This window comes from Balearica regulorum, chromosome 13 (genome assembly GCF_011004875.1).
Source record: "Balearica regulorum gibbericeps isolate bBalReg1 chromosome 13, bBalReg1.pri, whole genome shotgun sequence".
Taxonomy (NCBI): Eukaryota; Metazoa; Chordata; class Aves; order Gruiformes; family Gruidae; genus Balearica; species Balearica regulorum.
This window is the reverse complement of record NC_046196.1, coordinates 16,470,156-16,614,334: the sequence shown is the minus strand read 5'-3', so window position 1 is coordinate 16,614,334 and position 144,179 is coordinate 16,470,156. Positions and strand designations below refer to the sequence as shown.

General features: G+C 37.6%; 3 long non-coding RNA genes across 5 annotated transcripts in view; 2 read left to right on the top strand and 1 right to left on the bottom strand.

Moving 5' to 3' along the window:
* The window catches only part of LOC142603703 (uncharacterized), an 86,907-nt gene extending 79,058 nt beyond the window's left edge, over positions 1-7,849 (top strand). For both annotated transcript variants that reach the window (XR_012837592.1, XR_012837593.1), the window contains one exon: positions 6,941-7,849. This is a non-coding gene — a long non-coding RNA (uncharacterized LOC142603703). The remainder of the gene's footprint in view (positions 1-6,940) is intronic.
* A 24,842-nt stretch (positions 7,850-32,691) lies between these two features.
* LOC142603766 (uncharacterized) lies at positions 32,692-141,167 on the top strand. Of its 2 annotated transcripts, XR_012837655.1 has the most exons (7): positions 32,692-32,946; positions 39,837-39,951; positions 59,096-59,262; positions 61,640-61,711; positions 65,110-65,155; positions 70,203-70,297; positions 141,074-141,167. It is a non-coding gene; the product is annotated as an uncharacterized LOC142603766 (long non-coding RNA). The 2 variants fall into 2 exon arrangements; XR_012837654.1 differs by lacking the exons at positions 70,203-70,297; positions 141,074-141,167 and adding an exon at positions 66,169-66,305.
* Positions 87,738-100,007, bottom strand: LOC142603747 (uncharacterized). The gene is made up of 3 exons (XR_012837633.1): positions 99,932-100,007; positions 90,860-90,977; positions 87,738-87,906 (listed from the first exon to the last, which is right to left on the bottom strand). It is a non-coding gene; the product is annotated as an uncharacterized LOC142603747 (long non-coding RNA).
* Positions 141,168-144,179: the final 3,012 nt, after the last annotated feature.

Genomic DNA, 144,179 nt, shown 5'->3' with positions numbered 1-144,179 from the left:
TGGATATGTGAAGTAGTTCAGAGGAACACTTGATTGACCATAACTGGTTTTGGAGGACTAAATATTTGAAAATTCACCTCAACTTCAATATTGAGATGCCATGCAAAGCTTTAGAGGGTTGAACACACACACAAAAAAATAATCCAAAAGTGCAGCTGAAACTTTGTAATTTCTACTGGGTCTGAAATAATGAATGTTACGTTTCCATTTGAAAACAAGAGTTACGAAACAACAACAAAGGAAGGCAAATTTTAATTTTTAAATTATAAATATCTTTGTTAACATAAAAACATGAGTTAATGTTTTTATATATCTCTGATTATTTTTTTAAGTTTTTTTACTTTACCAAGAAAACAGAAGTAACTTTCATTTTTTATTGACCAGTAACTAATGGGAAAATCAGTAATTCACATAGTTGGAGGCAGAACAGTGGGATGTGACTGTCAATAGGAAAAATTTTGTAATATTCAAAATCACCTTTAACAACATCACACTGTGTGATATTTTGCCAAAACAAAGTCAAATATAAAGTATGTTGAAGTCTCAGTAATCAAAGAGATTCCCTGATAGAACTTCTGCTAATGTTTTAAATCCTGCTTCTGTGCTTCTCTCTGGTCCTGTAAAGAATGAAAGGAAAAATAACTGTCTGCTGGCACTGACTGATGTTATACAGGCAAACAGTAATTCCTATGTACCTTCTAGATAAGAGAGAGATTATAATCCTCTTAAGGCTAGCTTTGTGTGATCCATTTGTTTGCTGTTTGTTACACAGACGGTAGCGATGCAATGTCAGTTTTCACAAAAGCAGCCCTGAAGCTTGGTTGTGTGATGTATCAAAAATGTAACCTAAATAATGTTTAATTGACAGAGCAGATTGTTTATTTTCAAATAATTGCACTAAATTGCAGTGCTTAAAATGCAGTTAGGGTTTGCTAAGCTTTACCAGCCTATCAGCAGCTGGAGAATCGTATGTTTTTCTGCAATAATAGGCAGATGTAAAAATTAACTGTGGCAAAGTAGCCTGAAACTACTTATTCTAATATAGTGAATGACTAACTCCCCAGCTCCAGATGTTGGGGTTTTTTTGCATTGATCACTTTTAAAGCAATGAGCCACAGCCCAGATTTGGGTCATAGATTTAGCTCTTTAAAAGATCTCTTATTAGAGTTCTACGTATCAGACAGTGAACAAGAACTTGTGAAGAGGGAATTGCACAAATCCCAGGCACAGGACCACCTCAGTTCTTTGATTAGCAGTGAGTAGGCAGTCATTAGAAGATATTTATCAACATAGAGCAGTTTTTGTGGATTCATGCACTCCTGGCTTGTGGAAGGAGTGTGTTCTTTACGTTCTTACCTACTAACAAAACTTTCTGCAAATCCTTATTCCCTAGCAGAAGAAAGTTAGACTTCAAAACAATTGTTCTCTGATAACCGTAAGTCCAAGGCTGGGCTTAAATGCCTGATGTTAAGCACCAATGTGCACTCATCTAGTCACTAGTCCCGCAAGTGTAGCAGAGATCAGAGGAGCCTCTCCAGAGCACAGTTGTCTTCAAAGGTGCCAGGTACAGGACAAGAGACCCGGTCTCCTAACCAGTTGTATCTGATAAATGTACTGAGAATGGGGTACGTCAGTGGGCAGTTTAGCACAGTTGTGGGTGCAAGTCAGGGGTTGATTTGTTTAGTGTGGTTGTAAGAAAGACTGAATATTGAATTGCATATGGTGTAGGTAGCTTTAGATACTAAAGTGCAAAACCTGACGTCGTTCTATAGATCCTATGTCTTTTATTAATATGTAGTTAATATTCTTAGTAACTTTTACCTATATTTAATTTGCCAGTGGTATTTACTATTTAGGTGACACATTATAACAGCATTTCTGTGTAGATATTAAATAATTTTCTTTTGTCTACTTCCTGTTGCTTTATCTCAGTGTAAGTAAAGATTTCCAAGGGAATCTGCCTATACGTATATTTTTATTTTAATAGTAATACTGTGTTAAAACTCACAGTAGTTTTAAATCAGTGCCTTATAATTTGACATCCATGGTTGCTTTGTCATTTCAATCTCATTTGTGCCTACTCTGTGCTCATTCTTATTTTTGGTGTTCTTCCCATCTATCATGTGCCCGCAAATCTTTAAAAAAATCTATCAGAAAAAAAACCTATTATGCATGCTAAAATAAAACATAATCACACAAACTGCCCCCTTTCTCCCCACACCTCTGAAATATTTTTACCAGATGCACTTGGCTTAAGGGCCAAACACAGTAGATGCTGATCACATGATCACAGCTGGAATTAACTTAAAAAACTCTATTCAGTGGAAATTACCATCTTGTTTTATTTTTCTTCAGCAACAAAATGGTAACGTAGATGACATCTGTCTTTCCAGCTGTTTCTTGTGCTCAAAGAACCACTCCTTTCTCTCAGGAATTAACCAATCATCCTCTTAAAACTCAGAAGCCAGAAGAATAAGACAAAGAATAGAAGCAAACTGATGTGGGAATAGATATAAAATAATCCAAAAAAGATGGTTTGATAAGGGTGCTACATTTCCATTTTTTGCTCGTGTCCACATGCTGAACTAAATCCAAAGCACTTCACAGATTTCATGATTTGATTGTAAGATATGTAAAATAAAAGCAAATAAAATTGCTGTGATGAAATAGTAGAACCATTGGTCAGACACCTTTGAATATCTCTTCTGCACTCTGCCTACCAGTTGATCTACAGTAATATATTTGTAACTTTCTCAATAGTTCAATATTCAGCAAAATTCAGCAAAAGCAGCCATGAAGAGTATCTCAAACATTCCTGTTCTACTTTGTACTCAATTTTGCACTTCTGCACCACAGTGCAGTAAGCCTATGTTTTATAACTTCTATGTAATATTTGATCTTGAACAAGTGAAGGCTCCATATCTGATGGCTTTCCCTATCACATGAGATTTCTTTGTGCTCCTGTTCAGTGTCCTTTTTATCATGATGTGACTTGTCACTGCCGTCACAAGATTGGGCCACAAATATGCACCTATGATTTGGAAATAAAGACCAGTGCTCTTTTATTCAGGAGAAACTGCATAGATTTTGGTGATGAATGTCTCTAGTTGAAGGAATGTGTTCTCCCGCAGAATTCTGTAGCACCTGACCAAGTATTTAAAAAGAGTTGTAGTTTTTAAAGGAAATATATTCTACGCTCATTTGTGACATGAATTCAGTAATCAGGTAAAATTTCTGCAGTGCATCCTAATCATTATTGCCAATGTGAAGCTCTCGGTCTTCTCTAAACTGTGGCATCCCTTGGATTTTATTCTTAAGCCCCAGTGGCCTCTTAACAAAATAATTTGTCCTCTGTGGTGTCAAAATTTTCAAAAGCATTTGGTGTGCTTCCTCAGAGCATGTGTAAAGGCCTATAAGAAAGCCCTTTTCAAACTCCACCAAAGATGCAGGTGGATGGATGTTTGTGTATATAGTTATCTATGTCTATCTATCAAGCTACACATAATGTGTTTCCCAAGGTAGCATAGAGGATTCACATACTTTGTCCTTTAAGAGACAGATCCTTTCACTTTTGCAGCTGTTAGTTCCAATGTCCAGCATATTCACTTTCCAGATGGGGAAAAAGCAGCGCGTTCTTTTCGCAAAAAATATTTGGTTTTGTACAGTACAAAATATTTTTAATGTTTAGGCCAGCAATTTCAATTGCTGTATTTGAAATAGTCGTATTTATCTTGTACATAACAAGTAACATGGATTCTGGAGATAGTGTGCTTTTTTCGTCCTTTTAGGTTGGTTTGGTTTTCTGTTGTGGTGGTTTTTGAGTTTTGTTGGTTGGTTTTGGTTGGGTTGTTTTCCTGTTTTTTTGGTGACTAGCACAAATTATTTAGAGTATGAGGCTTCAATTTAACCTGTTTGAATAAAATTATATTCATATTTGGCAAAACAAAGAGAGAGAATAAATGTTAATCATTGCAGAGTGCTTGTGTTACCTGGATTTCCATTACAAGCCAAAATATAGGGCAATTGCCACTTTCTATATACAGTTATTTGTTGGGAGTCTGCTGGTAAGAAGAGAAAAAGATTTGGTTGAGTAACTTGATTTGACTTGAAATCTAGTTATGTCTCAGGCAAGCCCCTAATTTTAAACAAAAAACATCTGTTTGCCTAGAGCTTTGCCATAGATATTTTGTACTGATACCTGATTTATTTTTTTGTCTTTTTTCAAAGTGTCAGTGACGACACTCTGAATAAAAGGAAGTTTGGTGTATTTCTAAGCTACCTTATTGTCATAGACAATTGGGAATTTTGTGCATTGCTGTGTAAGCAAATCACTTTCAATGTGTCTTTCCAAACAGAAATATTTACAGGCAAAGATGGGGAGGGTGAGAAGGGGACATAGTAACTGATCTATGGTCCTGGTACAGGACAGTCAAATAGGGCAATGTGTATTCTATTGCAGACTCACTCAAATGAAATGCTAGTTGATCTTTATCTCAACTGAGCCGAGGTATCTTTAAAACAAATCTCTTGTTCCAGAATAGGCACAGAGTTCAGTACTTTCCTATGCTGGGCAAATTGTTCCACTCTGAAACTGCACATATCAAATAGCTATGCTGCTACAGTAGAAAGGACTCAAATGTTGCTTAAACGTGCTAATATATACACTTGGGTTTGGTTGGGTTTTTTTTCCCTCCTTTCTTCTTGTAAAGTCTACTTCTGCTTCTTGTTCTAAATGCTGTCTGGGATTGCATTTCTTTGTTGATGTTTTGCTTGCTGTTTTATTTTCAGATGTCATTTTTCCAAGAGCCTGCAGCCCTTGCCAAATAAAAGAATATTATTTTTTTGCTTTGGCAAAATACCAAATAATGATGATAAGATTAATTTAAAGTTGCCTCCAATCATAGGAAGATGTGGCCATTTTCTAAAGGTTTTGCTTTGCTTTTTTTTTTTTTTTTTAATTTCCATCTAAAGAAATATGGCTGTATTTACTTCTGTCTCTGTGACCTTATAGCTGACCACCCTCGTTTTGGCAAAGCAGAAGTTTCAGTAACACAACAGAAAATGTTCAATCTGAAAGATATTTAATGCCCATTTTAAAGATTGAAACTTAATTGAAAAAGCAGTAAGATTTGGGGCAGATTCTACAAATGCTAATACATTTTCCAGAGTGAATTCCAGAAGTAAATTAACAGAAATAAAAATGTTGACTCAAGGTGTAGGATATTTCTCAATGTGAGTAAGAAGGGCTATCCCACTTTTAGTTACTTCCCATAAATGGCTGTGCTGTAATTATAGCATGTGTTAAGTTAGAGGCTTGGCTGGATAGGAATATTTATAAAAGCTGACATTTCAATAAATTGACCTGGTTTACAAGATTCTAAAGGAACAGCAAGAAATAAGGAAAAACCACCTGATGTGGCAAGCATGTTAAATCAAACAAGTACTTCTGATTTGTGAGCCCACGAGTACTCTTATATAGTCAATAGAGAAAACAAATCAAATGCTTGTAAATGCTGTTTAAGGGCTTACACACAACTTGACTTGATTAGAAAACTAAATATTTAATTATTTGTGGTTTTGATTTTATGAATGTTGCTATCCTTTGCTTGTGCTCTCAAGATGTTTGACATGTGGTGAGAAAAATTGTGGGTAGTGTTTCCATGTGTGGTGCCCATACAACAGATTTTGATCCTCATGCTATGCTCACATAGCCCTCTTCATGCTGGTGTCCCATCGATGTCCATGGGAGTTCCTTAATGAAGAATACAGAAACTGAAATCTGAGATTAGAATTTGGCTTGAGAGTTCAATTCAGGTTCCTCCCTTCAGCCAGTATGACGCCATCATCATTTTGGTCCCCTGCTGCTTTTAAACAATGTAGGCTTAAAACAAACCCAGATTCCAGTGCCGTCCTGTCAGTGTGACCACATTTGGAAGGTCTGTGTTAGCATTTTATTTCCTTCTTGTGCTCTCCTTTTTTTTTTTCTTTTTTTTTCTTTTTTTTTCTTTTTTTCCTTTTTTTAATAGTTTGAATTGCACATGGGCTTGGTGGTAAGATTGTCAACAAGATTTTTGAGACTCATTTGCTATTGCAAGATGAATGGGTGTATTTGATACATTCAGAGCAATCAGACACGCCAAGCAAATGGCAAAAAAAGTTACAAGAGACTAAAATGGTTGGTAAGACAGACTTCCTGTGCCTTTGGTTATCAGGTCCAGAGCTGTGCCTCTGTCAGGAAAACATGTGCATCCTAATTGGTCTTTGTCTTTTCCAAAACCAAGATCTCACTGAGGAGTAAAGAGATCCTTTTCCTACACAGTGTGCACTGTGACTTTCTTTAAAACTGTCATGGCTTAAAGCTTTACAGTAACAGAGGCTTTGTTCTTGTAATGCTTGCAATGTGGGTGGCAAGGCAAAGTCAGTAGTGGTCTAAGGCTGTGGCATGGGCTCTGAGTCTAAAACTGAGAGAACTATAAAAAAGCAAAGAAAAAAATGTGGTTGTATAATAGGAGCCTGGTGCTGTGGAAGAGAAAATTCTTTCACAGGAAGAGCAGGACACTGACTCGAGGGTCTTGGTGGGTCTGCCCTGCAGACCATTGGAGGGGGCAGAGCAGCATGGGGAGACTGCTTAGAAGGGACCTGCATGTGGGAGAAGTTGTTTGGAGTGTGCAGCTACCAAGAGAAAATGTTTCCTCAGGCATTTCAGTTTCTTCCTAGTGTTGATAAAGACAAGAATCCTTGATCCTCTCCTTCAAAGAAGTTACTGGTTTTACTTTCACTAACTCCTGTTTTTCTGCATAAATATAATGCAACAATCACTGTGACTTTGATACTGTTCTAATTATGAATGAGTTTTAAGCTTCCTTTTGGTCTTGTACACTTTAGTAACACTTACAGGTATGAATATTATAAAAAGTTAAAATCTTTTGTATTTGTGCAGGAGATATCTTCGTACAAGAGGAATTAATAAGGATACAATTTTGAATCTGCTTGGTGCTAAACACCCCATTGATTTCCCCTAAATCCACTGGCTTCTGTATTTCTCTGCAACAAAATGGCTAAGTAAACCAGCGCATGAAGTCACACACTCAGGCGAAAGGCTGTAGCTGTTGCTGCATGGATCCTCAAGTCCTGAAATGAGCTTAGGGACACAAAAAGCCATTCATATTACAAATTACCCTTTTCTTTTGAACTGTAAATTATCTTTATTATTAGACTGGCCATGGTACTGCAATTATTAGGTGCCCCATGTCTAAAGGTTTGAGCAATTAGAAGTCTGGGGTGACAGTCTCATGATACAGAGTGATAAAATATGTCCAGTCAAGACAAAGAGATGGTCTATATTCGTGTCTTCAGCATGTATCACAGGGAGCCTGGAAGCTGTGCTGCTCTTAAACATTTCAATTAGCCCTGACATGGCCACTGTGAGCCCACAGATTATCTCTGTTTCGCTGTTAAGTTTTTATGAGGCTTTCCCCTCAGATTACCCATTCTCACAGCAATCTATAAATCTGAAACTGCAACATCTGATTAATTCTCCCAGAAGAGAATAGTGAAGACCCAGATTTTTTCATTAATGAAGTTTATGCTGTTCTGAGGTCTCATATATTTCAGCCATTGTTTTGCAGTTTCTCCCATTCTAATCTCTTTCCTTAGGTACCAAGGGAGGCAGGAGTTTCAAAATCACCCACTTCTTCTGGCCTAGCAAATTAGATTGACTTTTCTTATAGCGCCATTTTGTAAGCTGATGGCCATTCTTTTTTGTTTTCAGAGTGAACAAAGCTGTAGTGCACCATTATTATTTCTTCATTACAAACAATTTCTTGGCATTGCTTTGCTATTGAGTATTGTGCAGTCTTTGTTTTACACACCATATTCCGAACTAAATGTAATGTGGCTTTGCATATTTTTGAGCTTTGGGATCAAATGAACCCAAAAATGTAAAATAAAACTGAGCTGAATCTGCTATGTATTTCCTGCTGTCAGATGGAAAAATCTGAGAAACAAATACGCCTTCATCATTCACGCATAGGGAAGCTGAGGCACAGATGTCTAATTAAAGGTATTCTGGTGGCAGACAGAGAAGAAAACTTCTCTCTCAATGTCTGTCTTATCTGGTGGAGAAAGCTGGATGATATTCATGTGGTATTTTCTTCAACAAAGCAATTCTTTCACTGTAGTATTAGGTAAATTAGCTGAGTGATCAAAAGGCAATATCCTTTCGAATAGCTTGTAAGCCTTTGAAGTAAAGCTTCCAGGGTTCAGCGTCATAAAGGCCCCCAAAAAGAGCAGTCAGAAGAGCAATGAGATTTGTATGTTTGCTTCTATAATTCTCATGTAAAGATCAAAAGGTACGTGGGCTAGAAAATTTCAGCCCATGGAAAGTATTTTGTCAGGATTTTTAATTTTTTTTTTTTTTTTTTTTTTTTTTTTTAATGTGGCAATACCATGGCAATGGTGGTTAAATTCTTGATTGTTTGGAGTACTGTTGTCCTGGTTTTGGCTGGGATAGAGTTAATTTTCTTCCTAGCAGCTGGTACAGTGCTATGTTTTGGATTTAGGATGAGAATGATGTTGATAGCACACTAATATTTCAGTTGTTACTAGGCAATGTTTACACCAAGTTAAGGACTTTTCAGATTCTCATACTGCCCTGCCAGCAAGGAGGCTGGGGGTGCACAAAAAGCTGGGAGGGGACATGGTCAGGACAGCTGACCCAAAGTGGCCAAAGGGCATTTTCATACCATATGACGTCATGCTCAGTATATAACTTGGGGGAAGATGGCCAGAGACTGGGACCATGGCTCAGGAACTAGCTGGTGGTCTGCGGGTGGTGAACAATTGTGCTGTGCATAACTTGTTTTGTATATTCTGTTGTTGTTGTTATTATTATTCCTTTCCTGTCCTATTAAACTGTCTTTATCTCAACTCACAAGGGGGTTGGGGTTTTTCTGTTTCCCCCCCTCAGGTGGGGGGAGAGTGAACGAGCGGCTGTGTGGTTGTTTTAGCTGCCTGCTGGGTTAAATTACGACAACTGTTGAAGGAAGGGCACCGTCCTCCAGCTATCCTTTACTGGCTTTAACCTGGGGCCACCACTTCCTGAATTACCCAAAACAATAAGCTTAGAGGGCAGTATGGTTTAGCCATTTTAGACTTGCCAGCCTTTGTTCAGTGGATACTGTACTTTCTGGCATGGAGATGGGGCAAGATTTGCTTTTGTCTTACCCCCTCTGTAGTATCCTACCAACAACATATACTGAAATTCTCTTGAAGGCCAGGTGTGAACTAGGTCAATGAAACAGGTCAAACTGTGGCCTATAGATCACCGATGGGCCTCTAGAAAGGAGGCATTGAAAATCCAGGAAAAGTATAGTCTTGGACAATGGTCTGTGAAATACCTTTTTGGTTCTATATAAAAAGTTGCAAACCTGTGGGCAAAGGCAACAACTCATCTTCATCCTTCTGTTCACGTCAAGTCTGAATCCTTATGCTTTCATGTTTTCCATGTGGATTTGCTCTAACATCTATCCTGAGACAATTGTGATTGTATTCTGCCAGAATATTAAACACATCTTGAGATGCAAGAGCAATGGAGATAAACACTAGTGCAACTCAAGCAAGCAAGTAGCAAATCGGATTTACTGCATTTGTGATCAACCTGATAATAAATTAAAAGTAGACTTTTTTGTGACTATTTTGATAAGCTTTGCTTATAATTTGTAAGAAAGGAGCATATTCAGCTCCAATTATGTAGGCTTTATAGAAATCTGAATGTTTTTCTTGCCTTTAGTATTCTGTGAAACAGTGTGGATAAAGGTGTTTCCTTTGCATGTGTTATATGCAATCAGGGGTTTGTGTTTCTTTTTGGGTTATAGATGTTTATATAAAGGATATTTACCATACTACTATATTCAGCAGTGGAGAGCCTGAAGCAGCCTGCCATGCTTTTTCAACCATGTTATGCATATTGGTAGGAATGCCTGTCATCTCACATCTCACACCAAATATACAACTCCTTCATTTAAATTCTGCTTCCATTTGTTGTTCTTTCATATTTCTTAAGTATTACGCTTTATAGAAATCCATACTATTAATGCATATATTTTGAAACTGTCTTTGCTTTTGATTACTTGTTTGGAAATATGTTGACTGATCAGCTGCACAAAACTCCTGGTGACAATGCCATCCAGTAGTTTTATCATAGCTGTCCCCATGCATGTCAGGCTTTCTTAAACAAAATATTTAATTGTAAATCACAGAAATAAAGTTTTTGTTCTTTTTAGTCCCCTGCTTTTTCCAGTAATGAACACTATCCCTCCCACCTGTACTTTGCTTTTTCAGCAAAGGTTTTAGTGGTAATAAACTCTGCCTCCTCTTCCCTGTCTCAGTGCTTCCATCCCAGATTATTCTAGAAAGGTATTTCTCATTGAGGCTCTCTTTTTTCTTGCCTGCAATGATATAAGCTGTCAGTCATCAGATTTCTAGCAATGATACCAATGGAGTCATTGAAATTTTAGTGTTTCCAATTTTTTAAAACTTTTCTGCTACTCAGATGCTCCCCCTCAGCAGATGCCTGTGATAGGACAGTTGATTTCCTTTCCTTTTGTTAATGAAAAGGGAATGCAAGAATGGATGCATGTGGCAGCACAAGAAGCCTTTGTTCCTCGTATTACTCACCTCTGCTACGAGTGCCAACATTAGGGAAAACTCAAGGGATTCCTATGATCGCTCTTTGGCAGCAAGGATCATTCACCTGACTAATGGATGTGGGTTACATACCGAAGTAAACTAGCAACTGCATTGTTACAGCTGCAGAATCACACTGTTTTACAAGGCCATTAGGTATCAAAGCTGTACTTTTAGTCTAGTCAATCAATAGATGATACAGAGAGTAGAGCCACTGCATTTTTATCGGACCTGGATGCCCATGTCTGTGTTCCCTTCCCAGAAGGGATGTACATGTTGAAAGTTGTCTGTCTTCAAGCTAGCCAACTGCAGGATGTAAATATGGGCATATGAATGTTCATCTCTCATATCAACTACCCAACAGGCATAATTGGAGTATACTCTGTATATGGAATTTAGAATATGCAATGTGTATCAGTATATTCTGATGCATCAAGATTTTCTGCATAACCCATATTTTTCTTATTGTTCAGCCTTCCATAAATATGATTGTATCTCTCTCCTCTCTGTCCAACAGAGCCTAATTCCCTTGTTGATCTCTTCCTTGTTGACATCCCCCTCTGCAGATTCTAACAAGCAGTTTCTCTCAAACTGCCTAATAGATTAACATAATTAAGTTAAATCACAGGAATTGTTTCCAGACTATATTTATCCTCAAGTTTGCTGCTTCTGCTTCAGGTGTGTAGATACTCTTACATGCCTGAAAGCTTATCCATTTTTCCCCAAGTACAGCATCTGGTCTCATAAGATATGTTCCTCTTCTCTGCAAACTTCGCCTCGCCTTAAGACATCTGTGATTTTTCCCAAATTGAAGATCATGCCAGACTGCTCTGTAGTAGAGAAGTATTTTGTGACCATGATCATTTCAGCAGATCAGTGCTGCCATGACTCTAGAAATGTATGCATTGTGAATGATATCATTGTTAGTAAAGTCATCCTTTGATAAAGAGACAAAAAACCAGCTCAGCTCATGCAGGGGGTGGAAGGGGGATCTGCATCATTAAACTGATTAGAATGCTCCAGAGGGTCCTGGGTTTTGTGGAGGACTTAACATGGCCCTTCTAAAAGGGCTAGTGAGTTCCTCTGTCCCTTCCTCATTACTGTTTAATGCAACAAATCTTTTTTCTTTTCCTCTTTATTTCTTTATCCCTTACAATCCATTGCTCCTTTCCCCTGCCAGCTGGCTCCCTCAGCTGCTCCATTGATCTCTCAGCCACTCTGGCACTCCTGATATCAGACACAGTGGGAGGCAGAGTAGCTCACAGATCCCCAGACCGGCAGACGGACCAATATAGGAGTGAATCCCAGAGCCCTAGCAAAAACCCTTGAATTTGTTCTTTTGCTCTCCCTCTCCCGTAGCAACCCTTTTTGAAATAGTAGATTGGCATTCAAGTCTGATGCTTTTAATAATAACAGAAATAGCTCTAATGTTTCACCTACTTTCTGCAGTTGTTTCTACAGGGTTAGAGTTCGGACTAAGCTATGAAAGCCATGCATCGTATTGTCATGAGAGAGAGTCCTTGAGCCTGTTACCAGTCTTGAACAGTTACTCTGTACTTCTAAATGCCATGTCACTGCAGGATCAGAGTTTGTGAAACATAATGCTTCTAATTTGAGAGGTACTTAAGAATCAGTATGGGTAGAGCAGGAAGGTTGTGAGAACAGATTTTGAAGATGGTCGTGATGATTTATATCTCCCTTTTTTCCTTTTTGTTGGCTGATTATTTTGTGCTGTGTAAAATGAATGGCATGGCAAGAATGAATTCAGGCATGTCAGAATGATTTTACATAACTATGTACACTTTCCATCCCCTAGAATATGGAAGGAAAAGGTGGCAGAGATAAGTTGCAGCAATTTAGCAGATATAGCTGTATTTGTTATTAGTGTCATTTATGGTTAGGTACTGCAGGTCCACGTTCATGCTGAAGATCAGGATGTCAGTAGCTCTTGTTTTGACAGCTCTCAAGAGGAGCAGCTGAATTAATTTTTAAATTTGACTCTAATATACAGTGCCAGTGGAGGTGCACTACAGGGACTGTTTATCGAAAATAGGTCTAGTAAGCATGGCCCAAAGATTTTATAGCCAGTGATGACTTTGGTTGCCCCAAGGTACCAGTCCGTATTCTCTCTCCTTTCCCCCTCTTTCTCCCCGTTCCTCCTCTCATGCCTATACCAGGTTGTTGGAGACAAACTGGGTAAGCCACTTTATTCAATAAAGACATTGGAAGTAATGAAAGATCATTTGTTATATGACATATTCTAGTTTACATTAAAACCAGATCACAGTAGTGTTATTGTTCTTTTCACAGGAAGATCTGTGACTGTTTTACAAGGATTATTTGTATTATTAGCATTCTATCCAGATACAGAACCTTGCTCAAGTCCACTCAGCAGATCTGTGGCAGAATCAGAAATATGAGTCATCATCCTGTGCTCTGTGCATTAGTGAGAAAACTGTGACCCAAAGAACTTTAGACTTTGGGAGTTCAAACTCTGAATGCAGATCAAAATTTCGCACGTGGTTCTTTCTTCTTTTTCAGTGTGGGCTCAGTTGGACAGATCTTAAACCACCCATCTATGTGTTTTAAATCCTATTTCACTGATTTATTTTCTGAATAAAGATATCCTCAGAGTGACAAAAAAGGGTGCCATTAGAGTAAGCCACTTATTCATAAAGAGCTGTAGGAATGGGGCATGCTAAAAGCAGGGGAGACTAGTAGTACACAGTTATAAATGGCCTTAAAATAACCATGAATATTGCATAAGTAGTATTGGTAACAGCTTAAGTATATTTCCATAGGTGTTTGTTTATATTTACATATTAATTAGTGGATACCTAAGATGATATGTTACTAGAATGTCTGTGATGTTCATGTTTTATTGACAGACTATTGTATGTCAATACAATAAAAAGTTGCCAGACATTATGGAAAATTAATTTGCATGGGATTAGTAGAACATAGAATTTCTTATTTTGCCAAAAGTTTCATTCTTTGCAACCCTGCAACTGTTAAGTGTACGGTGCCAGAGTAACCCTGCAACTGATGTGCAGAAACACCTCTTGTTCCCTAGTAGTTATGGGCCCCCTCAGCTTGCAAAGGAAGTTCTGCAATCTCTGTATGCTGTATAGACAAGTCCCTTTCGAAATCTTTTCTTGGGGTACTTGCAGTGTTGAGATAGAGTAGATGACTCAGTAACCTAAATGCCAAAGTTTAACATGAACATCACAGTGTTTTGAATCTTTTTTTCCATGCCTGTCTGTATTGAACACCTTTCCCAAACACAGATTGTACCCAGCTGCTTCACCATTCTTTTCCTTGCAGTTCCTCTTAGCAAGCAACTCTCATTTTTGCTGAACTACAGGTGTATCTGCTTTGTAATGTGTGTGCTCCCTGTGCAAGAAGCTGCTGCATGAGGTGTGTCACAGTGGAGGATGAGTGGATGGCCTCTTGGAAGCTGCCTTCCTGGTTCCCCTCACCTAGAAATTGTGCCTGCCTCCTGCTAGGTCCTACTCACTTCTGTACCCCTGTTGATATCACCCTCACCCCATTCCTTCTGTGCTGATGAGAAACAGGAGTCTCAGCCCTTGCAGCCAGGCTTCTCTTTCTGAGACAGCAAGAGCTTTTTCTCTCCGTTCCTGGACTTTGATCTGTCAGGCATAGAGGTCTCTTCAAGCATATGCTGGCATATATTTGCTTTGGTATCCACCACTCCTAATGTTCATATCTGTCATCTGCTGACTTTTGCTAATAACAGATATGAATTCTTAAGTTCAGATCTAAATATTGGGTGCAATTCTAGCATAAAAAACATTTCATAGTTGTGCAGAGCAATTTTTTTTAATTAGATTTTCCTGCAATGAATTTATATAAAAATTTGGAATCAGATTTTTGCATTCAGAAAGAACACTCAAAATTTATTTGTACTTTGGAATGAAAATTCTGCAAGCCACAAGTGATAATGAGTACTAAACAGAAGGTACAAATTGAATTTTTCTGAATTTTGAATAAGATTTCTTACATCTGCTCTTACACATAGCTAGGATTCAAAGGGTTTGGCTAATTAGTACTGGTTTGGGCCTGCCATGAAAGTGATACTGCTGTATTCAGCACATTCAGGAATTTATTACTGTGACACAAAATATTGGCATGGAGGGTTTCATTCAGTTGCCTAACTGTAGATGTCTGGGGCCCTTGAAATGTCTTATGTTATCCAAGCAATCTATATCTGGGCAGCCTATGAAAAGATGTTGTTTTGTAGGAGCAATTGGGGAGCAGATGGGATCCCCGAGTGTATTTCAAATGATACTAAGTACCTGTGTTGAGGCACCATAATAAAGTTCAGCTTGTCTGAAAGTAGCCTATAGGTGTTGCCCAAGAAAAACCTTTATTAGGAGTATTTGGCAAAATTCAGGGCAGGGAATTAGAATTTTTCTCTTTGCTGTGCCATTGACTCAGTTGCCTCTTTTTCCTCGTATGAATGGAAATAGTAATTCCTACAATATTTTCATTTATAATCTGTGTACAGTGCTTTAAAGATATAAAATGCATCATAAATATTATATGCAACACACTAAATTATGGCAGTTGAATAACATAACACTATGAAATTGTCTGCTCTTGCATGCAATGCATGGAATTAACATGGGTGATTCATTGCTGGGGACTCTGCTCTGCATCAGCTCTTAACCAATGGCGTTATAGAGGCAGTCTGCTTCTGGAAGTGAGCTGTCTTTGTGGAGGTGTAAAATGAGAGTTTTGATCACTGTTATTAAAAAAGGGGTGGTGCTTTTAGTTAACACTAGTGTTCAGGCCATTTCCAAATGACACAATTTGTTATTTCTATACACCTGTTTTCATGGAAGCGTTAATTGCATAGCTGGTCAAATGTAAGTCATCAAAAATTACGAGATGTGATTTAGTCATGTTAAAAATAAAATTTTGTGTTATATGTGTTAGATAATTCTTCCTCTTTCTCCCTTATGAATTGTTTCTGTACACTGTTAGAGAGTTCCAGTGTTCAAAACTAAAAGGATCCTAATTCCAATAGCTGTATGAAGGGCGCATTTATAATCATCTTGGAATGTTTTGGAAGGAAGGAAGTTATTCATCATCCACAGAGTAAGCTATAACTCTCAAGTTTGGCTCGTCCTTATCTTTACACGGCAGGACCAGGATAATTAGTCCAAATGCTCAAAAGTTGGAGCCCTTTTTGTAAAAGTCTTTTTAAAACAAAAGTAATTGAAAGGTCCCGTCTTTGTGTAATTTCCTTATGAGAGTGTAAGAGAGAGAGAATTTGAAATTTGCTGTCAGTGAGTTTTGTGGTTTTCCTTCTAACTGCATCTTAGATCTTCTACTTATCCAAAAAATGCATTGCAAAGTGAAACTGGAATAATGAAATGTGTAGGAAACTACATCTTAATACACTGGAGATATTTTGGGGGCAGCAGATAGTAATTGTCAGGACTGTCCCATATGGTTACTGAGGTCAGTATCGTTTAGCGCTATAGGCTGTGTAAATATTTATCTCACAAGCTAATGCAGCCAGATATAACTTGTGAGATTATATACCTTTGACTGATCCAGCTATTTTCTAATGGCAGAATCTTTACCTACAATGGCTGATGTAGCTTAACAAAAGTTATGAGCAAGCTTTTCAGATTTATTCCAATTAATGTTTAGCACTTTAGATTCAAGAATTATGTTGTTGCTAGATAATACTAATTTTGTTTGCTTTCCTTGGTGCACCCACTTTATTTTACTCTGTTTTATCATATTTCTATGTGATAAATCAGAAAGAAAATACATTTTACACAGCCATCTTATTTCACAGAGGTAAAGAAAATTATTAGTTTTTTTCTTTGGGTGGGTTTTTTTTTCTCTCTAGCTACATAAAAGTCATCCACTAGAGGCACATCATGCTGTAACCCAGAAAACAAAATTATATGCTTCCTTTTTCATTATAAATTAAACAATCTGGAAGAATTACATTGGAAGCATATGAATTAAACCACATAGCTCTCATCATAGACCTTTGGATTACAGAGGTTTTTGGATTTTATTAAGGGAAGGTTGGAACAATGACAACTGAATGATATTTAGCTTGAATGCTTGTGCTTTTTCTATGACAGACTGTAGCTTTTGGTATCTTTTGGCTTCTGTGAGAAAAGAAACAGGTTTTCTGTGGGGAAACTCATGGAGTAGACATTTTCTAGATTATTTGCTAGGGATCTGTCACAAATACATCTAGAGATGCAGATGGATCCTTTGGACCTTTTTAATGCTGTTTCTGTGTTTCACTGATATTCTGTTTCATGTAAGCACCTGAATCTCAAAATTAGATTAATGTAATGTTAAGGTTGCAATGGGATTTTTTCCAGAAGGTAGTTATACTTTCAAAAATTAGCATCTATTTGTAAGCAGTGTTTGCAGGCTTCTTGTTTTTCTTGGATTCATCTGTTGTTTGTTTAAAAAAACCCAAACCAACCAACCAGAAAGAGTATGATACATTTTACCCTAATCTCTGATCTCTGCAAGCTTCAAGACATCTTCAAATGAGTATTTCTGTTGATGATGGGTGACAGCTTAAACTGTCCACCTATGTTATTGAATCTAAAGACATGGAAAGTTCTGATCCTTTAAAATAATGCTTTGAAATTTCCTTAGAATCGTGTATTACAAACTAGAGCTACAGAGAGGATTTTTCAAAACAATCTAATGCAGATGCTTTTTTGAAATCTACCCAAATTTGAAACTTCTGACCCCAAATATCTTCAGAAGGAGATCAGTTTTTGAGGGAAATGGGGGTAAAACCTGAGTGTACAGTTAAAAAAACCTCACAACTTTTTTTTTCTCTTATAATCTGTTTAGATTAAGGGTGTGAATTTTCAGAGATAAAAATCAATACAGATTATGCTCTGTGAGCCAGAGAAAGTGAATTGTCTAAGTTAGAATCCAGAAATCCTAATCAAAATTTTTGGGGAACTTTAAAAAAAAAAAAACCAACAACAAATTGCTTCAGCATTAATTCTGCAATGAGAATGGTTTGGAGAATATAATTTCCTCAAACCAGTACAGTATTAAGATGGAAAAGAGTCAAGAGTCTGATCATACATACAGTAACTATTTTCTATAACAATCTCATTCTGAAACCATATCAAAATAAATGAATAAGCATAAAGAAGTGGTTAGGGTTTGGGCGGCTTTTTTTGTTGTTGTTCATATTTGTCTTTATTCCCTTTTTAATTGAAATACAATATATTTTTCTATTGCTTGGCACATAGGATATCTACAAAAATGTCACTTTGAAATCCAAGTAGTGTGCTCTAGATACCTGTGAGAACAAGTGAAATAGCAAACATGATGGTGATCTTCACTCAGCTTTCAGAGTGTGGTCTGCTTTTGCAACTGTAGTCCGAGTAACACAGCTGCAAAACACAAGTGCTCTGGAGGGACAGGGATGATGGTTTGTTTTACAGTCTTTTAGTTTATTTAGCAAACTAAAATAACAGTTGCTTTGTAGTCAACTTTGCTGGACAGATAAACAATAGTGACAATTTCATATGATGTATATAGACAGAAGAGGTTAGCTGCAACCCCTGAGTGATGGAGCTTGTCATATTCCCTTCTCCAGTAATGCACAGGGTTAGAAATCAATGACTTAATCATGGGCAGCTCTGGGCAATTCAGATATATCACACACAAACAGGCTTCTAATTACATTTAAGAAATACATATCATACATATATAAACTGACATAAATATCAGAGTGGTGTTGCTAGCTGTCAAAATGGATAAGTATAATTCCCTCAGTGGCCCTTGACAGGTTCAATACCTGCTACGGAGGTGCTATGAACAGCATTATACGGCTGATTGAGTTATGACAGCTCTAACCCAACAGGGAAGCGAGGCAGGAAGGAATAGCCTGGGCTGCAGACAAATGATGATAAAGTGATCACTTTAAAGAACAATCTCCATAATATTTCATGCTCGCTGCACGGTGTAAAGGCAGCCTTGACTGCGGGGCTAACTGCTCTATCAATTGATTTGATTCACTGCTGCAGCTACTCCCAGTCATAATATTTCAAATAAATGGTACCATGGATAGAAATAATATCTGCATCAATATTAACCCTGAAAGGACTAATGGACACAAGCTATAATTTCCTGGACACCCTAATAATGCATTTTGACTGGGCTTGGCATGGGATGATTTTTCTTTTTTTCTTTCTTTCCTTTTTTTTTTTTTTTAAATAAAAACAGTGTATTGTTTACTTAAACTTTCCTTTTATGGCCATGAATAGTGTCTGCAGCTCAGGCCTCATTCAAAGCCTCAAGTCTAATTTTAAAGGAAATTCTGCTAAATGTTATTTTCCAGTGTTTGTTTATACTGAATATCTTATATTAAAATTGCATTATATATCTGAGAGAAAAGGCATGACAGGCTTTCTTTGGAAGTGTGTATTACATATCATTTATGTGTGTACATACAGAAAGAGGTTTTATCATTTACTAAGATGCATTTAAAACAAACAGAAAGGAGCTTAAAATTAATTATAAATGAGAATGGAGTCAACAAAGTATTTTCTGGAAACACAAGGAACCAGTAAATTCTAATGATTATACAGGATGTTAGGGTTTGGTTTGTGTGGGTTTTTTTCCTTTAGAAATAATAATAAGTACTGTATGAGACAGGCTTAACATGTAAGAAGCACAAGTGAATTTATGGGTTCATAATCTTAAATCAAACCTGATTTCTGTTTTCCATGCAGTTTTTCACATACTCTGTAACATAATGGATGTTTATTCTGTTCTTTCATTCATAACACCCTGTTGACATTTAAGTCCCTTTTAAAGATCTGCTGCGCTTATTGTGAATCAAGTTGACATGTATAAATTGTATCATTTTATTATTGTTATTCTTTTTCCACTACTCTCTGACTACTTGACTATCTTTGGATTGTGCATTTTTAAGGTCAGAGCCAAGTATTCAGAAACTGTTTAAAGAAATATTATTAATGCATGTTAACAAGAAGCAGTCTGAATGGGTTTAGAGAACTCTTTTTCTGGTTATTAGTTTGGATGTGTATAAAGATTGTCCTTATCAGAGTCTCTGTTTTTTCTTATTTGTCCCTTAAACATTTACTGTAAATCAGAGCAGGAGATACTTAGGTTTGAATCTCATGAGGCTTGTTTATATTTAAAGCTTAAACAGAGGTATTTTATGAACAGTCCTTAGTGAATGCTCCAACTGCAACACTTCACCAACCTCTGGACTGGTCTTAAACAGGCTTCAAAGGACTTCAATTTATAGTTTTCCAGAAGATCTGGGGAATATTTGTATTTCTTAGGATGCAGAATAAAACCTGAGGGTTCCAACTGGATTTGAAAGGCTGTCTTGAATCTAAAATTGAACTTGAAAATTGTGGAAGGTTGGTATTGACCTAACTCTGCTATTCCTACAGGTCTAATATGCCACAAACGCACAGTGTTTTCCTTCGTTCTAGACCTGAGTAAACAAGCAAGTTCTGTCATGTTAGCTGCTTGCTAGCATGCTTACCTACAGACCAATACAAAATTTTACCAGTACTGAAAGCACATGGCTTTCATAATGGATTTTTTGTTGTTCTGCATTTTGTTTGGAGCCAATGCCAACAGTACAGGTCACTTTTATGTTATTACTGCTCGCTCACTACTCAGAATCCTACTGGAATTCATATTTTCCCAAGAAAAATTGAAACCACCTCTTTGCCTTCCCTGCTTGCTTTCTCTTCTCCATGAAAAATTTTCTTCCTCCTCTCTCACAGTGCATGGCAGTTGTTTTTTTTCTCTATTTCAGACCATTTTCTCTAACTTCATCCCTACCTGGGCACTTTTTTATACTTGCATTATTCTGACCATATTTTTCTCAGGTATCTCTATACTGAGTTAACCCTTCATCATACAAATACAGTTTAACTTTTCTATCTAAAAAATGTTCTTGGCCTCTTTTCTAGCACTTCTACTCATTGTTTTCCTTCTCTGTCTCTGCTCTAAATTTGTTAAACTACTTTCTGATGATGTTCTCTAAATCAGTTTAAATCATTTGATTCCAATGAGTCTGTCCTTATAGAATCATAGAATAGTTTGGGTTGGAAGGGACCTTTAAAGGTCATCTAGTCCAACCTCCCTGCAAAGAGCAGGGAGGTTGCACTAGCTCTTCATCTTCATGTGTGTATCCTTTACTCGCACTTTGGTATTCTTTCTGTAGGTTTTCTCTGAGATACAGAGAGAGTCTACAAACACAAACTCAACAACTAGCCCTAGTCAGAAACCTCACAGATTTACTTTTCCCTTCTTTGAAGTATAATATTGGCCTGTCACCATCTAATGTTTCTCCATGTATTTCAATGTATCACAGTTAAAGTAGAGCTTTAAACTTTCCCTGACAGCTGATTACAACAACCAAACATCTTTTCAGCGTATCTGTTGTTAATTGCACTGTCCAGCTTCCTGGTCCTGTCACTTACTGTCACCATCCCTTAGCCCAATATTTGATATTCAGGCCATATCTTGGTCTTGTTGATTATTTTGGAAAACCATTTCTGAAAGACACTCTGTCCTGTCCCGTCTGCAGCATAAATGCTTTTCCAGATTCTCATAATCCTCTGTTGCTTATTGCATACTAAACTTTGCTTGAAATATAGCATTGCTTCACTTGCATATAATCAGAAACCTTTTGCAAAGCCCGTTTACCTAGACTATTTCTTTCCTTTCTCCTTTGTTTTTCTTTCATTAGCTCTATCACACTTGTAGTAAAATACTTGTTTGCATTTTCACTCTTTCCTTTCCCATTGTCTGTCATTCTCCTCTCAATATTAAGACATCAAATCTTGATGAGTGACCAGTCTCCACCTCCCACTTGCTACTTTTTCCTAAAAGCATTTTTTTTTTTCTATCAGTCTCCCTTATGCTTACAAGGAGCTTGCCATGAACATTTGTGAAGGTAATACGTTGTCCTGGTTTCGGCTGAGATAGAGTTAATTTTCTTTCTAGTAGCCAGTATAGTGCTGTGTTTTGAATTTGGTATGAGACACCATTGTTGTCTTTCAAAGCCCTACTAAAATTTCTCTTTGGCCATAGGTCCAAAAATTCACAATCAAGCTCCCAGCTTGAAATCTTGCCAAAGTCAAGTTTACTATATATGAGTTTTTTATTTCTTGTCTTTCTAATCAATATTGTTTTCAGTTTTTTTTCCTTTTGTACTCTTCAATCTGTCTGTATCTTTTTTAGACTTGAGTGATAAGTTATTTGGGGTGAAGACTGTCTTTTTCAGTGTTTGCACAGTACCAAACACAACAGCACTGTAGCAGTATAAGTAATTAAGACAATAATAGTAATAGTTGTAACTTCTGCACTAGAAATAGCTGTGAGACAGCCTTGTGTAATTAATACAGTCAAACTAAACTTGAGGGGAAAAAAAAGTAATTTATTTCTGTTCAGATATTAATTATTTAGGGAATCTAACTTCCATAGTAGAACCTGAGACTTAATACCAGTTTCAGATGTGACAACACAAAACACAGCTTCTGGACTGGGCCAGCAATGTGCTTTTTAAGACTGATAAATTATGGAGTTGCATCCATTTTCCAGCTAATGTAGATGAAGTGTAAATACACAATGATAACTGAAATGCATCCCTTTACAGTATTGTAAATGGGGAGGTGGAAAGACCCTCGATATTTTAAGGGCCAAAGAGAATCACGGGAGCAGCTTTAAAGATTAATTCCTTGTGTATAGTTTAAAACAAGATTAAATTAGCTTGTGTGAGCTGCTGTTAGCAGATGCACTATTACATTATGCATGATTCTTGACTGCTCGTAGCATGAACAAACTGCACAGTGTTCATTAGTGATTTTCAATGCCATGCTAAGCTGTAAGTCACATAGGCAGGCCATTGTATTGGGTTTACTTTGTGGATGTGTTTTCCAGGCAATTTCACAACCTACCTGATCACTGTTATTGATTGACTGGGTTTGAAATGGATAAAAGAATTAACCTGTGTAAGGGTAGCAGAATGGGGTATATACAGTATCCTATATACTTAGGAAAATCAATAGTACCCTAATACAGAAAATTTAACCAGACAAGGCAAGACTGTCTTCCCACCTGCATCAATCCTCATGCTCTCCCCAGTGTAAAACATTATACTAATACTATAAGTATATGCTTATGTTCTTTTAATGTGTTTTTTCCTTTCACAACTCTCTTCGTACTATCCTCTGTAACCTTGTGGATGTACTCATATACATACTGTAAAACAAACTTAGGAACGCCTGAATGGGTAAATTTTTCTCCTCTCATGCCCACTATTGAAGAGGGAAACACAAATAGCTACACAGATCTACAAACTTATGTTTCATCTTTCAAGGTGTAGGCACGTTCCTATTTTTTGTCACTTGCACTCTGACCATCTTCTAGTACCTCTGACAGTCCTGTAAATTTCTGCTTTCACATTCATTGTGTCTTGTCCTACACCATTATCTTTCATTCATGTGTTAGGCCTCAGCAATCTCCTACTTATTGACATTTTCCCACCCTTTTTCACTTTATATGAGGAAGAGATGCATGCACACACATTCTCGGTGCCTTTATCTCATCACACCTACTTTTCATGCTTGCCAGATAAACAGTACTGTTTTTTGTATTTGAGTTAATCTTCCCAGTACTGGCTAATGAAATGTTTGTTACTGAAAACTTAATAAGCCCAAGATTGTAAAACAAATATTTTTCTGGAAAAAAACCCAATGTTATGGCTCTTTGATATCTTTACCAGAAATACTACTGAAGCCATCATCACAGTTGTTATTTATCCTTAAAACTCAGATAGTGAGTTTTTATATTTTACTTTTGTCATAAAACCAGGTTCAGGAAATATGATTTAGTACAGCTGCAGTTGTATTATGCTTGTTCCTCCAACACCAAGAGAACGTTAAACATACCAAACCTCTGGCCTTCTGGGAATTCCTGCCGCCTTGGCCAATTCCTTTTCCTTCTTGGCTAACTTTCCCTATTCACAACCTCCTCTAAAGGAAAAGCCACCCAGAATGGCATTTCTGTCTCTTCTTTCAAGAATCCCAGGAGACTTCAGGAAGAAAAAAGTAAGAAGCAACAGTGCTGCTTAGGCTGTGCTTATCCCACAAGAAGGGAGAGAAAAAAGATAAAGAAGGGGCCCTGCAATGCAGTTTTAGAATGTTCTTCCAGCCTACTACTTCCAGGATGAAATTTTAACAGAATCAATTCATATTTTTATATTAATTTAAAATTCAAGTGTCTTTTTTTTTTCCTTGAAAAAGTTAGAAATCTCAAAATTTTGTTCTGTTTTGGAATTAATGTTGCTTTGAAACGTTTCCTGGAATATGCAATAAATTAAACAGTGCACTGCATTAGGAGGTTGATTACAAGGAACAATATATGGTCAGGTGGTGCAGATATTGTCTTTTGCATAGAGTTGTGCCTGAACTCACAGTCTCTCTCTGAAAATATTCTGTTGTATAATTTTGCAGTGATTTTGTCCACAGCCTACAGATATTTTCTTTTCTGTAGCTGTGTGAGCCAGCAGCTAGGAGCTTGGAAATTCTGTATTAATTTCAGCACTGATGGTCAATCCTGCTATGCCCTTATTCTCTGTAGACTTTCCCTGTAAAATGGGTGTTAGAGTGGTTGCTCACTGAGCTAATGTTGTGTTAGCTAATGGCTTTAATATGAGCTAATAAAATTACACAAAACTGGTAACATTTCTTGGAGGTAAAATTGATTGCAGAAGTTACTATATGGCTTCAAAATGCTATTATTATTGTTTAAAGAAACCAATAATTCAAGACCTGTTTTTCACTCAAGCCAAGGGACATAGAAATTAGAAAAAAACAATCAATCACATGGCTTTATATATGAACTCTTTCTGCTCAAATCTTTGCCCAGACAGAATCAACTTGGGTGGTAAGGTCAGCAGGGTGACAGAGCTGGCTAGCGGTGTCACTGCTTTACCAATGCACACTGTCCAAGCACTGTGGAATTGTCGCCAAATCCCAGCATGTGGACAACAGTACTAACAGAGGAGTTAGCAATATGCAGAGGAATACTGCTAACAGAAAAAATAAGCTTCCCTCAAATGCTAATGTTGCTAAAAGGGAAAACAATATTCTAGTTCAGTGGACATTTAAGAGAGACCTGTGCAATTACTAAGCAGTCAATATAAACAAATATTCCCACAGAAAGCAAATACTTTGTAAAAAACTCACTATCCACATAAGCAGTTTCAGAGCAATGTAGTAGATACTGAATCAAAGACCAATGGAGTTCTTTATTGCTAGGGGAGAAAAAGGTCCAAATATTGCTTGGCAAATTACTGTTGGCTAGGGGCACTATTACTGGTTGACACAATCATTGGTCAGCAAATTGGTCACATTATCGGTTAGTAAATTTGAGAGCGCAGAATTATTTATTGGTAAATTAGAGATGGCAGAATTATTGGTTGGTAAGAAAAGAATTGCAGTGATTGGTTAGCAAATTAGAGATGCTTGGTTTTGTCTGTGGATAAATCAAGGTTGGCCAGATATTGGAGGCCAAATTAAAGATGGCCATATTATTTATGGTTGCTCTGGTGAATGTTGAAATCCTGCTTTTTGTGTTACAAGCAAGTAAACACTGGGAGGGTTTGCTGCAGTCATGTCATGTCGTGTCCCGTCCCGTCCTCCCCCCCCCCCCCAATTTAAATTTACATTTACAGTTCACAGTTGAAGAATTTCTGTGGGTATTAATACAGAAGTAAACATATACATATATTTTTATTCTCAATTTTTAATGGAACTATGTGTTAGCTGAATTCCTGCAGAGTGCCAGGGACTTCTGAAATTGTTTGTATGAAGTGAATGTTAAAGAAAGGTGTTAGATTGCCAAAGCTAAAAACTGAAGCCTTTGCAATTCCAGCATTAAGCTGATCCAGTGCAGGCAGTACAAGCTACTCCTCACTAGTCCATAGTCAGATGGCAACAGGAGGAGCTGGTGATGTGAATCCCTTTCCTGAGAGGCTGCCTTGCTGTTGGTTGAGAGCTGTAGCCCTGCTTTATTTGTCTGCGAACTGAGATCAGCTAGGATATGGGGCAGTAGTGTCTTCAAAGCAGTAATTTCTATGAGATGTGAGGGTTTCTGCGGGCAATGGTCTCCATGTACTTAGCCTCTTGCACAAAAGCTATACCGCCATGACAGTGTCAGTATCCAAGCACTGTTACCATGTAGTGATAGTTTTTTGCTGGAGAACTGCCGCTAAAATCACCATATTCTTGCTAGACAACACTGAAAGCAGTATTTTTAATCTCATTGATATCAGAAATGACACAAGCTTTCTACTGAAATAGAGTACTGCAGTGGAAACTGTTTTCTGGTATTTTCACGTTTTCAGTTATCTCCAGTTTTTCTGCTTTCTTTCCCTTTATATGCAGAATTGCTACTGAAAAGCAATCCTGCTTTTGTATACTGTGTTAGAGCAATTCTGAAGAAAAAGTGTGTTTCTGTATCATTCTAGAACACTGTAAGAAAAAATCTTTTCACTGGACAACCTTTGCCAACAATGCACAGAATACAATGGTTAAACAATTAAATCATTTTAGATTTTAACAATGCTGAAAACAATAATAGAATACTTGTTAAGAAAAGTCCATGGCTGTTTATATAGCTGTTGAATTCTACAATGGAGACTGATGCTAATTAATCAGATTTACTTTTCCAAAGGGACACTTCATAATGCTTTTGACAATAATACAGATGGAGTCAGGGAGGATGTATTTTAAAACTTTGGGAAAGTCTTAAATTTTCAAACATTAAAATTTGCTTTTTATATGAACTCCTATAACAACAGTGCCCCTACCTTTCTTGTCTACTAATTCTGCCAAAAATTATGTGTTTATTTGGAAACAGTAAAGTATGTATGACATTTTTAAGACACAGCTAGGGATGAATTTTGCAAAAGTGAAGGGGGTGAAAAGGAATTTTTATCCTGCTAAAGTAGCAACACAATCACAAGATATCTGAGTTTTATAAACGTCCTGGATTGAGATAACATATACTGCTCATTTTTTGGTATTTTCAATGAATCAAAAAGTTAGGACTTGGAATACACCAGAGCATTTCAGTAACACAATGATTGTTCAGTGTTGAGTCCAGCTTAAACTGCTCATCTGGAAAGTTTTAGCTGAAACCATCATAATTAATTAGAGATGGTTTAACTAGTTCAGAAAAATGTAATTTTAGGGCTCACCCCTTACCCTGGGTAGTTGCCTGCATGATCTGCTCTCAAAAAATGAAATAATCCTACCGGTGCCAACCACATTCTGCTCTCAGTTCTCAAGATCAAGTAGGCTCACACTGTAAGGCATCTCAGCCTGGATGCATACTTTAGGGGTTTTACGGTGGTGATTTGTTTCGGCCCATTACAGACCTTTGGATCTGTAGTGAGACTTTCTCAAAATCTGGGATATTGAACTGGGACAAATTGTCTTCAGTCGCTATTCAAAGGCAGCATGAGATTGGAAATGCAAATGAGCAAAACCCAACAGCGATAGTGAAATGGAGAAGCAAAGATGGTATGGAAACAAAATAGGACTTGTGGATGGCATTTTTTTCTGCCCAACAGAACCTAATAACTTCTAACAGAAAACAGCTTAATGCAGGAAGGTAGAGGCAGACCATTAACCTTTCATTAGAAAAGACCAGAGTTTGGGTCTACCCCTATTTCAAATACAGATAAGCACAGGATTTTACAAGAAATCGTTGGTTGTAGTTTCAGATGTTAAATAATATTTAGAGGTAGGTTGATTCCTCAAGCCATTTATCTGATGAGTTCTTTCCAAGCTTACTGAGGAAACTGGGATAAATCATTCTACTTGGACTAACTGGGTCTATCTCTCTTTCCAACTTTTTATAACAGACAAAATCATACTTTTTAATTATTATTTTCAGGTTAGTATCAGCAATAGTATATGTCTGCCACTCTTTATTAATACAATTAGTAAAAAGCTTAATGGTGGGAGTCTTTACAAAATGTAAAGCTTGAAATTAAAATCTTGACAACTTGTATGCAGGAAATTTTTGTTCTGACTATAATATTCTGAATTTCCATTTTGCTGGTATTCACTGAGCACAACATAAACTGAGAAATCTGGTTTTAAACATAAGTATTCCTAACCAAATCTGCACCTCTGTGGTTAGATTAGATAGGTCATGTGATATTGCTTGTGTCCTTTGACTAAAGAAATTATATAATTACCTGTATTTGAAACTTCTCTGTGCTAAATGTCAATTTTACCTTTTACAGTTCTCAATTTGGACATTGTTGACTGATTTACGTCATGTAACTAATAAAACACTAGAAATATAACACTTCATTTATATCACCAACCAACATTGTACAAAATTCTTTCTTTGCAAGCATCTGCCATTTGTAATTAAAAATTGTTGGCAATTCAAGGATTACATTTCATGTATTTTTAGAAAACATTTGAGAATTTTCAAAATGATTGTAAGACATTTCAGAAAATGAAAAAGAGGGGTTCACTGAATAGTGTATTATTCTGAATTTGGTCAAGTATTTGGCAGTTTTATATATCCATTTAGACCTTTAGATATAAGTTATGTTCCCAGGGGTTTTTTTCTTGTCAGTTGCAAGTCCTACTTTTATAGGAGTACATAAGTCATCATTAAAAATCTGAGTCAACAAATCAAAGCCTACACTATGTTATCATTGCAATAACAGCCAAATCGGGGAAGTTTCAAATCTAAGTGCCTGAGATGATTAAGAAATTTTAACTTCCTCATTTGAATGGAATACCATGAAATGTCTTAGTCTGACATACATACTATGATCATAAAATAATTTCTAAAAATAAATGTAAACAGATGTGTATTATTCTTTTTGCCAGTTGCAGATATTTGAAAAGGCTATTCGAATTGTGCTGTGAATAGACTATTCTCCAGTGTAGGAAGAACAAGTTCTTCTCAGGATTCAAATACAATATTTTTCATCTTCACTGTGAAGAGCTTTTTCCTCTTCTTTTCTTTATAGGAATAAAAGGCCTTTCTGTTCTTTCAGTTGAGCGACCTCTGCCTTTTAGGGGGAAATGGAGTTTCTGCTCCACTCACCCATTGCCACCACCCAGCAAATCTGCAGTTTCTGTGCCTGATCTAGGTGAACAATTGGTACAGGGGATAGGAAGAAAGAAAAGTATGCAAGCACGCATACATATTTTTCCACAAAAGAAGGCAGGAACATTGGTGACTATAAGAAAAAGAACTTAAAACATCTCTCAGGTAGAAACGGGGACATTTTGTAGTATAGAAATGTGATCAGGAATTAATTGGAAAGCTTACTTGTAAATGGCTTGGGCAGCTTTGCAGTTACGTGCCAAATGGATATGCTTTGTGCATTCAAATATGCAATATACAGTCCTCAGTATCATTCACAGTCCATTTAGGTGATTTTGTCACACTGCAGTTTGTTAGAATGTCACTAAACTCAGCAACTCTGGGCACAGAACTTTTGGGTTTGTTTGGGGTTTTTTTTTTTTTTTTTCTTATATTTTCAAATAGCATTCATTAGGTGCTTTCTTCAAGCTTTTCTGGACAGACTTTGATGGGTTTGAATTTTGAAATTGGAGACTTGAGGATCTAGGGTGTAGAAACTGTGTAATTGAAGGGCTAGTGAAGAGAAGGAATTTTAAGCACAAGGTTGTCCTGAGCAAAATCTAGCCCTGATGGTTGTGATTCATTTGCAGTTGAAGACTTAAATGGCACGTATGAAATAAAGGGCAAGCGTCCGCATCGCTGAGACCATTAACGTGGTACACTTGTATTCTCCATGGTAATAGATAAACAGACTTGAAAGGGACCAAGGTTTGATGATACTTACATAAACAAGTATTCCTTCACATCTAACAAATTCTTTAATGTGAGTTTGTACATACATCCAGTCTGTCATTTAATCTATGGATTTCACTCATTGTTATGAATCTGGCATTGTTCATAAGTATTGTAGATGTTGTATTTTGGTTATGTTCAAATGCATCTGTCTGCATTAAGTTTTTAAGAAGTTTTAAGATATATATGCACCATTTAAAAATATGCAAATATATTACATTTATCCTTTTTAAAAAATGACTAATGAATAACTTTAGGCAGTGATACAATTATGTTCCTGTAATCTGTGTGTTTTCATTAAATTAAATGCAATTACTTTCATTTTGTAAGGCAATAAGTGAATTAAAGGGAAAGCCTTTGTAGGCTTCTGTTTTTATGATGTCCTAACCTTAACTAGAAAGAAAGCTGAGCCAACTAGTTGTTCTTGCTTTTATTAAAGTTCCTGTTGGCAACGCATTGATGGGACACATTAATCTTAGTATTAATACTGAGGAAAAAGGGCTTAGAAGCCTAGGATGAATAAATCATTCCAGAGCCCATTTGGATCTGTTGGCGCCTTCCCTGTTACATTGTTGCTGGATAAAAAGGCTTCTCTAAGTGTTAAAGGGTTGAGTAACACAATTGGCTTATTGCAAAATTGCCCACAGTAATTTGTGAGTGTTCTGGTTGGGGGTAGGAAGCAATGGGGCAGGATGATTTGAGCACCTGTAGTTGTTCAGAAAATTAACATCCTCTTGAACATTCATGGCAAGCCTATGAGTTGGCACTCTTAAAAGATACGTTTTCTGCTGTCCCACAATACCCTGTGTAGTCACTTGAGACTGGCTAGTCTTCAGTCAAGCTCTGAGGTATTTGTTGACACTACAGAGGAACTAGAGTAGTTGAAATGCTTCCTGTTTATGTTACATAGGTCCATCTCCAATCACCTGATGAAAATCTTTGGAGGCTAGGGACTGAGCCACATATTTTTTCAATTCAAAAGGGGGTTATCCATTTCTCTTGAAGATTATCTCTGAAGATGCTGAAAGACAAAATCTTCAGACTCCAAGAGTAACTTCTTGCTTCAGTTCCTTCATATCTTGCTGTTTTCTGTGCAGCTTTCAGGGTTTTTTTCAGTCTGTTTGTGTCTGGAACATGCTAATCCATTTGTGGTTGGCTCAGAAGCCTCTCCCTGCTCTGTTTCACCAAACTGCCATGCTCTCAAGATCCTCCTCCATAACACAACACAGCCTCAGAAATAGTTTCTGGCTACCAGCTTCCTTGGCCTCTTCCGGATTCAATTCAGATGCAGTTCTGTACGTGTTCAATGTAGGATGCAGCCAAAATGTCTCTCTGTATGGTTACTGTGGTGGCCAAGGTGAAGGAGCAGAAGGAAACGAGCTGTGCTAGGCAGGGCTATGGAACTGTGAGGTTCACAGCCTTTTCACCACTCATCTCCTGCCCCCAGTAAATCAATGACTAGTGTGATTTCTTTTCACTGGCCCCAGGTGGGCTTGCCTGTCCCCTGGAGTGTTCTATGCACTTAAAAATTAATGGGGTGGGATTACTCTCTGGGTGGGTTTTTCCTGATTCCCACAGCTTTTATTGCTGTTACATGAAACAGTGGCTGTAGACATCAGAGAAAGATTGTCATACAGTAGTAGCTAAACATTTTCAATGGCAGTCAGTGAACAATTATATGCTACAATTTACACTGTCTTCTCTAGTCTGTTCTTTGACTGAAGAAGCACCTATTATTAGCCAGGCAATAATCGAATACTTAAAATAGGCATATAAAAGAAGATTTGGAGAATAATGCATGCTACCATCTAATAAACATTTCACTCCCTCATGAGATGCAGTGGAGAAATTCAAGCTATATCACTGCATTTTTAACAGACAAAGTTGCTGTTGAAACAGCTATATTTTCTTAACTTATTTTATTCATAAAACAATCTCATTTTATAAACAAAGATCATCTTAATGTAATGGATGTAAAGTGCAACAATTCTTTTTGGATAACTTTTAGTTGTTAGATGGCACAAATCAAAGTTAAAAGAATATCGAAACGGAAGAAAATGAAAAACAATGTGAATGTCTCAATACATTTTATTTTCAATGAAATAATAGAATATCACTTTACCAGTTCTAACACAAATGGGATCATTTGAAAGCTATCAACATGTACGTGTGCTGTAATAGGTAGAAACATACTTTTTCAAGTTAGCCAGTTGTCAGCGGGCTTGGGAAGGAAACACTAGTTTTCTCATCCATGTGATCCTTGTAAAGCTGTTGGTTAGCAACAGTTTAAAATCTAAAAACTCAAGCAATGAACAGTATTTGGTAATGCAACACCAACAATAGAAGGGAGAGGACAAGAGTCACTGGGTTACGTTTGTTCACTTCGGAGTGTGAATTTCCCAAGAAAGTAATAATAATTTAGCTCATTTCTTAATCAGGAGGAAAAAATCCCTGTGCTTCTATCTTGATACAGCATCTTATTTTCTACTTCCTTCTATTCCCACTGTCTCTGGCCCAGAGCTGCACTTAAGTACAGTGGCTTGTGCAGTGACCTAGTGCTTGGCTCAATTTGTATGGGACAGATTATGAATAACGCAGTATATCTAGTTCTGTTCAAAAGCTTCCAAATGGAGTATATATTAAAATTACTATTTTTAGAAAAACAGTTGAGAAGAAAACAACAAAAAAACCCCTACCTGTTAGCTTAGACTCTTAGAGCATACCTTCACCAGATGCTGAATTTAAACTTCACTTACTAGTATTTTTGTAGTCATCTTATATATTTGGGCTTCTGACTTGAGTATTACGATACATAAATTACAGAAATACATAATGTTAATGATTGATATAAAAAGAAAGCTTCTATTAGGTAGAGCACCTGAGTACTACCTATTATGTGTTTACTATTTCGTATTTGGAGATCATGAAAACTGGTTGCGGGCAGTGGATGATGTTTGTCATTTTCTATTACAGCACATGCTAATCACCTGTCCTTTTTTTTTCTTGAGGTGTAAGCTGTGATTCTCCATTTCAGGAAACCCTGCAAGGGTGTTCTACTGCAGAGAATTAAAGACTGCCAGTTAGGACATCTACTTTGAAAGCACTCAAAAACCAGACCCACTCCATGAAGCCCGGATCTGTACTGCTGTCTCAGGAACGTCTGGAGCTTCTGAATTTGAAGAAATAGTAAAAACACAGAAGTCCATGCTAGGAGAAAAGCTGTTCTGTATAGCACAATAACCCTGTCAGGAAATAGAAGACAAAGTCCTGCCTGACCGAAAGCTGTGGAAAACCTTGAAATCACAAGAAAAGGTAAGCTCAAACCATATAAGAGAACATGTCTCAAAACTTTTGATGTTAATAAAAAGAATCTGTAATTATTAAGTGATTTGCAGGTAAATGTTGTTGTAATAAAAAATCCCTTTCTGAATTCCTCGCTTTTCTTCCACATCTTTATGACGAGGTCCTCCCAAAGTGCTAGGGAATATACATGCATGCAGTGGTCTCAGCACACTGTGTCTCATGTCAGACAAGTTACATGAGCTTGGGTCTCTGTGGAAGGGCCAAGGCTTAATGTAGGCGTCTTTTATCTTAGAAGTACGTGATACCTGGTGCTTGGTTCCACTCACTACCAACTGGAGAAGCAGAAGACTGGCTAGTTTGTAATACCAATTATTATTAAATTGCATTGTGGGATTGAGTTTAATTTTACTAGAGCCATTGATTTTAATGGACTTGTTCCAATTTTTTCACTGGCATAACTGCAAGTAGAAGTAGGCCCAATAACTGTCATGTAAAACAAAATCATTCCATCTTGTAAACCATAATGCAGGTTACATGGTAGTTAAATGTGGGCCCAATAAATTCATCTTTCAAATAATGTGTTAAATGGCAACCTTGGATACTTACAGTCAATTAAAATTTCCTGGCACATTTTCATAGAACAAGGGACGTTTGTTACTAATTGTGTTCAAAAGAAATTCTGGATAGTATAATTGTATTTTACTTAGCAAAAATTGCCTTTGTGCATATAGTTAGGTAGTTATTCTTCACTCCATCTTTTAGAAAACCCAAACAATTGTGTAGTGATTTTGGTACAGGTGACAGCTGTGTTATAACCCAGAAGTAGAGTAGAGCAGTAGAGTTTCTCTTACTCTGTACCGCTGAACTGCAAAGTGTCTTTAAAGTCTAGAATTGGAAAAAAAAGAGTAAAGTGTCAAGACTCTTATTTTAATATTTAGGGACAAATCCTCAGCTAATACAAATTACCATAGATGGGTTGAAACATCATCTTAAGTGATCTGCCTCTTATCTCTTAAAATAATGTACTTTTTAATTGGTCATCCCCCTTTGGTTTTATTACTCCTACCTATTTATATAAAATATTTTATGATACTTTGGTCTTCAATAAGAAAACAAGCTACAGGATATTACATTTTTTCTGATTCTTTCTCCTTGTGTTAGTCCTGAATTTGTCCCAAAGTAACTGAAACGCTTCAGATTAGCTACCATAACAATAAATGTTCTTTGAAAATACCTGTCTTTCTGCCTGACTCTTTGGGCAATCAACTCTGCATTTAGGACCACCTCATTTAACACTTAGCTTTTGCCCCTCCAAGACGACGATCTGGATTTTGCCAGCCATTTGGAAGGTGGGGTAATGTAACCATGCTAAGGAATTAATGCGCTATTAAAAACGTCTCTAAAGAAGATGCCTTGTATTATAGGCCTCTGACCTATATGTGGAGAGCAATGTGTTCCTTGCATGCCCCGTGGGAAAGCCTATCAAAACTGTGGATATCAGAAATAAGTTGAGGAGAGGGTTTGAGGGAAACCATGACAATCAACCCCCACTAACTACAGGGGGGCTCATATAAGTATGATACTGTTTCTTTTAGTATGTTATGTATTACTTTTACATCATCGATAGTCTGTACAACTTCACTCTTTCTACCTTTCAAAATGGTGTGTGCTGGCAGGGAGCAGTGGCACTTATGTCTTACAGCAGCTGATCAGTTCTATGAGAATACGTTGGGAACACTAGCCAAAATGTTTCAGCAAACTCCAGATGCATCCATGGACAGAAGTCTTCATTGCTCTCTAATAAACAAAAAAACCAGAAACTAATTTTGCTGGCAGTAAAGTCTGTTGGTAGTTATAAAACATTGTGAACATGTTTGATGCATTGAAAATAGCCACAGAAGTGCATGTGAAGCAATACCTGAGCATTTAAGCTAAATATATAAGGATATAAGAGTGCTGTGACCAAGACAGAAAATGGAATGCAAACAGAAATAGTAGTTTCAACTTACCAGCTACAGGCCTCCTGAAATATTATATTTTTTGCATTTCAGTTCCACAATACTATATACTTGGCTTCTCCAGTTCAAGTCCGTAATAAATTATTTGCGTGCTGTGCTGAGATTCAAAAAAAAAAAAAAAAAAAAAAAAAATTTAGAAACAGCTGCTGTTGGCTCTATATTCTGGCTTCAACTGATTTCCAAAGTCAGCCAACAAACACAGTCCTCCTCCACTTGTAGAGCTTCTGGTTTGTCTTGGCCAGGAAATTTGCCAGGATAACCACTGACTGTAATAAGTGTAATGGGGTCTTACTGTATTTTCCATCTGTATTTTCCATGCAGTTTACCCAGCACTCTTACCCTCTCCAGAGTGAGAGGACTGTGAAAACCTCCTCTTTAAGTTCATTGCATTGTCTTATAGGAGTGAGAGCCAGTGCACATCTGTGTAGGAGAGGGGAAAAAAAAAAAAAAAGTAGGGGTCTGTGGCACTTACTTTTTGATGACTGCCACCCTTGCTGCTTAAACCATGCTTCTGTGTGATCAAAAGTCCTTACACTCTTTTGGAAATTTGAATCAAATTCTCTAATTTCTGACTCCAGAGTGGCCCTGAGGCCAAGGAATAGAGGAAATTAATGAAAAAAGAGAAAGATTAAAAGGCCAAAAGGGAAGGAGTCATGCAGGAACACAAGTGTCTCTGACATCAAGATTAACAACGAGATTTGCCCTCCTACATCTCAGATACACACACTCCACAATCATCTGCTCAATTTCTACCCAGTTGCTACCTAGAGTCATAACTGTGAAGTAGAACGCAGCAGTTTTGCCTGTTTGGCTGATGGCTCCTCTCTTTGCCTTCCTTCTTTTCATCCTGCACCCTTTTCCAACAGATTTAAATTGGCCGCATGACTTGGGTTACAGTCTTCTCCCTGTATTCAACTGGTCCCTAAGTACCTACTTTCATTTGCTCTCCACAGCATCCTGGTTTTCTCATTACTCTGACTTTTGCTGCTTGCTCATGCTGAGGTTCTGAATTAATTACCCTATCCCTAAATCAGAGGAATCTGCATATCTAGTCAACCTCTTTTTTTCTGATATCAAGATGGAAGAGCTATTAAAAAGCAAAGATCAAAAAGAGTAGATTGGAAGAGCCATGGGCATTTTTAATAGGAGCATAAGAAAGTGAAGAGTTTGTGATGAAAGGGATCGTGGCAATTTAACAGGTTACCTACACAGAAGCAGCGTAAAAAATGGTTTGAATCTCTTCAATAATAAAATCAGGATGTTATAATGGATTGTATTTTCTAAAATGTGAGATAATAGCACAATACAGGAATATTAAAAAAAACTACAATTAATTATTAATAGAAACAAATAAATACACAGTGAGTTTTAATTGCCAGCTCTATTCTAAATTCATCTTTGTTTAGATTTTGGAGGGTCTGACTCAGAAACAAGCTCATCCTGTTAGTAATCCATGCTATTTTTAATGACTCAAATTGAGTTTTTTCTAAAAAAGTTGTTTTAAAAATCATTTTGATTTCAGCTGTCTTTGACTAGATGTGTATCCCAGATATCTAAGCTGTGTGGAAAATGTGTGTGTTCTAATTTACCCAATTTGAAAAGATAACTTGAAGTTTAAGAGATGTTTATATATTACAACAGTGGCAACCAAAGGAGTGCCTGGAGTCAGCTGGTCAAAAGTACTCTCTTAGTTCAGGGTCTGGTCTTAAAATAAAAAATTTTAATTTTTGAAAACAAAACAACAAAATAAAGCCATTTGCTTTTTGTTCATCTACCATGGGAAAACAGTAATAAATAAATAAATTGGTATCCATTATGCATTTTCATATAAAAGTAATTTCTGTTTAGACATCTTGGGAAAAGGTGAAATACCCCTATGAAACTACTTTGGTCACTGAAGTGGTCTTTTTATTAAAATTTTATAACCAAACTAATTTGGCAGCTCAGATTCATTTAGACTGTTGGCTTCTTTATTAATTTTTCAGGTCAGAGAAAGAATCAGATACTTCTGTGAATATACTCCTACTATAAGTGTTGGATGGGACCTAATCATGGGGCAAATGGCAGGGTAGGCTCAGGCAGTTAAGTGAAAACCTCGCGAACCATACGGACTCTCCTTAAACAGCCTGATTAAGTGCCACTGCTTTCCCTGGTTTAAGTGGGTATAATGTCAGGAATTGTGGGACAGAAAAGAAATGTAGGAGAGAAGCATATGACTTTGGACTTGGGCAATCCAATCCATGGAGAGAAAGAAATCTAGCAGTGGTTTGTTCTTTTCATAAACAAGTTATTTGCTTGTCTTGTATCATTGCTTATTCATTTGGATTATTAACAGCCTTTTTAAAACTATTAAAGCCTTGCCAGTCATCTTCAAAACCGCCTCCAGGCATCTTTGATTTGTATGGTTAGCATTTACTCCCTAAGGTCTTATCGACCTTGGCAGTGTTAGAAATCATATTTTCACATGCATGAATTGCCCTTGACTAATTTCTCTAGTACAGTTTGAACATAAATAACCCTCCTTTGGCAGTTGCATTTTTTACTTTTCACTTGTTTTTTTTTTTTTTTAAGAAACATGGTGTGAATGTGTGTATAGTTATGTGGAATACTGCAAAGTAAACCTGTATCAAAGTTTGGTTAAGAACGTGCTTTATTGTTTTCCTTGAATATGTTAATGCTAGATGGAAGGATTTTTTTTTTTTTTTTTTTAAATTGTGAGTTCTTTTTTCTAATCTCCCTTTCAGAACCATACAGTTCACAGTGACTTTTGATGTTATTCTCCCCCATAGTAGTTCTGCATTTCTAAGAACAGAGTGAAATTAAATTTCTCATTGTGATATGGGTCACGTACTCCATAATGGCCTCCCTATTTAGTTAGCAAACATCAAAAAAAGATAAAGGTTCAGGAAGTTCTGGCTTTTGCAAAAATTGACTTCCATTAAAAAGCATGCCAGGACCACTGAAAATAATACCAGACACATTGTAAGTAGCAGCATGAGACAACAGCTCAAGAACGTAGCAGAACTTCACTATCAGTACCCAAGCATCAAGAAAATACCTTATGCTGTGTCATCTAGTGGCTTCCAGACTGCAAGCATGGAATATGAGCACTGCACACTGTCGGGGACGGGAGACAGAGCAGTTCCCACATTTGTCATAGGTGTAGGATGTGACCTGCCAAGCTGTGCAGCTTGGCATCAACAGTGAAGATGATAAGGGTTGGAAAGCAAGATTTCTCTGTCCAGATTCAAGCTCTACAGCTGAGCCATGACAGCCTGGTGTGTTAAGGGAAAGCCCAGTACTAGAGAACTCATGAACTGCCACGGGGCTGAATATTGTTAGAAAAATGATGTGATTTTGGTACTTTCTGAGACATGTTAATCATTCTGGTGGAAAGCAGATAACTGTTTTTAATTTACCTGGTGATGGTAAACTTTACATAACCGTAAATAAACAGAGGATGGTAAGGTGAATCCAACAGCAAATAATTATTATGGAGTAATTCAGCTTTTTGAATCCATACCTATTAATGGCTTGTTAGAAATGTACTGAGTAATTTGCCTGGAGTCTCTGATACAATGTATGCAATCATCTGTTTGTAGATACAGTGAATACTTCCTTAGTGATGCAACTCAAAACACATGCATGAATGTACTACAAGATAGTCTGTCACAGTTCATATAGCGTTAGCTGAGGCATAACTCTGTGATGTGTTTTCTACACATAATCTTTAGCTAGGAATAGGATTTTTCCTTCTCACCTGGAGACATATTTTCAGTTCCTTTTACAATGTTCTCACCAGACACTTTCCTGACCTTTGGCCAAAATGTTATTGACAGCGGTATGGGTTTCATTGTCTAATTATTGAATTGTGTTTGAGATGGAAACAATAGCTTCATTTCCTGACACCGTTTTCAGAAAATCTGGCAGCAGTCCCAGCACTGCCTCACCAGTTACAACAGGGCTGTGGCCAGGGACTGGAAAAGGATGCACCTTTCAGTCCTATCTCCAGTGGTTCTCAGTGTGCTGCACTGCACCCTTGGGAGCAGCACTTAGGAGAATATGGGCCTCAGTGACTTAGCTATCTGAAAGACAAAGTCATCAAAGTAGCTTTCTTGGTGTGTTGAACTAGCACCTGTGTAACACTGGAATTCCTCAAAGAGGTACAGAAGCAATGCTTAATATTAATGACTTGAGTATTTCAAGCAGAAAAAGATCCTTTGAACTGGGAGCCCTTAAAAGTTTTCCACTGAATTTTCATAAGGAGAATCCTCTTTTCCTTCTTTTCACATTGAAGAGATTTTACAAAATATTGCTACTTTTTTTCCTAAATTATATCTTATGGACTTTCTCCTGGATTCCTATCAGTCTCTATCATTTCCACTGATATTATCTTTCAGATCTTTTACTTTGTAAAAAGTCTTTTTTGTGACAATCGAATATAAAGAGTAATCTAACAATGAGAGCCTGGAGGCCAAAGTCTTCTCTTGTTAATATGCTTGTTACAGAAAAACAACTTTCTATGAAGATTGAAGCTCTAGTTTAGGGGATTGGAACCTGGCTGGGCTTCAGCCTAAAGAGAAATGTCTTCAGCCTAAGAAACAGCTGTTCTACTATGATTTTCACTGTTAGTGCTGTATACTAAGTACTCAAATGTTATGTGCTCCTTAAAAGGCTTAGCTTTAGCTACCATATTATAAACTATCTAGTGTTTGTTATTTAAGTTGAAGACTGCTGAAAACTCTTGAGAGCTTCTTGTATTAACTGTCTGAAGTACTGTTAGTATGGTATATGTTTTGTTCCTTTTAGAAAAGGCATAGAGTAATAGAAACTTGGCAGCGGATAATTTTCTAATTATGTGGCATGCTTCCCATTTCACAGGCTCATTGGCAGATTCAGAGAAACAAGAGGATAAACGTAAAACGGATCTTCCATCCGCACAATCACATCTTAGAGGGCCCAAGAGAAAGTTCCAGTCAAATCCATGTGCATTCAGGTAAGGATCTTATATAACTTTTCGTTATAAAATCCTGATAGAATGAATGTCTTAGAGTCAGAAGTTTTGATCACTGTGCTTTATTGAGCAAAATATTTTTAAAACTTCAAGTGTTAAGGATCAGGTCAGGGTGAGAGCAGAGATGATTGCATCTCTATCTGCGAACAATTGCAATCATTGCAGGGAAACAAAGCCTGAGGGAGGAGGAGCACTAAATATTTTCAGAGACATAAAGATTAGATCACTTTAAATAGGTTGCCTCATCAGTGTTTTGATTCAAGCTAATGTTCTCTACTCTTGTCCTCCATTCTGTTGTTGTGCCTGACTAATAATTTATTACACTATTGTCAAGGTAGACAGGGTGGCTTTTTCTTGGTTTTTTTATGTTATTTGGATTCATAGGATAAGATTATTACACAGACTTCCTTATATGCTCATTGTTGATGTTGTATTCCAAAGAATTCCAACTAAAATTGCTCAATATGGTTCAACTGCTATATATATATATATCTCCATCTCTATAGATTTCTACTCATCACCTTAAGATAAGAAAACATAAAAATCTGAAAGGATTTGCAAAATGAAGCTATATATAATCTTCACCATATTCTGTCACTTCTGTGTATCACAGTGATCCACTGCTATTCATCTGCTCTGTATCACTTAGCATGTTTGTTCCAAAGGACAACTGACCTAGACTCATATTTGGTCAGAATGCAGTAAGTGAAGATCATTCCTAATTGCAGTGCTACCTTAGGACAAACAGTTGAAACAGAGTTTTATTTAAAATATTTACTTATGTGGCACTTTACCTAGATCCTGCCAGAAAGTTACAAATACATACTGTAGTTATATACTACTGATCTGAGAATTGCTATGGGCTCATCCAGTCTCACTCATGGGAGTAATACCCTAATTACTAAATTATTTATTTGGAATTATTTGGACTAATGTAGGAATTATGTACTGCCAAATATAAACCAGAATTTAAAAGAAAACAAGATATCATGACTTAAGGAGTATAGTTTCATCAGATTAATTTTGTTAGTTTCATCCCTCCACCTTGGAAGTTATGCTAGTATGAATTTAGATGCCAGCTTTTGGAAGTGACCTGGGAGTGTTCAAAAAGAGATTCACAAGATTCAAGAGACTTCCTATCTCCTGTTCCATGTTTTAAATCACAGGACCGTCTTTCCTCCCTAATTTTTTGTTGTCCAAAGTGAGCCACAAAAACAATGTACTTGATTTCTTAGTGAAGAAGATTTCATAGATATACAATAAAGGGCACATTAACAATCTTTCTACATGGATCTGTTGGAGCAAGTCCAGGAGGATGATCAGAGCATCATGCGGAGCACCTCTCCTATGAAGACAGGCCGAGAGAGCTGGGGTTGTTCAGCCTGAGAAGAGAAGGCTCCAGGGAGACCTTATAGCAGCCTTCAGTACCTAAAGGGACCTACCAGAAAGCTGGAGAAGGGACTGTTTACAAGGGCATGGAGTGACAGGACAAGGGGTCTAATAGCTTTAAACTGAAAGAGGGTGTATTTAGATTGTGTATTAGGAAGAAATTCTTTACTGTGAGGGTGGTGAGGCACTGGAAGAAGTTGCCAAGAGATGTTGCCCCCTCCCTGGAAGTGTTCAAGGCCAGGTTGGATGGGGCTTTGAGCAACGTGGTCTAGTGGAGGGCGTCCCTGCCCATGGTAGGGAGTGTTGGAACTAGATGACCTTTAAGGTTCCTTCCAACCCAAACTATTCTATGATTCTATGAGTCTAATTACTCAGGCTCTTGAATATGCATTGCAGACGTTTTCTCTACCTGTGAATTCATCAGTCTCACTGCTCAGCTTTAATTTCTTTATTTTTTCTCATTTGATTAATTTGTATTGTTGTAGGATTGGTGGACTCATTATTTTACTTAAAATAATTGAATGATACCTGAAAATTCTTTGCGTGTAGTGTCTATAAATTTACACCTAACAAACCTTGAATGTAATATTTCCAGAACTCCTAAAGAAGAGCAACTCATGCATGCATGTGCAAACACCATTCTATTGTTGTGTTTATCACAGTGAAATAGTGGGTTTTTTCATTGAGCTATGTGTTCTGAGCAAGATGCACAAGTGCATAAGGCAGAGGAGCCTAGGGCTGTATTTTATCGCAAGCTTCACACAATCTGACTGGGTCAACGAGTTTTTCCAGACAATTTAGACAATTTTCTCTCTGCAGACAAGATCCCTGGATTTCTCCTTAGTCTTTACCAAGGCAAGCTTCACAAAGTACTTCAGAAGTCTCTTTTTTTCTTCTTTTTCTTTTTTTTTTCTTTTTTTTTTTTTTTCTTTTTCTTTTAAAATTGTACCCACCTCCATCTGGTACAAAATAAAAAAAAATTGGTATTAATTTAGGACTGATTTACACTTCTACAGATCTATCTTAACATGTTAGATCAGCATGGTCACTACCACTGTATCTTGTGTTAAAGCAAAATAGGATTAGCTCTCCAGAAGTATATCTGGACTGTCCAGGGGATCACGTGTCATCTCTGCTATACGTAACTCCACACAGGGCGTGGGAATGCAGGATATGCAGAAGAATGGTTGCCAGCACTATCCGCAAACAGTACAGCAAATATTTTTTTCGGTTGATAGAGACAAGGTGCTGCAATTAAGCCTAGCAACATGACACAGCACTGTTGGAATGGATATCACTTCTTAAACTCTTCTAGAAGTTCACCATCACAGTTCTTGATTAATTCCCATTTATGCAGCTGAAGTGTAGTTTGAATTTAGAACTTTCTAATATTACACTTTTCCATGTTTCTCTGTTTCAGTACTATTTTTTTGAAGTACGTAAATCTGGCCAGAATTTTTGTTGAGGGACTTGGCATTTTGGTACGGAACTATTAAATGTAACGAGGTTTGAAGCACAGTTTGGAAGGCAAACCTAGTTGCAGGCCTGATTTGTACAGTGCATCAATTATTTGTGCATCTGAAGTGAAGTAGTACTATGTATAGAGGTTTTGTGAGGCATGGGACTATATTATGTTAGATTTTCCCTTCTTATTGGAATAGTAATATTTTAGTTCTGAAGTTTAGGTTGCAAAGTTTCTGAGCCTGAGCACAAGTAAGACGTTGTGATGTTACTAGATTTAGTCAGCAACATCACAATGCAACTGAAAAAAACCCACAAAAACAACCAAACAGAAATAGTTCAACACAGGGCTTCGTTTGTTGGTAAGTGGAGAAATCTACTTAATGTTAGAGTCACTGGCGCTATGGTTCATATGACAAAAAGGGAAGTTGTTAAATTCTTTATGGTATCCATGAAAACTGATAGTGGATTGCTAGAGGCTAAACTTCTATTCTTAATTTTGGCAGTAGTATTTTGTATAGAAAATTATAGCAATTACTTAAGACATAGTAGAGATCACTGAAAATACTAAATAGAATATTTTTATTTTGTACTTTCAAGTACAGTTAGAAAATAAGTATTTAGGGGTTAATGTTCAGTCATTTAGTATGTCTATATGCTGACAGATAGTGATGTGACTTTAAAATTCCAGAATGCTTCATTGTGCATTTGAAGAAAGCTAACTGAATATTTTCATTTAGTAGATATTTTCCACTACTTATGCCCCTCCAGCTGTTGCATTTTCGGTTTATTCAATTTTGGTATTATCTGCTGCAGGTTTGCCCTATTCTTCCATGACTTTCAGTGGCATTCATTTCTGTTAAAGTGTCTTGCTAAGTTAAGCCAAGATAAATACTAGCAAAACTGTATCCATGCTAGGAAATTGCACCAGTGTAACTATAAACTGAGACAGTTAAATCAGCACTGTGTGTAAACTTAAGTGCTTTGCTGGATTTTAGTCAAAACACTTTAAAAGTAATGTTAAATTTTGTTTTTGTGCCAGCCGTAGGCCAAACTTAAGCCACCTGTATTCATATTGTATGTTTAGCCATGAGTATGCCACAGGTATGTTGAAAACTTAAGACAAAGGAAAGTCCCTCTGAAATCATTTAGAACTTAAGAATATGCATCTGCTTAACCTCTCTCCCAACTCAGGAGGGACTTAAGCATATACTTAGGGAGACTTATGTACTAAAGTTTCGTGCTGAATAAGTACCTTTATTTCTTAAAATGGCAATGAAGAAATTCTTATTTGGAACGTAATAGGAAAATTCCTAGAATCAGTCAGCCAAAGATAATTGCTGTTTGGAGGGCTTTGAATGCACACAGTAAGAAAAGTACATTTTATCCAAGGAAAAACATACCACTTTAAATCAGTACAACCTAAAAGGCAGTATTATTTTTATTAACACATATGCTGTAATGCTAAAAGTTGTTATATGTTTGACTCAACCCAATAATCACAAAATGTAAATGATATTCAAACAGGAGTGTATTGCATTGCAAAGAATAATTAACCTGAAGATTACTTTACACCATTCTTCAGCGTGAAAAGTATAATTTACTCAAAGGTTATGACTCCTTTACCTTGCCAGAGTACTTCAAAATAGTTTTGAAAATTCTTTTTTGAAGAGCAATGCAATAAATTATTGCACAGGACATATTAGCTAGAGCAAAATTCTGCCAGTAGACCTACTTCAAAAGTTATAAACTACACAGTTGACTCTTGTTGGGCCACAAGCACTCCAGTGATTATCCGTTTCAGGTCAGTTACTCTAGAGAAGAATTTCACATGTGTACTGCTCAGATGAGTTTCACAGGGACAAAAAGATTATCGGTCCTATCCTAAATCTCAGAGACTTCCATCCATTGCCATGCCCTCAGGAATATCTCTTCTTCATCTCATTTTTTAGTGTTTGAACAATTCTGCTTGAGATATTAATTAAGACTGTAGAATCTAATTCACTGCATATTACTAAATATTTTTTACTTTTCTCCATATAACACACTGATATCTTTTCTGTGCAAACAAGAGTATCCAAGAGTCTTCAGAAGATGCAGCTTTTTTTTAGGAAACCAACTCTTGGGTTAAATTTTAGATGCTTGCAATTAGTCTCTCTTTTCTAAATTCAGAATGCAAGTTGTTTGGCCTGCTAGCCTCCCTATCAAATCATTAGACTTCATGGTCCAAACTCTTTGGAAGGCTTTTGGGGGGAATATTTGTGTAGTACCAAAGGAATTCACATTACTCTATGTTTCATATCTGTAGTCTGGATGCCTCAAAACTTGCTTTTGAGATGTGTTGGAATTTGATTCATGCTGCAGAACATGCTTACGCAAACCTGTGACATTTTTCCCTTTCTATACAAAAGGCAAAACACTTTTCAAGCCCTTTTTCCTTTCCCAGAGCTCTGTTGCCTCTATTCTGTACAGGGAACATGATAACACATTTAAGTGGTGCACAACATGACATTTTAACATTAATCCTTAATGTTATTTTATTGAAATGTGTAAACATGTATATTTTTCACTGTCTCATACACCATTACAATTTCTTTTACTCTGTTAAATTCAGATGTAATTTAGAATGGAAAAATACATTTTAGAATTACACCTGCAGCATGTAGTATTAGTATGACTTTTCCATGGCATGACAGTGATGTTTCAACAATCTATACATATTGATTTAGGCTGATAATAAACAATTTGATTAGGCTCTATCTATAGGCTGTCATTTCAATCACTGTCACTGGTCCAATAGAGTGGAAGGCAGCTAGCAGACACATATGGCAAGATTTCTCAAAATAAGAAACTCTGGCCTGATTAGAGCCCTAGGTTCAGTGAATTGGACAAGACAGCTCAGCTGCCAGGTTATTAACTCCCTCAGAAAATACTCTGCCTTTTCCCCGGGGCCAGCCTGAATATTCTGATCTGGATCGATAAGCAATCTCCGGTGTGTACAAAATGCCAGCTAGAATCATTTGTCTCAGTGCAGTCTCCTTACAAAGGATAAAACACCTGCAGTATATGGCCTTCTCTCCCTCCTCCCCCACCTTCCCCTTTTTAACTAATGACCCACAAAGAAGGAAGAAGTAACCGAATCTATTCCATCATCAGGAAGGGTCTCTCAGGTTTGTTTTAATGATCACAACGGCTACCTTTCAGTCTTACAAAAATTATATCAGTCATGGTTTCCCTGTGGCATGTTTATGTAAGTAATGTGAACTGCAATGTAATGACAAGTGTACAGATGTCATTGTAAGAGGGCCCTTGGCAAGAAGATATCTCAGAATGTCAGAATTTTAATAAACAGCAGACTGCTGGTAGGGTTCTCTTTGGTGGTTGTCTTTTATATTTGTAATGCATGCTGTGATCTGTTGCTTGGGCCAGATCACTCCTGAAAAAGTGTTTAGCAGCAAAGGATACTTTAAAATTGATTGGAACAGAAGTATTATTTTCCAGAGTGGTGGTGTCTGCCACCAATCTGGTACACATCCACAGTTTTGTTTCCAGTAGTGGTGGATGATAGACATGTAACTTGTACTTTCTTTAGATAAGTACCAACACATGGGATTTTCATCCAATCAAATTCAGAACCATTCAAAGCTCTTGGACCTTGTTTTCTCAAGAGGGAAAACCGCTTCATAATATGCATTACCCTTCTGTCTTTTGGTTAGGAAGCGCAGCAGACTTGAAAGGAAAGCGCCTGCTCTAATAACTCAGCACCATCCCATTCTGAATGAAAATAACATTGATAAGAACAATCCTTACAAATATGAAACAAGTTTAACACTTGAAAGAGAATATGACTGTGATAGGATGATGATAAAAGTTCTCTCTGTTTTTTCATCTGAATTATGTAAAAAATAAGAATCATAGGTGTTGATATCTGTGTCAGAGAGTGGTCAGCTGTAAAGTTAACACAAAGCAAAGAATTCCCAGGTCATGATGTGTGCAACTTCAGCATTTGGGTTCTGGAGAATCCTTGTCCTTGTTGAATATTTAGGAAAGGATATATGCTTTCTCCTTCAAAGTTCTACTTAATGGACATCTTTGGTGAAATTCAGTTCTGTCTTCTTATATAATGCTTCAGAGTTTGTTCCCTGGCTGTACTCATTCTCTTATATGCTTGAATTTAAATACAGAAAAAAGAATGTCTATCTACTAATAAGCACCCTGGACTCAAATCAAAATCAAATAACTGCAAAATTGTAGAAAAGCCCCAAACCTCCAAGTTTCTCTCCTTCACTGGTCATGTATTAATACATGGAGGCACAAGACAGAACCTCCTAGTCCCCAAGAAGTATATAGCATAATATGTCCCATGCTGTCAAGAAATCAAAGCTGAATCTCCTTAGCTATCTACATTGAATATTTACTGAGTAAATTCTTATATTAAATATCTGTTTCTGAGTGTGGATTAAAATTCTTTCAAGATTGGAGGCCAGTTTTAACTTGTTTTTCCAGGCTATTGAACTAGTTCCTCATCCGGCTGTAAATGACAGCATAATTCTGACCTCAATTTACATAACACTTTACCTCTATATGCCTATAGAAAACTTACTTTGAGTTAATGTAAACAGGAGATCCACACCTAGTTCACAACTAAAATAGGTTTTTGTGTCATGTTTTCTCATGACAAATCAGAAAGAAGCATTTTACGTTTGTACTGCCATCACTTGGAAAAGAGAAGATTTGCATTTACTCTCCATCCTTATTTGCTGCATGAGGTCTTTGCCCTGATAGTGTCAAGAAATTAGAATATTGCCTTCCAGACAGTTTCTTTCACATTTGCTATCCAAAACTTCAGGAAATAAATGATGCTTCAAAAAAAGCACAATGTAAGGAACAACTTTAATGAATTGATTTCTCAATGTAGAAAACATATTTCCCGTCAAGACACCTATTAGAATGTTTATCTCTGGGAAAATGCACACAGTTTATATGAAAAGCTGATGTTATGTTAATTCCCATTATTACATACAGATAATATCGAGGAAAATGGAACAAAGTGCCTTTAAACCAAAGCTGATGACATTTTTTTTTTCTTGTTTGCTACAGTTTTATTGTAGTGAAATATATTCATTTTAGCAGTGGAAAACTGCCCTAAATAGACAGCATAAGAGCAATACGATGTCACATTGCAGAGCACAATTTTAAAATGATGTGCTCTAGAAGTAAGGCTTTTAGACATATTGGTTTATGTATTAAAACTTCGCACAAATTTGATTGTGAATGAGCCTTTGATGGATATTTGCTGCAGTTATGCTGCATTAGACTCAATTTATCCACCACCTCTCATTGTTGCTATTGACTGATTTTTAAATTAGATGAAGGCAATCAGTAAATACCACCCAATCAAGTCCTAAAAACATACAGGAGATTAGATAATTTAGGGTAATCAATGAAAATATTCTGTGATTTGCTACCACTCAATTTTGACCATAAATTACAACCATAACTTGCAAGTTAGTAAGCCATAAAACAAGTGGATGTGACAAGAAAAACTATAAGAAATGAATTAAGGAGATGAAGAGGAACCACTAGTGTGTTGTCATTTAATGAGACAAAATTACTCTATACATATCTTGCATTTCTAGTTGAGTCTTGCCAACAGTAATGGAGTACAAGAGCATGAACACTTCTCTTAGATTTTTTTTTTTAATTTTTTTTAATATAAAAGCTGTTCTTTTGTGCAACTAATCAGTTTGAACAGTAACTAATCTACCTAATTTTATTGCAGCAAATAAATTAATGTAATTTTAGGTTTAAAACGTGCTGCTTGCTAAAACTCCTCACCTACACCACAGGCACTTGCAAACACTAATTTTAAAGTCACACTTCTACATGGTGTTATATCCTACAAAGTTTAAAATGTAGCAATAATTGAATGTTGTTTTAGACCAACACTTTGAAGAAGCTGTGCTTATACACTGTTTTCTGTGATACATTTCACACACTTTCTATATTCTCATAGCAGTCTCACTAGCAGCTAATAATTCACATCTTTAAAAAAATCTGGTTTATAGTTTATTTACTAGTTGTAAAGAGGTGGTCACATTCTTTCTATTTATGAGCTTCAGTATCTATTTGGAATTTCTAGGCAGTATCTATCCAGTATTTCTAGGCTGAAAACCTACTTAGAAATATACAAACAACCATTAACAGCTATAGGCTTTATTGGAATAAAATGGTGAAATAAAGCAAATATTTATCATAAATCTGTTCCCTTCAAAAAGTATATGATATGATACTGGTGAGTAGCATGCAAAAATCTTCTTGGTTAATGCCTTTATGATCCTCCTTATTCTAAGGAGGAACATTTAGAAAAGGTGTATGGAATAATTTTGGGGAGTGTTGATCATAGAGAAGGGTGACATTAACAAGATGCCTTTGACAAGAGAAAAATTTATGTGCTTTTTCCACACTAAACAGAAATTTGAGAGGCCTGCAAACTGCACGGTACACCTTGACTGGTGATGAGAATTAAACGTAGGACAGCTCTATATCAGGGAAGAACACCCTTGCTGCACTCACACACACTAAAATACGATGAAATAGAAGGTGCCTTTGTAGAGCTTGATGATAGAGCATTTCATAGAATCATAGAATGGTTTGGGTTGGAAGGGACCTTAAAGATCATCTAGTTCCAACCCCCCTGCTGTGGGCAGGGACACCCTCCACTAGACCACATTGCCCAAAGCCTCATCCAACCTGGTCTTAAACACTTCAGGGGATGGGGCCTCCACAACCTCTCTGGGCAACCTGTTCCAGTGCCTCACCACTCTAACAGTAAAGAATTTCTTTCTAACATCTCATCTAAATCGACCCTCCTTCAGCTTAAACCCATTCCCCCTTGTCCTGTCACTACACTCCCTGATAAACAGTCCCTCACCATCTTTCCTGTAGGCCCCTTCAGGTACTGGTAAGCCACAGTTAGATCTTCCTGGAGCCGCCTTTTCTCCAGGCTGAACAACCCCAACTCTCTCAGCCTGTCCTCATAGGAGAGGTGCTCCAGCCCTCCGATCAGCTTCGTGGCCCTCCTCTGGACTCACTCCAACAGCTCCATGTCTCTCCTGTACTGGGGCCCCCAGAGCTGGACGCAGTACTCCAGGTGGGGTCTCACAAGAGCAGAGTAGTGGGGCAGGATCACCTCCCTCGACCTGCTGGTCACATTTCCTTTGCCAGCACATAAACACAAAACACACAGATGGAATAAATACTGAAAATATGTGGATTTATATTTACCATGATTTAATTAATTCCCAGTAAATACAGATTTCACATTGCAGTGGAGAAGGCAAAAATCCCAGAGTCAGAAGAAAGCATTAGTGATGTCGCAAACAAAAGATCAGTCAGCAAATACTGACTCTGTATCAGCGGGTGGGCTCTCTATGAGAGAATCCAGAATTAGAACATCAGGAGTATTTCATGCAGAAATTCAAAGCACTTGCTGTGGTAGACAAATGTCTGGCACTAGCTCACCAAAAAAAAAAAAAAAAAAGGTAGTGGTTCTTAGCTAGCTCTTTTTTAAAGTCATTTTCTTCAGCCTAGTGTTTTAGAATCAGGACTTACTTTTCTGTGTAAGTTTGTGGAACAGGATAAGTCCATGTAAGTGCTGGGCCCCTTGTGGGGTGTCTCTCTGTCAAAGACGCTTTCCACCTGAATTCTGAATTTAGCATGAGAAAACTGTTTAGGTCTGGTCTTTCAGATTTTCTGTGTTGTCCAGTATAGCTGCTTAAGGCAATCCAGCTTGAAGAGGAACTATGTGAATCCCTAAAAGAATAGAAAAATACCCCCAGCTTGCTAAATATCTCTCTCTCCTTTTTTGTTTGTGGGTTGTTTTTTTTTTTAAAGATCATTGAAATGGACTTTTCATTAACTCCTGCATTTTATCAATTTCTACAGGCTCATAACATGTTAAGAAAGAAGTAAATTCAGTACTAACAATAGCTTTTCTTCCTTCCAGGTAAATTCGGTACTAGAGGAAACTTCTGTGTCTTACATCATTGCCATAATTTCTGAAAAGAATGTAAAATGAGACTGGAAGAGGCATAGTTCTCAAAAATAATATTCCTCCATCTGTAGGTACCGTATTTCTGAAATCTGAGATTTTTACTTTCATTTGAAATCTCCTTTGAAAACCCATTTTCAGCTTCTTTCTAAAAAATTCTGGATGTGATTGAACCTTTGGAAATCTGCTGGAAATTTGCAAGATACACAGCTAAGTCATGAAGGCAGGAAGTGAAAAAGCTCAGAATTTGGATGGACTCTGGTGCATTTGAATTTTTATATTTAAATATTTCCTTGAATTACATCTGAGCTATAACTTTTCATTCACTATAATTTTTTGCATTCTCCATAATTAATGGTACTCAAGACAAAACAATGTTCACATTATTTCAATATATCAACATATCATGTTCAAACTCATGTTTCTGTGAGTTAAAAAAACATACAAAACAAAACCCCAATAACCTATAGCAAGGAAGACAGGAAAGGGAGAGAAAAAAGAAAACCCCTGACTTAAAACAAAGACAGGGACCTACTTTTCTGTTCCTGATGGACTGGTGCAATACAATGAAGCTGCTGTATTCAATATAACTTTTAGAATAATTGCTTGGGAGGTAACCAGAAGAAGTACATTTTACTTTATCATGGTACATAAATAAAAGGGCAGACTAATTAATCATATAACTTACTAAAAGTGCTTTTTATTTTGCCATTTAGTATGCCGGAAAGATCATTTTCTTTAATGTATATACCTAGTATTAACATGATTTAATCCATCATGTTCTGTATTATGAAATTACTTTGTTTTACTCCCTGATCCAGCTGAAGATCATTAACCCACACTATTATCTAAGTCATACATCATTTGAGTGTATTACCTCATATAGAAAAAAGCTACTTCCCTCAGTTATACACTCCAACTCAGAAATCATTTTTTCTGGATGTTGCTGACAAGTAGAGCTGTTTTCATTAGAAAGCAGATGGTTCACTATTTCGATTCTGTTTTACCTTCACATTTGCTCCAGCTCAGAGTTCTTTGCTGCCAGTCACCTCATTGTTTGCCTCTCACAACATCCACATCCTGTATTCCAGACCTATCTATAAAATATGCTAAACATTCAAGCACTTTGTCTTCCCCCAAGACTTCCTCTCTGAATGCCTCATGTACTCTGCATCCTCACTTGTTATAAGTCAATGTTCAAAATGCGATGAAAGTGAATCTAATCATCTGAACAGTAGCTTAAGCTCCCACAGTTTTGCAGGTGTCTGTTAGTTAAGAGTGCCAAAGATCTAATTTACACATTCAGATCTGAGGTTGGGCTTGAAGTCACACCACTGGTGAATTTGCCTCAGTAGAGCTTTACGGCAGAATCTGGCCTTCTATAATTTCTTGCAGTTTGCAGATATGGTGTTTATGACATTGATATTTTCACCCTCTGAGTCTATATAATGCAAGTTCTGCTTGCGCTGCCCTGATACCATGGGTGCCTGGTAGGGTTCAATAAGTAGTATTCTGCAATGGAAATGTGTGTATGATAAAGTAGATAGGAAGGGTCACTCTGTCCTGAAGATAAGTATTACTTATGTATTTCTATTCAGAGTTAGCAACATGTGAATATCATCATATGGTAGAGCCAGGAGAGCTGCAGGCCAAGTTGTCTAAACAACGTCAATCCGAAGGTAAACGCTCACTTGAGATTTCTGAATATTGTGCTTCTGTGAACTATGGTTCCCCTCTCCTCCTCCCTCTTTAAATTAATGTATTTAGATATTTCTTGTGTAACTAGCTGTGTCAACTAACTGGGTATAAATGCACTATTGGTTTCTGGAATACACAGAAACATGTTTCCTCAAAGTCAATTTCTGTGTGGTGCTCAGCTCATGTAGGAAGCAGGCATGAAGTCTAGTCTGTTCAGTAACAATGAAAAAATACAGGAGTGAGAATATTGCCACACGTCTCCCTCAAGGAGCTCATATATTCAGAGGTTTGTGTTAAAAGAGCTGATGTGCATTTTCCTACAGCTCCAAACAGGGACCATGAGTGATAGAGGCTTTCTGGCGTGGTATCTGCACATGTGAGTCACTGTCCGTGGCAGAGATGAAGAAAGGAAAGGCAAGGTGGGAGTTAGTATTCTTTTGGACTTTGTTTTGCATTTCATGTTTCTAGCTGCTGCTAAGTGGATTAATTTTTTATTTTTTTAAAATGCTGTTTTCTTTATGCCATCTGTTTTGTGGGACTATAGTAAGTGCAGCCTGGAAGAAATATCCCAATAATCCAGTGTCATATTGTTACTGTGTGATTTTATCACTTCGAAAAAATAATCATCCCTTCTCACTAGCTTTATACGCATTTTTTTCCTGCACAGGAAATATAAGACAGAAAGAATTTTTTTTTTTAAGAATGCTTTGGGAAAATCATATTTGTTATCTTAACAGTAAAGCAAAAACATGTAATGCTCCCGATAGCCTGAGGAGACTTGTTTTTGTTCTCTTGGGATTTGCAAACAACAGAACTTACCTGCTTCTATTTGCTTTCCACAGGCATGTGGGAGAACAGTTAATTCAAAATTCTGTGTAGAAATGCTGGGCTATTCTAATGACTTGGCATAGGTTCTGGTTTCAAATCCTTTATAAAATTTCTAGCAAAAACATCCAGTTAAGCCATATAGATTGTTTTGAGTTAAAACAAAGACAGGGTAGTTCCTGAAAATATTTGTTGGGTTTTTTTATAATAAAAAAGAATAAATGATATTTTTAAATAGTTGTACTTGAAGTAACAGAAGACCTGTCAAGTTTCAGACTGGTTTTAGTTATCTCTAAGCATTAGCCTTGAGAAGTAGACTGTCATTCTAGTTAGGTGAGGAGACTAAATGCTCTCATTGCTTTACATTCCACTTATTAAAAATTAAATCCTTAGAGGTAAACCATCATTACATAACTTCACTTCTTCCATAGTATATATGTTTTGGTTTTGATCATTCTATACTGAAGATGATACTCAAACGTTGTAGCAATATATTCAGACCTGCTTTGTGTAGTTTTCTCTGATTTTTGCCATGTCCATCATGAATTCTGTTTTTCTTATAGCTTCAGGAAGTTTGGGGGGGGGGGGGGGGGTTGTCACTGATTATTCCCCACCCCTCCGCACACCCCCCATACTTCCTAACTCATGTCAAATTAACCATTTATTATTGCCTTCTTACATTTGCCATGTGTAAAGATGTTCTTTTCTTCATTCACACTGAAAACTAATATAGAGCTTGGCAAGAACAAGGGTACAGTGTTGGGATGGGTATTTGATTTTGTTAATTTTAAGTACAACCCATTCACCTATCTTAAAGTGCATCATAGGTGGGATGTGATTTAAAACAATGATCCTAAATAAACAATTCCTTTTTTTTTCTTGCACAGTTTTCACCGAAATTGTAGGAAGAATAAAGGCCTGTAATGACCATGCTTGCAAAATTCAAAGAAAAGATAATAGATTTGCATTGGTTCCAAATATCGTCATCTAGATGAACACCAAGGACAATGTTTAGTTATAGATTAATAATCCATGGTACAAAGAGTTCTGAACAAATTGGGGGAAAACATAAAGCTACAATATTAAGCAAAACCAAGGCTGAAGGTCAGCCTACAGGTACTAACCATGGTCAGTTATATTATTTTTAGTGATGACACAACATTGAAGCTGTTGAACTTGGCACCACAAACAGCCATGCATATTGTACAGAGTGAAGAAGCATGCAATTGGTTGGGGTTGATTTTTACATTTCTGTTTATAAAGTCCATGGACTCTGGTCTACTCTCAGTCAAATGTGGCTTCAGCATCCAACCTGAATAAATCTCACCTGAATAAACCTCATAGCTGTAACCCAGCTGCAAATAAAACAGGCCAAAAATAGTAGGTGCAGGTGCTGCTGCTTACACGTTATAAGCCAGAAACTGAAAAGGGTAAGGCATAAAACCAGATTATCTTCTGCAGAAGGAGCTGGGTGCAGCTGTCACTGGGGCTTTAGAAGTAATGCCTTTACACAGTGAAGTCTCTGTTGCAGAACTGCAAACTCCACGAGTTCACGTGGACAAGGTTGCCAAAGCGATGAGAGAAGAGCAGACCGCACAATCTTCTGGAGGGGCTGAGTTAGCCTACACTGAAGTATGTACAACTCCAGCTAGAGTGCCAGAAATCACCAAACTGTCCAGTTTAAACTTATCCTGGGCATGTCTATACAGTCTGGAGTATAGGCCAATCCATAAATAGCCTCACAGGCCATTGCTCTGTAGACAGCACAGACCCTGTTTTTGCATCATCATAGTGGTGAATGCTGTGAATAGCATTACTTGCCCTGTGTCCAAAAGATTTCTGTGCCACTCCCAAATTGCCCAGGGCGGCTTGCCAGCTATGATAGTGACTCTGTTGAATGGAGTTACCCTGAGCTTCTCTAGATACCGTAATCTACTCCTCAAGCTATCAGTTTATCACAGGTATTTTCTTACAGTTGGTAACTGTCATCTTCTGACAGTGATGCCCAAGTGATTTAAGAATTTACCTCCAGTAAACTGAGAGAAAAGATTATGCCTTAGAGTGTTCGACAGAATGTGATTTAGCATTGATGTTACCCAAAACATTTTTTTTCTGCTGAAGAAAGTATTTTGCAACTACCAGATTTTGGAGTTGCAAGTAATTATCAAAACAGAAAAAGGATATAACAACAACAACAAAAGTAGTACTGTGAACTGGTGGTATGAAACTTTTTTTAAAGTATAAATAAGTTAGTGCTTTTGCTTTATCAATTATGAGCTTAAGAGACACAAAAAAACTTCCATCAATTTTTCTAGCCTAGGTTTTGTCCCTACCTGAATGCTAACAGTATAATCACATAACATCATAAACTATCAAACCCTGGTAAAATAATTCCAAACAAACCAAATGAAAAGCCATGGGAAATTATAGCATGGGATCTTGACAAATTAAAATAGAGAACAACTAAGTACACCAGGTGCCATTCTAGGATTTGTGTGTGAGACTGTATAGGGAGTGCACAGACTCTCCTGATGTTCATATAAAACACATGCAGAAATTTCACCTGTTATTCTATAGGAATAAGTCATGTATCCTCTTCAAAATTATAACAAAAGCAGTTAGAAAATGTAAACTATTAAAACAAGATGTAATACTGGGCAATGGCAATTTATTTATAAAAATATGTAATTTGCCCTTATGAACACTGTTCAACTTCCATGCATGTTTTGCTGTTTTGAAATAACAAACTGACCTTTTCAAATTCATAATGAGGTATGAAATAAATGAGAGAGTACTGAAGGTGAGTCATTCATTAATCATAAGCAAAACAAGGCCGAAATCAAGGACACAGGAGCACAAACTGTAAAAGTAATAGGTTGCATAATCATTGTATTTAATATTAACTACATTATGTTTTTCATGTGAGTTCTGAGAAGTTGATTTTTTTATGTTTACATGAAACAAATCCAAGGTAAATTTTATTTCTCAATATTATTTTATCCTAGTGGTTGCCCTCTTTTTAATAAAGTAGAAGACATGAATTCTAGCTTGTCACATTACTATGAAGATTTAATAGAGAGGCTTAGCAGCAACCTTTAAGCCTACCGAAACGTTTGATTTAAGATATTCCACTTTTGGCTAGAATGTACTGCATTGTATAGCTACATCCCCTTCTTGTTTGTCATGGCAGATCTCCCATTAAGGACATAAATTCACCTGGAACTGGTTGTTTTGGCTAAAATAAATTGTTATTCATATTCAGCTGTCAGAGAAAGACAGACCAAGAACTATTATTTGAACCATTCTGGGCCTTTATCCTTCAAGAGTTCAATACACGGTGATTACACAATGTGCCACAAGGTTGTTCACAATCTACAGGTGACTGAGTATTTAAATGGTTAGGATAGCTCAAATGGATATAATAATAATTTTTTCTCCCATGTCAGTTTTCAACTGAAAACACAAGAACAAACTTGGTTGGAGGAAGATAAGGTGGACTGGTGACACAGCCAGGAGTCAACTCATTTCAAAATCATTAAACAGATGCATTTCCCTGTTTCTTGCACACTTGTTCTCTCATTCGGGTGGAGCTAGTACTGATGCTACTCTTACTTGTTACTTCAGAATTTGCTGGACCAAGAAGGAGAAAAAGAGAGGAGAAAAGTGCAGAATGAAAACGATGCGCGTAACTTACAGGAAGGTGGTGTTGTGGTTTGCAGCCCCCAATGTGATACCCGTTCACACCCTTGTCAGCTTTGTGTGTCTGTAACTATCTGCATACACCAGCAGTGATCAGGGTGACAAGCCTTCCTGTGAACCGTGTGCTGAAATCCCAGCATGGCTCACAGCCATGGGCCACAGACCACATGCCGCCCCCCTGGGGAGCACAGGGAGGCTCTGGGCAGCTCTCTGCAGGGGCTTCTCTGTTTCCATACAGCATGAGTCACGCTGGGGTCTGTGCAACACAGGTATGCTGGCCTTGGTTGTCCATACTTGTTCATCTTTTATGCAGACAAATATTGGTGTTACCCAGCAGATCTTGCCTTACCTGATGTCAGTCCTGTTAGTGGTCACAGGGGCTGTGTCCATGCAGTGCTCCGTGCCCAGGCATACGGATTTGAGTGCACGGAAACCAGGCTGCAAGTGCACTGATATGCCCTCGGATCTTGTCCTTCTGTGAACTCGGGAGGTAGCCTATGTTTGCACTAGAGTCTGGAAGAAGTGTTCCTGGGTCATCCAGTCAAATGGACTCATGTTGTAGTCCTAATGTAGAAGCTGCACTGGAACTGCTTATTAGTCCCATGTGGTTGCCCTCACTCTCGTACGCAAAGTCTGTGTGAGTTGCACCCTTTAGTGTGCTACAGCCTACTCCATGAAATGCTGTAGCCCATGTTAGAAAGGCTGTAACATCCATAGGTCAGAGAAGCTGCATTGCATGTTTTGTGGCTTGGGATCTGCCTCAGAACAGTCTTTGCTCACAGTTTCTTAGCTATAATTAATGCGTGTTGTTTGGGTGCATAGGAATGTCTGAATGAACATTTGACCACATTTAGACTATAAAACAGCCATTAATAGGCCAGTGTTTAATATTTAGATGGAAGTAATGATTTCTCAATGTTTCCATTAGGAATCTTTGCAACTTGAAGCAAAACTCTCTCTACATTTGTGTATTCAGAGGAAAAAAATTATCTGTTGATTAAAGGTACATACTCTATCTCCTTCATATGTTTTCTATAACCCTTGATAAAGAAAGTATGTTAATTTTTAAAACTCCCATTTAACCAATTTCATACCTTCTCTACTCTAACCTTTCTACATTTATATTGGTGTTAGATTCACATAGTGCTTAAGGTGTTTCTTCCTTATATGAGAAGCTATATATAACCTACAAGGTGTTAAAACCAGTAATTGTTAGTGATGATTTTCTTTCTAAAGAAATATAAAGGACATGATGTTTAATGCCTAGATCTAAATGACATTTTAAGATTGGATGGTTTTAGGGAGGAAAAAAAATGTCACCAATTTTTTTTTTTTTTTTTTTTTTTTTTTAAGTTGAATGGTATACTCGTAAGACTGAGGAATTTCCCCAGGTCTGTTAAAATCATACATTCCACTCAGGCCTGTGTAAGCGGGGAGATCTCCATAATATATTTACCTTCATTTTAGATGCAGGTGGTTTAACTGTGGTGCTCTGGTTTAGATTCCAGAGCAAATAGGTTACCTATGATATTATCATTCCCAGGAATAGATTGCCAAGCACTGCCTTTCTCGGGCAATATGGTTAAAGGGTTCAGCCTGTCCCCAGTGGTCCTCTGCTTGACTGCTTTTCCCAAGCTCTAGATCAATCTTTAACTCATCACTTTTAAATTAGGGTGAAATACCATGGAGAAGAAAGGGAACATAAATACTTCCAAAATCCAAGCAAATAGGATTTCTCACTCTTCCCTCTCCTAAACAAGTCACAATTATGAAGCCCACAAAGTTTTCTCTGTGCTGAACCAATTATTTCTAAATTTTTTGAAGCAATCTCTAACCTTCCAGCAGAATGTTTTAATTTTTTTTTTCCCCAAGTAATCTTCTAATGCTGTTGCAGTCTTCAACTTGGTACCAGAAACATTTTGCTATGGGCCTGAGAAGTCTGTCACAGTAAAAATGTGGAAAAAAAATCTGTACTATATCAGAATATTTTGCCTTTTATAGGTACCCCTGCCCTGCTCTTTGCAGTGTCTTGCACAAATAAACTCTCAGAATCTGAGCTGGACTTCCTCTGTACCTCCCAGAATCCAACTTCGCAGAGCTTCTGTTTTGCTTTCAGAGGCTGTTCTGGCAGCAGAGATGGATGGTAACTTATATCCAAAACTTAAAAGGTGAGAAAGATTTTGGCTTTTGGGGGAACTTGGACTTGTTTATGTCTTCAGCATATTTGAAATTGCAGTTAAAATATCTACAAATATATTCATGAAACATATCAAAGTTGAAAGAATGCATTTTAGGCTAATGCCCTCTGCTAGGTTAATGATTAATACTGTGAGAACTCAGCTTGGTATTTATTGTATCATGACACAAGTAAATTGAACTCTAAGCAAGCCAATATCTTTTTTTTTTTTTTTTTTTTTTTTTTTTTTAAGCATGCAATGCCAAATGATTAACTTCTTTGGTAGGATGGTAAAAACATGGGGCAGGCAGTACCCATTGAGAGTCTTTGTTCAGACACTTCTATTCACACTCTGTGTGGTATATAAAGGTCATAGTTCTCATAGAAGAAGGCTTTCTATTTCCAATGCAAAATCTAAATCATTAAATACACTTTACAAAAAAAATAAATTTCTGTTTTCATCATTGTACTAAAAAAACCCAACAAAACCCTTGCATTCTATATCTATTCCTAACTTGTCATAGTAAACTGCACCTTCTGTTATCTGCATGTATACAATGCTGTTTATTTCCTGCTGGAATTAATTTTTAAATTATTTTCAACAGAGGAGAACTGGAAATTCTCCATATCTTAAGTGCTCAGAAACTTCAGGATCAGTTTTGCTTCATGCTGAGGCTTATCAGATAGTTTTGCATTTATTTATTTGAGTTTTATGCATGTTCAATTTTTAATTTTGTTCTGTTCCTTCTCTTTGTCATGTATTGAACAAACTTTTTTTTTTAGAAATTGAAAAGGAGATGTATTATATAATAATTTAAGTAATTCCATCATAAATAGTAACTATTGAATACTTTTCACTTGGAGAACAGATGGAGTTATAAAACTGGTATAGGTAGAGAGAGCCCAATTAAGTAAAGCTTGTTTGAAAATTTGGGAAATTTGTTTTCAGAGTTTCTGTCTTAAACTACTTACAAAGGCTTTGGAAAAACACCCTAACTGTTCATTTGAGGTTTATGACTATGCTAACACAAACAAAGAAAAAATTTTGCTGATTCTTGATAGTTAAAAAAGACAAAAAGGCAAGTAGAGAATATGCTGTAAAAGCATATATTAGGAGAAAAGATCACTTGAAAATTTGGCCATTGTTGAATGTCTTTGAAATTCTATTTTGTATCAACAAACATAACTAACTTAAAATCAGTTTTCAATGGACCAACCAAAGCTACTTTACGCATCTATTTTCCTGCCAGATTTCAGTTTGATCACAAATGTGTCAGCACTGTAGCTCTTCCAAAATCAAAATTTTCAACCTTCTTAATTCTGTGGGGAAGGGTGTTTTACTTCACTAGAAAAATAGTTCTTTTTCTTGAAATGTAAATATTACCTTTCAGGAAAGATACTGCCTGAAAAATTCTGCCTGAAATGTGAATGTTTCAGAAAGTTACACACACCTAAAACTTTTAGAATTTAGATTAGAATAAAAACACTTGGACAATATTAAATATCCCGTTGTTAAAACCTGCAACTAGACTTCCCTGTCTGCAAAGACTTTAAGGTTCCAATTCCATTTTGCAATTCCCAATTTTTTCCTGGTAAGCTAGCCACTGTTTAGAGCCCCAAAGGTGTTTCACCTAATTTTCCTTATATGACAAGATAGTACATGACCAAGTTATTTAGATACAAAACAGCCTTGAGAATATCATCAAATCCATTCTAATTTCATTCATGCCTTGGAGATAATAATTTAAAGAGCTAGTCACTGCTTGCAATTAAGCATGGAGAAAATAGATCTGTCCCATAATTTATGTCTGCAAAGGTTGGGCTGGATTTGTAATTAATGTTTGCTCCTTTTAATGAAATACTCCAAAGGTCTGCACTTCTGTCATTCATGGAGGTAATTTTTCAATTGATTAGTAAAATAATACTTGAAAAGTAAATGCACCTGCTTTAGCACAGAAATGTCTTAGTCAAGTAGAGACAATGATTGGAGTGCTAAAAAAATATCATTTCAATACAGTAGAGACTGGAGTTTTACTCCTCCAGAATTCAGAACTCCCACTAAAGAGAAAAAAGGAAAAGGTAATTAAACCTCCAACAACTTCTTCAGCATGCTTTCATCCAGTTTAATTCCTGGGTGGTTTTCAGCATAGCTAAATACTTTTAGGAATGCATGCCTAAACTGCGCATCTGTACAAGTGAACTATCTCTGGAAAGCATGTGTTACAGCAAGACATAATTTTTATATTTGTGTACCTTAGTATTTTTGGAGGGCATGAACTAATCATTTAATATTGGGAATTTGTTTCCATTCTGAATAAATACTCAAAATCTAACAGCTCATTTGGCTTATATTCTTATTTCCTTTTCAGAATCAAACCTTTTCAAGCCTGCAAAATTGCAAGACTTGAGAGTTAGGATCCTGCAACTGCTGGTTTAAAATGGCTTGTAATGTCCTTTCTACAAAACAACCACTACCAAACTGAACAAAATAAAATAACAAGCCACTTCTGCCTGCCTTCAGGGAATTGATAAGGATTTTGTTTGAATTAATCACTCCAGAAAGGATGTTTGATGACTTCGCCAGTTTTGTTTAGTCATTTTGACACAAAGGATTACTATTCCTGTACTACAGAGACCTCACATTCTGTAGTAGTGAACTTTCTGGGATTGACCATAAGTCAGACTCGACAGAATGCAGAGTAGAAGCCACAATCTGTGCTAAATTTCTGGAGAGCCACAAACATCGGAGTCCAAGAGGTTTTGAACCTCCTGTCATCTCAGACAAGGATTTTGCTTTCAGAGAAAGAAGCAAGAGAAGTGAAGAAATGTGGTGAAAACAGCCTTTTTCCAGTGCTCAGCCTAATGGAGCGGAGTAATCCAGACAGCAGAGCAAGGGAATGTGTGTCATAAAGGAGGGCAAAAGAATCAATGTCTCATACTTCCTCTGCAAGTATAGTCATTAGATAAAAAGATAGCTGTGCATCATTTTTGGCAGAGTACTTGCCACCAAATTATCTAGTCACAGTTTTAAAAATTGAGCTCTGCTCAGTTATGGAAAAAGCATAGGCCTCTGTTCATTAAAATCTCTCATATGGCTGAGTCTTTTTTGCTGCTGAAAAGAACTTGATTTAAAGGCTTGTTTCTTTTCTTAGTGTTTCCTCACTGATGTGCTTTAGGCAGCAATGTTTGGACCTTTGCTGACATTGGCTGGGTCAGCAGGCAGCTGCTGTGAATCACCTCTGAGGTGTTCAGCTCTTCCTGTCCACTGAGGGAGCCCAGGTAGGACCACATGTGGCTTACACTCTAGGTGGGCAACACCATTTGACACCCCGCTATAGGACTGCTTCCCAATCACAGCCCTCTGAGAATCCCCGCTTGGCATTTTCCTGCCCAGAGAGGAAAACATGTGGGTTGTGATCCCTGCATAGCTGTAGCAGAGAAGCCTTCAGGACTTAGATCTTTTCCTAGCTCTTAGAAGAGGCAAGAGAAATGGTTAGAAGTCCTGTTGTGCTAAGCCTAGGGGTGGGCCACAGGAGTGACAGCAGGACACACAGCATGTGTACATTGTTTTGATACTGTGTATGCTAAGCATCACTGTATTATCTTGCCTATCAGAACATTCTACTCTAAGGATAAAAGTTTATAGTTTTAATGCTACAATTTTAAGTGTTTGAATCATCTGAAGGATCCAGCTCTTAACACTCGAAACGTAAGCAAAGCAGCACCTAAGGACTTTTAAAAATCCAGACCTTGAACTTAGTGTAACTCCCATTAAAGTCAATGGATGCTGAGTCAGACTTTAATTCTTTTTGCACACTAGAGACTCAAAAGGTGAAAATCCTGGCACCACTGATGTTTTGCCATTGACCTCATAGGGTCAGGATTTCATGCTAAAAGCCATAAAATGACACTGGCATTTCGTCACTATCTTGGATCAGATTCATAACAGTGACCCAGGAGAGAAAAATCTGCATAATCTATTCTACTGTGCGTCTACCCAGCACTGTCTCACCACCTTCTACCTTGTTTGAAGAAAGGGAATAATCTATAATTATGAGCTGCCTTTATTTTAGCCAGAATGAAGAAGAATGGAAAAATCCTAGGATTCATTTTTCAATCACCTTACTTAAACTAAGTAACTTCTTGATTATTTTAAATTAATATAATTGGAAAATTTTCTTGTTGAAATGAAGGGGGTTTTGTTATTTTTTTCAATACCTATTCTAAAAAGGCATTATAGTAAAATTGGAAGGCAGAATTCAGATTTATAGCTGCTTGTGAATGAAGTGCTTATAATTAACAATGAAAACTATGAAGAGTTTATATATAATTCCTTAATGATCCTTATTGAAATATTTAATTCAAGACCAGCTGGAAAGATAATCTTGGTTAATAAAAGAAAATCAGGGGATGAACTGATTTCTATAATTTAAGAGTACATGCAATATGTGATAGATGCTACATATTGCCAGCACTTAGATACAATAAACCAATAAAATAAAAAAATATTCTGCTGCCCCCTATCAAATTGTTTTCAAGATTGCACATGCAAAATATTGGCTATGCATTCTAGATGATAAAAATAATAGATTCCAAATTAATGGACATAAGTGTACTGGAAAAGACAATTTAAAACTTTGCAGGAAATAATATTATATATAACATGGCGGCTGTTACCTTAACAGATTTTTGATGCTGTAGAAGAATCTGAACCAAAAATCTGTTGCCAGATAGAATGAAAAAAATTGGAATAAGTTTACTGAATTCAGTGGTGTTCCTTGAATTTGCTGAAATAGCTTTCCCATTGCCGTTCTCTGAGTATTTCTCTAAAAACATAGAGGTGAACAAAATGAAAATCATATTCCCAGAAATAGAGAATCACTGAAAAAGAAAAACATTCTCATCTTATTAAAGAAGAAATTAAGCTTAGCAAAAATTAAGTAAATCCTAATTGCAAGAGCCTTTACCTCAGATTTATTGGATCACTGGTATGGCAATTTCTCTGCAACTTCTAGATAAGCAAATACATAGAAAATTTGTCATCTCTGTACTTTCTGCTGGCCCTTGTTAATCTTTGCCCTACATTGCAACTTTTACATGTTTTTAACTTTGCAAACAGAATTATCTTATCCATCACATAATGATGAGTTGTGTCATGGACTTTGACAATTTTTTTGGTCATAAACTGCATATTTTCCTTTTGTACTGCACACAACTGACAGTGAATAATACTGAAAACATATACACAAATTCGTTAGCTGGGGTCTCATGATAACTAGCGATAAGAAAATAAATTCATGCTTTTGGTAAGCCCATCTAGGACAAATTGTACAGGAAATTTCTCCCAGCTGCTGCTTGTTATACACTGGGCCAACAGGAGTCAATGTAATACTCTGGAAGGAGGTGTGAAATCCTGGAAAAGAACTGTGAAAACATGAACCTGTAAGAGAAGCTATCCAACAGTGAAGGCAGTCACAGTAGAGTTAAAGCAGTGCTATTAAATAATGAGCAGTAATAGGTGACTGTCTGCTCTAAGTTGCCCTATAAAGCATCTGTACTTGCTGCAGGCTACAGGATTAATTCTGAAACATGTAATTTAGCAAAGGAGCAAGACTTCAGTCTATTCAGTCTTAGCAGCAAATAAACTGATGGCAAATGCTTTGGCATACGTTGTTGTATTACTTTGTGGACAGTCACTATGTCCAATGCTTTGAATTATAGTTCTATTTCTTCCTTTTGGTAAACCTTGGCACTCTGTATTCCTCAACCCAACTTATTTTATTAATTGAAACTTTTGGTAGTTTTGATTAATTTTCATATGTCTATTTCTTGTTTCTAGGCTCATCTTGAAATACATGTATTTTTGAACCCCACACTTTTCATAGGTAAGCAATTCTGTCCATGAACTGTCTGGTCAGGTGAATAACTTCTTCTCCTTGTCACTCAAAGTCTGCATCCTTACTTTTAAATTTGTCAGTTTTGCTCATTATATTTGTAATAGAGTCAGATTTTTAAAAATATATTGTATGTTGAGGGGGAAGGAAATACAGAATCACACTCCTCTGCTTGGTGTATGTTAAACAGGCAATTGTTTGCCCACAAGGCCTTTAACTTCTGCAACTGCTAATTGTACTTATCCATGTATGCAGTTACCTTATTTACACTGCAGCTATGCTAGTTAAGGTACCTGGCTCTTGTGTGATTTTAACACATATTTGCAAAGCTACAGAGCTTTGGAGAGCAGGCCCACACTGCATCTTCTGCGTGGCTAATATTGGAAAGTAAATCGCCTGCTACCACTATTAGTATTAGTAACATTCAGTTGAGAACAATGCATAGATTAAGGTGAGGCTTTGGAAGTGTAAGCACAAGGTGTCACATGAGACTGAGCTGTTATTCTGGAAAAGGCTGTATTCCAAATAGAATGAACCAAATATTTTGCAGACCTACAACAGACACATACCACTGTGAAGCTAAACAAGATGTATGAGACAAACTGTATCAAATTTTCAGTTCTGATCATAGGCACTGTAATAGCTTTTCTGTTTACAAATGGTCAATTATTATAACCCCTATTAATTTGTTTTCATAACTTTCATCCCAGTGATAGATTTGCTACCCTACTGGAATAAATGGGTTTGCATATATTTAAGTACAGGCATAGCTTGAACTGGAGTTGATCTGCTTATTAAAGCAGCAGATATTTACATTTGGACAAGAAAAAAAGCCTGCTTTTGAGTTTTGTGCAAATTTTGGTTTTCCTTCATTAAGACTTCTATTTGTTGAATAACTGTAGAACTTGAGACATTGGGGGTACTCATTGCTTAACTTGGTTTCTTTGACCTCCTTCTGAAGGAGTCTATGGAGACTAATTTAGAAACCTCCCTTATATTCCTAGATGAAAGTGGTGTGAACATTCCTGTTTGTGTCAAACTGCACTCTGAATGCATATATTGACTTTACTGGGGTAGCTTGGCCTTTCCACCACTCAATGAGACCTTGGTGTCCTATGAGTTTTATGCAGATGAACATCCAAATCATGAGTGCCATAATATTTCCAGGGAATGTGTATTTAAACACTAGTTAATAATAAGATTTTAACCATTTGTTTCAGTATTAACAATAATGAAAGCATATGTTTTTATGTTAAGCCCTTTCAAATTAATTTCCTGGACTTCTCTGGACTTCTCTAGGGATGTAAGGATAGTGTACAAGGCATGGTTTTCCCTTGTATTATGTATGAACACACTCTCTGCACACAAATTTTTAAGCTCTTGAAGTCATTTTAGTTGCACTAAACTTTGAAATAAGAATCAAGCCCTCTTTCTCTTTACTGGGAGTTTTTCTTAGAATGTGAAACATGTTTCCTTCTAGAATACCATGTAAATTTTTCTGAGAGGTGCTTTGCAAATAAGCTATTATGGTACTAAAGAAAACATTGATTAGTTTTAAATGGCAGTAACAATTCAAGTGCATGTAAAGACAAGTGCATTTGCTTTTGAGGTTAAGCCTCTAAATTTAATAATTGAAGGAAAAAAATACAATAAGGTGCAATAGAAGAAGCTTCTGTGAAATGCATTATGCAATTACTACTGTCATAACTACAACTGCCTTACCAGATCTTATTATGTTTTCCACTCAGACTGTTTTTAAACAAAATATTTCTTTATTATTTTGTTAATTGGAAATATATACTATTTGGAAAAGGTTGTATGCTTTGTATGTTGATTCAGGAAATCTGAAAACTTGAGCCACCATTCAAGTGAATACAGTATCCAGCTGAAGCAATCTATTTATTTTTAGTCCTGTCAAAATTGTTTTTACATGTGAAAACTCTGGTTTTAGGGGATTTTTTTCTCAGTTCATTCAATTAAATCACGTTACATTTTGCTTAATACACACAAGACCAGAATTATTAGAAAATGGGTTTTGGCTATGTGTTGTGCAGCTTAACTTTAAAGAGATTCTTGACAACTTTCTTACCTGATGAATTGCATAAGTCATTAACTGTCTAGACCAAAGCCTGATTGTACTAGTCACGCAACCTGTGTGCTGGATAGAAGCTGTGTGATGTAAAAAGACCTCAAACTGCACAACCTGGGCTGTGCAACAGCAGCTTTATACCCATTTGACAGAATGAGGGTTTGATTTCTCTGAAGTTGCGGAGGACTTTGGACAGCGACAGAAATCTTCACTTAGTATGAATACCTTAAGCCATTCTTCTTGTCTGTAATGCTATTCCAGATCTAGGAGTGCTTTTGAGGAAAACTTGACTTACAAGGAAGGGCAAAAAGAGTGGGGTTGGAATAAAACTGTGATGACTGTGTTTACATAGTCAAATCTGTTGCAGAAAGGAATACTATTATGTGTTCTCCATCACATAAAATAGGCCAAGAAGTAGGACTTATAGTAGCAAAGATTCAGATTAGACTTTTTAAAAAAGCAATAACAAACAACAACAACAAAAAAACAACCCAACTTTTATAATAGTAAGATAATAAAGCGCTGAAATATATTGCCTGGGAAATTTTGAAGTCTCTGTCTTTGGAGATCTGCAGGAACAGGTTAAACAGCAGCTGTTTGGAATTATACAGATACACTTGTCCCAAATCCCAGCATTTCTTTTTCTATTAGCCAAACAAAACTTCTGTTTTGCCGATCAGAGTTTAAATTCTAGGGTTTGGCCCATGTTGTTTCAGCTTTGTCCAGCTTCATGAGTAGCCAGCAGTTACATGATTTATATAATGCGTAACTCTGTGAAAATATAAAGGCCACACTGGCAGACAGTAAAGCATATGTTATATTTCAAATCATATACTCATGGATATATTTCTGGCTTTTTGTTCAGTTTCCTTTTTGTGTAAGCAAATACATTATTTGTTCGTGACTTGTGCATACTTTATTCTTTGGTTACATGTTTAAAATGCTGTTAAAGAAAAGATACTTTGTGTGAAATATTACCTTTTTTATATTTACATCCCCATTTAATCCTTTTATCTCATGGAATTTCTTGCAAGCATTAAAGTAAAAGCATGTATTCAGAAAAGCTGTGAAATCTGAAAAGGTAGCACGCTTCCAAACTGACTTAGGAAGGTCAAGCCATAACAAGTAAGCAGGGGAAAAACAGAAATGGCAAATAGAAAGCAAGGAGAAACGGCATAGCATGCTGGGGTGGCATTGTTTGTTGAATAAAGTGGATATATGGGAGGGAGGTGGGGAGACTAATGAGGAGATAAGCAGGAAAAGGGAAGATATATGAACTGTAAAAGATAGGGAGGATTAATTTAAAGCAGTGAATTGACCCAAATCAGGATTCAATCAGGGGATTGAAATTCAATTTTGCATCTTGAAAATGGAAGAAGCAACAAAGTTCGGACTTAGCCTGAGTCACAAGAGAAAGTAGGTATGTTAACCAAGAAGTTGTACCGTATAAGGCCCAAAACTGTAATGAGGAGAGGTGGTAGGAAGGTGGTTAGGCTAGTGAAACCATTTGTCTGTTACTGGAAACCACAATCTGATCCAAAGTTCAGGGAGTTTGATGTAGTTCCAATAAGAAGCACATTTTAATTGTGATTGAACTAAGGTTCCCTCACATGAAAAAAGTGTCATGGTTAAAGTAGAAAAAGGGAATTATAAGTGTTAAGAATAATTTTCCACAAAAAAGATTTCCCAACAATCCCTTGTTGTTCCTCATTAAAAATGTGAGGTGTAGGTTAGAAAAGAGAGTGATACAGTTTGATACAGCCATTTAGTTAGCGTGGGTCTTGGTTGCTCAAATCATAGTTATAAATCTTCTGGGTATTGCAGCTCTTTATATCTCATATCAAATTATCTAAGGCCACACGATCTATTTTCTAGAAATGCTAATATGTGCATACAGTCATGCACACACTCATTTGCAGTGATTTCTGATCTAGCATAGTTTTGTAAAGACCTCCAGCTCAATAGCATTAAAGATGATAAATGAATATATAAATCTAAAGGGAAAGTACCAAAGTTAATAGTGAACTTTTTTGCATAAAATAACCATGGTTTCCACCATTTTACAAAGAGGTCCCTTCTCAGCTTAATGCATGCTGATAAAGATCAGTTCTATACAACGTTTCCCTCTCATCTCACCACTCCATATCTGCAGTTTTTCCTTATTATGTCTGTTCCCCTTAAAATCCAATTTTCTAGTTATAGTAGTGTTTATTAAAAGCTTGACTGTAAGGTCTTTGTTTACCCAAAGATCTATTTTTATCATAACTGTTTATAATGGTTAAACCTCAACAACTTAAACACTTTACACAAAATAATGTATTTTCAATAAATTGAAATATTAACCAATCATATGTAATGGTTAAGTTCTAGCAAATGGATTGCTAGAAATCCTTAGGGTTTCATATAAATTGAAAACTGTATTGACTGACCAGGCTGCACTCGAATTACATTGCATTTGGATCAAAAAGCATAGAAAAAGTTCTCATTATAGTTCCCTGACATTAATTTGAGCATTTTTATATGTGTGTCCTATTAAGTACTTTAAGTGCTTTTTGATAATTGTGCTTTGTAGTTTTTACAGCACTTCAGCCTATTCCCAGTTCAATTTCCTCTTTTATCCGATGTTTGAAATATTGATTTCTGACAGATAAAAGCAAACCTTATAATCTCAGCAGCATGCAATAAGTGAGTAAGACGGGGCTACAGAATGCATCAGGGAATGGTCATATTTGAAACCGTCTTTGTTTTATTACATTTCGTCAACAGAATTTACTTACCGCTTGCTGATATTTATGTAAAAGCAGGACTCCTGATAGTCCAGTGATATTACCAGTTCCTGGTATACTTTTGCTTTTAGTGAGATAAAAGAGGAAACTCCCTTGGTGGTTGATGATTGCAGCTGCTTAAACTGCTGTCAGCTGGCTTGAAGTAACTGTGATTTATCTTCAGATTGTGCAGCGTCGTGTCCGTGAACTTCCAGAGTTTGCATTAAAAACTGACAGAACATTAGAGTGCCAGAAGCTTCTCATATTGTGGCTCTGAAGGTAAAAGCAAGAGACACTATGTTTTTCTGTGTTTGGGAACACTGTCCAAGCCCTCTTGCAAAACTCTAGTGGCATGAAAGAGATCGTAAAAAATGGGTTGGAATTTTGAACATAGACTAAAAACAATGAAAAGATGCTAAGGAATATAGACTTGATGTTTTATCTTAACTATTTCCATGATGTCTCTTCTGCAATTTCTAGAAACTAGAAAGCAGACTGAAGAATTCAGTCCAATCCAATTTCTAGTTGAGCAGTTAATGGTACGTGAGGAATTCAGTTTGCCTGTATCTCCTTTTCATTAGCCAGTGTAAAGCTTTTTGTGTCTCACAAGTAAAATTGCATTAAACATCTCTACTCAGCTCCATTAGCATCCGCAATAAAAGAGCAGAATATATAATCTACAGGGAATGAACTGCTTCATTTCTGGCAGTATTTCCTCTGAAGTTGTGAAAATTCAAGATCAGAATACCATTTCATAAGGTGAGAAAAGTTCCTCAGGTTACACAGTAGCTTTGGCAATCAATAGTAAACCTATCAATGTGAGAACACACCAGAGTCTCCATCCTGAAGACCAGATCAGGACAAAACTGAGCATACATTTTCAAGAGAGATCAATTTACCTGAGAACATAGGCAGGTGAAATGAAGGAAGGGGGGAAATGTTTTTGGATAATTTAGACATTTCTAAGATGAACAGTGAGATTTTATTTAATCCCAAATTAGCCATTGCTAATTCAGCCACATTTTTTCCTCAATCCTGGAAGCGCTTAAAACAGCTATCTTGTATCTAGGCCTTCACACACTTGGGCATAGAATGGTTTTCTTACAAAGGGCATTTAAAACTGTTATATTAGTGAATTTTGGTTGTTATGGACTGGAACTCCGCCAGCCACTTAGCAGTTAAAGGTTTAATCGCTCAGCAATTAAAGTTTTCATTACTAAGCAATTAGCACTTAAAGTTTTAAGTGATAAGCACTTAACTGCATTCTGGAAATGCTGGGTTGGTGATAGCAAAGCCAGGCAGGGTTCTGAGGAATGGCAAGCCTGGAAAAGTGATTTGGTTAAGGCTGTCAGGGAGAAAAGAGCTTCTGAGCTCTACAAGCCTTGATCATAGCCTATACAATAAAGGCTGATGGACCAGAGCTTGCTCAGTAGTCAAAGGCACTAGAGATGGAGCCTGAAGGGAAGGAGAGAAAATAGTGGAGTAATTAGGAAGGCTTGGTAGCTTAGGAGTTGAGTTTAACGCGAAGTCAGAGCTAGAGGTCTAAACTCAAGGATCAATGTGCATAGCCCAGTCAGTCCTAGCTCCATCTGTGCTTGGCTGCTGACATCGAGGCATGCCGTGATATTTACATGCCATATAATGTAAACATAGGTAGAAAGTGCTGTTGCTTGCAGAAAACGAGGACTGGCTAGAGTTAAGTTTTGCAGCAAGGTTTCTTCAGTGATGATTTTAGAGTTGGGAAGCCTGAACCAGCAAGACTATAGAACTGAAATAATTCAAGATTTCCCAATAAGAAAAAAAGACAGGGAGATTGTTGGTTGAATTACATTTAACAGCAAATATATCATTCAATATTCAAGTAAAAATCTATAAGCCCCAAATACAGCAAAATAATTTTTTTTTTTAATGTTTAGGAATCCAATTTTATCATGCTAGCTGCACCCAACCCTACTTACTCTGTTCTGGCAGACCAACACAGAAATATGCATACATATGCAGGTTACATTCCTATGCCTTCCACATATGCAGATAAAGCATCAACACAAAGATTCTGCACTGGGTGATATAACTGTAGACAATCTCCATTAGAATTTCAAAGGAGCTAATAGCACTTCTCATATTGGATTGGTTATTTACAGTTCACTATTTAAAAAGAAAAAGCTTTGGAAAAGGTTTATCTTCTATCATTGTGACGCCAAGTCCCAAAGTCTAAGGGTGTAAAGGCAGAAGATGTGTCTTATAAAATATTATGTATACTATATCATATTGGAAAATGCTTCTATGAAGAACTGGATGCAATTGGAAATGCAAAAGTACAATATGGAAAAAATAGAACTGATGATATTTGGTTGAGGTTCTTATGGGAAACAAGCCATTGTATAAACCATTTGACATTTTCTAATGGCCTGTTTGAATCTGACATTGTATATAATGCTGTATGCATGCACATTCCAGTATTATAGCTGATAGAATTATCCTGATATTTTTATATGTGAATTTTAATCTTAAAATTTAAATCTTGGCGTTGGACACACCAAACTAATGCTGTTAAATCTACAAGCTGTTGAATAGCTTCAGAAGACCGGACTATAATATCCCTCACTCTGTGTATGGGAAGGATTGTGTTGGCCTCAATCGAATTACCACTTGCTCAAACACCTACTTAGTTGCTTTGTTTGAAGGGAGACAATGCCTTTGTGTAAACCAAAGAATATTAAACAGAGATAAATCACCAAGCAAGCTCAGAACAAGTTCAGGTGTGCAGATGCCTGTGTTTTAAGTGGACAGGTAGCTAACTATATGGATAACTATTTCACCTGAAACATCTGTAGAGGAAATCTGTCTCCATTTTCCAGGACTCTTTAAAAAATAAAATTGCTTCCAACAGGAAACAAGTGTGACAGTGAAATGCTTCACCAGGTTCAGTTTTGGTGCTAAATAAATTAAAAAAAAAAACAAAACCTAAAAAAAGTTTAGTTTACAGGCAATGGGATCAAGAATTGAATTCCTTTTTTACCTCAGTCTTTCCACCTTCTTCTTTCTCTTTTATTCTTTTTGATGTCTGCAGCTGCTGTCTGCTAAATAAGGCCAGCAGCTGCCTGCAGTGCTGCTGTTTTACCAGCTGCTAGAAGTCTACCATTCACCAGGCAGCCAGTTCTCTCCTCGCACTGCAGAGCGTGTGTGTTTATCAATCAGCTTGGTGGCACGCACACAGACTTCAAGCTGACAATCCAGTCTTGTCACAAACTCTCAACCTGGAAGTACTCAGCAGCTAGTGTGCTTGTGTTGATTTCCTTGTTAAACAAAGTGTCCAAAGTGTCAGAAGAATGATATCAAGCACATTACATAACCAAATGACAATATTTCTCTTTATTTTAGCTCCTTAATACCATCTTACACAGATTGCATGACCCTGGGGAACTTTGTTTCAACTTTTATTATTGGAAAAACTTATGGCTTTCAAAAGATACAATGTATTTCAAATACAAATCTCTCCCTATGCTGAGCTAAATGCTGCCTTGTACACTCTATGTTGACAGATGTGAAGTTCAAGTAAGAGCAGAATTTGACCAGCTAAATTTAACATAATAGAATTATGAATACTATAAGGGCAAAGGATTTTCTAAACGTTAAATGCTACACTGTGCATGAATTCTGTTTTCACATTTAGTCCTAGATAGTCTGGTTGTAGGGCTATACAGTAACAAACCAGCAAAGGAGTATATTTTGGGTAGTGATCTTGAATGTACAGTGTTTAGAGTGACAGCTACTCAGTAATGCACTGGGAGGGTTTATGTAAGTTTACGTTAATATTTCTTTAGCCTTTTTTTTACCCTTCCTCTCAAATATTTGAAAAACATCTTTATCTTAGAGTATATTCTGGAAAATGTTCAACTTAGATTATTTAACATAATAATAGGAGCTTTAAATTTTATGTAACAACACAAGTCAGTTTTCTGCTGAATTCTGAGGAGGTTTTATTGATGTTAATGAAACCTTTTTGTTTTTTTAACAGTGTTTGCAAATGCAGAGCACATTGTTCAACTGGAATTTTTGCCAGTGACTGGGACAAAGCTTTATGACAGTGATCCACTGTCATGGCCTTCTCTTTACTGCTTTTACTGTAGAACAATCACAGAAGCATTTGCCACACAAGATCTTGTGCAGCAAATGTTTTTTCAGCAGCTCCGTGTAACTTTTTATTTCTGTGCAAAACAGCCACTCACACAGAGGAGCAGGTGGGGAATCTTCCAATGACACAGGCTCCTATCAAACTTTTCTTACTTTTGCTAACAGTGGAATTTCCAGCAAAAATGACAGCAGAATACCTCCTTTGCAACAAAATAGATAGTAGCTCAGCAGTGGGTGCTTGTCGTGTTGAAATCTGAGGTATTCAATCAGATAACAGATTTTTCAGAAAGTCTGGTCTCAGCACTGGTTAACAAAGTACATTCCCAGATGATGCATCCTTCATTATTAACTTTTGGGTTCACCTTCCCTTGCAAGTGGTTTGTGGAAAAACAAAATTAAATGGATATTTTCAGCACATATTTTGTAAAAGGTCTAAAAAGGAACATCAAGATAGATATGCCCAAACTTGACAGTTCTTAGGTGGTCCAGGCAGTCAGCTGGGATACAAGCAGTGTAGACTTTTGATATATTTTACCAGACCATATTTTACCAAGAAATTGAGCTTTGTTTTTTTCCATTACAAGCTGAATGAGCAAATTATTGGAATGTAGGATCCTCTGAGTAGTTATGAAGGTCATTCCTCATCATCTCTTCCAAAGATTCCATTCTCATTTAAATAAAAAACTTTGACTTTCCAAACATCTTTTCTGTCAAGCTCTAATTATCGAGGTTTGTTCATAGTTTTCATTCTTTTCATATACTGCAATTTGAAAATAATATGCAGTATACAGCCAAAAAGTCTCCTCTCTAATAATCGGTACATCACTCTAACCCTGCACTACTGACAGGGCAGTATTAGGGGCACACATGCCTCAGTTGTGCATTCAAGAGGCTAAATTTCAAATTTATTTGCAAGTACCCCATTTTCAGTGGTATTTGACCATTTGTCTAAAGGGTAAATGTGGTTTTTAAATTGTTCCCTTGCAACACACCTTGGTGATATCAGGCTTTGGGGAGACATTATACTGAAATGGACTGGTTTTTTAAAGTTAGATTGATTTTTTTTTAATTATTATATTTTTGTGTGTGTCAAAGATAAATTTGAAGTTTAGTAGAGCTCTTGTTACTAAGGAGAGAAACAAATCAGCTACAACTTCATTCCTTGAATCAAACCAAATCTTTCTGGAAGATTGCAAAAGTTGACTGAAGGAGACCATCCACATTTCCCCTTTCCCAGTGATGGCATTAGCTAGTCTGTATGGCTTCTCTGCCACGTTCCCACAGGTCTACTTTCTGACTTGTTTCTTTTCTGACAGCTGCCCTATCCCCTCTCCATCTTTGTCCAGTGACTCTTCTATTGCCCTTCATGTCCAGCCCTAGAGTCATAATCTCTTGGGAAGTTGTTTTTAGGGCTAATTTAGGTAAAAGTAGCTGGGTCTTTATTTATATATTTTCTTGTAGATGAGCATGGGGTTTTTTTAATTAATATCTCTTTTTAGAGGTGAATGAATACTGGTCTAGCATCCCATGAGTGATCACTTACCATCAGGCTTCCTAGCTGTCCTGTGGACCTACAGAAGCCTGTTTATGCAAGTCAGTCAGAAATGTTTTGCCCAAACCCCTGTTTGTCAAAGAAGGCAAAGAGGATTATTGTCAAAATAAAAGTTTTCACAAAATCAGTTACTTTCCCTAGAGCATTTTCTTTATAGGGGAGAAATGGAAGAAAAGAACTGCTTTTTTTTCAAATATGCAAGATAAAATGTTTTGATTTTTCCTTCCTAGATGATTTCTTTTCACAATTTCAGTTTTTGTGTTTACACAGCTACGGTGGAATTGATTCCCCACCAGTATTGGCAGGAAAGTAGTAAGGAGAGCCTGGGAGCTATGCCCCTGGGAACACCTGGGAGCTGTGTACCTTGTTACCTCGTTACCTTAATGAGGGAAAGCTGTGAAGCAAGACAGCAGGAATTTGATGCGAAGAAGGTGCCATTTTGAAGTCTGGTCAGAAGTAAAAGGTTGCTGACTGCATGCAGCTCAGGGCCTAAGAGCAGTGGGGATATGGAGAGACGTGCCTGAGGAGAGGTTAGCTGGCTGTGGGTGAGGGGGGCTGTATGGAGGGTGGGGGCCTGCACCCACCTGCCCCACAGGCCTTGCGCTGTGGAGTGGGCCACTGAGGCCACTGCTTGTTGGCATCAGGTGCATTCTCAAACTTCAGATTAAAGCATAAAGGTTTTATCTTTCTGTTAAAAGAAAGAATTCTGGGTTAAAGGAAACATTGCGTAGGGTTAGCAAGGTGTGAAATTTGTGTTCTGTATTCTTAATGAAATGAAAACCTCTGCCTACGCAGCCCTTCAGGAGGAATCTCAAAAAGTGCAAATTTCTCCTAATTTTATCCTCTTGATTCATGTGGAAAGTACCTATATGCTAAAAAGAAGTCAGGTGGTTCTTCTGTAGGGATATTTTATGTAGGGATCATGCTGCTTGGGATGCAAAGAGGGCTTGGTAGAACATTGTGACGCACTGTATATTCAGGATCTGGGTTTTTAGGAAAGTGCAAAGAGATTGAATAGGAAATGCTTTGAGGATTTTTTTTTTCCCCCACTGTGTTTATGTGTTGCTTACTACGTAAATGCCCCTCCTCTTGTGAGGAAGGACAAGCTCTGGTTTTACCCCTGGCTACAGGGGTGCTGTATATCCAGTGGAATAACCTGTAAGAGCAGTCCTGGGTTTGCCATTGACTTATGGCCTGGAGCCTTTATTTGTGTCTTCCTTTTTCTGACCCTTTTCACTTCTTTACAGTGAACTAACTGCAAAGCACTGTTTACAGTGCGTATTGCTGTCTAACCCAAGCTTGCTCTGCCTTTTCAGGAGCGCCTATTATCTCTGCTTTAGGCCTCTGTTAACATCATTATTTGGCTTTTTCAGCTCTAAGCACTCAGTGGGGTGAGCTCCCCTTTATCTGCAATATATAGCATAAAAAATACCCATATGGCAAAGCACTGTACAGTCCTGGCTTGTGCTTTGTGGTGATACTGAAATATGGGTAAGAATTAATCACTAGTGCAACTCACTAACATGAAAATATGAGTCTTGTACCTTGAAGAAGGGGAGAACAGGTTTTCCTGACAACAAATACTATATTTGGCTACTAATGTCTTAAAAAAAAAAAAAAAAAAAAAAGCAGGGGCAAAAAAAGTTGTAAAAAGGAGTTGTCCCTGTAATAAGACCAGACATTCAGCTGTTACAAATTGGCAACAATCCACTAGCTTCAACACAGCTATGCTGATCATGCCAGCTGAAGAACTGACCCTGAATATTATCAAAGTTTTCTTGGAGGTGACAGGAAAAGAAATCCTTTACAATTTCCTCTTTAAGAACTCAGGATTTCCGTTTTTATAACTGCAAACTTCTGAGCAATTCAGAATGAAATGTGGAGCACAGAGACAGGCAACACCACACTGACTGTATTTGATTAGGGTAATCCTTTTTTTCCTTCTATGTGGTTACTACAGCCAAGCAATTATTTCTCATACTATCAATTGCTTGAAGCACTGTAGACTACAGGTTAAATATTCTCATGTCAATGTGAGCGTCTGCTCCAAGTTCTCATTGAAATCTAATGACTTTCATCTTCAAAAGAAATTTTAATGAGTTCAAAGTATCTACCCTTCTGTTTTAATTGTTGTACTTCATACACTTCACATTCTGCAGATCAAAACCACCTATTTTTCATTTTTTTTACCTGAAAAATACTGTTGACAAGCTCTTTCCAGAGCACTCTTCTTCTGTCTGCTTTTTATTAGTCATATTCATGTAAGATATAAATCCAGAAATATGCAACACATTCACATTTAAAGCCCATAACAGATCTAGTACTTACCACTGAAGAAGCTAACATGTGCCAGCCACTGTTACTTTGATTAGCCTGAAATCAGAGATGTTTCAGATGCTAGTGTCCGTAACAGTGAAATAAACCCATTAAAGAAGTGGTGGTAAATGTATTGGGTACAAGTACTAAGTCTCTCCTGGACTGCATGTGGAATAAAGAAAAAAAAAATAAATTTCTGTGCCTGTATGCGTAGGCAGCTACATACATACTGTTGTCCTGCCCTTTTTTCACTTCATGTGCCTGCTGCATGTATGTCTCAGGTGCCATTCATTCAGTCCCATCAGCATCTTCACATGTTCTTGTGCTTTTATAATTTCCTTTGGTGATGAGCATCCTTCTTTCACTTATTCTCATAAATATTAATTACTGTGGTCTGGTTGAAATAAATACAGGTAGACAGCTTTGCAAGTGGAAAGTTATCAGGTTATTTCTAAGAAGGTGTAGTCTTGAATTCAAAGTTCTGGTCAATATTTAGAATGTAAATGAAGGTCATGGGTGTGACCTGCGATTGTAGGGACTGGAGCTCTCTGAAGTATCTGCCCTTAATATTTAAGTTGCCAGTATTCTTAACAGGCAGCACTTGATTATTTTTTTTTCCTGTGCTTTAGAGAGAGTTATTTTCCTTTGAGTTTCTTATAAAATTGTATAATATATAGCATTTTAATATCTTGCATTGAAGTGTGAAACATTGCTATGCCGGAGAGAGTGAGACTGGTAAGTCATTGGCATTGCACGATATGCTGGATGGATATAGATTGAGTGATTCTTTGATCAGTTCTACAGATCTAAATTTTTTCATGTTGTGCTTATCTGATTGTTCGGCAGATGATAGTGTGAAGACTAGTACAATACTGCTCCAGTACCAGTGGCTAGCAGACTATTAAAATGTTGGCCTCCACTCATTACTAAATGTGGGCCAAATCATTTACATTCTCAAGTACCATATGTGATAAGCCAAAACTACAGCTATCTCCTAATTATGGTTGATCATTTTTTTTAATTCAATTGTGACCACAAAGAAGTATGAAGACCCTACGTAGTTCACTAGACCAAGCTTCACCCCAGTACCTAGAGAGGGACCAAGTGCAAGCATCAAATCTTGGTATTACCTGTTAATGTATCTTAGTAAAAAGTTCAACATTAATGTTCCTACATAGGTTTTGTTCCTGCATGAAACCTTTCTGGGAGAATGCAGTGGAAGAGAACAGTTTATTATGTGCTTTATCATGAGAAATGCAGCACAAAAATGTACCGGTTACATTTTAAAAAGGTACAAAGTGGATCCATTGTGGAAGATTCAGTTGGCTCTATATTGCACTCAAGAATGGTTGAGACCCATGAAACTCTTCAACATCTGTGTGGTTTTTAGAATAAGGTTTTTAGAATTAAATCTGTTTTCAGGATTCCTGAACTACAGCAGTGAGACACAGAACTAGATCTCTAGATCTGACCTGACTCTTTGAGTATTTTTTTAATTATTTTTAGAAAATAAATTAAAAGCAAGTACTTGTGCTCATCTCCTTATATGATGGTCCAGCTTTAAAGCTCAGTTACTAGTTATTAAGGAATTTTTACAATTGCTCTTTTTTTAGCCACTAATTTACTATCAACCATCCAAAGACAGATTGGTAGGATATAAATGAAATGCGATAATTATACAAGGGAGTGGGTCACTGACCTCTGGATTGCAATATCTTGTCTCTTTTGTCCTTTCCTTATACCACCCAGTCTACAGGATGAAATTGCATCCTTCTCTTTGGTTGTCTCAAGAATGAGGTGGTATTGGAAACTAGTGAGGCATGGCACAATGTAGGTGTTCATAGCTTGCAATAATTTACCCATTTTCATTTTGTTTGATTTTATTAACACCTGTGTCTCCAGGGAACACAGGGAGGAGGGGAGGAAAGGAGAGAATACTTCAGCAATAATCTAATGATCAGCACTTAGGCTCCCCCCGCCAGCTCTGCTGTTATGTCAAATGTCAAGATACCTCACAGCCAAGCAATTTATAATACAAAATGCATATATATAAAGGAAGTGGTGCAGATGGTAGAAAGCTGTATGTCATGACATACACACGTACATGGAGGACAGCAAGGGAGTCATTAAAAATATGGATTTTTTTTGTTGTTGTTGTAATGCAGTGGCTGTTTGTCAGCTGGTGTAATTGGCATACATCAATGAAACCACTCAGAAATATACCGTCTAAGGAATTAGTCACTTAATGGAAGTTAATCAAAATTCCTTATAGGAGAGTAGCAAAAAATTCTTGGACAGAATTTGGAGACAAAGAAAAAAAACACGTGAGAAAATATGGGATTGCAATCTGCTGAAGTTTCATCTGAGTATTTGTTTCTGGAGTATTTCTGAAGATATCAGTGTTCTAGGGAGTAGAACACAAAGATTTGCTGTCAAGTTAACCAAAGCATTCTGAGATTTGAGAAATTACAATAGGGTTTAGTTACAGACCCGATTTAAACATAATCAAATAAATTGAATAGAAAACTTTCAAAGTCAGAAACAAAAGAAGAGTTTTGTTAGTATAATTTCTTAATCTTCTCTTCAACTGTTAGAAAACGTTTTCAGCACAGTGTACACATAGCATTGTATTGGCTTAACTGTCAGTATTGTATTTTTTTTTGTGAAATCTGTGCAGAGTACTATGGGACTATCCCTATTTTGCTTGTAAGTGTGATTAATTGATCTTGGTTTTTAACAAAGCTACATCTTTCTTTGTGAATTCTCCATATTCAAGCAAATGCTATACATTTAACAAAGCTTTTCTTAAAAATCCTATTTGCATTTCATTTTTGAATGTGGTTCACTGTGTAGTGCATTCATAAGACTGGTACCAATACCCATCTGAAAAAGTTCTGCCAGATTAAAAAAAAAAAAAAAAAAAAAGCATAAAATAGCTCAGTTTTATAGTCTCTTTTAATAGAGACTTAATGTCTGCAATATCTGACCATGGTAATAGAATTACTGTGGTTATATGCTCTGATCCTTCAGATTTGAATTCTGTGTTTACAATCTCAATGGCAGGTTTTGTTCTTTTCTTTGTTTGTTTTCTTGTGATTCATGTATGTGGGAATCTGGTGAGGAGGAGATAGAGAAAAGGAAGGGTAGGAAGGGTAAAAGGCAAATAAATACACAGGTTATTTGTTACCATCACCTGTCTTGTCCTAGGAGAAACTGAAAGTAACACAGTTTTTAAGATAATGGTATTTCATGAGTTTAAAGTGTGGAGAGAACAAATCAAGCTTACTGCCTAGTTCTCCTTTCTGACTGTTTATGAACATCCTCATTAATTTTTTCTTTTTGGGTACAAGAGTAGAAAAGGTAACAGTATCAGCTTTATTTATTTATTTAGCAAAATAAAAGGTGGTTGTAGTGAGTCTTAGGTGGTCTTAGTCTGCAGGTACCATTTTGTATCCTAATAAAAGTGCTCAAGGTGTAAAATACTGCATCGGTAAAAGCATACTTAAATCGAAGGTATAGAGTGAGGCCAAAACCAGTGGATTACACTCTAAGAGAAAGCGGTCTTTAAATAATATATGTAAACTTAAAAGCCCATATTCTCTTTTGAATGACTTGTGTTTTGAAGTCTTAGGACTTTAAGAACAATCTTCAGCAAAGCACATAAGGGTGTGCTGCACTGCACAGCATGGTGATCTCTGAGCTAACGTGGAATAACCTACCTCGGCAGTCAAAAACAGGGTAGCAAGATGATAGTGTAATTTTATTGTACTCACTTTGAGGAGCTTTCTGGTGCCTGAGCTAGTGTTTCTGAATGCACACCTGCAGTCTGGAGGTAGCAGCTCATTTTGAGTTACCACAAATATTTATATACTATGGCAATACATCAGAGTAATCAACCTTATCAGATCTGTGGTTTAACCTGCCTGTGAATCATTGGTTTCACTTAGTTGAATTTTTTAATAATCAGGCTTTTTAATTATAATTGAACATAACTAAGGTTTTAAACAAAACATTATTTAAAATTGAAATGATCAAATGATTATTTTTTTTTCCCCTGAAAATATTGCCTGGTCAAAAAAACCCCAGCTGCAATTATTTGTGGGATTAAATTCAAACTTGTGAATTTTCTCAGTTGAGTGATGGGCAGCATGGGTAGAGAGAAATACAAAAGGTTGTGCAGCAGTAAAAAAAGAACAAAAAAACCACACCAAACCTGAAAGTGAAAACTGAAGGCATACCTAGATGGTTGCTTGGATTTGCCATGACTGTCAATACTCTCAAGCACAGGTTTTGTATTTTGTAAGTTGCTAGCAGGCAGTGGGAGCTGCAGGCTATGGCAGTACTGTGTTACTTACTATTCATGCTTCAGTGCTGTAGGGGCAAACTTCTGGGAGAAATGAAAGGTGGTCAGCAGCTGTATGAACAGGCAAACTCTGATGTTATCTTCCTCCTCTGTCTTGATCTTGGTCTATCATCTGTCACATGTTGTTGCTATATAAATGTGCGACAAAGAAATGAAGTCAGTGAAAAAAAGCATGGCCCACTGCTCACTAAAGAGCCAGAGCCACATGGTGTGCAGGTGGACAATGTAGTTGCCCTAGCAATGTAGGAGGGAGGGGAGCATATTAATAGATTCAAGAATTTACATCTACTTGTGCATGTGCCCATTCTATTGCTTTCTGCGTGTTGATAATTCTGGCTATTTTGTGTTTCTTAATTCCATCACCTCTACAGACAGTGAAGCTGTCTTCTCCTCCTGCAAGTGAAATGACTAACACCACAGGTTGCAACTGTCTGTGGATGCTAGTTTGAAAAGTATTTTGTACACAGTATCTAGCCATCTGTGTGCTAAATCTGTTTGAATGAAGGGCATTTTAAATCTTCATGGAACTGTGCCTCTGTTGAGCTAGTTAACTAAAACTGCAATCTGCCTTTGAAGAACTGTGTGTAATAAAATGTTATACTTCTGGGGTTTGTCTTTTCCCTACTGCATGTTTCTTTGGAACAAATCAAGACCCCTAATGAACCTAGATCAGAGGGTTATTGGAAGTTTTCAGAGGCTAACAAATACTGTGCAGCACTAGGAAACTGAAGTTTTAAATATAAAGTCAGCAATGGTACCCCTCTGATCCAAACTGCATTGTGCTGAGTGAGGTGACATGCTGAACCTTTATCTCTAGTTCTCTAGGGATAAAGGTGAAATAATCCTGCACTCATCCTGTTGGGCAATGCTTCCACTTGCTGTTACATCAGAGTCCTCAGAACATGGAGAAAAGCATAAAGCATGAAACCTCACCAGAGCCATAAGCTTCTCCTCACCTCTGTCATCTGCTGTTAATGTAATCAAACATCAGATCTAGATGGTTTATGTGGTAATCTTTGGGAGATACTGGCAATGAGGTTCCAAGGGAACAAATCTGTTTACCTCTATGTGATAGCTTTGTTTTGTTATTCTTTAAGAATTTCCTGATGGGAGAAACAAAGAAATGAGAGACTCTGAATTTGATAAATTGTTGCAAGAAACAAATAGGTGTGTGTTGCCCAGACTGCCACTGCTGATGGCTTGCGGTGCCTTTTTTTTCATACTGTCATCAGTAATACTATGACTAACCATGCTTATATCTACCTAATAACCTTTGTATAGCAGCCTGTGCCAGGATTGATAACAGATGATGGGACCTCACAGTAACTAGGCTGGAAGTAAAGATAGACTCTTATTTGCGTGGCTTGGCAGTAACATTCAAGATGTTGTAGTTGCTCTGTATCTGTTCCTTATTTCTGCCTATGCCTACCACAATCACTTCTTCTTTCTTAGTCCTGACTGTTTGATTTTAAGAAAGGCAGCTTTGGTGAGTACCATGTGTCTCTGGCATGTCTGAAGTCATAGTAGGTCAGTGAAGTAACCACAGGATAATTCCAAAGATCTAATTTGGAGATTAAAATAGCAGGGAAAATGGAACTTCTATGAAAAGGACTGGCTTGGTAATGGTCTTGGAATTTTGTTCAAGAAGGTGTTGCTTAGAAGAGTCAGTGACTGGTCTCTTGATCTGATACACAGGGAAACTTCCTCAGTCATTAGACTGTGCATTGGACATTACGGAAACTTTCAATAGTATATTGAGATTTTTTTCATCTCTGTGAGCACACCATGATTGGAGGTGGGGGGCTATGGTTCTTCAGCATTAATGGTTAATTTCCGGTATGCTCAGAACCAAATTCTTTGCCTAAAGCTCTCTTTTTTTTTTTTTTTTCCCCCTCCCCTCTCTCTTCCCTATACAATTCACTCTACCACTTTGATCTACTCTGAAACACATAGATTATGTCAAATACTTCACATTCACTTCACTAACCTGTGCAACCACAGCAAACATTTGCCCAAATAACCATTTAGCTTTCCAGCTAGAGACAGGTATGCAATTTTGCAATCTTGTATGCAAATTATTTAGCTGTGGCTTTTCTGAGCTTCTGTATGGAAGTAATAACTGTAACTTCTGCCCAAGAAAGACCCTCTTTTAACAGTAAAATATATTGTCCCCTTAAACATAAATTTTTGCATGTGCTGGTTTACCTCTCACTATGATAGAAGTTATTAATAAACTACTAAAACTAGTAAAATTGTCACCTGATACTTTTGTTTTATTTTCCAGCCCCTCACACCTCCATTCATCTTTGTAAATTTTTCCTTCAAAGAGCTTTGCTAAATGCTATGTTGGTCAGAAACAGCATGATAAGGCTCGGGCTAACATGAGTGATGTGCTAAAATAAACAAACTTTCACCTCCTTCCACACCTATATGTTTTGTATGTCAGTAACATGCTGTCTATTTTAACCAGTAATTCTCACAATATCTTCTTCTTGCTTATGGTAAACCGCATTTCCCATCATTATGTGTGTTCAGATAATTTGAGGATCTCATTGTTTCCCTCACACAAAGAATTATGTTCGTACTGACTTCAGTCAAGCATCTGAACTGAAAGCTCCCAGAGAAACAACCCTTGAGTTTATCTTCATTGAGGGTACTCCACTCTAAAAGTTTACAGTTTGTTCTTAAAGGTACACAGACTTTGGTTGCTAAAGTAGGTCAGTGTCCAACTTGTATACAAATCCAGTAGAAAGGTTTAGGCTATCCTCTTCCAGGACTTTTTCTATATCCTCCCCAAATCTGAACATCACACAGCTACTTAATACTGCAGTTTAAAACACAATGGAAATAATTTAGTCAAAGAGAATGCAATTATCTGAGTCTTGTATTTGATTAGGACGTCAGGGTTAACAGCTTAATAAATAGACTCTGGTCAACTGGGCCAGTAGTGGCTACAGAAATTCAACACCACACACACACAATCTTATAACTTATCTGAATGCATTCACTTCAGCAGAAAAATATCCTCATACTACATAGGGAAAATCCTTTTGTTCAAAACCCAAGGGAGAAACTCAATGTACCATATCATCTGTGCCAGTTTCTGGAAAAGGCTTCTTTTCCAAGTATTGCTTAACCTTATCTGAACACATGGGATCTGATCCACCTTGGTATATGTCCAAACTAAAATGCTAATTTCAATGAGGCAGTTAATTTCTTGCAAGATTTTAGGCCTAGCGATCACTGTTATGTTACAAGGGACATCATTAAAGCATTGTATGTAAAGTCTGCAATTACAGTTCATGAAAGAATTAAGAAAAAACTTTAAGTCCACATTAACCTATTTCTCAAAGACTGATATATCAGGTAACATGTTCCAAGGAGTTTAATTGGATGCTGTTTATAAACTGAATGTACGTAATCTGGATTGATTCCAAGATTGCTGCTATTATGCTAAACTGAACAATGAGAACTCAGTTTTACTGAAAATTATGATAATGTATGGGATGCATAGATAGTTTTCTTGTATAAATTTCTGATCTGATGCACCACATGAGGGGCAGAGTGATGTGGATAGCGTAAGTTGCCACTCATCCTGCTGTAGTTCTATAGAAATAATGTGTTCTTTCATAGCTGACTACAGTAACTATGCAATATACTGCTAATGAGAACCCCTTCTTAACTGACTAAGTGCTGGTTAATTTAACCTCTCACTTCTTTAGAAGTTTGGTGCTATAAGCTCTGTACTTCAAGAAAAAATACTACGGTATTAACTCACTGGGGATGAGTAGGAAGTTTCACTATGCAGTCAACAAGCACCTATATCTAGGAGCAAAATCCAGTTGTCTGCCCAGCTGATCTGCTGAATATGCTGTTCAGTCCACCATGCTCACCGCTTTCTCATTTGAAAATGCCATCTACTCGGAGCTTATAAAAATGGTTACCTTCTGAAGTCCCTTTAGAAAGTATTTACAGGTCGTCCTTACTTTGCCCTTCCTACCACAGACCACCTTGTAGACTAGATTTTCAGTCTAAGTTGGCCGTTCTCATGGGTAACTGTCTTTAGATTGCTCTGCTTCCTTGACTGTGTACTAATAATCCATCCTACCCAACTTAAGTTTTAAGTTGAGCAATCTAGTCTACACTCATCATCTAGTCTCTCTCTACCCAACAGTCAATGGAGAGAAAAAAAATACCTCTCCAGAGAGCATTTCAGATGTTTTATTTTCAGATGGGATTAATCATTCACTGGAGAGAAAAAAAAAAAAAAAAAGGAGGCTAGGGACTTTGCACAAGAAAGCCCCTCATCAACAATACTGCTATATTCTAATTAACAGTGGAGATTATAAAAAGTAGATGTGCAGATTTTAGTTTGCTTGGTTCGTTTCTGAAATTGTTACCTGACCTTTAAGAATAATTTCAGAGAAGCAAAACTGGTGGCCAGGTTTCTGTTTCAGAGTTATGGAATGTGGAAGAAATATATCTTTACATTCCTCAAAAATGGCAAAATACAAGGGACTTGTTGCTCCATATTTACTAGCTTAAATGGTTATAAAATTCTAAGATGTAACAGTACAATGAGTAATCTTCAAGATAATATCTCATGATGAAAGTAACCAAAATTGCCACTAAATTTTTTTAGCTATAAGACAAGAGTACATAGCTAGCATTTGAGTTATTTTTCCCCACTGTGTTGAAAATGCAATGATAACCAGCATGAAAACCTGAAACAGACTTTTGAAGTCACAAGTCTAAAAGCTGACATTCAAATTAGCTTTAGTTTTGAGTTCATCAAAAATGTAAATTATCCTGCTAATACACACTGTAAATGCCTTCATATGACAAATGTTTGTTAACCCAATTTTGTGGTGCTCTGCTAGATTAACACGTGTCTTTTATTTACAAAGTAATCTCTTCCTTTAATAGACCTTCATATAAAACTACAGGTTTGTTCTCTAAATATTCTGTGTAGGAAAGCTGCTTGTTTTTTCCTTTAGGTAGTTACCAAAAAACTGTTCAAGTGTATACATGCTAACAGTTTCAAAAAGCAAAGAAACTCATTGTTGATGGGGAAGCAACATGTGAGCTTTCTTTACATGTTCTTTAATTATAAATACCAGAAATATAAAGGTGTCTTTTTTCTTTTAATGAACGTGTATATTAATTGCAAAGCTTGACTTTTTTTTTGTCTGGTTTCAGAAGCAGTTTGTTCTCAATCACAGTGAATTAACAAGCATAAATAGTATCGAAGTCTTCGTGAGACATTATTACCTTTTTTTGAAAATATAGGTCATATCTATGTAGCAAATGGAAATAATGCTCCCAAACATAGGCTTATCATAAAAATCCATTTATTTCCTGATTCTATCTGAATACATAAATCTACGCAAATCCAAACTGATTTAATAATTTCTTCTGAGGGAGATTAAACAATTATGTCTTCAATCCATGCACCGTCAAGAAAAGATAGTTGAAAGGCTTACTTCAATATGATGTTTGATATTTTCATGACTGGAGAAAATCCTGAAGAGACAAACTAAATATACATTAGTCCATGCCACTCATTCTGAGGGCCTACTGCTGATAATTGTTTCATAATGATCACTATAATTTTTATTCTGTTTTTTTTTTTAAATATTTTTTTCATTTCCTTTTTTTATGTTCACAAGAAATTAATGCAAAGGTGGAGAAATTTCCTCACATGTCTTCCAACTGCTGTCAGGATTGACCTTTAAACAGAGGAAGTTAGTTGTTAGGCCTCTTTTAAGGAGAGAGTTCACCAAAGGATTTATTACAAAATAATCTGTAGATAATATTAACAAAAAATAAAAATAACCTAAGTTGCCACTCATCCCTCTGCTGAGTTGCTAAGTAGGGATAAATAAATAATTTCCTGGTATCACATTTGTTCTCATTGCAATTTTATTTTTTTTTAATTGTGTTCAGTGGAAGCCTTCCAGTGCAGGAAAACAAAAGCATGAGAAAAAAAGACAAGATTATAGTCAACTTTGAAGTCTATTTGCAGAAGAGTGATTTCTGGCAGATTAAACATCATAAATTTTGCCACTTCATTTGATGACAAACCTTTCTTCTCATGGAAACATCTCTTTCTTGGCGTAATGGCAGTATTTCAATTTTAGCATGTTATAATTAAATGGTGATATTTACCCTGAGCAACATAGTGCATAACTGAGGCACCTGTTAGAAAGCTTATTAACCTAGGTAGCACCTACATAGGTGTGCTAATTACACAGAAAACCGTCAAATTTATAGAAAGCTTTGAGACAAAAGCTCCCAAATTTAGCTTCCCAATACTGTGCACCAGACTTCCTCCTTGAGGAGGAGGCTCTTGGGGGAATGTGCAATAAATACGAACAAGCCCTAGTTACCAGAACAAATGTGCAGTCTCACTCACTATAACTGATACTACTGGAGCCACATTTTGAGATGAACTAGCAAAGGTCTCTGAAAGAGATCTTTTCAATTGAGACGCTGCAACCTGATCTTTCAAGAGCTCAGTGGCAAGTGCCACAAAATCCACCCTGGTGGGCACCGACCCACTGTGATGGCACAAAGCTTTTCAGCAAGCTATTTGCATACAAGTGATGGCTAACTCCGCCAGCTGTACTGCCTACGTGCATGCCCCAGCCCTGTTTTAGCATGCTAAGTTCCTTATGGCATCATTCTTTCTCAAAGCAAAGCAGTTTCTATTCCTCACTTCATGCTGATGTTCTGTGTAGCCTCTGGTCTGCTTAAATAGCCCAGTGTAGCCATGACTAACAAACCATTTGTATTCACAGCACCGGCTTCAGAGGAAAGACACATGGTGGCTATCAATGGATTTGAACACAGAACAAAACACAAACACTCAACCTGCTTTAAATAAATAATCTTTCTTGCTTTAAAGAAGTTTGAAACATTGAGCTGTGGCTTATTCTGAAAGGCTCTTCTCTGACATGCTGAGCTGTTTCTTTCAGTGTAAACAGCCACCTCCTTCCTAGCAGCTAGAGTAATCGATAAACTGGGTCCAGATTACTGGAAGTGCTGATTTAAGTGGAGTGAGAGAAAGAGGAACGGGTTCAGTTCCATAGCATTCATAGCTTGTGCGTGTATTTTGTGTTTATAAACAGGGATGAGCTTTGCAATTTTTCATGATCCTTTGAATCCTGTTTTTCCATCTGAATATCCAACTTGCTATCTTTCAAATCAAATCCATCATTTTGGACATATTTTGGCTTGTTTTGTGGGTCAGTCATGTATAAGCAAACACATTTACACCAGTTCAGCTTCCCTTGTTCACCTGCATAATACTATTGAAATCATATGTATGTAAAAAAAAGTGGGGTTTGGCCTCTTTTTTAGGCTGTTTTATTCACTGAGTAAAGGGTCACTCATTAAGCATATTCACCTCTCGTGTATTCCTATTGCCAATCTAACAGGTAGACCCAACTTGTTGGCTATGCACACCAAAAATTCTTGTTCAAACCAATGGAAAGTTAAGGAGAGCCTTTTTTTTTTTTCCCCTAAATGAGGAAAATGTTAGCTCTCTGAATCAAAATTATTACTGATATCAGTGTTAAAATGGGGTTTGTGACTTCATATGCAATTTGTTAGATCTCTGTTAACATGTATGCAACAGGCTGCTTTTTGTTGCTTTAATACTCTGTTAGGCTGTATTTTTTAAGGCATGGAATTCACCTAAGAAAAATTGGTTGATAGAATATTAGATAAATATATTCTAGATAGATAAAAATGCAAGTACAGTACTTCACCCATAGCATTGCAACATAGTAGTCTGTAGAAACTGAGCCTGAAATGTATATGGAAGTTCTTCACATCAGCTGAGTGTTGAAGGTTGTGTTTTATGAGTACAGTACATTGATTGATAGATATGAGGTAGCAATCAAAATGTAAATAGAACTTGGTTTACATTAGTGCGTAAGTTTGCTGTATAGATATATTATATGTGCTTTTAGGAAGCTGGACTCAATTTCAAAGCATATCTTTAATTCATGAATTGTTAAAATGAATTCTATTTGTGGCTTAAAAAATATTGTGATTAAAAAAATTATGCTTTTTCTGAGCTGAATCAACTTCATAATTTCACATTATTCCTGTATTGAAAGCTGAATCAGAAAGGAGCCTTCCTCTTTGTTCCAAAAGCATTGCTACCTTTTTTATTATTGTAAAATAATATTCAGTTGACCGATTACTTTCACTATGACAGCTGCATCTCTCTAGATTCTAGTAAACCCATCTTAGGTTAAAGGCAATATTTCATTATTGTTATTGGTACATGCTTCACGTATTTAAAGGACTATATTCTGAGGCACATGTTGTAACATACTGTTTCTAGTTATGCATTTATGGCTTGTATATGATGGCTATACAGTGGGATAAAACTTCTAAGCTGTTCTGCCTTCCACTAACAGTGAATAGAGGAAAGGGTACATATATTGGTAAGGATGATTTTTACCTTTATCCTTCTGTTCAACTGTCCTAGAGGTCTCATTCTTTTGGGTGTGCAAAATGAAGTCATTTGTAGAATCTTGGAAAAATTTTCTCCTCCCCAGACGACTTGATAATGGCAGTGCCTGTTGTATGTGATAGAGAAGTGTAACAATGTGCTCATTCTCACAGCAATGATAGTTTAACATGAGCAGTCTCAACAGAGAGATGAGTGAGTGAGTGGCCAATTCTCATCCCTGATGGAAGGTTCTCTTGGGGATAGCTTTTATGTGACGACCTGCAAACCTCCAATTCAGGAGGCAATTAGGTGACTATCTGGTTTATGCCCTTTTATTCTAGGACAGCAATCAGTTAATAACCCATCTACTAACATTTGAGAGATACATACCCTTTCCCCTCATTTGCAGCCTGTATTATGTGTGTTATTAAAAAAACAAATATTTACACTCAAATCAATGCATGAACCTTAAATACATTACTGGAATATTTACCACAGGCTGATATCTTTTGTTTTCTGGAACCTAACTGACCACTACCAAAATAACTTTAAAATGCTAAAATTGTCTCAAAAGTCATGTGGGAAAACTTTAAATAACAAAATGCTTAATTATTTTGTAGCTAGGCATACTGTTACTAATGGCTACATTTAGTGATGGAGACTATAAACTGTAAATCATACCAGTGTTTCCCATGGCAGAGCAAGCTGCAATCCTGATCTGACAGTCCCCTTTGACCTCTCTAAGGAAGGCATAGTGGGAAGTATGTGAGGACATTATGCTTGATTAGTCTCTCCCTGGTTTGCCTGGGTGGGAAGATAATTGAAAACACAATGGATTTTGGAAATTGAAGGTTCTGAAATGCACTTTGCAAACACATGCAATTTTAAATCTATAACGTGTCATCATATCAGCAGTGGACATTGTCTTCATTACATAAATACAATTCTTCTGCTAATACAGTGCAAATAGGGGTTAGGCAGCATCTGCAGCTATTGTAATCCACACTTCAAACAACAGTATCCATTTTATATTCTTAAATTCTGAGAATTAAATAGGAGCTTGCAACAGAAGAACTGATTGTCTGGTTGATTTCACATTCTCTGATTTATAACATTGAATAAATAAAGAAGTTGAATTTTGTCCACTAAGTGACCCTATAAAACATTCACAGTATAGCTTATACTTGAGGAGAATTGGGGAAAGAATGAATTTGGTTTAGCCATTTTAGTACACTGCATCTATAAGCTAGTACCAAGACCATTATTCTGGATGTTTTCTGGTCTGTTGAGTCCTAATGTAGCTAATCTCCAACAGATAGTGCTGCCCAGGGTTCCTGTAAAACAATCATCTGCAAACATATTTATTAACCTTTGTTATTTAGTTTTCTGCAAAGTGCAGGCCACCCTGCTGAACAGTCTACAGCATTTATTTACAATGCTGACTCCTATTAGATATCATTAGGTACATAATAATTATAATAATTATGTGCATTGCTTAGGCTACCCTGCTAAATAACAACCACTTTTATTCAGAAGTCATAATTGCAGCAGCTAGACTTAAAATGAAATCTAATTAGATTTCCGTTCACCCCCTTTCACACATAATCTATATCCAGTGTATAGCTATGAAATCTGTCCAGCAAAGATTAATTCATTTAGCCTGAAAAAGTATTATCTCTATGGTCTGTCAGGTAAAAGTTGTAAAACAGTGAACCTTTTGTAAAAACAAACAGAATTGTTGCAGTAGAACTTCAGGGGGTTTGTATGACTTCTTGAAGAAGGCATAATGCTTTTTCACAGAGCTATTTCAGCAGTAAACACATTGGGGTTTTGCAGCCATAGCTGCATTAATGAACATCATAATTCTGTAACTCGATAGTGGGGTATAACCTTAAAATTAACTGTTACAAGTTTCCTGAGTTTTGCAGATCTGAATCTAATCTTAATGTGAAGCTCTAGTCTTCCTTGTGTGAAATTAAGAAAGTCTGCATCTTTTGAGCAAGCAAAGGTGCAAACACAAACTTACAAGGTGAAGGAAGTATGGAAGTTAAGTAATCTTTAAAACTACATGATGATTCATTTACTAAACCTATTTTCTTTCAAAGGAGAGAACCAAGAACTAGCTGATGCCTTCTCAACATTAACCATTTACCCTGGCACATGACCCCACCTGCACATACATACAATCTTTTTGCAGGGCAATAGCTGGCACTGGCCTTATTCAACCTATGACCATGGAACATTTTACTGTATAAGAAATCTTATTAAGTGATTGCAGTAAGAGTTTTAAAACCTTGGATTCACCCAGGAAGGCAAGCAAAGTGAGTGAAGTGGTCAAGGAATAAACATAAGGAACAGATTCAGTTCTGAACATCTAACAGTTTAGGAGTGGCACAGATCAAGATGGTCTACAGATTATTTTTTCCACCAAGGGTTTTGGAGAAGGGAGCAGGTTCTTTAAAAAAGGTTGTAAGTGAATTTGTGTACCCATAACAAGTTGTTCAGTGGCAGCTTTTTGCCAGGTAGTCTAAATGTAACTGCAAACAATTATTAGTGCAGTAAAAACTGTGCTTGCATATTTGAAAACTGCAGACTCCGCTGCTTAGTAGAAGTTACACTAATTGAGGCATAAAGTAGATGGTCCAATGTGAGAAGGGAAGTAGGTGTATTCATACCAGTCCTGAGGGTGTTTCCAGCCTGAAATCTCCTGCAAGGGCAGGAGGATGGCTCATGGCAACCTCAAACTCTTCTGGAGTTCCTCGATCTCCACTTATTATTCCAGTCCCACTCCAAAGCGACCTGATACTTCCCAAACACTAAGCTGATTTCACACTGCCATGTCCAATTCCAAAGTAATTTCTTCCTCTTTCCACAAAGACCCTGTGCTCTTTTCAGACACTCTACCTTTCTGCCATGGATTTCCACCCACTTCATATTACTAAGTTTCAGGTTTTTATTATTGACTACTGTCATCTACAGTAATGATACCATATCTGACTTAAAACTACATTGTTTGATTCCTGGTAGGAATCCAACTGCAGCGGTAGCAAGGTTAGTACAGCTGATCTAAAAGAAAATCACTTTATTTCTATAGTTACAATGGAAACAAAGAAGGACCATATGAGCACACATGAACACGTACATGTATACACAGATATATGTTCTCTGAGAGACTGCCTTCTAAAGTTTTCAGCTAGAATTTTAGAACCCTCTCCCCCTGGAATATCACTGAAACAATGACATCAACCCTTCATGTAAGATTTCCATTTCTGTGCTTTATTCTGGTTGGCCAATTCTCTCATCCCTTAGTGATTCTGAGCATGCATACCTGTGTAATGCATGTGTATATCCACAGGCATTTCATTTATCTCAGTTGTACTGATTGAGACGTATTCATCCAGAAGAAAGCTGGGTGACAGGTATTGACAGGCACAAGATAGTAGGAGGGGAGCAAAAGTAAATCTGCTTCAGGAGTTTTGGAATAGTTAACCAATGGACCTTGAATTCCTTGAAAGTTCAGCTTATTATTACTCTGCAGTGCAATGCTCTGCACTGATATCTTTGTTCTTGTGGCACCAGCAATACCTTCTTTTTTCCTCTCAGCTGATGAATCAGAAGTTACATGCATCTGAAGTTACCTGAAAAGGTTATATGGACTGTGAGAAAAACGAATATTGTAGGCTGACATGGACCAAATTCTTGTGATAGCTGTAACTGTCAGATTTACCCATCCGTATCTATATAAGGTGAACGTTTGGGTTTCAAGACCACCTGAAAACCTTTGACATTCATGGATCTTTGAAATAGGTTGTTCTGAATCCTTAGTTATTTTATTGTGGACAATGATGTTCCGAATATGGCCTGTTGTGGAATCTGTCTGTGCAGGTTTTAAGAGTCAGCTACAGAAAGACATAGCTGTTCTAGTGCTGACAGTAGTCCTTGCCTGAGTGGAAGGCTGGACCAACTGACCTGCAGTGTTTCCGTCCAGCTAAGACTCCTATGACTCTCTGATGATCTGGAAAATAATGTTAATGGTTTTGCGTGGAGTATAACTCCTATAAATTGACTTGAAAGCTTCAAAACTGCATACAATTGTTCAGGTGTTCATCTCGAGTTTGATGAGATAAATTAGAACCAGATACTGAGAGAGATCTGAATTTTGGCCTTGAAGTGTCAGAAAGAGTTTCTGAATGACAAGAACTTTGGAAAATCTGCACTAATTACTTAACCTTGCTTGGTTTTCAAATTCAGTGCTGACCTTTCCTGGTTGTATTTTGAGATTCCTTGGTTGTTTGCTTGGTTGGAGAACTCCCAGTCAAGAAAGGATCGGGACTGTATTGATTATAAAAGTATAGAGGGATATCCTTGACACAAGGGAAATTGTTTAGATAGAAATACACTTGAAACAAGCAATATCATGTTATATGGTCATTCTTAATTTACATTCAAATGAATATACTTGTCAGCAGGCAAACTGTTTAAGTATCATATATACATTATTGTGCGATACTGAATACATAGATAAGAAACAATTCTGAATTTCTAATAAACAGTTTTGTAATTGCTTGCTAATAATGAATTTGACCAAAGTTACTACTGAATCCTAGTGGGAAGATGTGCATGACTAGGAAATTAGAATAGCAGATAATAACTTATTTGGGAAAGTTTGAATAGATGAAAAGGAAGAGGATTGCAGTCTACTTTTACTTCAGTGGGTTTACTTGTTTCAGTGTCATTCATGATTTGGAAATCTATGGTCTCAAATAGAAAAGGATTAGTGTTGTTGCTGACAAATCTTGTGATAGGTGACTTCTATAAACAGGAGAAACAAGCAGATAATCAAGCACCTGGTTAGAATATGTAGTTGAAATAAATATATTATCAAGATTAGAAACTTACATAAATAATACCAAAGCTAATAATAAAGGTGTAAATTAGGTAAAGGTTTTCTGGTTTTAATAGAAACATTCATAGTCTAAGAATGCTTAAACTCTTTTGTTAAATATTTAGGAACCATGGTCAAGGAAGCAATAGGATTTTAGGTGTGGTTTGTTGCTGTTGTTTGGAGAGGAAGTAAAAAGGCATTGTATAACAGAAATAAAACCAAAGAAAGGATAGATTTCTTTTGATAACTATAAAGTAGGAACTGTAAGAACAGTTTGAGGTTTTTATTTTTAAAATGCCAAGAACAGAAGAACCTCAGTGAGTGGTTTTACTGTGCTATCTGGATACAATAAAATTGGGTATAATTATATATAATGGTACCAACGTCCAATAAACTTCTGACTTTGGGAAAAGCTGCTCCATACTTTTGTAATGTATGATACTTATGATAAATTATTGTTACTATAGTTTACCTAACAGAAATCTAGAGGATGATTTTATGTATCTGCATTGATAAAGTAATCTTCAATCTAGAAATAAATAAAAATCAAATTCAGCAACTGGAATCGGAAATTAGACAAGCTCAGGTGATACAAAATGCAGATTTCCAAAAAGGAGACAATAAGCAGTGATTACAGGGGCTGTCTAACACTGAAAACATTGAGAAAAAAATGTGAAATTTAAAAATGTCCTAGTTCAGCCCAAACTAAGTGCATTCTCATACAGCATCTGGCCTATGTTGAGCAGGTGGTCGAAGTGTTTCATGAAGCCTGCAAGTTTAAGACTATGCATTTGTGCTCAAAAAGAGTTGAGAAGGGATCTGAAAGCAAATACTTGTTCTGTGGAGAGTTATGCCAGCAGGACAGATTTTCTAAGTACCTCAGTACCATTTTGGCTAGGCTAGATGTGTCGTTACCTTACTAGAGAGAAGGAACTGTCTCTGTGAAGGCTCAGTGATTTCAATATAAGCCTGTGCAGACTCAGGGAGGCACCTGGAAGTACCTAGGAACAGTACCTCCCATTGCAGATGCCAGCATTTCTCAGCCAGCAGTCCTACAAAGGGAATGTAAAGCCTTTGTATGGTCAAATCCATACACTTGCAGAAACCTGTGAGATGGGGGGAGGCGGGTTATTTATTGTTGGTTTTTTTCTGGCTGTGGATACCCTCCTCCTTCACCTCTCCCTAATTTTCAAGGTCCCTTGACATTGCGATCTCTTATGTTTTTGAATCACAGCGTTTCTCTGTGGGGTTTAAGACTCATAGGTGTTTGCATAGAACAGAGTGAACCTGATCTAGCTGGCACAGTTACAAGCAGTATGTGAGGCTGCTGATTCAGCAGGAGGCAGTTACAAAAACACTTCTGAGGGAAACCACAGCATTAGACAATGCTGTCAAAAACAAGAAAAAGAAAGGATGGAAACAATCAAAAATCAAGTGCCTGACACTAGTCTTGCTTGAAACTGGAGTAAGTCAGGCTACTGAAATGAGCAGTGATGATACTGTAAATAAGGTCAGAATCAGGTCCAACATCTGACTTGTGTCAGTGAGACCTGTGAGGGAGACAGTTTTCACTCCTTTCACAATAAGCGTAAGTTAAGGTGGGTTTTCTGTGACTATATTCAGTAGCAATTCTTAATAGAAAAAATGTCTGTGTAAATCCCTGCTATATGTTGCTGTGTGCAGAAAGAGTGCTGCTTCCTGATCTGGTAGCTTCCACATTCTGGTAGCTTTATTTGCTAAATATTGTCAGCAACAGAACACGGCACTTTCTGGAGTGGAGTGCTGCACAAACATCCTGTGTGCTTCCACTGATAAGTGTTGAAAAGGGAAGAAGTTGCAAGACTGAATATGTTTCTGTACTTTTTGATATACTGTTTCTGTATTATGAAACTCTGACCAGGATTGGTATACATATCAAAATAATTCAATTTTAATAAAGGGAAGTTGGGGCAAACTATCTCAGGAATGCAAAATGTCATTAACAGGATGTGAATAAATACACGATAAGCCTGGGAGCTCAGAGGGGCAGCATTCTCACTTTCAACTTGTTTCTGTGTCATTGTCTATATAGAAGAGTCAGGACTTAGGTTTGAAAATAGGAATGCTTTTCAGTAAGTATGTTAAGAGTAGAAACCCAATCAGAACATTTTTAGAAATCCACTAAACTTTCCTAACAACATTTTTTTGTGCGTGTTCATTTGTTAAATCCACCAAAGGTTTTGTAGCTCAATTGCTTATAGAAGTAACATAAATACTGGAACAGGCTCTGTCAAAAGGACCTTTATCTTAATTTCAGCAGCAATAGAATCAGCTTGGAGTGAACAACTTGTAGTCCTGTATGTTGCATTGCTGCCAGGGCTGCATCAATCCAGGGAACTTAATTTTGAACTATGTCTGGAAATTATTGAATACATTTTTGAATACTCCTTCATCGAAATATATGCTCCTTTTATGGAATGGATAGTGAAAAATATTTATCCTTGTTTTTGTATTAATTCAATGTGTAGCTTGATGGCTTATAGAATATCTTTTTCCACAAATACAGTTAAAATAGTTGTGTTAAATATTAAAAAGGCAGAGCCAACTGGGTTAAAAAACTAGAATTAATATCATCACCACATCATACTCCATTTTATACAAATTAGTGAAGTATATTCAAAAATGGAAAATGATCTTGTTTTTTAGAAATTGGTCCCTGACACCTGGCACTGATATATTCCACATGAGTGAAGTACCTATCTTGTTCACAATATTCATAAGATCTCTGAAAACATATTTTTCCTTCAGCAGAATAATGGTGGAAGAGTACTCTGGTCACTAAAAATAAAACATTGGGGTTGTTATTTGTCAAACTAAAATGCTACCAAACCAAATAAAAGTCTTAACTTCTTTTATTTTCTGTTCACCTCTGTATATGTTAAAGCAACAATAGAAGTAACTTGCATTGAAATTTAGTACTAGCTCAGACAGTTATAAGGTACAGTGCACCAAATAAAAAACATGGGCAAAAAAGCATATTAGTTTTTATGCCTACACTGTGACAATTCCATTCCTCCTCATATTATTAATTAAAACTGGCCTGATATTTTTACTACTTTTCTTTAGTGTGGTGTGACCATAGATGGGGAGTGATGCCTACAGGAACGCAGATATTCTGCAAATCCATCTATTTTTGCAAGTGTAGGTACATAAGATCTTATGTGCTTCAGCTTACAAACATTTTTTGAAGTTGACATAAATCATCCCACAGCAGCCTTTTGAAGATATATATTCCTCACTTAAAACCCTTGGTGATCCACAAACCACGCATGCTTTAGAAGTGAACAAGTACAGCAGTTGGGAAATCGGATGCTTGTTCTCTTTTAAAGGCATGTAACTGATGAGTATCATTTCCCACAACAGCGACTCACAGCAGATGAAATATATCCACCTTCTTTCCTCTCTTATACACACAGAGTGTATCAGGCCACAATATTTACAAGCTCATGCTCTTGTTAAGTGGACCATGCTGCCACATAGTGGAAGACTGATACACTCTGTCTTCACCCATTTTATTAAGTTGCACAAATATAAAGATGAAATAATGGGGCTTGTTCATTTATGTAATAATTAACAGCACATTTACACTCCTAGCATATCACTGTTGATGTTTACTATTTGATCAAGTATGATGGATGCCTTGTGGTTGCAGATTCAGATTAGCATAATTTCATCACCAAGGGACCCATGAAAAGGTTCAATTATAGAGCAATCTCATTAATACCAGGGCTTGTTAAACTAATAGAAATAGACATCCCAACAGCTCTGATATGTATACATGTGCTTGGAATATAATTAATGGAAAAGTAACCCATACCTGAAACAAGCTTGAATGATATGATTGCATGATGTACTAGACTGACTGAGACAAACGCTGTTACAATATAGAGAATGTTTTGTTAGATCCGCTTAGAGAAAAAATGTCAGCAAAAATGAAGGCAACCTTTCCTCCAAAATGTTAACAAAAGATTTATCCTTTGCCTTTATGTGATATATAGTACCTATTTTTTTTTTACCTTTTGATGAAAAACTATTTAACTCATGCGGTCCTTTGATAAGGTAGCATGAGAAACAGTACACACACCCCAGCCCCTTTATTATTAGCCCCTTGATTTTTAAGCAGCTATTTTTCTAAAACTTGAAAGGGGAGAATTTACCTCCAAACCAGAACTGTGGTGAGGAAGTTTGTAGAAGTCCTACTCATTGTGGCTGTGAATGTGGGTGAGCAGCTAGCTCTTTCCTTCAGAGGAGCACAATTCAAATTTTCCGGGAAGGAGAATAGAAAAGTACTGCCAACTGGCACCTGTCATTCATGCATGACAGGAAGGAGTTTGAAGTCCAAGCAATAATCTTACTCTTGCAGATTTTCTAGTGACAGACAAACCCTTTCCCTCAGTTTTTTCATCAGTTAAATGTAATAATACTGAAGCTGTGTGGGAAACTTTTTTCCCAAATATAATTTTTCTGGGTCAAGACAATTAGTCTTCTTACAACATTTTTCATGAAAAAAAAAAACCCCGGTTTGTATAATGATTGCCATGTTACCATTTACTTACAAATACACCTCATTTACACTCTGTGATATACCACCATATCAGACCAATGATGATGCGGAGACGTTGTACTTCGAATGGTTTGATGCACTGAGCAACATCCTTTGCCAGTCGAGAACTTCTCCTTCGCCATCTTCCTCTTATTTGAACTGAGGACCTATTCTAAACACTCAATATAAAACATTTCTTTGACTTACACAAATCGTGGTATTCTGACCAAATATTTTATAAAAGATGCCTTGCTGGTGCTAGTAATACCTGTCTTCTTAGGAAAGTTGTGCACTAAAAGCTGAATGGCTAGTCTCATGAGCTTGGGACTCTCCACGGCTTTAGTCTGTCCGCAACAAGACTACTAACTGTATGGAAAGAGAGCTCCGTCTTCGTCAGCAGCAGATATGGGGATATGCAGTAGGAAAGGGTATTGAAATCTTTTGGGACAGGCTGGATGTGAGTTAATGTCTTTTTCATAGAATCACATTAGAAAATGCAGATCCCTCATCCCCTAATCACTCAGAAACTTGGTAACAATGAAGGACATTTGGAATGAGCTTGATACTTATCTCTTGCTCCCATCACAGGGAACAAGATGGGGTGTCCATCCATTTGATATCCAAATGACCAAGCTTTAATTTGAGAAATGTTGAACTTCTCACTGGCTAAGATCTTGTGTATTCAGGGAAGGCTTGTTCAGAATTAACTAAAGTGTAAATTTGTTAGTTCCATCCAAAGTAGCCCCATGAGCCCATTCTTATTTGACTTAGTTTATACTGCTTAGTAAGAAGTTTCAAAAAAAAAACCCATGAAAAGCCACTCTCAAGCAAGAATAAGAGTGTCAACACAGTCATGCATCTAAGAAAACTTTCTCTTTCAGGCAAAGTCTTGTGACACAAGAACTTTGGCTCTCAATAGAGGAAAAACTTCCAGATTTTGACACAATTCTTCCCATTATTTCTCCAATCCAAATGGCTTTAGTTCAGCCTTGCTAGAAAGCCAAAACTGATCTCTGCTCAAGAGAACCATGACTAAATGTCATTTAGTTTGAACCTGTGTGAAAAGCAGTGTTGGATGGCCATCATAAACTCAAGATTGGGAGCTCTGAGCTCTGCCACAGCTCTTCATGTGCCTTGTGTAAAACTTTGTTTATTTTCCCTAACTTCCAGTGATGTTGATGATTCAGGTCCTCACGCTGAAGCCATTGCTTATGGTATACAGTGGCTTTAGGCACTATTAAAAAAAAAAAAAAAAGGAAAAAAAGAGAAATAACAAAAACCCTATGTTAAATCTAGGAATAATCAATCTTTAGCACTAGGAATAGCTCTCTGTATCCTAGACTGTAGTTGGACTGACTCTTTCAATGGGATTTTTTTCTTCACTGACTTCACCAACTGAAATTAGCTTTGGATCACACACTTTGTATGATATCTGATGTTCCTATGATCAAGCTCTTAATCAGTTAGTGCTCGTAAAAATCTTACATGTCTGCAGAATGCTGTAGAAATGGTAAACTGCAGCAGAGTATGGAAATAAGTATTGTAAGCACGGACAGCATCTGAGGCAAGAACTTTTTGGCAACCATAACTAGCTCCAGTAAAATGGGTCCTGTTCAGAATACAATAACTCTCTAACAATTCATTGTTGAATCCCTCGTTTCCTTTGTAGACCTAATTTTTGCTTAAATTAATTTTTTATGCTGATGCATATATGCTCTGATTCCATCACATGATTTTATTAAATCTACAATGCTGCATTTTTTTATCACTTCTGCTAGTCAATTTTTTCTGCAATTTTAAGCAAAATAACACAATTCCAAAAATACTTGAAAGCTGATGAATGACTCATACTGTAGTTCATTGAACACCGTAAAATATTCGGTGACTCAGAGTCCTAGCATAAACCAAAGGTCCAAAAAAGACTCTATTGTTCACAATACATAGGTACAAAATCTGAAGACTTCTAAATCAGGCATTAGAAACTATTCCTGCTTTTGCAGTTGTCACTTGTCAAAATTCCAGCTAATCCCTGTGTGGATTTTTAAAACAGTGTAATGGAACCTAATAATTTTATGATGAGAAACTGTGTGTTTGTTAGATTAATTTCATTTTGTAATGTTGATTAGCTTCATGCCAGAGAGTAATGATCTAGAGTGGAGGAATATATGACACAGGAGCACTGGAAACAGCTTTCAAAGCATAAAGCAGCTGCGTTACATAGTTCTTCTACTTAGAATTACAATAGCAGTGTAGCCCACTTTCTGAATGATTCAGGTGTCATGTTTTGAACACCAAAAGCTTTTATTCTCTAGGGCAAACTGATCCCTGCATAGTCCAATGATCATACCTCTGGTTGAGTGGATTAAGGAAATGACTTAGAATACTCTGATCAAGGACTAAGAATATTTGAGCAATGAAGTTTGCCTGGGCTCATTTCCCATCTGAAAATGGCACTTCTCTATGGATTGTGCACACTAATGCCAGTTACATGTATGAGTATCTTTATTGAATTTCATTATTCCTGATCTGCTTTTAATCTAGTATTACTTTGTACTAGCATATATCTATTGATATGACTAGACCAACGTCCATGTAATGATGTCATAGAGGAAAGAAGAACCAGTCTGTTGTCTTTAAAAATTGTATGTTTACTTTTGAACACAATGGCATTTTGAGGTGTGGCCATTCATACACGCAGCTTTGATGAATAATGTCCTTTCTGAAATAACATTATCACACTGCTTAGTAAGTCCAGAGACAATTCAGCTGGTGGTTAGGTAGTGCCAACACTTGTTTTGGGCTGAGGTTTTGATAATGAAACAAAAAGGGTGTTGAGAATCATGTGGCTGTTTGTTCTGTCTTGGAAGTACCTTTGGAGAAGAACAGGTGCATCAAAGTGCGTTTTTAAGACAACTGAGCATAACTAGGATTTGAGGATTTCATTGGAGAACCGAGTTTCTGTTTAAATGTAGTCTTTGGAGCAGATAGAAAATGGTAATATGAGACAAAGTAGGTATCACAGGAAACAGTAGAACTATAATACTGTATTACTGCACCCAGTAGAGTTAGAAATGTCAGTCTAATAGAGCAGGCATATTTCTTATGTGTAGATTTTTAAAATAAAAAATCAGCAGCCTTGTGCAGATGACTTTTAAATGAATCCATAAGCATTGATACATTCCCTGCCAAGGTGCAATATCATTGATCACAACTGGGGCTCATTGTTATTAAGGTTTCAACAACATTTGTATTAACAAGTCACCTTTGTATCGTGAAAAGGCAGAGGGTTGATAGGCATTAAGGAAACAGCTGCATCATAGCGAGCAGCCAAGAGCACAATGGGTGTCAATAGGAGGTAAAACTACTCCCGCTGAGACAAGTGAAGAAGAAAAATGAAACAGGAGGATTTGTTCCAGCAGCCCTGTCTAATTGTTTATTCCCTTCTCATTCCATCCTAGTCACTTAAGGGCTACAGCTTCTGTCATGTAAAAGAAAAAAAAAAAAAAACGAAGCTTGGGGTTTCTCTCACTGTAAATTAGTGGAATTTGGGTGCTGGGAAGCTGTGGACAGGGTGATGGTGTGTTACCTTTTCCTGATTAGCTACAAGGCTTTTACTTCAGATAAGTGCTGTGTGAGCATATGACCTCATAAGTGGCCCCAACCAACACTAATAGTCTACTTTAGAGAGGAGATTAGGTTCCACTAATGGTGTCACAGCATGAAATAAGATGCAACATATTAACTGGGAGAGAGGGAGCAGGAGGTGGGAGAGAACTGAGGGGAAAAAAAAAACTTGGAATGGAAAAGGGCAGCTTGAAGGTACAAAAGAACCCAGTGATGGCATAGGATATCTATAGCTCCTGGATATAAATGGATTTTGCAGACTTGTTTGGAAATAGACAATTTAAAACAGTGTGGGTACTGACTTTCCTTTACTGCAACTGGCACCCAAAAGCCTGGCTGTCCTGGGTTTGCTTGGCCAGCGCAGGAAACCCGGTGCACACCTCTGTGGTAGCCCAGCTCCATTCAGGGTGAGTGGCACAGCAGCAGGTCTCTGACAGCTCTGCATTGCCCCAGCGCACCTCTCTCTCCAGGCTGTGGGCAGCAGTGCCTTACTGGATTAGTTATATTGGTTACAATAGCTTCAAACAGCAGAAAACTAAAACCTTGTTACTGGGAAGTTTCATTCAAATGCAAGCTGACTCTGGCCTACTCTCCCCCAGAGGCATCTGTCTCTCCTCCATGGTTATATGACAAGCTGTAAAAATGCAAATTTTTTCATCACTAGTAGCATTGAAGCTACTGCATGCTTCCCGGAAAGAAAGGTATTTCGCATAATCTGCAGCAGGATTTCTTGTAACTATGAGATGCATTTCATACATAAATCAAACGAAACAGTTTAAGTCAGAAGTTTGCCATCAGGTGAAACAGACCTGATAAATTATATTATCATTGTTGTTTTATCGACTTAAGCTGGAAGAACTGGAGCAACTTCTAACAAATTGGTCAACAATATTTTGTTCAAATATTCTTTCTTAGTTCTAAAATTTAGTAAAATCTGGCAGTAGAATTTCTGCTCTAGTTTATAGCATTTCTAAATTTTTGGAGCTCACCATGTTTGTGCTGACCGCATTTCCTAGTGGGATGAGGTTAGATGGTTGGCTTATGCATGTGAAAAACATTTTGGCCCTTGTGATTTCTCAGATCTTGCCATACTTATCAAATGGGGTCTAGCAAATCAACACATCAGAAAAGTACTGCTCTGATACCTATTCATGTGTAGGGATCCATGCTCACTTTCAAGTCTGTGATAGTCCCATTAGAATCCACTTGTACATGCTAGAAATCAGACAACAAACTATGCATTGCATATTCTCTTTTCCAACTGTCTTAAACTTATGTGCAAAAACAGTGGGAAAGTAAATACTTGAATTAGAATCTGATTTATTAAAAAGAAATCTTGACACATTGTAAGGAATTTTTCAACTTATGAAATGTGTAATTGGGTTTGCATTCTAAGCACAATTTAAAGTCCAGAAACAGGCTGGCATGAGAGAATCTTTTTCTGAAGGCTGTCTACTGATTTTACTGTTGTTTACAAGCTGAGAGCATGTGATTAACACTCTGGTTTTGGATAATAGGGCACTGGACTTCTACCTAGAAGACATATTGCATCTACTCTTGAAGCACTGAGGTGTAACGGTGCAGCGTTGCTGCTTATCTGGGAGAGATCAAGAGTGATCTGCCCCCTTCAGCAACTTGTATTTTTGAGGAGGTGAAAAGTATAGGTGGTGGACTAAAGCACAGATGCTGATTTCTGTTCCCTTTTCCCATATATACGTGTGTGTGTGTGTACGTATAGAGACACACAGTATATGTATATGTATATGTATATACAAATGTATATAGATGTATATATGAAACTGTACAGTGACAAATAGTCACATAACAGATTTTTTTGAAAAAGCACATTAAGAGCACTGAGATTTCAGGGTTGGGACTGAGACAGTGCAGATGACCTAAATGCATTCCATGCCAACATGCATCTGATGAAAACATTAATCTCTTCAGAAAGATGAATAGTCGAATCTTTTTGTTGTTCTTTGCATAGTGGCAAAATGAAATTGGAATATACAGTCTTTGGAGATGATACCAGTCAGCCAGACTCCTTAGCCCAGAGAATTCACTTTTGTCTGCAGAAAAATTTGTAAATTCAATTGAAAAAAAGTCTCTTTCTGCAGGATGATGAACATTCATTTCCACCTCAGTTAAAGAATCTGTAGTTTTCTGTAGCCGATACTGTTGAGAAGTTGGGTGTATTTAACACTATGCTTAATGGCTGCTAATGGCACACAGGACAGTTTCACAAGCCTGCAACAGATGCCATCTTGGCTGATCTGTGTGCTTTAATGTATCTTATACCTAGGATTCATGGACGTGGCTTCCATAGGCTCAAATTCCCTGAGGAGCACGTGTTGGAAGCTGTACTCAGAGGGCAGACATGAATGCAGGGCTCCAGTTTCTTTTGTCCTGTCACATGATTCATAGGTGCAAGCAAGGAGAATGCTCCGAGCTCGGTGATGCAAAACCTATTGGGAGGGCAGGGAGCTTTGGATTTGCATGGCCTAGTCCTGCTATCTAGACACTTTTCTGACACTGACTCTCAGTGAAGGGGAAAAAAAAAAAAAAACAAATTCGGTTCCGGCACAGGACCAGAACAAGAATCCAGAGAGCACTCTGCAGAGTGGCACCTCTGCTCACCTAGCTCCTGCTGTCTGGTAGCCAGCCTTCCTCCAAGGAACACTGAACACCCTCGCGCCGCGATGGGGAAGGATCGCATTTTGCCACTTCATAGGTGAATGCTCTAGCCACTGGACTGCAGTATAGAACAGAGTCAGGAGCACCATGTACTCAAGTAGCTGTCCTTGCAGCAGTTATATTCCACTCTAATCCTAATGCTGAGTTCATGAGAGAGAGGGGCTTTCACACGTCTTGCCTTCAGCACGTCCCAAAGTGGATTGTTGGCCCATAGCTTAGGGCAGTTAGTGCACTGCGTTCAAAGCACTGGTGTGTGGCATAGCAGTCAGGCTCTTGGGGCAGTTTTCAGAAGGCATCTGCTACTCAGCACTATTTTCTCCTCATAGGGTTTTTAATGGTGGTTCTGGATGTTTTTATAGGAAGGGATGCTTCTCAAAGTTCTCTAACTTCAACAGAGATGTATTGCAGTCTGAAGGCAATGAATATGGTTGTCTCCACAGTTACTGTACCAGTGTTCATGTACTAGCTTTTTTAACAAGGTAGTAGTAGCGCATAGCTAGAGCAGAGACTGGAGCTGGGGGTCCCAGCTCTCACCAATTTGCTGTGTGACCTTGAGCAGCACATTTAATCTCTGTAGTTCACTGCCTTTGCTAAATTGAGATGATATTCCACAGTTCCTGTACAAAATCCCATTTCATATGAGACAAATCAACTCATATTTTATGATATGAAATATAGCATAGACAGTACATTTTCCACATAATTTTCGGTCTCAGGAAGACTGCAGGAGCAGTGTGGGGAAGCCGACAGTTACTCCTACTGCTATAGATTTTTGTCACTTTTGCCTTTCTTTGAGGGGCTGGAAAACTCATGTCTTGCAGTAGTTAAAATACTGATTTCATTGTCTTCTAATTTTCTTCTCGGCAATAGTATTAAACAAGTAAATAAATGAGAAGCAAGAGGTCTGCCATTCTAACTTCTGTACCAGACAAAACCAGAAGGCTCTCTATGTGCAATCTGTAAGCTTCATGTATTTCTATGTTTGTACCCAAATTTCATAAAGCAACAGGATTAGAGCATCATTCCTGCAGGATACACCACCATTCCGTATTGAAACTCCATTCAATATATCTGCTGCAAGTTAAGAACTGATCACTGCTCCCAAGACTATTTGAAACACTCTGGCCACTGACCTCAGTTGTTACCACCCTCATTTCCCAATATGCCACAGATTTGTACTTACACTCTCTCTGGGAGCTGTTGAAGCTGCAGGAGGCTGGACGTGACATTGGCTCTGATCCCAGTGCCCTCACACATGACCCCAATCAGCTTCGCTACAATTCTCATGATACCCACAGGGTTTCCAGATGGAAAGAGAAAAATAAATGTTATCAGCACAATCCAAAAGGAAAAGGATTATTTTTTTCCATAGGCAGTCTCTGATGCTGATACACAGGAGTTATTAATTCATCTTTTTGTATCAGAATAGTTTCATTTATTAGAGCAAGGGAACTATAACATGCTTACTTTGATTGTCAGATTCCTTTTTCCTTTTTCAGTGGGAAATAATGCTAAAAGGAATTATCCTTTATTTTTAATGCAACTTGTACTCCTCATCAAATCTCGCAGTCTATGACGTGAAAGGAATTGGTCATTAAATCTATAGCTAAACTGTGCCTAATAGTGAATATTTGTTTCAGCTAAGCTAAAATGACAGTTGTATTTAGAAGTGACACCAAGACACAAGTCAAGTAATAACGAACAATATTTTCTCCCTAGAAACAGCTAGATGAGACTATAGAGGCACCTTTTAATAACACAGGAAAGGATATTTCATAGTGTTTTTAACTGTTTCACAACATATTTTTATGTACTTTGGAAATAATATCCTCTGCAGAAATCAATCGGACAATATTCTGCATTTGCATTAGTGCCATGAGTTCTCATTCTGCCTTCAGGGTGCAGATGTGCCTGGACTTATCCTGTAATCTGCCATGACCAACAGAAAGTTTTTGAATAAAACTGTAAATAATAACATCTTTGACTGGTTTTTCATGAAATGCAACAGTAACTTTTAGAGCTTTTGAGGAATTTTGATTTTCATTTTTTCTATTTTTTTGAGGCAGAAGAGAACAAAAGGAAAACATAATTAAATTTATTCCTCATAATCCAATTTTTCTGTGTCTTTTGAGAAGGAAATATTTATCATTGTAATTCTAATAAAATACACTTTTAAAATAGGTGTTTGAAATACCTTGAAATAATATCATGTGAGGTGTCTAGATATTGCTCCCCTGCAATCAATAGCTTTTCTAACGTCTTCATCTCATGAAAACTTAGAATAAAGTAATTTGTGCAGACTGAAAAAGTGATTTTTTTTTTCCCTGTCTCCCCTCATGGAACACCTAACTTTTGGGGTCTCTTATTAAAAGATGATCACTGCTTTATGTCAAACAGGTTGGGGAAAATAAAGCCAATATAACCTCACACCATTGTGAGGAATAAGTGAAGGGAGTTGAACGTCACACATTCACTCTGCAAAAATGTTTCTTTATGTCATGATAGACTGGAAAATTTGGCGAGTGGTATGTTGCACTGGTAGCCTCTACATCTGCCTACACCAGCCTGGTCGTTAGCAGGACACTTTTCAGCACAGGTCCCATCCCCGATGTGATGGGACTCCTTTGAGGACTTGATCAGGTTGTCTCTTCTCCATACCTATTCAATATTTGCCTTGTCTGCTAGGACAAGAATGTCTTGAATTAGTAAAAACTGTGATAAATTGTTAATCTAATTAACTACAATTTTTAATCAGCTAAGCTAACATCAAACTTATTGTATAAATATACTAACAGTACCTTCAGAACAAATTTAGTTTATAGGTAGTAATTAAAATAAATATTTCATTTGTCATTGCACAAATAGTGGCTGGCCAAGCATAATATACCTGTAGTAATCATTTCAAAACGATGATGTAACTAATCAGCTCAAAAAATAAAGCTGCTTTGGCTTCCCTATAAGTTATATAGTATCAATCTCAGTAACATCTTTCCAGACACTCTTTTCCCTCCTTACTGTCTTAGTAAATGTTGTGGACGCAATGCGAGAGTGTCTCTTTGGGATACTGATGAGAGCAGATACGGGTGAAGATTTTCTTTGATTCACTGCTTTCAAAGTGCCATTAGAGATAGCAATCGTTGAGCTGTTAAAGGAGCAGAGCTTCTTGATGGTCACTCAGTTTGTTGTGTTTAATTTTGGTAGGATAAACAAATAAACAAAAAAGGTGGGCAGCAATTGAAAAAAAGCAGCTGTGTATCTTCCTCGGCACAACCCAGGATCTTTAGTTGCAAGTATGTATTCACTTGTACTAAGGCAAAAGCTTCTTGTTATATTTGTCTATTTGTGTCAGATCTTGAAGTTTTGGCCTATTGCATCATTAAAATAATCTCTCTTGAGGAATCTTTCTTGACTATATGAATTTTCAGTTCACTTTATAGTTGTAACTATGCTATACTGAGTCCAAGCTGTATGCCAGCTAGACGGTTTGCTAAGTAAATATTTAGTGCCTGAGTTCACACATAGCTATGCTTATGTGTAATTCATACGTACAGGTCCTTCTCTTAAATAAGACTAAGGTTTGAAAGTTTTCAGAATCAGGGCCTGAAATGAACATTTCTGCCTTGCTCCTACTCTTCCCAGCCCCAAACCAGTGATCCATGAAATAAGCATTGTGCTGAACTATGGAAAACTATCATTATCACCTCACTTTTTATTTAATAACAACTAGGTATTTTTACTGCCAGATACATGCTGAGATTTTGATGACATTTATATGACATACAATTGCGAGTAAGATTAATCACAGATCTGTATTCTTTAAAGATACCCATGAGGATAGACTTCTGCGCCTGCTTTCGATGTAAAGATGGCTTTCCCAACTGCAACGCACCTCACTGCATGTTCTTCCAAACCTTTCTCTTTTAACATATCTGCTTAATAAAAATGCTTTCACTGACAGTGAAAAATTGAACCTATCAATGTGTTACCAGCCCACATTTCCATTGCTACCATCTAGACTTCAGAGAGCTACTACACTCAGTGAGAGACAATGATGCTATTACAGCCTGACAAGGGCATATTGAGATACTTGGGCATAGATTGCACAAATTCTCTTATAATTTTATCTTTTAGAATGGGCCTTGCAGTAGAGATAACTAGAAAGTGCTGGCTAACAGGTCATAACAGGGGTCAGTTTGAGAGCTCAGAAAGAGAGCAAAAATTATGAGTGACCCAAAGATAAATGTGTGTGTTCCCATTAAGGAGAAAGGAAGCAACAAGTAAATCCACCACCAAACCCAAACAGATTACAGTTCAGGTAGTGTTTCTAAAAGACAAAGAAAAGTAAATCAATCTTATCCTCAGATGTGGCACTTTTAATAGTTCTGCCAGGGATGTCAGCAGTGCTACCATCTGGCTGCATTATAGTTACATCGTTCATTTCAAACACTGCAAGCTGTGTACTGTCCTAGCAAAAGAACAACAATCACAATGATGAAAGTCCTGAGTCCTAAAGAATGGACAAATAATTTTCTTTACAGTATCCTGCTTATGTGGGAGCTGTCTGGTCACTCCTGTGGAAAGAAACTCCCTCAAAGAGGGTATTACTTTATTGCAGTCTAAATCTCAAGCATTAAATTTTTGGGAAATATTTTGGAAGAATGATGCTTTTGTTTCAGTGCAGAATGGGATGGGGAGTAGGGAAATCAGAACAGAGTTAAGTTACGAGGACCTACCACTGATAGTCCTCCTTTGAACCTCCTGCCACCGGTTTGAGTACATGCTTGGCATACAGAAGATGCAAATTCAGAATTGAGCAATACAGGGAAGTGCGGCTGGATCTCCAAATCCCTGAAAGGTGTTTTAAATCACCAGAGTCTTGGCTATTGCAGCATGAGCCTGACTCTTCTTGTGCCCCAGGAATCAGAGTTTCCATCCTTGGTCAGCAGCAGCTTAGAGCCCTGGCTTTGCTGCACAGACCAGGTGCGTGGGGGTTGGTACCCGTCCTCTGCACGCTCTCATGCGCGTGCTCCGGGATTCAAAAGTTCCATGGCCTGGAGCACCTGGTCCCAGCACAAAGTAACCTCTGTAACAGTAGAGGGAAAGCTTGTGTCCTACTCTCACTGCATAGCCTAAATTATTATCTAACCCACAGTAAGTTATAACATAGCAGTGATATATGCAGAGCTGGCTTGGACTTTTGAAGTGCAAATTAACAGTCAAATAATAATTAGGTGCATTTGACCCTGTGCGAGAATAGCCAAATGTTGAGTCTGTTTTTCCAAAGCTGAAGATCTGCTGTGTACATTACGGTATTGTTTAATAGTACACACACAATAGTCATATAGCTTAGCCAGGCACCAGTGCTGAGTCAAGTGTGCGCTATAAGGCCTCGCTTCCTTTCTCATGGCTCTCTGGCCTTTGAAGTTAAGCTGCAGCAGGCTCAGCTGTGCTCAGCAGGAGGGCCAAAGGTTTGAATATTCAGATTTCATCTCTGTTTATAGAGTGGGCTTTTGAGATGTAGGAATTCTGTTACATTGTCCAGTGTCTGGGGGAAGGGTTGCTGAGGTTGTTAATGGGTCCCGAGGAGCTTCAGCCATTACACTAACCACTGTAGGCCCCTTCTGCTCATGCCAGACATTAACGGCCACATGGACCTAGATGCATAATATCAGGTACTTTTAACAGACCTTTTTAATTGCTTCTCTGATTTTACTTCTGGTTGTTTCATAGCGGCTGCATGCTGCAGCAGGCAATATTTAGTCTATTCAATTTAATTAGTGTTGGTTTACAGTTGATTTCGGTGCACTATGGCTTTCTGCAGTAGCTGACTTACACGTGAAGTCTCCTCGGTTTCTATAAGGAAAAAAGTATGAAATTTAATAATATAACATGGTAGCCATGGATTTTCTAAGCCCCATGTGCTTCTTAACTGCATGCAATACTCTCATGTAGACATGCATGCAATAGCCCAATTAATGAGTGCCCAGGAAGGGAAAGCAGAGGAGTATCTGCCTGCCCTGTCCTTTCATTTCAACTCCAGACAGGCGGAAAAGAACTATTATATTTCTACCAAATGACTTGGGAAGAATGCGTTTAGGTCTCACAAAGCAGAAGTCTGGAAACTCTCCTGTAATCCAGAAGACCACTGCAAAACTCCACAAGATGTGCCACAGTAGGTAGGACTAGGATAGAGGCTGCTGCTTCTGATAGAAGTGTTGTGTAGCTGCATTACAACAAAGTATGCTGGGATAAAGGAATGCATCCCTGTCCTGTTTCTTTCATGGAGGTCCCCTTTTTCTGATTACAGAAAAATTAGCAGCTTTCAAGCAGTACGTGACAGTTAGTGCAGAGCTATGTGCAGAGCCAGAGGAGAGGCAGGCTTGCCAAGTGGTTTGTTGCCTGTCAACAGAGAATGGCACTTTCTAGAGCATAGCTGGGGTGAACCTGTGACTCCTTTCTGCCTCGGGCCCCTATTACAAGCCATAGTCCTCTCCACAGTTATTCCTGTCCTTCTCTTGTGGGCAGTTGTTTCCCATTCTTTATCAAGCATTGATAAATGAGTGAGAAGGCACAGAAATATTGAACTGGACAAGCTGTTTTAGCACTGGATGATTGTAGGGTCCATGCAGCATAATTAAAGGTCAATGTGCTCCTTGTTACTTAACGTCACTTTGTGTATTTGAAGTTGCACCTTAGACTTCCCCTGCTCAGGAGGAAGTAGAGTGTTACAAATGAGTGAACTGACCTATTCTACCTCTTCTGGAAAGCCACTTTTTTCTGTAAATCGTGGGCACCACCCATTAGGAAATGCTGCACAGGGCTGCATACAGTTACAGTGCTATATATAGCAATTTAATATATTTGCATAGGGTGTATGCTAGTGTCTGTGTCTTTTCTTGCCTCTTTTTTATTCTATACAAAATAACTAAGCAGCCTAATGGAGAAGGCACAAGACAGGTGTCATTTACTGAACATTACAGTAATGTAGCTTCAGTATCTGGCAGGGGGAGCTCATATTGAGCCCAGTGTGAATCAAGCACCTGCTATCAAAAGTAACACATTAAAGCAAGATTCCATCAATTTGATGTTTGGGGTTTTTAATATTCATAAAAATACATTTCTTGAGGCAGCAAGGATAGCAATGAAAGGAAGGACAACTAACATCCGCATCTTCTCCATGTGATTAGGGTATTTGCATCAAATACTTTATTATGAAGGCTGGAGAACAAGAAAAGCACATTCAGCGTCATATGTTATGGCACAATCCCTCTCTGGTGGAGCAAACAATGGGACCATTATACAAGCTGACATATTTTTTGTTTCTAATATATTCTGCTGCTTTGTGTCTGTGTGTGCTTAAATAGCAGGCACAGATGTACTGTTTCCAAAGGTCTTTGACTTGTCATGAGAATACTGTCTTTACCAGTAAAATAAATTGATTACTAGTGACAATGTTAACTATTATACAAAGAACACAGCTCTGGTGGGCTTTGTTAGATTTTAAAGAAAAGGTGATTATTTCTTCCTTATGACAGTTTGAAAGGTTTGCCATGTGGATATGGAAAGATTTTACTCATGAATATGCAGAGGTATGGCAACAGGCCGGGTAGCTGGATCTTCAAGTTGACCGTTGGCTGTGATTGAGTTAAGAGAAGAAAAAAATATGAGACAAACACAAAATGTACAAAGCCAGCATGGGAGGTGGTTGTTAAAATATTCAATTGTGGGAATATTGTGAAATATCAGCTTTGGGGTATAATATCAGATTGATGACATAATCACAGGGAAAACAGTGCCAACTGGGATGATGCACAGTGCGCTAGGGTCATGGTAAGGCCACCAAATTCTTTAATAATACTTATGCCTAGGGATTATTACTTTATGCTATGCTCTTTAGCCTTCTGAGCAGTGACATCAGGAAACTGACCTATGACACAAGGCAATATACCTTTCTTATCAAGATGTGTTGCAATTTTTCTGGAAAGCATTATAGTTTGCTGAAAAAAACCAACAAGTAATACAGGTGTTACAGCATGTTATAGGGCAGAGAAATTAATGGCAGAACAGAGTAAAAAAAACTGACACAAAATATCTACTTGTTATATTACAATGGCTTTTCAGATATTTTTTCCTTTCCAATGTAAAAAATTATAGAAGACATACTTAAACTAAATCTTTTACTAGAACCTTGACATTTGTGCAGGTTTCTGCTCTGAAACATATTCCAAAACTTCTCTTTCTACAGATCTCATGTTAAAATAATTTGGGATCTTTTCCAATCTAATTTAAACTGCTACAAATATTTTGTGTAATGAGATTGGAAACTATCCATTTGCTCCCCCTAGAAAATGCTATGAGTTCTCCCTTGATTGCAGTTCAGATCATGCTGCTAAACACCAATTTAGAACACAAATCAGGCTCCTTGTTGATTGCCGTTCAATTCATGCTGCTAAATACCAGTTCTCTGATCAGCAAGATGCTGCTCTACGGGCTGTGACCTGGGCCTCCCAAAGCTATGGCTGCATAATTTTTACATAGGTTGCATTAGTAAAATTAGATCTATCCTATCAAGTCATAATTAAGGATACAGTTCTTACTTGATCGTACAGCAAACCTTCCCTTTTTTATTCAAATGTTTTTTAGTGAGTCATCTAGTATTAGTGACGACTATGCATTCCTTTGGCACATGTAATCTGCCTTTCCTTTAAATCATTAACTCTTGATCAAATATCTATGACATCATTAATGCATTTAATCTTCCTCCTGGTTAGAAGACTTTTTCCTAGATTAATTCCTTCTCGGGTTACTGCACATTTTTTTATTTTCTTTGCTGTTCAAAATGCTAATAGTTTTCACAATTGGTCTTTAGGTCAGAGTGAAAGAAAGAGAAAGACTCTTTCCTAAAATCTAGATCCCATGGCAACATCTAGCTGATGAGGCATCTTTTTCTGTTCTTGACTGTGAAATCCCTCCTGGTGTTGCATAGCCATGTCTGCGCCATTTCACATCAGCACTCTTGGATTTGATTCCTGTCACTGCCCCAGCGCCATTTTTCCCTGCCTTGTTTCCTGTACAGCGCCTCCAGTCCCAGCATCTCTGTAAACTGCTAGTAGCACTCTGTGTGAGTGCTCTGCAACACCTGCTTGTGGCATGCTCACTTCTGAAAATAAGCTTACAAGTGAAATTTGCTCCTGCTCCACCACAGAAATCTTTAGGAGAGAACATGGCATGTTCCTATATTCATTCTGTGATCAATGGTGGAATATGGTACATGGCAGAAGCTGCTAGCTGTGATTGGCTACTTCTTGCCAGAAATATGTTGTACATGAGCAAATGACCACAGACCAGATGTTTCATTTTCACAGCCTCGTCCACCTTCTGATAAGACAAGAATCAATGAACCACAGCATATTAGTTCTGTAGAGAGTCTCAGCATTATTTCAACAAGACACTCTCCCTAAGATAGTGTAAAGCTTCATTTTTGAAAGTGTCAAGATTATATGCTCCCAGTGGACAAGTACTGGGAGGCTGTGATTCTTTGCTCTTTTTGAACCAAATTCTGAGTTTATAAAAGCTTTGTTATACGTAGTAGATGTTCCTCAAAATTTCTGTACAGTTCAAATCTAGAAATATGACTTTATGAGGATATTTCATTTCTTATCCCTGTCACGTGTAGGAGTGGACATGGAGACACTCCTCCCCCCCCAACTCATCACCCTGAGGGAAAGGTTTGATTATAAAGTTTCTATAAGCGGGTGGGTTTTTTAAGCTAAATGAGTTATCTAATTCTCAGACTGTCTTGAATCTTCACTCTTCCCAGCCCCCATGTCCAAATTGCTTTTAAAACTTCAAGTGAATTCTATTGCATTTTTATGGGCCATATGTTTTAGAAAGATTGGACTTTTGTAATTCTTCCAGTTGTCTTCATCATCATGCTATTCTTCTTTTACTTATCCAGCCTTCCTTAGGTGTCTCTGGTTCTTTTCTGATTTTCAAATTTAAATCAGCTAAACTTCTCATGCTCCTACCTTATTCCTAATCTGACTTCATATCTACGTGCACTCTGTCTCTGCTGACTGATGCTCTTAAAACACAGAACATGTCATAAATCACAGCATTTAAGAAGGAACAGGTATCCAGCCAAAGCAAGGAAGTAAAAAAATCTCTGATTTTTTTGCAACCTTTCTGCACTGCTCTTCTGATTAATAAACCTGCTTTACTCTGTATGTTTTCAAATTGATGAGAATTTATTATACAGCATGTAAAAAACATCTTCTTACTGAAATCCCACAGAGACTTGGATGGGACAGACCCTAAACTGAATGAAAGATGGAACATGATATTAAAGAAGCATGAGACCAAGTTTGCTTTGTCATAGCAATTTCTAATCAGTCCTTATGTATCATGTGGTTGTTTTTGTAATGAAAATATTCTCATGAAATAAGAGAAAGCATAAAATGTTCATTCAAAAGCATCTACCAGCTGCATATACTGTATTAATATAAAGACTGATATACCTAATCAGGGGTTCACATTTCAAACCAGTAGGCCTAACAGCTTCTGAGATATAAGTAAATGAAAATTCATGATTCTGTATTGTGCCCAAGAGCCAACTTTACTGCTATTGCCATATAATTATTTATAGCTGCAAACTATCAAATGGAATTGCTTACCACCACCTTACTATATGTGGTAATTGATGTGAAGTGAGGCATTGCATCCCCTGCTGACCCCAGCATACTGAAAGTCAGATGGATTATATCTAACTCAATTATGATTGATATTATCAAAATCCGTGAAGCACAACATGATATAACAGGCTTTCTAAGTGTATCTATTGATTGTTTCTCTGCGTGTGCATGTGTGTGTGCATGCGTTTTCCAAGGCTGTTGCAATGGAGCTGTCTCTAGGGAAAAGAAGAGCAGCATTGCTAACAATTTCCATCTGTAAATATATATTTCTGATGGCTTAACTCGCCCTCATTGCCTCATAGGGATTGCCAGAACTCATACTAGAAATGCCTGGTTTCACTGGCCAAGAATTTTGCTACACTAAGAAAATTTGCCAGTATGTTTGGTGGGGCTAACCCCCAAAATACTGTGATCTGCTTAGCTGTGATTAGAGTAAAACAAGTATTCCTGTGTTCCAGTTTTGATTTCGCTGCTGCTGTGCCATTCCTTCAGTCTGTCAGAGCACAGCAGTGGCCATGCTCTGTGCAAGCATCTAGCCTTACATCCTGTCTCCTGCAGATGTTTGCAAAAAAAAAAAAAAAAAAAAGCATAAGGCTGGAGCAACCAAATGAAGTTTTCCATTCTTACTATTTCCAGAAATCTGGAGTTCGGAGACTGCTGTTTACATCTACACCATCATGTTTAATAATCCTTGATGGATATTTCTTGCCTGAATTTTCTCCCGTCACCTTCTGAACCCCCACACAGCTTTAACATCCAAGTTTAGTATGGAAGTCTGTTTTGATTAAATAAGAACTGTGTAAAGAAATAAATATTTCTATATAGCTGCTGCTTTATAATTTCACGGGTTGCTCCCTAGTTGATGTAGTATGAGAAATGGTGACTATTTATTCCCAATTCATCTTTTCTGTGCTAAGGCATGTTTCTGTAGACTCCTCACGAATCCTCCCTCAAGCTTTCCTTTCCTAATCAAAGGAATCCTATCTATTTAATTTTTTTCAGAAACCATTCCAAAATGTTATGTATTATTTTTCTCTGTGCTATTCTCTAATACCATATTTGAGATTGAACACTGCAAAGTATTTACAGATCAGGGGTGCTGTGTATATATAATGTTTTTTCCATTCCTTGCCTAAGCATTGAGTTAATGTTAACTGTCCATACCAACTCTCTCACTTTGCTAAGTGATAATAAATTATTTAGAGTCACATACTGTGTTTCTGGTTTGTGGTATTGTTTTCTCCTCCCTTCCCCCCACCTGTGCAATGTTTTCTTTTGTCAGCATCTTTTCTCTTCAGCCATTTTATTACCAAGTTGCTTAGACATTCTTCTCCAAATCTTGATCTTTTGACTATACCAGGTACTGTTCTGCTAGCAATTAAATTGTCACCAGAATACACACTCCTCCATTTTTCCAAGTCAATTACGTTATAGCATAGGTCCCATTACAGAGCTCTATAGTAAGGAACATTCCTGTCATCATGAAAAATCAATTATTTTGTCATACTTTAGTGACCAACATGTAGCATGGATGAATTCATATGCTGGAGGAGAGGTTTTACTATTTTGCCTGCCCTTTTTCTGATTTTGTTTTTAAGTTTTGTGATGGCCTAAATGCAGCATAACTCATTCCATAAAGCTTGGGAATTGAACAAGGCGTCTCACTGACCTGTTCTGTGGACTGATTTTGTGGAGAGCATCCAAAGACTCAATTCGTGCAACATTATAAAGTTGCAACAACAACTGAATGGCCAATCACTGTGCAGTTGGAACAGGTTGTCGTCCAGGTATTTGGCAGCTGATAGGAAGATCTACGAGAAAATTCTTCATGATCTTATAATGGGAAGTCTGGATGGCTTCATAGGAAATAATAGTTATAATTCCAGGTATTGACATTTTTGGGATTTTCATTCATTTAAATAAAAGTTATTATTATTATTATTATTAGCAATGTATACATTTACTTTCTTTACAGAGTTTCTGTAATGTTCCTCCTCTTTTTCTCAGCCTCTCAGGACTTTCCCAGGACTGTGCAAAGCAGCCATGGGGCTGACCTAACTGACTTGTTCTTTGCTTAAAGACAACATCTGGGCTACAGGAAGTTAGTTTAGTAACGTTACCCTCTTCCCTGTAGGAATATACTTAAGAGATTGCAAATGCCTCTGTACTCCAGATATTGCCAACTGTCAGGCAGCCCTTTTGAGTCAAGGGCAGTCCTTAGTTATTTCTAGCTGTTAGAGTATTAAAGTAAAGGAAAGTTACATTTGCTCTGCCGTCCTACCAGACCAGCCATACAGCAGACTCCTTGAACAGATGGGTCAATGTGAGTTCTTAGGCCCATGGAATTTCAAAACCACAGACCAGTTCAGATTAGCTGTCAACATATGAGGTGATGTAGACAAAATAGTTTATTATTTTCTTCAACGTAATCTTGTTCATAGAAATAAGCTAATCACACTATCTTGTAATTAGTACTTATATGGAAAAATGAAAAAAGTTGGAAATGGTACACTGCAAGCAATACCTCCTCTTTTTATATCCATCAACTTTTAGTGAACTAAAGAAATAAGCACCGTTATTAGAAGATTCAATATCCATTTCACAACAAGAAATTCACAGAGCTGTGAAGTTACTTGCTTACTGTTCATTCTTCTGGAGATGTTTGTTTTCCTGATATGTAGTAGGTAACTGGCCATGGGATTCTCAAGCACTTTAGCCCAGGTAACTTTCATGCTTCTGTGGCATATGACATGGAGTGCACATGCTAGTGACTGACCCAGTGTTTAGCAGTGATTCACCACTGGAAATAGTCTTTGAAATTCATAAATTCAAGGCAAGCCTGTTTTATGGGGACTGATAATGCTGTATTAGTTGCTGGAAGTTAATGAGGTCCTGTGTTTGAGTACAACCAGATTAAAATGAAAAACGAACCACATTACATTCTGTTTCGACAATTATTATCAGTTGGTTGTAATATAAATATGCAAATTTTTCAGCTTGAACTTTAACATCCTCTGTAGAGACCATTCATCTCTTTAAAGTATTAATTTAAGTTGTAAAAGGATCCATACATCATTGCATGTCATTTTGAAAACAAATATTAATCAATTTTACACTCTGAATTGCCACTGTGCAAGTGTAATGTCCATTATTTTGGAGCAAGTCAGTGGCAAGAAATTTACATATTCATTCCTGGCTTAAGAAATCATATGATAATACAAGTACAACACAAGAAATTCAAAAGACTTAAGACCTTATCATCATCTATTCAATGGCAAAAAGCCTGCCTTTGCATTCTCAATGCATTGGTATGCAGATTAGGAATATGTTTCTCATTGCTATCAGTATAACCTTGAAAGCTGGTGACAGCTGAAGTGTAGTCATAAGTTTTCTCTTCCAACAGAAAAATAGAAAGAAAAAAGGCAGCAAAATGAGTGTAAAGGATACAGCAATTTCAAGTTTTATGATAAGCTTTTTGATAGTGTATCTGACTACTTAGCTAGACTGTACTGTGTGGGTATGTAGCTTGAAAGTGTGTTATGTCTCGATTTAGCCAGAATTGTAATTGCAAGTGCATCTTTGCTATTAAACTAAAGTTCATATTTCTGATATGACAGATCTAAACCTGTCTTTTATTAGTTAACATTATAGGAAATACTTGAAGGTGTTTGCATGTTTAATATTGTGAAGGACACCAAATTTTATATCAACTGTCTCCCAGAGAAAGGAGACAGTTTCCACTTGGAAAGCAAGCAGACCCAGACAAACACTGTGCTGAAAGCCTTGTCCTGAAGTAAAAAAGAAGCAACGTCTGCAATCCAGGTTGTTTGCCTGTTTCTTCCAAGGGAGTCATAGAGAGTGAATTATTGTTTTACAGTCAGAATTGAAATGGGCAGAGACAGAAGATAAGGTATTTTAAACCTTGCTAATTCTTTGCCATCGTAAGTGTATATCCTTGCTCAGCAGTGGCTGCCCTTCTCAGGTTTGAGTCTGTCAATGATGAAGGTGAATCTCAGCTAACGCCAATGAGAACGCTGCTTCCACTTGAGAAAAGCAAATAGCTATTGTGGTTAGAACTGGAGATTCCAAAAATGCCATTTCTGAGCTCCAAGACGACAAGTGGAGAAATGAGTAGCAGTGCAGGTATCCCCCTCATAACTGCCTCATCTTTGTTAATTATGCAAAACCGAGCTCTTTGACATAATTGGTCTAGCAGAGGTTATACATAAGCTCCCTCTAGTGGATTATTAAGCAAGAATTTATAAAAGCATACATCTTTTCTCCAAACATTTTCTGTCACTCAATGGGAACATGAGAATACTATAGGCACTGTGCTGTTCCCATGTATCTATCTGTTGTTATCTCTGTCCCCCTGCTTGCCACCTCAGGAAAGTCTGTGAAACAATGTTGGCTATAAACCTATGGTTATAAAGCGAGATGACTGCAGCATTTTTTGGCTGGGCTTGCTGTTCTTCTGCACTCCTTGGCTGGGTCAGTTTGATTGCTGCTTCAGAATACTGATGTTTCTTAATCATCTCCCTTTGTTTTCTGGTTAAGTGAATGGGTGAATAATTTGCCACACATTCTCTGTCAATCCAATATATTGTGAAAGGACAGTTGAAACAATATGCACGCTCTTCGTTTCATAAATTTGTCATTACAGCATAATCAGATCATTTGCATTTATCCTGCTCTTGCACAGACTACTTCTATATTCCAGAAAAATAAGTGCACTTGGTTACAGTGCTCTGTCTTTCTGTTTTCCTGGATTTTTACTTAGGCCAAAACTGCAAAGGAAATGCGCAAGAAGCTTGTGTTCCTTGTTTGCAGAGTTCATGCAGGTCATTGGAAAATCATAAAGAGTACACGTGCAAATGGCCAGATAACAATGCAACAGTACATCAGATATGTCAACTGGATTTAGGATTGTGACAGACATGTAAGCAATTAGGGTATTTGCTAGTTCAAAATACTCACATGAATGAACCCACATTATCTTCTGAAAAGCATAATAATATGTAATTGCAGTAACAATTCCTCTTCCATTATCTCCTAGACATCAACAGTGTGTACATTCTATAATATCCTGCACAACTGATAGCAGGCAAGCTCCTCAGTAAGAGAAATACTCCCAGATGTAGTAATGTCCCAACACTGTGGCTGCTACCTAATATTAAAGAATTACAGTAGAAATGTTTCAATAACAAAGTAGAAGCATTTCAGTTTTTATGTGGCATAGATTGCCACAGACACTGCCGAGCAGCTTTATAGAGTTCTAAATCTTCATTCAATGCCCCTTTACATCATTTGAATGAAGATTTAAACCTCAATAAAACTTTCTGAGTGCTTGTGGCCATCTTTGCTTTATACTAATCAAAGTGGGGTACAAGCAGACGAATGCACTGTAGTACACCTAATGATCAACACTATATCTCGTGACATTTTCCTTTGTAAGATGAGTTGTCTTAAAGGCTCTTTTCATGGATGGTGCAGCAGTACGCGTAGAAACAGGCATTTATATCCAGTTTTATGCAACACTTCAAAAGATTGCTTTGGGTTTTTTGGTTTTGCTTTTGTTATCCCTATATCATGTTTATTTTCTCTATAACTGTTTTGAATTAATGTCTTATAAGGAAAATATTTGGGAGAAAATAGTGGGAAAGAAATGAAAGCTAATATTTATAGGGAAACTTTCCACAGCATTACAGCTCCATTTCCTTGTTTGCTTATCAACCTCCAACTGTAATTAAGATATTATAGTGCAGTGAGTTTTGGCATTGAATTAGCAGCTTAAATGAAATTCAACTTCTAGTTAAGATATTGGCTGGGAAATTCAACACATGCTAATGCACAAATGCACACACAAGATATGACAGAGTGGAATATGAAAAAAACTTTACTGTGAGAATATGCCATTGATAGAGTACATATTTTCTTGCAAAAATACAGCCACTCTCTCAAGAAACAGTCTGAAAAAGAAATAGCCAGTCAGTGAATTGTGGAGAGGATTTGGTGTTTGGATCTTCCTGAAGAGGAAGGTGTGGGACCATTGTGTGTGTCTGAGCTTCCACAAACTTCTACAAATGCAAAGGAAAGCACAACTTCCCTCTTGAAGTTTAGACTCCCACAACATGGTGTTTCTTTATTTTTCATTATGTTTTTCTTTACATCGAGGTTTTCTTTTAATGATTAAACTCGGTGAAATTACTCCCCTGAAGCAGTTACCTGCAAAGAGGTATCTGTCTGGACCTGTATAGTTCTATACTAGGACTTTTTGTTCAGAACTGTCCCTGTTACATGCCTTTTATAGATACTTTAACAACATCGGTCTTCCTATTGAAAATAAACAGTGAAAAGCAAAGCTTCATTGGTAGGGCTACTAAGAACATAGCATGGCAACTACTTTCTATGAAGCATACAATTGTTTCTGTGTAATCCTTAAAAGATATGAAATAAAAAATGTGAGAAGTGTATCTTATTTACAGTAACTGATGCTGCCAGCAGATTTTAGAAAAGTTTGTAAAAGCAGTAGTAACAGTGTGGAAATCCAGCTCTGATTCTTTTTCCTCATTCTTTAATGGGAATTTTAAAGACGACCAACTGTTGAACCTGGTCAGCCCTTCTTGGCAGTCAAGCTGGTTCTGGTTCTGTGAAAGCCAACATCTAACCTGCAAGGGGAGTGCATCAGTTACCAAGGGACTCAAAAATTGGCTTCTCGCAATGCTCTCATGGAGCTGTTCCATTTTTTGTAACACGTTTCAGGTTTTACTAAATCAAATGGAGACAAACAGATTCTTTGGCCTCTTTTTGAGGGAAGTAATCTCATTTCCAGTTCCTCTGTCAAGAAATGCAAAACTGGATGAGCTCTATAGAAGAGAGACTTTCCTCAGAGCCCCTGGGTGGGTGCCCCCCTTGGAGAAGAAGGGGCAGTGGTAGCCTAGCTTTCTCCTTGCTGATTTCTCCCTCAAAACATTAGCACATTGACCTTAGGTCAAACTTCTTGTTTCAGATTGAATTAAACTATAGTTTTCAGCAAATAAATTGTTAGCCCAGAACAGGTGTTTCACTGATATTCCTGGATGCTGCAGGAGATACCACCTTTTGAAGAGCACTCCCATGCAAGGAGCCTGAATGTCATCTGCCTGTCTGTCCTGCACAGTCACTGGCTGTCAGTCCTGCTTCTCCTGCAGGCAGAGCAGTGGGCCAACATGTAGGGCTTGCCCCAGTAATGAGCCAGAAGCCTGGGGCTGAAAGTGGAGCAAATGGTGTTCTCAGGATGCTATTAGGAAGGAATTGCAGTATTCCACTGTTTGTGTTGGCTCCCACTGAAACCTAGCAAGAGAATGTCCTACATCACCCACTGAAGTGGTATGTTTTTGAGGAAAATCCTGTGATGTAATGAAAAGGTTGGTGGCAGCAGTTTCACACAGCTAATGAAAAGAACCAAAAAAGTATGAAATATGTTGTTTGTGATGAAACATTCTGTGCTGCATAATCTCAAAACCAAAGTAATCACCAAAAATAAATTAAGACAAGCCCAAACGCCCCCAGACTTTTTTTTAGATACAGGATCTTGAAAATAAGAGTGAATGAACGCCTTTTTATCCAAAACACCGTAGCCTTGTCAAAATCTGTGGAGTTACCTCAATTTTCACCCCTGGAAAACCAGGCCTGAAGGTTCTGTCTAGACATTTGCAGCTAACAGATGAGAGTAAAACTCAGGGGAAAAAAAGCATCTTTCCCTTTTGGGTTCAAAATGAGAACTGAGTTCAACATAATTTCCAAATGATTGATCCCAAGCAGTAGGTTAGGAGGAGGATGTTTTAAGCAATATCATCCCTTCCTTTCCCTTATATTTTTTTTATAAATAACGTATTACCTATATTAAGGTAAACTGAATCTATTAGGCAATTACCTAAGGGGATTGCAAAGCTGGGGTCTGCATTATAAAGCAAGTGAAGTTATGACAGCTGTGACCCCAGAGGAATCAAGGCTGAATAAAGACTGTCTCCACTGCAGACAAATGATGATAAAGTGATCCTTTTAGCCAACAGTCAATGGAACCTGACAAGGCCAAACCTCCAACTAATGAACAGCCCAACCTTTGCTACCAGGGAGATGTACTGAAAGTTTAATCTCAATAAGCATCAAAATACATTTGCCCAAACATTTTTAACAAAAGAGTGGCACATATCATTAAATGGCCACGAAGTTAGATGAGTGAGGAGGAAAATAGGAGGGCGGGGGTGTATGTTCTTACTGTATCACAGGTGCACAAAATTGCCTTGATAGAACAATACCTTATTTTTCTTCTAAAATTGAATTTCAGATGGTACCTACGTCACACAGACCTAATAATACAGAAAGCAATTGTCTCAATGATTCCTATTAAATCTGTGCATTTCCAGATCCTTATAGAGTAATGTCAGTTACAGAACAATGTCAGGCTGACGGACGCAGCACAGCGTTAAAGAAAAAAAATCATGCACACAATAGGCCAGCTGCACATTAATAAATATGTAATGTTTGATTAAAAATATGGATCGTATTTTTCCCCCCAATTGCTGACTACCCCTAAGGCAGAAGATGTGATCTGGCTCCCACTGATGGGTTTATTTCTTGCTTGCTTTGAAAATACAAACTAAAATGTTTTCCTGTCCCAGCTGTTTCCCATTGTTCATGTTTATCAGCTCAAAGGGTGAACGGAGGAATAAAAAATACGCTCGCATTTCAAATGTGCCAGTCAGTCAATCTATTGTTAAAAGAAGAAAGCCTAATTGTCTGTGCTGGCAAACTTCTTTTTGGTGAATGTCCAGTTTTTAAGAAAAGCTATTCAGCTGTGCCATTTGTTTAATACATGCATAAAAAAGCACATAAAATCACAAGTTTTCTGTGGGATGGGATGGGGGGTGGGGAAAATCACATCTATAAGTTATAGCCTTGAAACACTCAAGTGATGGCCTAGGTAATAGTCCATGGATTACTTTTTTTGGTTCTTCATTGGTCTGAATAAGTAAGTGGCTAGAAGGAATTTTCATGGAATAAGAGCTAATGATGTCCTAGAACTGAAATTGGTCTCCCTTCTCTAAATCTTACACTTTGTGCCTTTGAGAAGGAGCACTCCTTTCAAATTACTTCATCAATGCAGTGATCAAAGTCTATTCCAGTTACATTCACAGGAGTTTTGTGTTTTTATTTAAGCTACTACTGTTCTTCATTTCTTCCCAAAATCTAGTCCTTCAGAACCTCATCCTAACAAAAAATGGGAATCAGGATGGGGAGAGAGCGGGAACTACGCTACTGCGTAGGAGAATCTTCTGTTTGTTTCCAACTCTTGGGATAATTACGCAGCTCTATCCTGTCTTTGACTTGTTCTCCAGCTTGTGCTGGCAGTGCTACACGTCCAGCTTTCAAACCAAGCTGAGCTAATCAGAACTGACACTCATTTTACACTATGCAAATGAGCAAAAATTTAATTCATAGACAACTTTATTGACCAGGACTGTGTTAGCCCATCTTTCTGTGGCTAGCACTGGTTTTTTTGAAAGCTTTTTGAGGAAAGGGTCATCTTTAGTTCCTCAGTTGTACAGCACTAAGCACAAAACAGTCTTACAGTCTGAAAAAATAAAAAATAATCATCAATATAACAAATTACTGTGATGCTTTGCTAGGGGCTTCCCTGTTTTGCTAGGCTTTTCTTCTTTTTGATGGGGGACGAAACAAGTAAGTGGCATTATCATCCAGCTATCACCCCCTTGTGACACTAAGATGAGATGTCACTCACAGCAAATTGTACAGATCTTTCTTACATGAGGAGTTCAATAACTCCTCGTGACATCTAAATTACCATTCCTGGGTGTCTGGGTTAACACCTTACAGAAATGAATAAGGCAATAAGGTAATTGTCCCAAGTGCTCTGCAGGTTGAAGTAGCTGCTTTGGTCACCGTGAGGTCACATTTCCCTGGAAGTTTGTGAGCCAAGTACTGCCTAAAATTGGAAACTGGGAGCTTAGGAATGAGCCACCTCACTCAATAAGCTGAGAGCTTGGGGTTTTTCTAAGTCTGCCTTTACTAAGAGCTACTGGCATATATGAAGATATTTCATACTGAAAAGCACAATGAACTGGCTCCATAAAGAGTCAGTTCGAAGGTGATCAAGGCTAAACAGTACTTGGAATACAGTACCAAGTCAGCTTTTACTTGTTTACAGACTTCGACTTGGTCCTGCATTTGGACGTTTGTGCGTCTATCTATGACCTGCCATGAATGCATCCATGGTCTACAGCTGCACCTCACTCTTTGTCTTTCAGTATCTATCTCTGACCTCTGTGCATAACCCTGGCAGACTTGTAACGGGCATAGTCCTTGGCATCCCTTGCAAGTAATGTAACACAATTTCACGGACCAGCAGTGGTCTGTAGAACGTAGTTTGAGAATCACATTGTTGAAATACTGCTGCTGTAATTGTTAAACCTACATGTCATGCTAAGAATCCATTGATGTGCATTTTTTGTGCACAACAGATGATATTTCATGCCTTATTTTTTGCTTTCTGTTTGCTGAGCTGTAGGTTACGTATGCTGAATATATAACTGCCAAATCAATACAAAAACCAAGCCATCATTTCCAAATGAACAATATTAAGTTAAGGAACTTGAATGATTATGGGGGAAATAGTAAAAATAAATACAAGACTTCTTTAACAGCAGTAGATGATAGGTTTTACATTTTTTTTCCCTGGTCATATTTTTACAGTCCCAGTGGTACATGTAGTTGTCTTTTCTAGAAAGTGTCTTCACAGTCTCCCCAGTGAAGCTGAGCATATATCACAAACTCCGTTTCTTTTCATCCAGTGGTGTCAGGCAGTTTTGGGCTGTGTATTAGTGAGATCAAGCCCCCCTCATGGCCAGCCATTTCAGACACTTCACTGAAGTTTCTGTATTGACTTTATTGACTTTGAAGACTAAAAGTTATACAGATGTATTCCAGAGAAGGTAAAACCAAAAAGGAGAATTACTACCAAAAAAATTAATATGCCACAGGTAGAAGGGAAGCAGTCAGGGAGAAAGGCCACATGGCTGATTTTTAGCTATTTAACTGGAGGATTTTTGTCATTGCCACAGGGAATTCTTAGGCAAAATACCAGCTACACAGCTCCAGAAGGATGGTGTACCTTGTGACAGCAGGCAGGCATCAGGTGAAGGCCCCCGCAGGGGGGAGTTCGGTGGCCAGAGAAGCAAATGGATATGCTGGGAATGGGTGCGAGAGGAGCCTGCAAACCCTCTTGGGGAAACACAAGCTCTCCTTAGCTCTCCAGGACCCCCCGTGTTGGAGCTGCTGTAAACCGATTCAGGCTCTGTTTTTAAAAATTATGGAGAACTGTATTCTCTTCTATAAACCATTCAAAATGCCACAGCTGCACAACATGCAACAGTGAAGTCTGTAGATGTTCAGGACAATTTCTATAAACTCACTATTAATATTCTGTAGCTTCACTATTAAATTGTAACAGACATCTCCATTAAGGGTGAAGAAAATTTTTGGCTTAAAGTCAGTAATCGATGAACTGCTTAGAAGGTTTGTTAGTAGACTATGATCTGTTCATCAGATCAAATCTGCCAGATTTGGGCAGATTTTGCTAATTTTTTAACATTTCCCCACACCCACCCACCCCCCCCCCAAAAAAAGAAACTGAATTTAAAAAACAACCTACCGTGCTATAACTCCGAATTGACACCTAGGGCCTGATACAGTATTTGCTTACTAGAAGTGCTCTGCATTGATATGGTGATGTAACATTAGTAGAATTTCTTAAGATCTGATAAAGTCCCAAGCAATTGCTCTCCTGAAAACACTAACTCATAATTATACTAATTTACAGTAACTGAAACTCCAGATGTTGCTGGCAGGTGATGTTCCAGCAAAAGAGATCCAGGATAGATCTCCGCTGTCCTGTGATTTGTGTAATCATGTGCCCCAATCAGTATAGACATAAGAGCAGCTCCAAATGGAGCAGAGCTCGCTCTTTGATCATGCTCAGCCCTAGTTCAGAGCAGGAGCAAATAGTGTCTCATGTAAGTATTAGTCAATACTATATATGTGAATATGACTTCATAAAACCAACAGCGACCTCCTATTTAGTCATCTGAAACAGCAGGTCAACTAGCGTAGCAAGCGTTGGAAATTGCCACTTCTCAAGCACCATTCTGACATACATACTCCAGCCACAAACGTAAAATGGTATGCCTAAATCACAATTCACTTTTACTTAAGAATTTGATGACTTTCCAAAACAGAGAGGAATTTGCAAAATGATTGCTTAGTAGTTGTTACTATTTATTAAGCAACTGTTAGCTATTTTTAAGACTTGACTTTTCCAAAACCAATCCACAGGTTAAAGTCCAACTCCTACTAGAAGCACTCTAAAGTAAATCCACACCTGAATAACTGCCACCTTATTTCAACCAGACACCTTTTTTTTTCTTCCAGAAGGGGGGAAGAAAAAAAATTCTTTCAGCAGATCTTTCCCTGGTTTAAAAGAATATTTATTCACAATAGTTTTTCCTTTAATTTTTTGTAAAAAAATTAATTTTCTCAGTATGAAGCTTTTCTGTATTCATTATCCTTTGGGAGACAGCATAATTGGCAAGATTTGGCAGAATTAGTGATATTATTGAACTTGTAATTGTCTAATGTCTTATTGTCCTAGATGGAAAGTCAATACATTATGATGTTGCCCAAGTCAAATTAATATAATGTTAAATGTGGTGGTTTGAAACTGTTTCAAATGCCTGTTGGAAATCCTGCATATCCTACATTTAGTGATTCAGAAGCTAGTAGTGGAGAGTAGGTGGCTGCTTTGTCTCCCGAGAGAAGTCTCTTTTCCTGGCTATTTTCTGTTTTCACTCTGTCAGACCTTGTGGCAAAAATTTCTGCTGTGACTGGTTTTTCTTCAGTGGCCCAGAGCTTTTCCAAGAATTCTGAAGGAGATAATAAAACATAATGTATTGGTGAAGAGACCACATTTAATACATCTTTTTAAAATTATATTTAGCGTTTTCTTTTGTAATATCAACTTTTTTCAAAAGTAGTGCTCAGTACAGAATGGTGTATTGGCCTGGAGTGCTGAGGCATTATTTTATTACCATGGATAGTGTTATGCTCTGCATCTAATGTACAGTCCATGACAGTGTCCGTGTTATCCACTGTACACCAATTTTACACAATGGAGTTTACACTTTGGAGCAAAACATTGGACTGGACTGTAATGTACTATAAATAAAACACTGACACTTTTTTTTTGAAATTTGGAACATAAAGTGCAGCATAGCAGGAGATTTTCAAAAGTAATTAGCACAACTCAGTTCTCTTTGAAATCAAGAAAGCTGTTTTCCTATGGGTCTTTGCCATTCCTGGTTTGGAAGACAAATTCATAGACTTGTATAGAATGCAGTAAATGAAGCCCATGTTGTGCCTTATATCATTTTCCTACTACCATCAGAAAGAACAGATTTCTTATAGGCTGTGTGGTCCATCTGTTACATACAAAATGCAGTCAAGGCTAAAAAATCACTGTCTTTTCTTTCCCTTTATGGTACTTTCCTTGTAGATGCCATACACTATTTTGTTTTATGCAATATACTATAATATCTTGCAGTAATCAGAACAATTAATTTTCTCAGAAATCACGGCCACCCACCCAAAGCAATGACTTTTGACATACCATAATGGGTGTTATGTATGGTTGGTGTCAAGAGTTGCCTAGATATGCTGGTAATGAGCCATACTTTTGAAGAGTCATAATCAATCATTCTTCATTTAGAAAGTCAGATCCATCAGCCTGACATCAAAATGTCATAACCCATTGATCTCACATTGCAATCAAGGATTCTTGACTCTTATTAATAGCATTCAGCTACACCAGTTACATCAGCAATCCTAGTTGTCATTTTAGTGGTATCTTTTAAACATTGAGGTTAGTGGCTAAATCCATTCATCTTTTTCTTAATCCTTATTAATAGTTTCCATTAATTCTAACATAGCTGGTTTAATTCAAACTTAAATCCAATATTATCTATGTACAAAAATAAATAAGACAAAACACCTGTGAGTCAGAAATTGCTGAGCAGATTGGATTCCCTTCTGGGGGTCATTCTACCTCTGCTCTCATAGTTGGTGATGTCAACACAATCTTTTAAAGAAGTTACTTCCTGCTATCTCACTGCTGCCCATCTGTTATTCCTGTATCTCCCGATGACATGTCACCAGTGGTAGTGACAATTTCTTATCCACTGCTGTCAGAAAAAGAATAGCTTAGGAGCTTGGAAACAAATTTAAAACTAAAAGTTGCTTTGAAGTTTGATCTGCTATTCAGTGAAGCACAGTGTAGAAGAAATAGTAAACATGTCAAGATAAAGGGAGGAAAAAAGGGAGTGAGAATAGTGGAGCATGAGAGAGATGAGCTGCATTTGCATACATATCCAATGTGCCTTTTAGGCACAGATACTTAAGAGATGCATAGCCCTGTTGCCATGTGGGATTTGAATCTGTGCTTTAGGATTAGGGAACATACATTGTCTTGTTGAAGTAGCTGTTGAAGACAGTCTAATTTTTTGCTTAGTGGGACATTTTCTGCAATATAGACTTTTACGGCAATATATTCCAATACCTAGGAACAGTCAGGACTCCTCTCTTAATGTTAAAAGGTTTTGTTCCAATTTTCAATTTAAACTTTACAAATTTTAAATTACAAGACGACTATTTAAAGTCATTCTGAGGAAAAAAAAAAAAAGAAGCTAACATCAGAACACTATATAGCAACATCTGATTTTTTTTTCACACACATTATTTTTAATAAAATCAAAAATCCCCATGGACGGTTTCATGTTTGATAAAAAGTACTTTCCTAGTAGGAAAGTATCCAAATATTTTTTTTTTACCTGGTCTAATAATTGCAAATTAACTGAGGTAGGCAAACAATAGCTTGCCAAGTCCTACAAGCCCACTCTTGCCAGCCAGGGCCCTGCAAGACTCTCCCTCACAGCAACAAGTTTGTGGAATCAGACCCTTTGTTTGGATCAATGCTCTTCCTTTCAGGCAGAGCTAATTGGCTAATTCAATCACACTGGCTATTTAATTAATAAGGAAGCCCAAAATTCCACATGAGATGAAAGGATGAAGAGCCCAGGAATGACCCTTGATAATAATAAAAGATAATTACAAACAAGAATTGCATTATTCAGACTTTGTTATTGACATGATAAGCACTGCCATATGCCATGCAAGCTGTGATATGCACCCTAATGATCGTAGGTATAACAAAAGATCTTAGGTATAACTGTTTGCTGTATTTCAATGCCAATGTGACTTCAGGTGAAGAACTAAACACTATATTTAAAACCAGAAAAAAGAAAACTTCACAGCAGTAATGATGGGAAAGCAGTTTGGTCACTTGGTTGCCTGTGTTCAGGTAGAGCACTAATACCTGCAGGAGAACATACTCATTTTTTTGTATAGAAAGGCCAGGGATGTGAATTACCAGCTCCAGCCCCAGGAAAAGCCCAGTCTACCAACTCAGCTCCTGAGTGAGACCATCTGGGTGCTGCATGGCGGGGGGAACTAACCAACCAACCAAACCAACACAAAATTATTATCTTTACTAGCAAAAAATAGATGCTTTATAAAAAAATGTCAGATTTTCTTGCAGAAACAAGTGAGAAACTACTGGGAAAGGGATGGGGAACTATACCAATTTTAAAAGCAGATTCCCAAAATGTAAACCAGAAGTTTCTGCATGAATAAAAAATTTACACAAGGCAAAGAAGTGACTGCTGATCCCAGTAAAGCAATATGTAGGGGTTGCCCAAAACACACTGGGCATGAAGAAAAATACCAAGACTAGGTCACCTGGGACACCACTTTCCTTACAAATCTTTAAATTGTGTGCTAGTTTTGAAAGACTCCCACGCTCTTGGGAGCTACTATTAGAAAATGGAGATCTAGGCTTAATTTTTGGCTCTGCCTTTCACTCCTTGCAGACGGTGGGCAAGCCACATGCAGCAGTGGGTCCAGTTCTTTCTCCCATGCTTTGTTTTATCTCTTCAGACTGCACATTCTGATGGTAGGGAAGAATGAGATGGTAGGGACCACCTCTTCATCTGGGTATAGCACAGAACATCCCCAATCTCATTAGAGTTTCTTAGACAAAGTTAAAAGTTTTTATAAAATCTTTGCCAATTCCTAAAGAGTTCCTGAGTTTTATTGCTCATTAAAAGTCTGAATCTGAGAAGCCAATGTATTTGATTTGTAATGAATGTAACCCTTCAGTAAGATCACAGCTGTAATGTTACAGAATCAGTCATGTAAAGAATAGTCCCTGCAAGAAAACCTGCCTTCTCTTTTTTCTCTTTAACCTCAATAGAGCAGTTCTTTTGTTAATTACAGTTACTGCACACTGTGATATTGAAGTGCTCTGTTCTCAAACATATTCTTATTTATTTTAGTCCTTTTTTTCCCAGGTAATGAAATGTCAGAACCCTACTTTTTCTGGTTTTGTAGTATGTTGATCAAAGTGACCTTTGCTTTGCAGCAGACACAAATCAATATAGCGCTCTGCAGTATTTGACAGATAAAGGTGCAACATATAATAAATGGCAATCACTGACGAGGAGAGCAAGAAAATACCTGCCAACTTCAGTTCATACCGGCAATTTTCAGACAATGCCACATGTTATGTTCAAAGTAAAATTCATTTGTCCATCTAATAACAGAGATGGGGGATATTAAAGGACTCAGTTTTGTTAAAGAAATGTTTCATCTCACAGTAATAATTCAGAGTCCAGTCAGGGTCTACAGTGGTTGGTTGCAAGTAAAGTTATTACATTTTGAAGACAGGTTAGAAGAGCAATTTTCTTTGCCATAAAGGAAAGGGGGAGCGGGAGCACGGGGAGAGGACTTTTACCCAAGAAATGAAATAGTAATTATACACACACACAAACACAGTCTCACATTCTTTCTCACACAGATAACACACACAAATTGTCTTAATATCCTAAAGCAGCTTTCCAGTACAGTTTCACAGGTGATAGTTTGATTTTCTCATATTTTTCCAAACTTGCTGCTACAAATGTAACCAATTCCTATTTAAATGCTTAATTGCAAGTAGTATCTGCAAAGTATCTGCCAGAGCTTTGAAGTCAAATGGCAGTTTCAGCCACAAATGAAGTCTGTGTGTGTTAGGGTAAATTTCTCTTTCACTATGGCTTGTCTTATTCTCAGTAACGCCAATAGCTTAATGTAAGAGTCTAGTCCAAATAGAAAGCAAGGCTGGATTTTACCCACTGTGATGAGTTGTGCTCAATCATATCAGAAGTGATGGCTGAACAGCTGCTTTTCACAGCATAAACACAGGCAGGCCAGCCCTCCAACAGAACTGTGTGAACCAAAACATTTCCCACCATGGGAAAGTGAATGGGGGCCTGGGGCTTGCTTGTAGCTTCTGTAAGACAGGCAGCAGAGTACAAGGCAACCTGTCCATGGGGTGGAGTTCTGGGTGCTCCATATGAAGGGTCTAATCCTGCCAGATGACCTCTATGTTTCTTATTTCCTAAGACATAAGTGTCTGTCCATGAAACGATGAAAAAAACCTGCTGTCAGAACCTTTTAGTGAACATGTTCCGCCTTGTTTGGGCACGTAGGAAACCATCTGTATTTTCTTCTTCTCATAGGAGGCCATTTTTATACTATGACGGAAAGGCCTTTTCATGTACCTGTTGTTGATAACGTGTAAGATTACAACTTGCATTTGAGTACTTCTTATTTTCACAACTACTTTTTAGAAAGCTGTTGATACACTTCAGGCAAAAAAAGACCAATTCACAACATACTTGTGGCTGTTAAGAGCCATTTGACGTGGTTCACTGAAGACACATGTCTAATTTATGAAGCCAAGACTTTGGTTCCAAAATGTTGATCATGTACGTTCAAGTGCAGCATGTACCTGCTAGTGCAGCGTACCTTCCATGTGCAAAATCTAAGATCACATAGGCTATATTAACCTTTGATTATGATTGTCAGGATATGACCGTTTATTGCCCCATCTCTGGAAGTGTTTAAGACCAGGTTGGATGAGGCTTTGGGCAATGTGGTCTAGTGGAGGGTGTCCCTGCCCACAGCAGGGGGGGGTTGGAACTAGATGATCTTTAAGGTCCCTTCCAACCCAAACCATTCTGTGATTCTATGATTAGTGCAGTTCAGGGCTAATGGTCAAATTCAGTTGACTGAACCTGAATTATAAAAACCAGCTGATGCTTCAAAAGCAGGATAGTAAGAGGATGATTCACCCATTGCAAACACAGTGCTGCTTCAGCACGCTGACCAGAACACATCATCTTGTATCAACACGCAAAATAGAAAGTCTACTTCTAGAGAATAAGTAAAGCACCACAAAAATGGTAAGAATCTTTTTGAACTGTGCCAGATTCTTTCTAATTTAGTCAACTTTTCATCACTTATCCTACTGTTTTTCAATAGAAATATTGTATTGCTTATACTCAGTCTTTTCTTCTGTGATCTGTTCAACATAAGACAGCTTATGCTGCACATGTAATACTATACAAATGAGAATTTATCTGTCTCTGGTTACTGCTGTGCCATTTTTATACTGTTTTCTTACTCTTACTCTATGAAAATTTAGTGTACCTTTGCTCTTTTTTTGACAAACTATTGAACAGGGAACAGATGTTTTGTGTCAATTGTCTGCAATAATGCCAGACATTTTCCTAAGCTGCTGAATGCATGATTAACCTTAAACTGATCCTACTTCTGTGTATCATTTTTCCTATGTCCTGTTGTATTAAACTGTACCCATCATTACCTGTGACATATATCATGTTCGTGTTAACCCATTCTGAGTTTCTCACACTCTCAAGCTTGTGCAAAACAAGTATTTCTCTGATCATTATACATTTTGTCACTCTATATATTTACTGCAAACCAATCACTTAATAGTGGTCTGTGAGGAACTATTAACAGCTTCTGACCTCTCCAGCCTGGGAAATGTTTTTATATAGTTCAGCAAAACTTTTTCCTCATAGAACGTCCTTGTAATTTGAAATGACTTGGTAGAGAAATTATTCCATACTAAGTTGTCGCAGTCTGGCATGTTGTCAGGTATTTGTCAGATGTGAAAACACCACATTCATTCTCCCTGAAGTTGTATGTAGTTGTTCGGCTACTGTAAAGTCTGGGTTTGGGGGAGGAGAGAGTCTCTAAACATCATAACCTTGCTGAGGGGACTGTCACCCCAACTGGCAAATGCTCAACTGTGAGCAACAGATTTATTACCTGACATAATTAATTGCCTAGATAGTGACATTTCCCATATTATAGACAATCGTGAATTATGAGCCCAGCTGCTAGCCTTCTCATTCACTGAAATCGGTTGATAAATATGTTTATTCGAGGTCAGCTTGGCCTCATCCATTAGAAATATTGTTTTTCTAAACATTACATTGATTTAATTTAACTCTAATCAATTTAAAATGGTTCTGACAATTAACAAAAGCTTCAAATATGACCTTAAAGTAATAGGATTCATTAGCTATGTTTAGGATTAAACTTATCCTAATAGGGCTATTTTTCTTCTGAGGGCATGTAGTAGGCCGACTGGTGGTCAGTCAAAATGAAATCAATTATTATAAATTATACAGTTTGGGTTGATTATGTCGTGCTTGCTAATTTGTATAAATAAGGACCTCAAACAATAGAAGCCATTTATTAATAACTATCTGTATCCCAACCTGTTTCACACTTTATGTTACAGCTGCAGGATCATCTGTTACCCATGAAGTATTACATTCTCTACTGCTAGGCATATATGCTAATTAAACCCATAATTAATTGTAACAGTTATAGTTAAAGTCAAAATGCTGACAGCCTTTTTGGCCTATTATTCATGGTAATCAACTGATTCAAAAGGCAACGTAATCAACAATTCCTGCACTAGCCAGGGGATCATAATACACCGGCAGCACCAGTGACAGCTGGCACCCACAGGTCTTTGGATACAATAGGAAATATAAACCTCTAGAACCTGAAATGCTTCAGTGTGAACAGTGCCTACTGTTCTTCTGAGACAAAATACAAGCATAAGTCGCTAATGCAATGGTTAACAGAAATGCATAAGAGCCACACTCCGGAGAGCCCACCCTGCCTTCCTGGGTTAGTGGCAGCACTGAGGGTTTGGTACCATCATTTAGTGTCTTCTGGTTGCAACCCCTCACCGATCCCTTCTCCACCTGCAGCGGGGCTGTCTCAGATTAGGGATGAGAATTCTGGAGAGTGATTTTACTTGTTATGTTCTTATTGAACATGCATCTGCTGAACAGTGGGCAGTACCCAAAAGGCATGTGCCCTCTCTGGCTGTGTTATCCACAGAAAGAGAGGAACATTAGACTGTGCAGGGGACCTCACATTTCCTACATACATCTGGCTGTATATAAGCCTTTGAACCTGTGGGAAATTCCTTTTATTTTGTTCCCAGACACAGTGGCAGATTCCATACCCACAGCAGCCGTGAGAGGACAGGGTGGAGAGAGAAAGGAGAAGGGAAGAATCTGACCATTGTCAGCAGAGCTCCACAAATACTTTTCCAAGACTTGCTCTGAAGCAAGTGTCCCATGTGGGCATAAATTAGGGCACTCCAGAGTGTCCTCAGCAATTCAGCAGGCCATCAACAGTGGAAGAGGGAGCAAAGGCAGAATTAGCAGCCACATTTACCAATCACACCTTGCAATGCACAGATGAGGTGCATTGCCAGGTGAGCCATCCGAACGTGTTGCGTCCACCAGGTAAATGTCTCTACATGGGTCTCTACTTGCTTTCCCCCTCAATTTAAAGACAATCTAGTTATCCATCATTGCACGTGGCCTCAGCTCACAATCTCTTTCAGTCGTTCCTTCTGTGGTCAGGCACACTCATGGCCCATAGCACCACTAAGCCAGCAAGTTTATACATACACAGCTTCAGATGTGCTCTTTCTTAAACAAGGTTACCCATAGTTTCATTACTAAGATTTACACTGTCAGTTACAGAGATGCCCATCCAATCCTATAACACAAAAATTTATGGGCATCACAGACAAAGTTTTATTGTTAGAGCTTATATACAATGTGCACCCTTAGTGACACATTTTTAAATAAAATATATTGTCCTAGTGATTTCTAATGCTTAAAATAAAATAAAATAATAATCAACTTTTAGCTGCAGTTTCCCCCTGGTTATTGAGCTGAACTTAATGACTGGCTGAAAAGTATTTGTCAACACAACAGCTGGAGAGCAACACTTTCTTGTAGCTTTATGTCACAGCATATGCCAGCCACTCAGAACATGTGATAATTCAACTGGAGCTGGTACTACAATAGCAGATGGGTTGAAGCATTGTTATTCTCACTCTAGCTCCCAGCCCTTGAGGGATCACTAAATAAAATCAAAGCAGATGGACCATTACAAGCTCATTTGTGTTCACTACAAGCACCTCAACCTCCAGTTGTGATATACTGCACCTTTGTATAAAATGACATGTATGGTAACATGACCTAGTGAAAATAGCATCAGATTTGGCAAGTGAGGAATGAGGCTGGGAAATATGCACAGCTCTGTTTATCACTGAGTTCTTACCTTGCAGAAAGGGCTCCATTCCCCCCCCCCCCCCCAAGTTTATAATTTAATTTCCCCACACTTGTCGTAAGAACTAAAGGAGGTGGCCATTGGTTCTGGCTGAAGAATGTCTAGAAGGTTTCCCAGCCTCAGCAAAAACAGGATGAATGCTACTAACCACAGTGCAAAACTCCTGTTATTCACTCATTTCTACACACCATTGACAAACATGTTAATCCTGGTGTCCCACAAGTGGCAAGGCTTTGACCACCCGCTGATACCAATATCTGCGCGAATCAGGACTTCTGTGTATGTTTCTGTCTGCTCCTATGATGAGGGGTTTTTTTCACAACTCTGCAGTTTTGAGCTTATGGGGGACTTGACTTTTGCTCATTGAGCACTGAAATGTTTGTGAGGTCAGTCAGCATCCCTGACCAAACTGTGGGTGTCCCAGGGCTTGGGAGTAATTGCTTCTAAAGGATGACAGATACTAAAACTGTCAGTTGTCCAGAGGGGGATGCTTTGGGGCTTGCTGGCAAAGATAGAGTTAGTGCTGAAAACTTCTTCCTGCAATCCTCAACAGAAAGCTGAAGGTTCATCTAATGCCTGCTTAGAAAATGTTATACTTCTTTCATGTCCCCTGAGCACCTTGTACAGCCATGAACCAACAATGTCACCTGAAGCCTTTTGTCCTTTGGTCCCCGCCCTGGCCATCATGCTCCAGAGAGCAATGGCAAGATGAAGTATGGCAGGCAAGATCTTGCTTCATTTTATCACTACTGTGTCCTCACACACACACATGCACTTAATGACAGTTCCTAAACCGAATTCCTCTCAAATATGAGCTTTCTATATCTACATGTGTCTTTTTTTCTGCCTGGTTTTAAACAGCTTCTGCACGCCACTCCAGAGACAGCTGCATTCAGCGATAACTAACATATACTGTGAACTTACTAAAGGCTTTGGGATTTCTTTTTTTTTTTTCCTGTCTAAACAGGAAAAGTGGGAGTAGTCAGTTAGTAAAGCGTTGGGGAAGAGTTAGCTGCATTTGGTTTTATCTCCATGATCGATCCTGTATAAGACTATATATCTTTAGTAAAAGCTCCATAGGTCAATTGACTGCAGTGTGTCTCCCTCATGCCAGCTGCTGCTGGGTTTTAAAGCCCCAGACAGGTGCAGCAATGGAAAGCCGAAGAAATTGCTTCATTAGGGTTGATAAATAAAGTTGAACTTCTGTGACTGCAGTATGTGAGTTGAAAAAAAAACTTGTCCCGCTGCCTCTGTGAAACAGCCTCCTGCTGAGTGTTTGAATTGTATAAAAACTATGAATGGATCAGCTAATATTTTCCACCTTAGCCAGAAACTGCAGGGCAGCCAGACAGTCTCAAGGACAGCACTTCCAGGCAGCATACTGCACGCAGTTCCTGGCTACGTTCATGGCTGGCTTATTTGTTCTTCCTGAGCCCTTTCTGTTAAGTGTAGCTACTCATCCTCAACTGTGAATCAGCGTAACTCCATCAGAAGCATGTGCAGGTCAGGTCAGACGTCAGCACTGCGTCTTATCTGCTGGTCAGCTTTCCTATCAGCCAAACTAATTTGCTAAGATAATTCTGTTTCCTGCCATCTATTACAATAAATCAACCACTGTAACTTCATTGAAGGCTCTGCTAACTAATGAGCTACCCTTGAAAAATCTGAAACTGTATGCAAGGGGAGAGAAAAAAAACCCTTATTCTTCCAGATATAAGAAAGTTTTAGATAAAGAACTTGATGTTCTGGGCTATGCTGTATCTCCTCAGCCCCATGTTAATGGATCATTCTTGCCAGAGTCAGCTCCAGATTGGGGCAAAATCAGTAAATGCATCAATCATTCCTTTAAAAACAAATTTTCCAAATAATGTGATCTCAGATGGTGGAGCATACATGTAGGTAAATGCAAACACAGAGAGATGAGACAGAGAGAGAGAGAGTGAGCGCTTTCAGGAAAGAGTATGAATAAAATGACAAGGGATTCACTGTTGTGGCTATTGAAGAACGAAATAAGGCTGTTGCTATGAAATGGTAACTCTCTGGCACTTAATTTTGAATAGCAAAGAAATATTGAAGATAGGCAGTTGCTGAAGAAACGTGAAGCATCCTGGAGCATGCCTACTACAGCAGGAAGAAGTCAGGGACAAAAAAAGGTATTAAGATCATCCTGGTTTTTTCTTTATGGTAATAACAAACTACTGGGACCAGTAGTGATATTATAATTTACAGCCATATTTAAAATTAGAAGATACACTGTTTATATTGTTTTGTTCAGATTTGATATTTAAAATGCTGAATTTTTTTTATAGAGGGACTTGCATCCCTCATGGAATTTCAGCATTTTCTTTTGGCTTTTCCTGCAGATCAACACTGGGTTTGCAATAGTGCTGCTGGGATAAAACTCAGTCGTGCTGCACCAGTTAGTTTACTGATGGGAGCCAGCACTTCAGCAACATGGTTGGGTTCTTTCAGTCAATCATCTGGCAGAAGGCTGTTTAAAAATAATTGCATATCCCCTCCCATCTTTAAATATTCAGAGGAAAAGTCACAGAAAAACTGATAATGTGACAATAATAGGCTGAAGAGCAGCATTATAGTGTGAACTCATATATCCCTTGGTTTCATTTACATGTTTAGCAGCTGCTTGTTTCTCCATCATAGAAAGATCATTACCTGACTTGTAAGAAGAGAAGGGGAAGTCTGTTCACCTTTGGGCAACTAGCTCTGCATTTATTAATAGTTGTTGCCCATCTTATTATACATTTAATTGCTGCATTATGATTTATTTATTCATTGATTTATTGTAATAGATGAGTAGAAACAAAATTACCTTTGCAAATTACTTTGATAAGTGGGAAATTTGCATGGTTAAAAAAAAACCACCCAACAGTGAGATGCTACCTAGTGAATAGCATCTTGATGTGTGAGTGCTAGCACATACAAACTGGTCTTGTTAGAAAGTGAAGGTGAATCCAACCAATACTAGACTGTTTAAAAAGAAATTACTATGTAATTTATATGCAATTATCCTTACATTTGCTGATATCTCTTTTCTTCGTGGAACAGGGAATCAGCTGAAAGTGAAGGATAAATAGGATGGGAAGAGAAGACTCCTCAAAAATTGGAAACCTAAAGGTAGGAACTTTGCAAAACATTTGGTTAAGCTAGGGCTGCTCTAAGCGTGGGTGTCACACTTACAAAAGCTGTATTTGTGCAGCTCCTGCCTTCAGGAGCTACTCACTGTCCCCGCCTTGCAGGCCAGGGGTGCTGCCTGGCTGCTCACTGCGCTGCAATGCAGACAGTGCCATTTCGCAGAGCTGGGCTGAACACAGAGTGGCAAAAGTGAAAAGAGGACTCATGGCCATATTCCACCCCTACCCCACTCCCTCCGCAAGTACTTCATTGCCTAAACCAGGGTTTAAGCAGACATTAGGGGGAGGGGGAAAAAAAACCACCAACACCACTTACTTGCTATCCAAAACCCCCCTGATGTGTAGCTACCATGTGACATCATAGGAGGGCTCCATTTAAGGTGAGGGTTGCCTCAAGAGGAAGTGCCCAGCTGTGGGGGTGTGTAATGAAACACAGGTGTGTGTTCTGGGCTGTAGGTGAGACACCAAGTGTCACCACCACCATGAGCAGAGCCCAGAAGTGTGGTGTGGGCAGGAGGCCCAGCCCCAGCAGCGCCCCATCCCATCCCAGTACTGGTAAGGCTGTAGCTCACTCACTGTTGGAGCATCAAACCAGGGGCGGGGTGGGGAGAATCTGTGGCCTAACGGCTGTCAGACAAGTCAGCATCAACAATAACAAATAAATGGCACAGAGCCATGCATATAGAGATAGAACATACACAGAATTATTGCAGTTTTCAGTTAATGCATGTAGAAAATAGTTAGACCCAAAACTCCTCCAAATTTTTCCTCAATTAATTGATAAATAACAACATCCATTTTCAGATTTCTATATACACAGGTCAATCAGCTGCAAAACTTGACCATTAGGGCCACAAAATGCAGGATGTTTCTTGGTGAGTTTTTTGGTTTTGTTTTTTTTAGAATGTTTTTATTGCACTAAGTTATAAAATGCATCCCATGTATTTGTCACTGCTTACAAGTACCTGTAGTGCTGGCTGCAGGCTGAGGTGGGCATGGCTGCCGGCACCCTTTCCACTCATGGACCCACACAGTTCAGCAGCCATAGGTCTTCCCTCCTTGCTCCCACGGGGGCCTGCACGTGGTTGCCCCACCGCCTTGGGGCATTCATGCCTGCAGCTGGGTTGTGCTGTGACACAGTAATCAGCACTTTTTTCTTTTGATTTTTCCCTACTGTCCCTTGCTATAGTTACTTGCCTTACGTGGCAGATCTCGTTTCCCGAATTGGCCAAGAGCGATCACGGAGGAAGAGCCTGAAGAAAAAAGGTAGGGCCAGCGGAGGGTGCAGCCACACTGCTGGGTTCAGCAGCTGCAGCTGGACCTGCTCCTCATGAAGTGACTGAAGATTGTGACTCACATTTTGCTTTTTTCTATGACTTTTTTTTCATGAAAGATTTTGGTTTGAAAAATTACTACTGCATTCAAGTCATTTACCATTTTCATTAGCTTTCACGAAGCTCTACAAATGCCCCGAGATCTCCTACGTATTTTACATCTCCCAGTAGTATCTGCTTTAGTCACTCAAACAGTGGCTTCATTTGGATCCAATTTTCCGTGATGGGAGCTTTGCACCACGCAGCTGGGCCCCAGAGCCAGGGGCAGTTTTGGGGCAGGAAGGCCCTGCAGCCGCCTTGCCCTGACTCAGGCTGCTGTGCGAGACACCAGCCCAGCCCCTGGGGTAGCTCCCATACTCAGCAGGGACACCAACTCGACTTACGGCACTTCATGGCTGCGGGCTTGGCCATCAGGGGAATTGCACATCTGCAATTCCAAACTAAAGACCCGTTCTGTTAAATTTGGTGTAGGTTTGAAATTTATAAACCTGTGCAAATTTTATATGGACCTAATTATGTCAGCTCAAAAGTAGTTTTAAGAGCAGCACTATAAAAGTGGGATTACAATAGTTATATAGACACATACGAATACTAATCCGCATTTTTAAAAGCCATGGGTTAGGAACAGGCAAGACGTTTCCAGCTGGTACAGGCAGTGCCCTCATATGGCTGAGTACTCG